Raw genomic sequence first — 106,889 nt, 5'->3', positions numbered from 1 at the left:
ATCTGCGCCAAAGGCAGAGGCTTTAACCCACAGAGCCACCCAGGCGCCCCTTAAGATTTTATTTTATTTTTTTAAATATTTTATTTATTTGACAGAGAAAAATCACAACTAGGCAGAGAGGCAGGCAGAGAGAGAAGAGGAAGCAAGCTCCCTGCGGAGCAGAGAGCCCAATGCGGGACTCGATCCCAGGACCCTAGAATCATGACCTGAGCCGAAAGCAGAGGCTTTAACCCACTGAGCCACCCAGGTGCCCCAAGATTTTATTTTTAAACAACCTCTACACCCAACAGGGAGCTGGAACTCAGAACCCTGAGATCAACAGACAGATGCTCTACTGAGCCAGCCAGGGGCTCCCAGACTGATTTTTAAAATTCAACTCACTTGCCATTTACAGGTGACCTGCCTAAAACCAAAACGGCAAGGGAGGATTTGCCTAAACCAGTATTCTAGAAGTATGGTTTTTGGATCTCCTGTCCAAGTGGACCAGGGGAATTGTTTAAAAAGCAGACTTAGGGGGCACCTGAATGGCTCAATGGGTTAAAGCCTCTGCCTTTGGCTCAGGTCATGATCCCAGGGTCCTGGGATCAAGCACCACATCAGGGTCTTCTGCTCAGTGGGGAGCCTGCTTCCCACCCCCCCTGCCCTCTGCGTGTCTGCCTACTTGTGATCTCTACCTGTCCAATAAATAAATAAAAATCTTTAAAAAAAATTTTTCTAAAAAAAAACCCAAAAATGCAGACTTAGGAATTCTACCCCAGACTTGCAGAATCTGAGTCTCAAGATTGGGGACCCCAGGAAATACATTTTTAACAGGCACCTCCAGATGATACACACTGAAAGCCACACACTAGTTAGGTTCTCTGTAATTTATATACCTCATCCATCTGGAAAAAGTGCAGGGCATTCTGGCAGCCAAAGGGAGGAAATGTAGTCATTCTAATCTTAAGGATCAAGTACAGACTTTGTACCTCTTTCTCTGCATTCCTTTAGACAGAGCATTCTCTACAGTAATGGGATGGAAAGATTTATAGACTTAAAGATTAGATAATAGTTAAGAGTCTTGAACAAATGAAAAGTGCTGTGTAGATATAAGGCTGCCATGAATATTATAGTTAATATAATGTATTAATGTATACTACTACTATAACCTATTCCTCAATCTCCATTCATTTATTCCATGAAACAAATCAAAACTAGAGAGAATCAGGGGCACCTGGGTGGCTCAGTCGCTCGAGCGACCAACTCTTGATCTCTGCTCATGTCTTGATCTTGGTTGGGGTCAGCCCCAAGTTGTACTCTAGGCTGGGCATGGAATCTAGTTAAAAACAAAGAAGCAAGCAAACAAACAACAACAAAAAAAAATACTAGAGAGCATCAGCACCTTGTTCCCATAGACTTCCTAGTCCCAATCTCCACGCTGCTATTGCCATTCACCACCATTTTGCTCCTCCAAATATCACTCTGATAAAGAAAAAGTGAGAGATTTACTCTTCTTAAAAGTCTATATTTTCTGTTACTTTGGGAAATTTAGGGTGGGGAAGAAGAACGATGTTCAATCTTGATCCAATCTCTGGTGATAATCTAATATTCTTTTTTTTTTAATAGCTGGATGCTTTGTTTTTTTAAGATTTTATTTGAGAGAGAGCACAGAGGGAGAGTGAGAGGGAGAAGCAGACTCCCCACTGAGAGGGAACCCTATGCAGAGCTCAATCCCAAGACCCTGGGATCATGACCTGATCCAAAGCCAGACACTTAAATAACTGAGCCATCCGGGTACCCTGATAATCTAATTTTCATCCCAGAAAACATTAATTTTCTTGAGGATAACTACAACATTATTTTCATCCCTAAATTCTGCCCAGCCTGACATTCATGCAATACCTAAGGCATTCTCCTCTTAATTGAGCCCAGCCTGACTTTCAAATATCTGCTACCTTATATGACACCATATGGCTGTCCCCTGGGTGAAAAGGACTGATGAAGGGTACCAAGTGATTCAAGTTGAGAAGATGAGACCATCATTGTCTGAAGGCCATGTGTGTTCCCTGTGAGCTTGGTGAGCTCTCCTGGCCTTCTTCCCTGGAGATGCCTTCTCCAGTCCCCAGGAAGGCATCTCTCACTGATACTGCCTGAGAATGGGGAAGTTTAGTCAGGACCCTTAAAAAGTTCCTCAAACAGTCTCATGGGCAAGGGTGGGACTGTTTAACTGATAAACAATCTGTTTAACTGTTAAGAACCATGTAGTGTGGGGCACCTGGGTGGCTCAGTGGATTAAGCCGCTGCCTTTGGCTCAGGTCATGATCTCAGGGTCCTGGGATCGAGCCCTGCATCAGGCTCTCTGCTCCGCGGGGAGCCTGCTTCCTCCTCTCGCTCTGCCTGCCTCTCTGCCTGCTTGTGATCTCTGTCAAATAAATAAATAAAATCTTTAAAAAAAAAAAAAAAGAACCATGTAGTGTGAGGCTGAGTGAATCAAATGCCAGTTTCCTAGGCCTACAAATCCTCTAGTATGGGGGTTTCAACCTGGGGTCCACAGAGCCTACAGCCATCCATGAATACAAGTCAGTATCGTGAACTTGGATGGGGAAAATCCAAAAATCACATCTTCATTCTTACTCACCTCCAACTGAAATTTAGTATTTCCTTTCATTACGAAGGTAGAATGAAATTGTGCTACCTGTAGTGCCCTTGACTTTGTCACGAACAGAAATTACATTTCATTCCACATTTCACTTAGGCCCTTCATGGCCTAACCTTCCCGGCACGTCTGGCTCTCAGAAGCTCCATTTGTTCACAGACAAGCCACCAGAGAAGGCGGTAGATGTGACCAGTTAACAACTAACACCCGAAGCAGGTGAGGAACTGGATGCACCAGCTGGCGGAGGGTCTGAACAAGGCAGCTCTTGCCCTGTGGAGGTGAGAATGAACATGGTTCTCTGGGGCACGATTAGGGAGCAGGCATGTTTGAGGAGTTGATGTACAGTGAGGAGTGGTGAGTAAGATTGGTGCAAGTCTCAGAACTGAGAGAGTGGAAAGGAGTTTATGAGCAATACCAAGGACTCTGTTGGGATGGTGATGTGAATTTATCATGTGTGTGATTTCATGGAGAAAGCTAACTCTTGGGTTCATCCAAAAATACTATTTTGTCGGGCTCCCTGCTCAGTGGGAAGCCTGCTTCTGCCTCTCTCTCTGCTGCTCCCCCCCAACTCATGCTCTCTCTCTCTCTCACTCTGCTGTCTCTCTCAAATAAATAAATAAAATCTTAAAAAAAGAAAAGAAGGGGCACCTGGGTGGCTCAGTTGTTGGGCGTCTGCCTTCGGCTCGGGTCATGGTCCCGGGGTACTGGGATCGAGCTCTGCATCGGGCTCCCTGCTCGGCGGGAAACCGGCTTCTCCCTCTCCCACTCCCCCTGCTTCTGTTCCCTATTTCGCTGTGTCTTTCTCTGTCAAATAAATAAATAAAAATCTTAAAGAAAAGAAAATAACATCTGTGTTTGGACTCAACTGTCAGAGCTTTAATGTAACAATCTGGGATGGGGCCCAGATACTGATGTTCTTCAAAAGCTCCCTGGATTATTCTAAAAGTGGACCAGAGTTGAGAACCAGTGGCTTACATTCCTCATGACCCTGCACTTGGGGCTGGGCAGGTGTCTCAGTTAGGATTAGATTCAGGTGCAGGGAACAATGCACAACATAACCATGGCCCAAATAAGGGAGGGGTTACTTCTGGCTGATATAAAAATTCAGTGCTAGTGGTTCAGAGCAAGGTCTGCCCCCTGTGGTGTCAGAGGCTCAGATGCCTTATGTTGTTACCCTTCCTGGCAAGGCCTCCATTCCCAAGTTCATTCAAGAGCTAAGACTGTTATTCCAGCTCCAGCCATCATGTCTGTATTCAGGCCAGCAAGAAAGACCCGGCAGAAGAGCAGAGGCCCCCAGCCCATTAATGACACTGAAATGTCCCACAGCATCTCTGTATCCTCCGTGATAAAGAAACATGTCAGTCTTTGTCTTCGAAGCTCTGGCTTTTGTTTCGGAAGGCCTCCTCTAAAGATGATAAAAATATTCTCCGATTTCTTTTTTATCTGAGAGAACGTTTATTTGTCTGATTTACTGAGACTTAAAATATGCCATCAAGAAAATCCAGGTAGCTGAAATATCTCAGGGCACCTATGGCTGGCTCAGTCAGTAGAGCAAGTGACTCTTGATGTCAGGGCTGTGAGTTGGAGCCCCACATTGGGTGTAGAGATGACTCACAAATAAAATTTAAAGAAAGAAAGAAATTGGAGTGCCTCAGTCAGTTGAGCTTCTCCCTTCGGCTCAGGTCATATCCCCGGGGCCTGGGATCGAGCCTGGCATTGGGCTCCCTGTTTGGTGGGGAGTCTGCTTCTCCCTTTCCCTCTCCCTGTTCATGCATGCTCTCTCTCTCTCTCTCTCTCTCTTTCTCACTCTCACAAATAAAATCTTTTAAAAAATAATTATAAATAAATAAAAATCTTAAAAAAGAAATATTTAACACTGCCCATTCCTTCAAGAGGTCTGAAATAAGTTTTAAAAGGCCACAGAATGTATACGCACACACTATACCACTTATATCACTTAAACTTATATCACTTAAATCACTTCTGCCATCTACACTTGAAGACTCCAAGTGTAGACATAAACCCTGCAGTGCTCAGGTAGTACTGTAGCCTCCCCACAACATGACTGGGTAGGTATTTAGGGTTAAGTGTGAATGTTACTGGGAGGTTCCAAGTCACATGATGGGTCAATCCCATTTCAGTTTAAGACCAAAAGCAGCACATGATACATGCCCCTGAAGGGGCTGTGTTCAGTGTATGTGTGTAAGGGACAGGTATGTGCCAGGGGGAGGTTGCCTGAAACACATTAATAATGAAAGTCAGAACTCTGCTGTTGTCAGGAATATAGAAACATACATCTTCAGGTTCAAAGTTCTTCATGGGGATTTCTTCATAATTTCATCTGTGAGTCTCATTCAGAAACAGTTTTAGCCTCCTGCTCAGAAGGCCAAATGCCTTGGCGGCTTCATACAGAAGACCTTGGGGGTGCAAGTCAAGCCTACCCAAGTGGGGTTTTCAGTAGGAGAGTACCCACTGTTCCTATGAAACGCTCTCCCATGTCTGTTCAGGAGCTGCAGTTCGAGCACTGGCAGAGATCAGTGCCTGGCCCTCCACAGCACGGGCAGACCCTGCTGCCATCCTAAGGCTTTTTCCGGTGAGACTCCGTAAGTCAGTTTGGTTTCATATTTCTCTTTCACCATGGAGGACAGCCAGCTCTGTATGTTTTCCACCAAAGTATTAGTAACAACACTTCAGCTTTAAAAGATGTAACATACTATTGCTTTTTGGATTTTTCCAGAAGCAATCCTCCCACCTTGCTTGCTGCCATTTGTACCAATGTTATGATGGATGTACGAACAAGCAGGGCCAGGCAGGGATGATCTTCTGGTGAGTGTAATGTTCAGGTCAGACCTCTTTAACTGCGTTTGTTTGTTTAGACATTTTATTTATTTACATGAGAGAGAGAAAGAACAAGCAGGGGGAGGAACAGAGGGAGAGGGACAAGCAGACTCCATGCTTAGCGTGGAGTCTGATGTAGGGCTTGATCCAAGGACCCTGAGATCATGACCTGAGCCAAAATTAAGAGTAGGATGCCCAACGAACTGAGCCACCCAGGTGCCCCTAATTTTTTTTTCTTGAATAAGGACTTTATCTGATGTTGGAACCGGATACGATTTCAAGGGAGCCTTTATGGTGGCAAGTATGAACTCCATGTGGCTTTCAGTAACATTCAGAAACTTCCCTGCAGACTTTGCTTCATAATAAACTCTTATTTCAATAGTTTATACAACCAGACTGCACTTTCTGTGAAGTTTCTGGTTGTGAGCTACTCCTTCATCCATGTAAGAGAACCAAAGCCTGAGCATCCGAGGGTCATCCCTCCTGTTGTCTGGTCAAAGGTGTACATGAGACGAGCATCCTCTTTGTGCAGTTCATGCCTTCTGCAACAATGGTCCCTCTCCTGGAAGCCCTCCAGCAACTCATCCCTTGGCTGCTTGATGGACACATCACAGCCTTCAAGTTTCCCTTCAGAGGCTTCCCCCAGGACCATGGGTTCAGGATCTGCCCTTAGGGGAATGTCACACATGTATTTTGTCTGTAGATAGTATAAGTATAACCTTTTACACATTCAATTCCTCAGCGATAGACTTCTCCAAAGACTTGGTCTCAGTAAGAGCTTCTGGACCCTGAGGGGATAACCACAATTTCTTTCAAAGAATACTTTATCAGAATGGTTTTGTAGTCTCAAATCTCTCACCCACATTCAATCAGACTACATCCAAGACACTGTACTCTCCATTTTCTTGTCAATCAGCTCCTCTCAAACATGGGGCAGCATGACGTAGTGGACGCTGAGTGTGTCTGTCCTGGACAGAAATAGGGTCAGTCAGCATCTTTGGATTCCAGGACATCAGTTCAGTAGGAAAAGGTGTATAAGGGGCCATAAGTCTGCACAGGGAAGACAGGACACTGAACAAGGTCTCCACGGCCATAACATAGTCCTCTACCCTGTTTTCACCCTTTTGTCTTCTCCAGTTCCTCCTAACATACCAGTTGGTCAGAACATCCATGAACTTGATCAGGCAAAGCACAACAGTATCGAGCCTGTAAGCTGTCATTTCGGTCTCAAAAACCCCAATAAGTGACTGTGTGAAAGGCAGGACCCTCTGGTCTGTGATGCTGGCACTTTCTTAAGCCATGTTCTTGTTGTAGAAGAATTCCATTTCTTCCTTATTCTGCAACTTCAGGACGTTCTGGATGAAGAAGCGGTAGGCACTGTACCAAGGGAGCAGCACGTCCTACAAGATATCACACACACCCTCCTCTTTAGGGTTGAGGCTTCCTGCTCTCACCACAGGGGAGTTAATAAGATATAATCTGAAGGCATCGGTACCGTATTTATGGATGATTGAAAGTGGATCCAGATAATTCTTATTTTGTTTGCTCATTTTTTGGCCAGCACTCGCCAGGATGAGCCTGTTCACAATCACATTCCTAAATGATACTGTCCTAAGAGAGCAATGGCAGCACCACCAGAGTGTAAACCCATCCTCTGGTCTGGTCAGTGTCTCAGCATCCTCAAACTCCCTCTTGTTTTCAGATGATAATGAAGTTGAGCACAGGGCATGCTGCCACTCTTGAACCAGCAGTCAAACTCTGTAGAGATGTGGTGCAACAATTTTCACAGCAGGCAGGGATGGTCAGATGGTCAATGTTCTCTCTGTGCAGATTCAGAGATCTTTGTTCCCAACAGTTCTTCAAGTTCTGCCATTGACCCAATGCGTACTGCCTCCTCAAAGTCATCACTGACCCACAATGGGATAGGGGTGCCCCACTACCTGTTTCTGGAAATTGCCCAGTCACATGCATTCTTCAGCAAATTTCCTAAACACTTTTCTCATACAAACCCTGGAACTCAGAAACACAGGTCATTAATTCCTCAGGAAGCAGTCTAACCAACTTCTCCACCAGCTAGGCCCTGCTTTGTAAATGAGGGGAGTGACCGACCTCCAGCAAGAAGGGTAGCTGTGAGTGAAGGTATTGGCAACAAGAAGTCGGCCTCCTTTTTTCAGGGTCCTGATGATGTTTTAATGTTTCTCTCAGCATCCCTCACATGCTGTCCTGTGAAATCGGTCACTTCTGATGTCTAACAACCTCAAGCATCCGTAGAGCGAACAGGGGAAGTCTCTCCAGACGATGCTGAAGTCCACAAAGACCCAATAATCATCAGCACCAAAGTAAAGAGCTTGGTGGGCCACTCCAGGGCCTTTCGCCTCCTGCACATGGCCATCAGCAAGCCCAGTAAAAGCACCACTCTCCTTACCCGCACAAAATAGTCAAACAGGGGCCTATATTTCTTGCTCTTTGAGATAGGTGCCAGGAAGTCTTTCAAGGATCTCATAGTCACTCTCCATTTTATGGAGGGCTCATAATCTGGCTTCTATGAAAATCAGTAATTTTCCTCTGAAAAACATCTTTAATCTTCATATACTGCGTATCTGGATTAACACACAGGACAAGGTTACTAAAATGTCTAGGGAGTGGTTATCGAAGCAACCAAAGATACAGTTTCATCTTCCTCCAAAAGGAAAGTTACAAATATTGAGGGATCTTGAACATCCTTGTATTTCTGGTGAGATTCAAAGTTGGAAAGTGGAATGTTCCATGTGGTAGAGAAGGACATACCTCTATCCACAAAGCCTTTGTTGTAGAGTTGTTTGAAAACCCACTAGACCAATTCCATGAATTGTGGATACAGTGTGTTGTAGTCATTGTCAAGTTCAATACACTGGCCAACCCTTCTAACAGTGGACTTCCACGATATCACTTCATAGATTGCTTGGCACTGATTGTCATGCTCTACAGTCTCCATTTTGGCTACGGCCTCTGATCCTCTGGTTCCCAGTATCTTAATAATATCATGTTCCCCACATAAGCCACGAAAATCCCATCCAAATCTTCTGTCAAAATGAGACCCACTCTGGTGAGCATATCTGGTAACTATATCTTTCATTGTCCCTGCAAGTGTATGTTCATAGTGAAGCAGTCCAGTTGCAAAAGGAGGCCCATAATAAAATGTAGATCTGGGCCTATGTTTTGACTGCTTTAACCATTCCTGAAAACAGGGGCACCTGGGTGGCTCAGTCAGGTAGGCCTCCGACTTTTGATTTCAGCTTGGGTCATGATCTCAGACTGGTGGGATGGAGCCCCAAGTCGGGCTCCATGCTTGGAGGGGAGTCTGCTTGAGGTTCTCTCTGTCTCTCTCCCTATGCCCTTCCCCCCCGCTCTCTTTCTCAAATAAAGAAATCATTTTTAAAAAGTAAAAAGAGACAGACATGGCCTGGAAATGGAACACAGGGTAGGAGCTATTAGGAGAGCTTGGAGTGTCCCTGCACATTCTTTATGGGTATCCAAGATCATGAGGTCCCTAACTGTTCTTTGTGCCATTTCTCAGGCTTGTGCTTACAGAGCAGCTTTGAGGAATGTGGTAATACCTTCCTCTAGGACAAAGAGCAAGCTTGATTATTTTCTGCTATAAAAGACGTGGGTTCCCCAGGCTCAGTGTTCTCAGATGCAACACAAACCTACTGCATACACAGCATTCACTGAGGCCCTCCACGTTGCCCCTGTGGGACTTGGGGGGAAAGGGAGGCGATGTAAACTCTGCTTATGCTGCTTCCTGTGCCCCGAGCAATAAAGTCCTTAGTCTCATCTTGGCCAGCATCCAGGAAACTGTAAGAGGCCAATTAATCACTGATCCACAGGAGAAATTCAAATGCCAGACCATGATGGTTTTGGCAGTGAAGATGTGTTGCTAAAGGAGACATGACCTTTCTGGAAGAGGAAGGACCCTGTGGACCAGGCCAAGGGTTACGAAGAGACTCCCTGGCTTATGTTAATGAATCCTCTTCCCGCAGTGGTGGGTGGCAAGGTGAGGGGGGCTCCAGCGAGGGCCTTCCAGTTGCCTACTTGTTAATGAGATGAAGCAGGGAGAGATAGGATTGAAACAAGCCCCCGGAACGGCGCTTTGGTTCCGGCTTACTCTCATCTGCGCAAGAGGTGGGAGGGATGTCATGACAGTGGGGTGACAGTATGGCTCTGGCTGCTGAGTCAAAGGACTCAAAAGCTGAAATAAATGGTATCTGTCGGTATGTTTGACACAGAACCTAATATGAACCAAAAGCATTACACATGTATTTGGGTGAGCCATTCAAACCCAAGTGACCAAAAAATTTTGCTTTCTGGCAAGGACCTGCTCTGTCCCCCGTGCACCCCGATCCCTTTCCCCCCTCAGCTGCTTTGATGAAAAAGTGGAGTATGCTAGAAACTTCATGGAGGGATGGGCTCAGATGTTTGTAGCTCTATGGGACCTGTCACCTTACCAAGCCTGTCATCACCTTACCATGTCCTGTGGATAGATACAGCTGGGATGGCTGAAGGGACCAAGGAATGCATGTGGGACTGGGGCAAAATGACCCCAGGCTCAGGGGCTCTCTGGGCTGACACTAGAGGTACATGGCCAGTGGTATGTCAACTCTACAGCCAGAAGCCAAGAGAAAATAAAAGCCTACCAGCTGTTCCCACTGCTGTCCCATGGGCTAGCCTCCCCCACTCCCCAGCACCCTCTGTTCTCCTCCATCCCTCCTCCACACCCCCGCATCCCCCAAAAAGCCCCCCAACCCCCCCAACCCTCTGCCTTGGAATAGCATGATTTCCCAATGCCTGGGTGGTTCAATCAGTTAAGTGTCTGCCTTTGGCTCAGGTCCTGATCCCAGAGTCCTTGCTGGGTGGGGAGTCCGCTTCTCCCTTTACCTGCTGCTCTCCCTGCTTGTGTATTCTCTCTCTCTGACTTTTTTTAAAAGGGAGGTGGATAGTATGATCTCCTATCTCCTGTCACTGTTGTTACAGCTCCTGATTGGCACACACTAAACTCCTTGGTCTGTTTTTCCATAAGGTAAAAAAAAAACAAAAACAAAACAAACAAAAAAAAAACACTCAACTTCAACGGCTGGGCTCTGAGCAACGTTTGCAGTAGGAAGGGAAATTAAAGCCGCCCTGTAGCTGGGATCTTTGGGCCAATGCTCTGCGTTGGGGATGCCACTGCTGAAAATATAATTGGTATTGGTGCTTGCTCAGGCTTGTGCTGTGAGTGTCCCTAAGTGTCAGCGCATTTGCCCATTCGGGGGCTGCTGCTTGTCCACAAGTGATTCCTGAGCACTCGAAATGGAACAAACTACAAGCTTCCAAGAGGAGAAAGGTGAACGGGAAAATAGCCTCTATGGCTGCAATTACGTAAAGGCCATTTCCAGGCACAACAGCGCCACCATCCGGACACTGTCGTGAAGTACATCGCTTTAAAAACAACAACAACGACGGAAAAAACCCTACTACTACCTTGTTACTGATCCATACTGGTCCCGTCACTTTACACCTGACGTCCCCCATTCTGGCATAGGTCAGCTTGGATTTGGTGGCTATCAAGAGAAGAGCACAAAAGGCCTTAACGGTCCAATGGAAATGCTTTATTCAAGAGCACAGCTGGCCTGTCCCTAACATAATCCGAATTGTACATGGAAGGGTGGTGGCAATCCCTTTGGGGAGAACTCCCTTCCTCACTTCATCACCTGAAGCATCACTTGCTAGCTCAGTAGGGCCCTCTATTCACAGAGGGTCCCCCAAGTGCCTGCCTGGTTCGCTGGTGGTTTGGCTACGCTCACCCCTGATGATGTCCACACTCAACCCCAGCACCAGCATAGCAGAATCAAAGGAGCCATGTTCATTCTGCGCTCAATGTGCAGAACTCAAGGCAGTGCTGATAGCTGTTGCCGATACTTCCCCTGATGAAACGTGGCCCACTTTTACTGCATTGTGTCTTGTCGTCAATGACCTAGCAGTCCCGTGGGGGAGACCAGCTGATCAAAGACATTTCTCACAGGAGCTGTGAACTGGAAACAGATCTATCTGCCAATCACACACCCCAGGTTGTTCATGGAGATGCCCATGGTAAGGACCCTTCTCTAGTATGACCTGCGGGATTCAGGCTGCCAACCCAGCCTGCGTTGGCCATACACCAGCCACCATTGCCTAGACCCATCATTGCACCAGACATGGTAACACAGCCACAATCGTGGACAGGGCACAAAATAGAGGACTGTCTGTTTCCGTGGCAGAGACCACTATAAAACTTGTGATGCCTCCCAGAAGTTAGACTGCTTGTCTCACTGTAAAGAAGCCATATCACATGGGGCATTGCTCCTGTCTGCTCCTAGATAACTGACTACCTCTGAATGGGGGTCCATTTTCAGGTGATCATGTTCCTACCTTAATCTGACCAGGAGACTGGCCACATTTCTGTGGCCCTCGTCACTGAGCCATGTGAAGTTTTGGCTTTTCACACTGTCTACAGCCTGACAGTGATGCACCCTTTGTTGCAAAAGCCACCCAACAAGGGGCCCATAGTCAAGGTATCTGATGGCCATGCCATGCGCCTTGCCATCTGCAGGCATTCCATATTATTGGGCATTGGAATGGCTGCCTCAGAAATTACTCACAAGCCTGTGACTACCTCCCTCCTCTCCTTCTGGTCCACACACTTCATTGAGACCGTGTGGCCACTGAGCATAGTTGTCCCCAGACAAGAATCATCCCTCAGCCATTTCTCCAGTAATGATCAGGACAAAAGGGAGGGGTTGGTTATATAGCCCTTTTCTGAAGATTTGGGATTCAGATTAGTCCTGGGAATAGTGCTTCCTTTTGTCCCCCAACAACAACCCCAGCCTAGCTGGTACAGTCTCTGGTTGTCAGCCTGGCAGAGGGGACCTGGGGGATTCAAACTTCACTCTGGTTTAGCCCCCTGGACTCTCCAATGGCTTTACACAAGCCTAGATCATAAAGGTAATGATGACGTAGTTGAGTACACTGCTTGCCAGGTCCCCCTGCGTGGGTGCACAGAGGCCAAGGTCGGAGATATAAGGGGTCTCTGCGCATTTGGTTCCACTCACACCTGGCCCCGCCAGATAACAGGTCAGGGTGCAATAGGGAAAGCCCGCAGAAAAGGTGAAGTACTAGCTACTGGAATGGACACTGGTCCCACAGGTACAGAGACCTGGGGGCACCCCAGATGCCAGGAGGTGCAGGGAGGGAAGGGTGACTGACCTTCTCTGTGTCCCCCCAGTCCAGCCCTGCAACCTGGCAAAACCACCACCTGGTTTATACGAGTTACATCAGCTCTGATGGCAGCTCCAGAATGCCAAACCTCCCCTCCCCTGACCTTGGACCAACGCGCTATCCAGCACAACCTTGTTGCAGTCTGACAGGTACAGATGCACACGCTTTTCCTGTCGCCCGAGTGTTCTTGGGTCATATATGGCAACCGAGGCTGCACCGATTTGGTGACACCGCCCACAGGGCTTGACCAATCTGCACAATGGAGATACCAATCAGAATTCACCGCAAATCTTTTTTTTTTTTTTTAAAGATTTTATTTATTTATTTATTTGACAGAGAGAGATCACAAGTAGGCAGAGAGGCAAGCAGAGAGAGTGAGAGGGAAGCAGGCTCCCCGCCGAGCAGAGAGCCCGATGCGGGACTCGATCCCAGGACCCTGAGATCATGACCTGAGCCGAAGGCAGTGGCCTAAACCACTGAGCCACCCAGGCGCCCTTCATCGCAAATCTTGAACTGGAGTGACGTGTGTGGAGGCAAATTTGTATGTGGGCTGTGGAATGGCTCTCCGTTAGGGATGAGGATTATTTTTTGGCCCATCTACTGCCTCCCATCATTATTGGCAGTGACATCAAAAGTCGGCAGATTAATCTAAAACTCACTTGTGAGAATTGTAATGGATTGTAACCTGGGTTTAGACTATATCCCAACCATCTGAAATTAGACCTACTGATCCCCTTGGGTCCCCCTTGGGACTTGTTCACCGGTGACTGAGTCTAGGACACCAGGTGGCCAGGTTGAAGCCAATACTCAAGGTTGGCCTCATCTTGATGCTTCAAGTTCTATAGATAGTAGACTTAATTAAATTCTGTATGAGACAGATTGAGCAGCTTTGGTCCCAGGCTCTGTGATCAGATTAATCAGCGTGGCGGATGGCGTGGCATACTCATGTGAATATTCAAGTCAGCCAAGTGCAGGGCCGATTGTTGGGAAAGGCAAACCACATCAGCCCTGTGCACTGCTGTACATTTGTGCTGGGCATGCCAGGAATATAAGGCCCTGACCGTTGTGCCTGGCGTAGGTCTCGGGGTCATGTGTGCAGCAAGCAACCTTGAAGTTGCTTCAAGGACAAAGAGCTTGCTTATTGATTTCTACAAAAGGGGCGGCTTCCCCATTCTCATGCCCGCCACATGCACAGCGCCCAGAGGGCTCCCCTGTGTGGCCCCTGGAGGACTCGGAGGCCAAGGCAACTGATGCTGACATGATGCTTTCACTACCTGCTGTGCTGTAAGTAATAAAGCTCATTGTCTCTGATCCAAGAATCGTATGTCTTCAGCCGGCATCCATTAACAGGTCAACTTTCACATCCAGTAACAGGTCAACTTCTTAGCTTGAAAGTAGGGCAAAGTCAAATTCCAAACACTTACATGGTCAGTGCTAAAAAAAGGGCCTCAGGAAAAGGGCTGTCCTTGGGTGTTGGTGCTGTCTGCTTGGCATGCCAGGACAAAATACCACGGACGAGGGGTTTGAGTCACAGACAGTTATGGTCTTATCTGCTGGAGGTTGGGAAGTCCAAGCTCAAGGTGCTAGCCAATCCATTTCCTGGTGAGGATGCTCTGCCTGGCTTGCAGCTGGCCACATTCTCACGGTGTCCTCCCATGGTTGGGGAGAGTTCTCCCTTCCACTCCTCACAAGGGCACCAACCCTATGCGATTAGTGCCCCATCCTTGTGATGTCATTTAACCTTAACCACACCTCCCAGGGCCTAGCTCCAAATACAGTCACATTGGGGGCTAGGGCTCAGCACAGGAATTTCAGGGGGACATAAATATTCAGTCCATAACCAGTGTCATTCAGGTGTCAGTTAAGACTAGAGAGGAGAGAAGCATTGAAAGAAACGTTGAGAACAGGAGGAAGTGGACTAATTACGGAGAAGGGATTCCGAGGGGTATGGCTGATGTTTGGGGAGGTGAGGAAGTGCTGGAGGCTGAGTCAGGGCCAAGGAGAAGCAGAGCATCATGGGACTAAGTATGAGACCAGGAGGGCCAACCTGTGGAATCCACCATTTGATAGATGAGTGACAGAAACAGGCATGAGAAGCATGAAAACAAACAAAAATTTTTGTTGAGTTAAAGTTATTAAAAGTCAGCATTAGGAATACTACACAGAAGCGGGAAGACTCCTACACATGACAACACGGATAAACTTTCACAGATCTAACAATGAATAAAAGCCAGATACAAAAATCTCCACAGTGCATGATACCATTTAGACGAACTCCCGGAATGGAGAAAACGCATTTACGGGGCGCGCACTGACAAGAAGGATGAACCAGAAAGGCTGCTGGGATGTGGCAAAGGGCTTGTATCTTAATCCAGACAGGGGCTATATGGGTATATATGTGCAAAAACTTTATCGAGGCATACATGTGATATGACTGCATTATACCTTAATTTTTAAAAATCAGCATTTTTTGAAAATTTTTTTTAAAATTGGGCATTGGGCCAAATCAATTATCTACATACATTTCACCCAACCTGAAGCAATCTCACCAGTAAAAAGAAAGGCCCACATACAGCCTGACCCAGAATAGGGGGTCCCTTGGTCCACCACTCTTGTTCAGGTGGTGGGGGACTTCTATCACCGGGTCCACACTGGCACGTGCTAGTTTCAGTTCATATGGGCTCTGAAGAAACTACTGTGTGCATCTCTTCCCCACATGTCCAGTCACATCACATTACTCATTTGAAATGAGCCGTAGCAGAAACATAGCTCATGAAAATCAGCAAATGCAGGGGTGCCTGGGTGGCTCAATCATTAAGCATCTGCCTTCAGCTCTGGTCATGATCTCAGGGTCCTGAGATCGAGCCCCACAACAGGCTCCCTGCTCAGCAGAACACCTGCTTCTCCCTCTCCCACGCCCCTTGCTTCTGTTCCCTCTCTGGCTGTGTCCCTCTCTGTCAAATAATAAAGATATAAAAATCTTAAGGAAAAAAAGGAAAATCAGCCAGTGTTACAAATCAGTTTTATTTTTTTGAGAGGAGGTTGTTAAACACTTAACCGTCACACCAATGGACCCTCGCGATCCCAGGCTTACCCAGGAAGTAAACGAAGCTGAGGATAATTAGGCAAGAATATTAATTATATTAACTATACCTACTTGAGTCTCTAGACCCCAAGTCCTTTTCACTCTGTGGTGTTTTCCAAGGACCTGGCTCCAACGGGCCAAGTGGCCACTGAAGGTTAAAAAGCAGAGGCCTTGATGCTTTCTACCCCAGGAGTGGGTATGGATGACAGGGCAGAGCAGGGCTGGGAGACCGGGGAAGGCGTGCTAAGCTCATCTATTTGGGGCACCCTGTGTGACCCCCCTCATACCTAATGAGTCATGAGTTCCTGACCTCTGCCTCCCAGACAAATAGTCATCACTCAAGGACTTGTGCACCAGGCACTGTTCTGAACACTATGGACACCAGAGAAGAGACAGAAATCCCCAGCAGCAAGAGCTACAGGTCGGCGAGTGACAGTCCTATCTCATGAAAGCATCTCTTTCCTCTGTTCCTCTCATTCCCCCTTGACCTGCCTTTGTTAAAGCTTTTCATTATCGCTTACCTGAATGGTTCCTACCCAGCTCCAGGTCCTGTGGGAGGTTGGGGGTTCAGGAGAGCCTGAAGCTCATAAAACCAGAGAGGGTATGGCTCTTTCAGAAGAAAAAGACAAATTTTTGAATACATGATTATATATAACCATGGGAACACACTGCAAGGAGACTTCAAAGGGCCTTGGAAGGGTTCTGTGAGGATGAGGGTCCCTGAAGCTTAAGCCTCCCAGAGAACTGGCCTTTGCCATGCCCTCTCCCTACATCACCCAGAACAAGGTGAAAAATGGGCCCCTCCCACCCTCCTCTACTCCCCTCACCCCTTACCCTACTCTTACTTCCAACATGATAGCTTTCTTTCCTGCTGACCATCCCACAACCATAAGAAAAGGAATTTGCTCTTGTCCCATGTGTAAGTATAATATGTATATTATATTTACATGCGAAAATAGTTCCCTTCCTCTTCCTCAATGAGCATCAGACTGGTTGTCTTTGAGATGGTTTGTGATCAGTAGAGGTGTGGACAACCAGGAAAATGGAAGGGACATGCAGTCTTTTCTTTCTTCCAGCCTAGAAACTGGAGATGGGAGCTCTCTCTACTCTTTTGCCCAAGTGTTGACTCCCATTGTGTATTATTCAACATTGAGTAATTCAGCCTAGATTTGGGAGTGGGAGGGACCCCAAGGCAAAACTAACACATGCCGTGTGGGTCTTTCCCAAAACAACAGGGGAAGTCAACTGGGAGGAAGGCTGAGAGCTGGAGCATACCCACTCAGAAACCTTCTGAGATGGCCCCAGACGTTTTCGTTTTCCTCCTGGAACCTGTGGACAACCGTATTTAGTGGATGCTTTAATATTTTTATTGTCTTCACGTTAATGCCTATCAAGAAAACTTGACCTTGAAGTGGATCCAAGTAACTGACGCTCTGGGACCTCCAGGGGGCGCTATGGCCCAACACACAGCCTGGCCGGAAGCCTTCTGCCTGATACACCACCTTAGATCTGTTTTCTGTCGTGTTGCATCCGTGTTTGGAGAACGTGAGTGAGTTCTGCTGGTTTTCTAAAACACTGTTTGGGGTCGCCTGTGTGGCTCAGTCGGTTAAGCATCTGCCTTTGGCTCAGGTCATGATCCCAGGGGTCCTGGGATTGAGTCCCTCACTGAGCCCCTCATCAGGCCCCTTGCTTGGCGGGGAGTCTGTTTCTCCCTCTCCCTCTGCTGTTCCTCCTGCTTGTACGCGTGTGCTCTCTCTCCCTCTCAAATAAATAGATAAATAAAATCTTCAAAATACAGTTTGAAGGCCCAGGCTTCCAGGAAAAATGCCACGCTCCTCCACATCACCTATGATGTTGCAGGTGCTAAAGGCTTCCACCTTGAAGCAAGTACAGCAAATGCATTCAGCTCCCACTGACCTTTACATCCACTGTCTTGATCTCAGGCTCGGGCCCTTCTTCCGAGCTGCCCCTGTCCTTGCCCCTGCATCTCTAACGGCCCAGGTCACTCACTCTGGATAACACTGAGTGTTCACAAGTCTCTCACTGCCACACTGTGATACCCAGAAAACACAAAACATAAAAATGCACGCAGAGCTCCAAGAACCAGCCTTGCTGGGTTTAAAGTAGAGACACTTACCTCCAACTACAGGGACTGACTCAGAATTTGCTCTTTGGCGTTCTACCTGCTGGCCCAATTGATGTCCTCATCACTCAGAAGCCTTGCTCCTTGGTTCAGTGGCTCTAACCCAGAAAGCCTTTCTCTGGGGCTCCAGACCCTAGGAAGCCACCAACACCATCCTGGTTGATTTCTTTCTAGTCCGTGTGGTTAATAGAGAACAGAAAACTGTCAAAGTAAAGAGCCCTTCCAAGCTGACTTTAGCTCAGTGCCACTAACTCCTCTTTCTGCCCCAAGTCTACTTTGGGGAGAGTCTTCTAGAACCACGAAGATCTGCAACAGCAAAGCCCTTCCACCATTATGAAAAGGAATGGGGACTCTGCAGCCTTCCAGAGAAGAAAGGCAGGGCAATAGTGAGGACACTCCCTACCCCCACCCCCTCGGAGAGAACAGCCAGGTGTAACGGCTGGTGTTTCCAAACCTGTGTTTGGGAAAGAGTAAGATCTTCAGCGTCGGGTAAGAAAGGGAATGGAGGGAAGACTGGCAAGAGACAGGTGGATCAGGCATCAAAGGGCTTAGACCATCCCTAAACTGGTCCCTAAATTTCTACTTGGGGAGCCACTAGAGACATTTGTAAGTTTCTAAGCAAGTGACGGCAGGAGGATAGAGGGTGATTGGGGTGGGCAGCTGGAGACAGGGGACCAGTATCAGAGATGAGCTCCTGCCCCTAAGCCTGATGGATATCAGGAGAAGGTGCCATGGACAGACACAGGGAGGAGGATGGCAGGAAGAGCTGGGTTGCCAGACCAAGCAGACTCATTTCTGGCCCCGGTGGATAGAGAGCTATTGTGTTAGGGACCCTCCGTGGAGGCAGGCGCTTCCTCGAGTCGAGGCCAGCTCTGTGCTCACCAGGACTGGCAGAACCAGGACGGAGGCCCACACTAGGAGATCATGTCCCCAAGACGGCCTCTGAAGCTGCGGACCAGCATGAGCTCTCTGGGGGGAGAAGGGAGAAGGAAGCATGGCCCAGCAGCCTGGGGCACTCACAGGAGCAAGAGACAGAGAGCTCTGGTCCTTAGGATGGCTTTCCCTGGGGTATGTGTGGGAAGGAGGAGGGCTGGAGAGCCCAGGACTGCAGGGAGTCAGAGGGCCTGAGGCCTGAGTGCAGTGCACACAGCAGCAGAGCTGGAAGGGAGCCAGACCATTAGGGCTCAGGGAGTGGCTTGATGGGGGCTGGCAGGGCATCCTTGGTGGAGTGCTCCTGGGGACTCTCAGAAATAGGAGGGGCACAAGTCGAAGGAGGAGGCGGGGACAAGGGGAGGGTTCTTTTAAGAATGGGGAGGTCTGAGCTGAGGAAAGGAAGACCAAGACACAAACAGATCAGATGGGGCAACGTCAGGAGATGCAGAAGCTGAGACTTAGTAAAGAGGTCCCTGAGCCTGCATGTTTGGTGGGGTCCAAGGAAAGAACAGAATTGGCGATGAGACTGAGAATGGATGGAAACCACGAACGGCTGAGAGAGACAGCAGGATCTTGCCACCGTTCCCCGGACCCTCTCCATTAAGTAAGAGGTAGGCTGTCTGCTGGAAATTTTGAGACCCAGAGGTATGTTTGAGGGATGGAGAGAGGGGAGAAGCAAGTATGGAACGCTGGGGCAGGGGAAGGTCTCTAAAGCAACACTTCCCGAATGTAAGTGTACATGAATCCCCTGGGATCTTGTTAAAATTGGGTTCTGATTCAGCAGGCCTGGGTAGAACCTAGGACCCTGTATTTCTTTTTTTTTTTTTTTTAAGATTTTATTTATTTATTTGACAGACAGATCATAAGCAGGCAGAGAGGCAGGCAGAGAAAGCGGGGTGGGGGAGGGAAGCCGACTCCACGGTGAGCAGAGAGCCCGATACAGGGCTCGATCCCAGGACCCCCAGACCATGACCTGAGCTGAAGGCAGAGGCTTAACCCACTGAGCCATCCAGGCGCCCCGACCCTGCATTTCTAACTGCTGGTGGTCCAGGACCCCACTGGGAGGAGCAAAGATCTAGAGTCAAATAAGGAGGTGGAGAAAGAGCCTGGCAGAAGAATTCACCTTAAGGAGAGACCTACCTTTGATAATCTCACCCAGGGTAAAAGCTGACACTTGGAGAAGTTTGGGTGGGAGTCAAAGCCCCTGCAGGTAATGGGAAGGGGGACATGGAGAAGGAGGGATGGCAAAGAGGAAAGAAGTCAGGAGAGATGGTAGGGGAGCCTCTGGGATGATAGGAGGCCTGGCAGTGCCCCTGGGGCTCCTCATCTAGGTCAGTGTGGGGTGGACCACCAACTGCACACTTGGAGACCCTCCAACAAAGGATAGGAGTCATCTGGGGCAGGAAAGTGTTATTCCAGGGTTATCTGAGAGAGCAAGCGGCAGGCATGGCTGACCACCCCTGTGCTGTTCTGCAGGAAAGTACTGGACTCATTCTGGCTTTTTCAAAGCTTGGCCTGGACACATCAAGCCAGAATGTGAGGTGAGCAGCACACACGGCTCTGCCCTCGGAACAAGGGTGAGATGATTTCTGTGCCAGAAACTTAAAAAAAAAAAAAAAAAAAAAAGGAATGAAATCTGCAAATCTGCGAAGGAAGGTGCTGGGAGAAAGAGGAGGTGCGTTTGGCTCCCAGTCCTAACTCTGAGCCCTAAGTGTCCAACTTGCAATCAGAAATCAAGAGGTTTCGGAAAGGCACAGGCTGGAAACGAAAATGCTTTGGGTTTAGGCAACCGGGGGAAGGGGCCCGAGGAACGCCACTCAGCCGTCTGGGGCCCAGGCTACGAGAGAGGGAGCTTTGAGTCCTAGGCTGAGGTTAAAGCGAGATCAGGTTCGCCAGGGGAAACGCAAGGAGGACAGTAAGGGCAAGCAAAAAACATCAAGAGTAAAAGCTTGGAGGCGTCAACATGAGCAGCAAGTGCAGGCACAGGGTGTCAGCGTGGGGAATTCGGCGGGTACTTGGTAGAGGGAGGTGAGGCCAGAAGCCCAAGCTCTGTCCCACCGCGATCAGGAGGCGGTGGAGGTTTCTGAGCGCAGCGTAGCGCGCTCCTTCGGCTTTGGCGCGGCTCCCTCGCCGCACAGCCCTAGCTGCCCCCTGCCCGGGCCTCCCAGGGCCCGAGGGTCCCTCCAGCTCCTCCCCGCGGCCTCGGTCAGGCCGCAGCCCCCAGCCCCAGCGACAGACTCGCCAGGATCCGCCCAGCCGCGGCGGCCCGGGCCCCGCCGCTCCTCCCCCGATGATGTCACGTCCCCGGCCGCCCCTCGGCCGGCCGCGCCGCCCCGCCCCCGCCTCCCCCGGCCCCCAGTCCCCTGGGCCCGCCCGCTCCCGCCATCCCTCCTCCCGCCCGCGCTCCCTCCCTTCGACTCCCGCTCCCCCGGGAGCGGCGGCGGCGGCGGCGGCGGCGGGATGGCCCGGGCCCGCGGCCAGGCCCCGGGGAGCGGCGGCCGGCGGCGGCCGCGGCGGGGCGGCGCGGGAACCGGGCCCCGGGGGGAGTCGGCCGGGTTGCTGCTGCTGCTGCTCCAGGTGCTGCCGCCCGGGGCTGCGGCAGGGCCGGGGCGCAGGGGCACGCGGGGCTCCGGCGGCGGCGGCGTCTGCTGGCCCGGCGCTGCCCCTGCCTTTCCCCGGGACGCGCGGCTGCTGCTGCTCCTGCCGCCGCTGCCGCCGCTGTCGCCGCCGCCGCGGAGCTCCGCGCCCGCAGCCTCCGCCTCCCGGATGGTAATCAGCGCCCCGCGCCGGCGCCGCGGGCGGGCGGGAGGTTGGGGGGGGGGGCGAGGGGGAAAGGGCGGGCAGCCCCGCGCCCCCGCCTCGCCGGAGGCAGCTCCCGGGGCGCTCGGGCCCCCCCTCCGACGACCGCGGCCCTGGGCAGCCGCCAGAGCGCGCCTCTGGGGCGCCTCCGCGCGGACCGGGTGCCGGCTCCGCTCCCGCCCTCCCCGCCCGGCTCACAGTCCGCCGGCTGGCGCTCAGGCCACGGGGGAATCCCTCCATCTCCCCGCCCCGCGCCCCGGGAGGGGAGGGGACAGCGCCGGCGCTCGCGGACCCGCTTTCTCCGAGGGAGCGCCCGGGAGGCGAGCGCGCACTGAGACTCGGGGACCCGGCGCTGCGCTGCGCTCCTGGAGGCGCCCGCTGCCGTCGGGTCTGGCTGAGCCGAGCCGCCGGCAGCCTCGGCGGGACCGCATTCCCGGCGGCGGGGGCGCCCACCGACTGCGCACCCTTATGTTCCCCGCGCAGGACACTCTGCCCCGCGGCGGGCTGAACCTGAAGGAGGAGCCGCTGCTGCCCGCCGGCTTGGGCTCGGTGCGCTCCTGGATGCAGGGCGCGGGCATCCTGGACGCCAGCACCGCGGCGCAGAGGTAAGCGCTCGGACGCGACCTGGCGCGCTCGGGTTGGACGACTCCGCGCCGCCTTCGCTCAGCCTGCTGAGCTGCTGGGGCGAGGGGTGGGGGAACCCTAACTCTGGACAGTCGCGGCAAGCTCTCCCGCCCACCCTGCCCCGAGCGCCTCTGCTTCCTCCAGAGGCTCTGGGGCGGGCCGGGGCGGGGCTTCTGCCGCCTCTGCCGCTGTCCCAGCTCTGATTTCTGGTTTCTAACTGTCCGTCAGGGGGACCGTCGGTCCATGACTCTAGAGTAGAAGGTGTCCCCGCTGCCCGCAGTCCCTGAGCCATGACCCACAGCCACCGGCCGTCAAGTAACAGGCAACCCCTCCTTCGTGAGCAGTCCCAGTGCCTCTCCGGGTCCAATTCGAGGCTCTCCGCCAGGAAAGGCACAAAACCCAGCCCCCTTTCTGCTTTCCCACGCCCCTCAGAGTTGAAGGAGGGGTGCGTGTGGAGCCAGAGAAGAGGCTGGGGGCTGAAGAGTGGGGAACAGGCGAGCTGGACAGTCACCTTGGCTGCAATGATTGGGGCTGGGGCCCCGCGCTCAGGCCCCGCCTCTCCTCGAAGTGGTTTCCTGGCAGGCCCTATGGGAGGCAGAGGGTCCCTGGGAGCCCAGCATCTATGCCAACGCCTTTGCAGGAGTCTGGGCACGGGGCCTGGATAGGGAATGGACTCCTGGGTTGGAGAGGAAGTTTAAAGGGTTTGTTGGCCTGCTCCCACAGCACCTGACCATGGACTTTTTTGTGCCCCTACTTGTGAGTGGTCGTGGGGCGCGGGCATTGGAGGCGGGGGGGGGGGGGGGGGGGGTCAGATATCCTACTAGAGTTCTCGGTGGTTAGGACTAAGGCGCTGCAGACTCTGAAGACCCCTGGGGACCTGGGAACTGGGCTTCCCCGGGGTCTGAGCTGCTGCTGGAGCAGCAGCCTGAAGGGATTCTGCAGGAGGGTCACCTGGGTACATGGGCCCAACATTCCCATCCCTGGGCCTGTTCCTCAGTGGCGGCTTCTAGTCCAAGTGCAACCTCAGCCCTTAACAGACACACACCTTGTTTCCTGCGCCAGACAAACCTATGTTTCTGCACTCCTGTCCTTTGCTGACTGTCAGCAGGGAGTGCTGGGGGGCTCTCCCTGGAGCTCATCTCTTCAAGAGGAGAGGGGCTTGCTATGAATTAATTTACATAGTTTTACTCATGATATAAGTATATTCCAGAAAAATTGGTAAGCAAGAAACAAAATTCTACCTTTCTGATACAACTACTGTCAACACTTTAGTGTATTTCCTTCCCATCCTTTTCCTCATTCACGTGGTTTTTTTCCTGGGCTGTGCAAACAATTCCGTATCCTGCCAGTTGGTTCTGTTTTTGTATTTAGTTTGAGATGGTCTGTTCCTTAATGGGGGCTCCGTCATTTTGTCCACCACCAGCTGTAGTGAGAACTCCTTGAAAGAGTGGGTGAAAAGTTCCAGGGGGACCCCTGAGGCTTAGGGTTCCTGCTTCTCTCTGCCCCGACCCTCTGTCCCTGTGTCAAGCCAGCAGGTTTGATGAGGGGGGAGCAGATACGAAGGTGGTGCTCTTGTAGCCTTTGTGGGTTCAGAAGTGTGGGGATGGGGCCCTTTCCCAGAGGATCTGACCATCAGCTGTGTTGTCTGCACGTGGGGGAGGGGGTTCTTGAGTGGCATTGAGATGTCCCATCTGAGTCCTGGGGACCACATCGCTGGGACTCAGAAGGTTTCCCCAGTTGGAAGAGGGGCATTTCTTCAGGCCTGGGCTTCTTATTTGCAAGTCAAGAGACTTCTCTGCCTCAGAACAGATTGGGAGCACACTCCCCGCCCCCTTTGGTTGACTCTGGACCACCTCCTTCCACTGAAGAGCAGGCTAATCTTTTCTCCTCATTCTTCCCAAAGTGGCCCATTGTCTCTCCCATTTATTTGTGTCTTGATCCTTGGTCAGTCCAGCCGGTCCTCCTCCGCTCAGGTCTTTCCATCTGAAACAGCAGCAACAAACATTCCTTTCCCCATCCCTACCTCTCTCTTCAACCTCTACCTGATTTCTGTCCCTGTCACCTTTGGGAAATTTGCCCAGGAGCACTCTTCCCCAATCCTGCTTGGGATCTGACAGTCATCTTTGATGCCTTGCCCCACAGCCCCCTGATGTTCAAGGCTCCTAGATGTATCTTCATGTCTGAGGTCAACTTTTAACAATGGCTCACCCCTGTCCTTCACCTCCCTGGCTTGAAGGTTAATCTATCCCCATTTACCACTGCAGGCTGCTATCCCACTGCCCCAGCCCCAGGCTCTCACCTCTCCCCCAAAACCCCAAAACCCAAACCCAAAACCCCAAAACCCCAAAACCATCTGCCATGTCCCAGGGGGACCAGAGCAATATTTTTGAAGAAGTCTTCTCTGATCATGTCCTTCTCTGATTGAAAACTTCAGTCACCCCTGCTTCCTCCCAGTATTCGGCACTCAGGGCTTACCACTGTCTAATCCCAAACTCCCATCCAGCTGTTGGCACAATACTTGGCATCTAACAATGCCTCTTGTTGGCCCAGCACCCACCTACCCACTGAATAGTCTTACAGCCTTGGGGACCCACTGCACCCCAGCACCTTCTGTATGTGTGCCCTCCCACCTGGACCTCAGGAACAGTTCTCAGCGCTGCCTAAGGATCCTGGCCACAGCCCAGAATCAGCAGTGCCCCACCAGCCCGTGCCTTCCTTTAGGACAAAGATGGGGGTTTATTTGTCCTTGTGTCCCCAGCACCAGGACAGGCTGGAGCAGTCAGCAGAGAGGGGGGCAACGAGTATCTGCTAAAGGAAATAGGAGTGCGTGTTAAAAAGTTCCCAGATCCCTTTTTGTTGGGCTCCCCTCCCTATGTTGGTGGTCTCCAGCATCTACCTGACTCCAGGAACCAGATACTGGGTGGCGACGGCTTTCCAGCTTTATGACGCCAAGTTTTACAGAAGGTGGAGATGGAGGAGAAGGCCCAGAACCTGCCAAGATCAGTGAGGGAGGCTCTGCCAACAGGAAGGGAAGTTCTGAGCAAAAGAAGGGTAGGGGAAGAGAGGGGCTCCATGCTCTTGCCCTGGAGGCTAGAGGGGAGGGAAGGGAAGTCTGGCGCCTCCAGGGCTGGCAGGATCAGAATCTTCCCAGTGGGGAGCTCTATACAAGGACCCCATGCCAGCCCCAGCCCGTGTTCCTCTTGCTGGGGTGCTCAGCCCAGAAGCAACTCTCCTCTCCTGATGGGATTCCCGGCCCAGGGAGCCCCTGCAGGACCCAAGCCCGCCCTCCCCCTCCAGCAGGTCCCAGCACACGGGCAGGCCCTGAGAAAGCCAGCTGGGCTGCCTTTCCTGTAAGCAGCTGCAGGCTAGCCTCCCTGCTAGGAAATGCTTTTGTTTGCTTTAATAATTAATAGCCGCTCCTCAGCCTGGGACCTGGCAGGCAGGCGTGTGGGTGGGTGGCGAGGGGGTGGGCAGAGAGAAGCAGAGTGGGCAAGCTTTAGGTGGAATGGAGGGCAAGAAGAAGCATGGGAGAGCTGGCTAGTGAGATCCTTTCCCTTCCCCCACCCCACTGCGGGGGGCCTGGGTGGCTGAGATAACTTCCTGTGGCAGGTGAGCCTACCCACCACCCAGCAGCGGAAGTAGGGAATATGAAGCAGCCCAAGGCCTCGCCTCCCACAGACCCCTCCAGACACAGATTCAGAGCCTCCAGGTCCTCCCTCTGCCCACACGGTCAAGGTGGGTGTGCCCCAGTGGGCTGCTGCTTTTATCTTCCTGGTCTGTAGCACAACTAGGGTCTGGGCCTGTCGGGCTGGGCAGGGTCAGGCCAATGGATCTTGGCTGGGGCCAGGAAGGCCAGGCCCAGTTTGATGGCTCCCAGCAGTCCCAGGGACCCGGGGGAGGCCTGCAGGGAGGAGGGCCAGTGGGACACTTGGAGGAATAGCGGACACAGAGATAAAAGAGACCTATGTAGGGGACTGGGATAGGGTTGCAATTATTAGCAGAGATTTTAGGGAAAGGTGAGACAAGGGATGAGATGCAGGAGACATATGCTTTTTGTTCCTTCTACCTCTTGGGGGAGCCTCCCCCCACTGCAGACAACCTTAGGGTTTGTCCCCATTTCCCCAGCATCCCAGATTCCCAGGCAGACCAGGGCCAAGCCAAGGCGCTGCTCAGAAACTTGGGCTATCAAGGCAGGCAAGAGTTAGGTTGGTGGGGGGCTAATGGGAAGGGAGAAGGTCCAGGGATGCCTTTGGGGGGAGGCAAAACTCCAGCCTGGGCCACAGGTCCTCTGAGGGACGTGGGATGCTTGTTTTAAATTATTTGTATTTTTTATAAGCATATAGTGAAGCATGTAAGGAGCCCCAAGTGACCTCGTGAGGACAGAGTTGAGTGGCGCAGTGCCCTCCATACAAGAACCCCGTGGCAGGGTCCAGCAGCTGCTCTGGTGGGTCCTACCCCGCCCTGGGAAGGAGCATCTCCAGGGACCACTGGGACCCTGCAAATAGCAGCCAGACAACCCTGCAGCCCCCAGCTTGTCCCCACCCACATCCCCCAGACACAAGCCACCTGATGGCCCCCGCCAGGAAGGTCAGGTTTGTCCTTGTTGTCAACTTTAACCTGGATTCCCAGCACCATACTCCAGAAGCCCATGCACACCCATGCTTGCTACAAAGCACGTGTCCTCAAACCATAAAGTAGCTGCACACCAACTCTCGCCTGCCACTGTCGCCTTTAAACTCACGGGCCATTCCAGAATAGAAGATGGGAACACAGGTGAGTGGGCCACGGTAGAAATATGAAAACGATCGCTTTCCCCTCCTGTGTCTGGGTTCTTTAGTACAAGAGCAAATGCCCCGCCCTTGGCACACTCCAGAGTGGATAGGAAACTGTTTGGAGCATTTTGTTGAAAACGATCTTTTTAAGAAAGCCAAGGGATGTGTAATTCTTTTTGGAGCCTCACAAAAGTGATGAATGTGGCGGTTCTCGCCATTCAGCCGGCTTTATCTGAGAAAGGCGTCTGTGTGGCGTGCTTCGTGCACTGAGGGAACGAGATAACTCTGAATTATAGGCCCCAGCAACTCACGTACCTGGTGAAGCCGTTCTTATACCTGTCTGCCAATTTGCAGTCAGTCCCTTGGGCTGTAGTCTTACTGGCTTCTAACACACCGCAGGTCTCTGGATGGCTGGTGGTTGGTACCCCGCCACCTTGGTGAAAGGTCTGCTTCTGCTGCCAGCACCTGGTTCTTGAGTCTTCCTTAGGCTGCTGGAGCCTGCTCTGTCCACTTTCACACAGGGCCAGGTGTACCTGAGAAATGACTGCCCAGGACCTCCCCCCGCCACCCCCGCCTTCCACCAGTGACTAACTGAAGTTGGTGGATAACTACCCCAGCTCCCTCCTCCAAAGCACCTGCCCTGTTCTAGACTGTTTCCAGAGCTCCCAGCAGGACTGAGAAACTGCCGTGGCCCACAGCTGTGACTTGCCGGCGGAGCACCCTTTTACCGAGTGCCTCTCCTTCTCTTTCTCATTCCCCAGCCCAGTGTTTGCTGGAATCACTTCCCACTTAAACTGTTTGCATTTAAATCCTTGCCTCTCCAGACTTCAGGACTCTACTCCTGCTTCCCTTTTTCCTTTTAGATAAGGGTTTCTTATCCATAGACATCCTTGCACTTGCCCCCTACAGCCCAGTGGGAGACCGCAGAATCAGAGACACCAGGCTTCATCCACATCTCTCTGTCTCTAAGCTAGCGTGAGAGCAGACAGCAGCCACACCTCCCGCCTCCCACAAGTCTGCACCCAGCAGGGGCTCTCTGACCTCTGGGTGTCCCCTGTGTCCATTTTCTGAGCTGTCTGAGTGTATCTCTCGCTCTCTCTTTCTTTCTGTTCTTTAATCCTGGTTTTTTTTCTCATTACAAAAGCATCAGCTCTTCCCAAGGGGGAGAGGAGCTGAAGTCTCTCCCCTCCCCAACCTTCTCCCTTTGGGCCTTGTCCTTGTATTTAGGCGTGCAGATTGGTCCTCTACTGCACCGTGGGGGTGGAGGCTCACGGGAGAACCAGGACAAGGAAAGGATAGTCCAGAGCTACCCCCATGTTCTTGCTGAGGTCCTGATCCTTCTGTCATTGTCCGTCTCTTGTTCACAGGAAATACAAGAATGACTTTCCAAAGCAAAACTTTTTTCTGTTTCACCTTGAGCCTCTCTCACTGGTCCAGCAGGAGTATAAACAGGGAGACTGGAGACAGTCACAGACGAGGAGCAGCCCTGGGTGTGCCCTGGGTCTTGCCCACTCTGCAGTCCTCTCCTGGACTTGTGGTTTGGTGGGGGGAAGCTGGAGCGTAATACTCATATTGTTCTGTCCTTGATCTTGATGGTAACCCTGTCTGGAAGCTGGAAGCTAGCCACCTGTCCTGTTTTGCCTGGATGGGTGTGAGCCCCAGAGGATGAGGGTGCCTCAGACCCACTCAGCAAGGTGGGGAAGACAGGATGATGCCAATGCCGGGCTGCCTTAGAAGAAGCGGAATGAGCCTCCCCCCACCCCGACTCCGGCCAGGCACGCGAGGCAATGCAGTCTGCAGTTCCCTCCCCACCCCCCAGCCAGTAGCACTGGACACTGGTCCACAGGCCCCAGGCAGCAGGCAGCGGTACCTGCCCTCTCCTCTCTCTGGGTTTCCTGACCTCTCCCCCCAGGAATCCCCTCTTGTATGGAGGGCAGCCCTGTGGAGGGAGTTCAGCTTGGGACCTGGGCCAGACTCCCCAGGTCTGGTCCTTAGAAGCCTGGCAGGAGCTGGCAGGCAGCCAGGACCCAGGACGACTGATATTTGCCAAGAGGGATGGATGAGAGAGGGAATTCCTGCCAGCTTCACTAATTTACTCTTGGCCTGGAAGTCCAGGGGTGTCTGTGAAGGAAGGGTGTATAGAGCCGTGTAGGGGATTGGGTTGTTGCTCCGCATCGACCCCTCCCCTGTGAAGGCCCCTTTCTCTGTATCCTCCAGCCCTGCCATCTGAGAGCCTTCCAGGCACCTCTCCTGGTCTAGCTGACGGAATAAAGGGCAGAGTGAGAGATCTGGGAGGGCTCCATGAACCCACCCCCTTCCGCCTTTTCTCCCCTCAGGTGGTCCTGGAACCTGACCGATGGAGCTTCTCTTCCCCCTCCCCCCAAACTGGTCCTGGGGCCAGAAGGAGGAGTCAGGATTGCTTCCTCATTAGCATATTCATCAGCAGTAATCAGGGACCTGCTGTGATCAAAGCTCTTCAGGCTTCCCTGCCTCTTGGCAAATGGGAAGCTGGAGGGTCAAGGCTTGGACTTCTTGGCCTAAGGGGGAGGGGAGGAGAGGGTTGAGGAGGTGGGAAGCTGGAGGGAGAAAGGGGCACCTGTAGAAAGAACCTTTGGTGGGGAAGAGAGAAGGTGACCGTTGTCCCCTCCAACTCCTCTTGATCAGAGACCAGCAAGACCCATCATCCAGTCCTGAAATCAGCATTTCACCAGGACCAGCAAGGCTCCCAAGCAGGCTTAAGGAGGTGGAACAATTGTTCTTTGAATGTTTACGTATTTACTGTAAGATATACGAGTAAAAACACAAGCCTCTCAAGCCAGGATAGCCCAGTCATTATGGTTTTTGCATGAAGCAGAGTAAGAGTAAGTAGATTTAAAATTATAAGAACAGCATTAAGGAGTGATGCATATAGCAGATGTTTCCACAATGGCGTGACCCTGATGGGACTCTGGTCTGAATGGTTCAAGGCGGCCCTGCCATCCTCATGCTCTCCTCTGCATCCCTGCAGGGGCTCCTCGCTTTCCCACCCCACTGCACCCTCCCCATGGGTAGCATCTTCTAAGCCCTGCCGGGCCTCAGAAACTTCTGGTGGCCTTTCATTGTATTGCGCAAGATTTATCCCTCAGCAAAAATGGTGCAAAAAAAAAAGAAAAAAAAAGCTCAAAACTCAGCAGTGTCAAACAACAAATGCCCATTGCCTCACATAGTTTCTCAGAGTCAGAAGTGAGGCAGCAGCTCGGGCTTCTCCTGAGGCTGCAGTCATCTGAAGTCATCGCTGGGGCTGCTCTTCTTCCAAGGTGGCTCATTCATACAGCTGGCAAGCTAAGTGTTGGCTGTGGGCAGGAGAGCTTGGTTCTTCTCCACATAGACCCTCCACAGGGCTGCTCGAGTGTCCTCACAACATGGCAGCCAGCTTTGCCCCCAGGCACTGATCCAATAGAACAAGGCAGAAGCCCCATGTCTTTTATGACCTAACCTTGGAATCATCTGCCATCACATTCTACTGGCTGCACAAACCAACCCTGATACAGTCTGGGCAGGGACTACACAACAGAAATACCAGGAAGTGGGGCTCATGGGGGCCATCTTGGCTACCACACATGAGGAACACCAACCTGAGCCAAGTCATGGAGGGTCTACTATTGGAGGGTGTCCCAGGGCCCCCGACACACATTTGCACATGCTGTGAAGCCTCATTTCCCAGCAACGGTGGCCATAGTTGCCTTTTGTAGAGGGAGGGTCCAAAGCCACGAGAAACCTGAGGAACCGTCTTTTCAAGACCTTGGCCCAGAGGAGACAGTCTAAACTCAGGGCCTGGTTTTTGTGTCTCTCCAGACTTGGTACTTCCAATGCAACTTTTTCTTCTCTTCACTTAACTTTCAAGAATCCGTGGTCCAGCCACACCAACCTTCACATGTACAGCCATTCCTCATGCTCTTTGTTCTGCCCCTTTCCCTGTTGCAACTGTTGAGCTCCCATTCATTCCTCAAGAACCAGGGGGAGGGGCGCCTGGGTGGCTCAGTGGGTTAAAGCCTCTGCCTTCAGCTCAGGTCATGATCCCAGGGTTCTGGGATCAAGCCCCATATCGAGCCCCACATCGAGCCCCACATCGGGCTCTCTGCTCAGCAGGGAGCCTGCTTCCTCCTCTCTCTCTCTGCCTGCCTCTCTGCCTACTTGTAATCTCTGTCAAATAAATAAATAAATAAATCTTTTAAAAAAAGAAAAAAAGAACCAGGGGGAAAGCTACCATCTCCACAAAGGCTTCTGAACCTCATTTCTCACAGAAAGAATTCACTTTTTTCTTCCTTTGCTTCTAGAGTTGTTTGGTTTGGTGTTTGTTTGTTTGTCTTGTGTCATAGCCTTCTGTATCTGTCTTCCCTCCCTTCCAGGCATTTAATTCTAGCCCCACTCAGTGCCATGGGTCCGGGACTTGGTATATCGCTGGGGCTGAGGAGATATTTGGGGAATGGGGCCTTTGTTTTTCTCCTCTTGCTCTTGCCTGGCCCTGGCTTGTAGGAATCATTTATTTGTCTTTCTTTTTTTTTTCCCAAAGATTTTATTTTTAGGTAATCTATACACCCAACATGGGGCTCAAACCCACAACCCTGAGATCAAGAGTCCCATGCTCCACTGTCTGAGTCAGCAGGGCACCCCTTCTAGGAGTCATTTCTGATGAGCCAGGAGACAGCTCTTGACGAGGCTAGACCAAAGGGTCCTCCTGCCCAAGGAAGCCAGCGTGTATCTTTCCCACCCTGTGAAGGCTGGTCCCTGTACTCCTGAGGGGTGCACCCTCTGCCTTCAAACATAGCCCAGGGTCCGGGCTGGGCAGAGCAATGGCCCTGAGCCAGTTTAATGTCTCTGAGAGTCTGAGGACATCACCATCATCTCTCAAATGATGCCACAGGCTCATGAACACAGTTGTGGGCTGGGGTACCATGTGGGACATTTGGTCCAGAACCTCCTAGCTGCCCCCTGATGCTCTAAAGCGCAGTCACAGGAGCCTCTGATCAGTTAGATGGGCGGTCCATACCTTTGGTTTTAGAGATAGATCAGCCTTTCAAAATGTGGGGCCCAGGGAAAAGCCTGGGAGGGGGCCTGGCAGGGGTGCCTCCACTGCTGCCCGCTCTACCCCTTGTTCCCAAGGGAGCAGGCAAGGGTGACATCAGTCCGGGGAGCCATGTCTGGAACTGATATCCCGGGCAGGGATGGAAGGGCCCCAGCCCACCTGATTTCTGGTCTAGACTCTTGCCGCAGCAGGACAGCACCCTGATCAGCCTCCCCCAAAACCTGGTGGAGGTGCTGGGGTCTTTCTCCCCATCCCCCAACCCCCCGAGTGTGTCCGGTGGTTTGGCAGCCCTTTCCTCCTCACAGCGGCGTGGGCCTGGCGCGCGCACATTTTGAGAAGCAGCCACCCTCCAACCTCAGGAAATCCAACTTCTTCCACTTCGTGCTGGCCATGTATGACCGGCAGGGGCAGCCTGTGGAGGTGGAGCGCACGGCCTTCATCGATTTCGTGGAAAAGGACCGAGTGAGAGGCTCGTGGGCTCACGGCACCAGAGCAGGGGGGAGGAAGGGGGGTGGGTTCAGGGAACCCCCTCCCATAGGGTAGGCGGATGGACCGTGGTGGAGGGGTGAAGGGGGGGGTGGGATGGATGGAAGGGAGGGAGGAAGGGTGGGATTAGGCAGGGGGTGCTGAGGGGAGACGGGAGGAGCCAAGGGAACGCTGAGCATCCCCATCTTGGCTCTGCAGGAACCTGGGGCTGAGAAGACCAACAATGGGATCCACTATCGCCTCCGGCTGGTGTATAACAATGGTGAGTAAGGCTTACTCCTTCCTGTGGCTCCTGGTGGGGAGGGTGTTGAGTGTGGTTCAATCACTAGAGGCCACAGCAAGCCCTCTCCACCTCCCCACCCTTAGGACTTCGGACGGAGCAGGATCTCTATGTGCGCCTCATTGACTCCATGTCCAAGCAGGTGAGCCCGTCCAGGGGATGTTCAGGCCCATCTTGCCCCCGTCTTGGACCCCATCTGAGTGAGCACCCTCACCCCTGGCCCCGCCTCCCCCTTGCTCCTCATCCCCACTGGTCCAGCTTCTGTGGCAGGAGGATGTGTGGCCTCGCCCTCCAATCTAGAAAAAGACAATGTTTGTACAAAGGCCTGTCTTAGGTGATCTCCCCTAGAAGGCCAAACTAGAAGGGCAAGCAGGTGTGTGTGCTTTATTGAGAAGCAGGGGTGAACCTTTCAGGAGAAGGCAAGGGAGGGAAGCAGGACAGAAAAGGCTGAGCGGGGCTCAGCAAGGATATGGTTCCAGCTGGAGTCTAGTCTCAGCCTGATCCCCAGGGAGCTCTAGAGAAGGAATGGCAACAGAGTCACGCCCCCTTGAGGCAAGGAGGCCAGGGTTCTGTACCCTGTATCAGTCAGTGGTTGTCTGGGAGCCACTCCCATGGGGAGAGTAACCTTCCAGACGTTTCCAAGCTAGGCAACTCCTATCTGCTGAGAGCAATTCTCAAGAGAAAGCCCTCACCAGCCTTCACTAACCACAGCTGGGGGATGGGCCCTGGTCCACTAAAGGGGGACTGGGTGGGGCCCCAGAATTTCTACTGCAGACCTTTAGTGCTTGCTGGTCGAGAGAGGCCAGCATAAGGAGCTTGGGGAAATTGAAACCTGAGTAAATCCTGATGGATCCTGCCCAAAACAGGGCCCCAAGTGTCAGGGCTTTTCAGAGAAGTTGTGTGTGCTGGTAAGGAGCAGGGCTGGGTCACAAATGGGCCCATTAGTGGCCCGGAATGCAAGGTGGAGACGGGCTTTCCAACAGTCATCTGGCAGCCTCCACCCAATCTCAGGGCAGGGGAAGAAATGGTTTCTTTCTAGAAAGCCTGTAGCCACTGTGGTCTGGGAGGCAGACGAGGCAGCGGCCAGTGGGACTGTGTGGGGATAAGTGTGGAACGGGTGGGAAGAGGTCTGGAGAGAGAGAGGGACTCCACCAATGGGGATGGCCTGGAGGCACAGGGGGACATAAAATGGGCAGCTGGAGCTACAGTTTAGGGAGCTCCCTCCTTGTTGCAGGGCAGAGTAGAGGCGGGGAGGGGGTGGCTGGTGGGGAGGCTGATCCAATAGCACAAGGGAGACACACTGGCCAGGGATGGGGAGCAAGACGGGTGGGGAGAGCCCAGAGGAACAGTGCTTGCGAGCAGGAGGCAGAGATCACCTAGGGCCATGGGAACAGTGGAGATAGGAGTGTGTCTACCCCACCAACAGCCCGACCTTGTGGTCTGGGGACCTCCCCAGCCCCAAACAGAGCTGGCTCTGGAAAAACTGCCTGTGGACACACAGAATCTATAGACCCACCTCATGCCACCCTTGCCCACTGCAGCCCCCATTAGGGTTCCTGATTTGGGGAGTCCAATCCCAGCTCCTGCTCTGCCTTCTTGGGCGCCCCAGAGCAAGTTGGAGGGCAGGATCTTCCCTGGGAGCAGGGTCCAACTCTCCCCTGCACTTGGACTTGAGAACAACCTTCCTCTTGAGTCTGTACATTCTTCCTCTCCCCCAGGCAATCATCTATGAGGGGCAGGACAAGAACCCTGAAATGTGCCGTGTGCTGCTCACCCATGAGATCATGTGCAGGTGAGAAGGTTTAGGACACTTGCACCTTTGTCTCTGGGTCCCCACTGGGCCCTGCCCCGACCACTGCCGACACAGCCCGGCTCCTTGAAGCTCCCCAGGGAAGCCAGGTGGGGGGAGGCGATGCGGGAGGAGGGAGGCCCTTGAGCACAGTGCTGGCTGAAGACAGGATCCTTGAGGCCCCATTAGCCTGGCCTGTTTATGTGGCTTCTCCAAGTGTTTTTGTAAGACAGGCCTCCTGCCACCACTGGAAAGCTTAACTAATAAAGCTCAGGGGAGCCTTGCTGAGGAGGGGGGGCAGGGCTGGGCCTCCCGGATTAGCTTAGAAGCTAGAGAGAGGAAACTTTGCTGCCTCCTGGGTGAGCCTCAGGGTGCTCCCTAGGGGAGGTGGGGGTGGGGCGGACACAGCTCTTGGCTCCCCTTCCCCATTACCCCCAGAGCTTGGCATTTCTAGGTAAGGTCTCCCCAGGAGATGCCCCTCACACAGGGTCCTGAAAAGCAGTTCCTCCTGAATGGAAAAGAGAACAGTGTTCAAAAATCTGGTTGGGACCCTGGCTGCCCTTGGGAAGAGTAGTGACAAGGAAGGGGCGTGGGGAGGCTTCTGTGGCACTGATTGTGCGGTCTTTCTTGGACTGGATGCTAGTTATATGGGTGGTTCAATTTCTGGTAATTCCTGAGCTGCATGCTTACAATCCGAGCCTTTGCTATGTGAGAGAGACCCTGGAGGTGGCCTGCAGCCTGCCTTTACTGAATCCGCCAGGAGTAGCATGCCTTTGGGACAAGGGTCTCCTGGCCAACCTGGCTCTCCAGGTCCTGGCGAAGGACCCTTCTCCCCAGGCTCCTGGAAATGAGGCCCCGGGACAGGGATTCTATACTCAGAGACAGGACGCAGCACCTCCAACCAGAAGCACGTGTGCACGCTTGCGCACACGCATGCGCACATAGACACACCTTCTCACTTCTCTTCCTCCAGCCGGTGCTGTGACCGGAAGAGCTGTGGCAACCGGAATGAGACGCCTTCTGACCCGGTCATTATTGACAGGTAGGTGCTGGGAAGGAGGCCCCCGGGAGACCAGGGCCGGCTGGTTTCAGCCGCAGAGCACGGGGGCACACGCACCGCCCCCCATTGGTGGCTGTAAGCAGAGAGAAACTTCCAGACACCAGGAAGCTGCCACCCTGGCCTCTACAGGAAGCCGCTGGTGGTAGACTTCCTGGGGCTGGGCTTAGGAGTTCTGCTCCCTGGGGAAGAAAGCCCGAGGGCCAGGGCCTGGGGTGGGGGCGGGGAGGGAAAGAGATGAACCAGACCCCAGAGAGCGGCTGGGAGGACCGCTGGGAGGACAGACAGGCTGGCATGGGAAAGGCAGGGGAAGCCGGGCTCTAGTCCTGGGTCCACCTCCACCTCTCGGTGCTTGACTTGACTTCTCTGCACTTCCGTTTCCTTCCATTGAAAAGTGGGGACATACTTGGCACATTTCAGTCACAGGACTGTCAAGGTGATGGGTGTAAAATGCATTCTCCCACCATGACTTCTTTAGAATTATTTTTTCTTTTTGAAGAGCAAATGCATAGGTAAGGTACAAAATTCAAAAGGTACAAAAGAGGACCCCACCCTTATGTACCAGGGACTTTTGTACTGTTATGTTTTTAAAAATTTGTAACAATATATCTTAGAGATCACGCCATATCGGAACATAAACCCTGCCTTATTCTCCTTCTAATAGACAGCACATTCACAGGAGCAAAAATTCGTTTAAAAGAGTTTAAAGCAAAAAGGCTGCCACCTCGGCATCTCATCCATCCATTGCCCTCCAGATAAGCAGCCTTTGTTAGCAGTTTCTTGGCCATCTTTCTTGACATTGTCTGCCCATAGACAAGAAAATACAGATACATATTCTTTTCATACCTTTCCTTTTATGTTTCTAAAAATGCTGGCATCCAAAATGTACCTTTCAGCACCTTTCCTTTTCTCTAAGAAACATGCCTATCTGGGTGGTTATATCAGGACACAGGAAGTCTCTTTCCTCTTTTTTGCTACTGCAAAATATTCCACGGTATGGGTGAACTATAATTTCTTTCAATCGTCTGCCATTGCTGGATGCTTTGCCTGTTTTTGTTCCTTTTTGGAGACCAAATATACTGCAGTGACTTAAGTCCCTGTGTCACTTTGCACATAGGTGCGTTCATAAGAAGGATATTATAGCAGCAGAATTGCTGGGTCAGAGGAGATGTGCGTTTGTAATTTTAATAGTTACTGTCAGTTTGCCCTCTGCCGAGATTACACCAGTTGGTATTGGTACCAGCAGTTTTGAGAATGCCTGTTGTTCACACTCTGGGCAATTAGATATGTTGTTACTCTTTCAACAATTTTTTTTTTTAATATTCACCCCATGCCAGGGTTTCTTCTATATTCTGTAGATTAAACAGTGACCAAAACCAAGACAAAAGGCTTGTGTTTATGGGCTTAACAATCTAGTAGGGGAGATGGACATGAACGGAATGAATGAAACATAGATTCTGTTAGATGGTGGTAACAGCTAAGGAGAAAAGGCAAGCATCAGGAAGGATCTGAAGTGCACAGGAAGGGGGAGGGTGCAATTTTAGAATGTTTACGGAGAACCTCCCTAAAAGATGACATTTGAGCCAAGACCTGAAGGAAGGAAGGGAGTGAGCCATGTTTGAACCCAGGGGAAGAATATTCTTGGCTGGAGTGGACCTGATGTGTTTAAGGAACAGTAAGAAAGCTCAGGTGACTGGTGTGAGGGGGATTGTAGGAGGAGATGGTGTCAGGAAACCAATAGAAGGGTCAGAAGAAGGCAAGACATGCAGACAAGGCCGTGTAAGTTGCATATAGACCATTATAGGGAGTTTGGCTTTTATTCTGAGTGGCATGGAAGCCAGGGGTGGCAGGGGGGTGTTTGAGAAGAATGAGATGACCTGATTTATATTTTAGTAAGATCACTCTAGCTTGTGTGTTGCTGATGACGTGTAGGAGGCAAGGATGGAAACACAGAGGTGAGTTAGGAAGCCAGCACAGTTATTCAAGTGAGAGAAAGTAGAGGCTGTTAAAGAGGGGGTGTTAGGAGGTCATGGCAGGAGGTGATTGGATATATTTTGTGGACAGAACTAACAAGATTTGTTATAGAAAGAGAGACAAAGTGACAGAGAAGGAGGGGAATCAGAGATATCCCAGATGTCCAACCTGATCAACCTAGAAGGACAAAGTTCCTATTTACTGAGGAGAAAGAGATTTCAGAACAAGCAGGTTTGGGAGCAAGGAAGATCAGGAGTTTGGTGTTGAGATGCTTAGCAAACATCCAGGGTGCTTGGGATTAAAAGCAGGTGTAAACATAAGTACAGATCTCCAGGGAAAGGTTCAGGCTGCAGATCTAAATCTGAATGAATGAAATCATAAGGGAATGAATGCTGAATGAAAACAGATGAGGTCCAAGAACTGAATCCTGGGCTGTTCAGTGTTTAGAGGCCTGTGGAGATGTGGAGCCAGTGAAGGAGAACGAGAAGGAGTGGCCAGGGAGGCAAAAGGGGAATCAGAGGATTGGAGTGTTCTAGAAGTCCAGGTAAGAAACTATTCCAACAAGGAGGAAACAGTCAACTTCAACAAATGGTTCTCATGAAGATGATAAAAAGACTAATTTGACCATTACATTTAGCAATGAGGGGGACAATGGTGACCTCAACAATAGCTATTTTGGTAGAGTGGAGGGGCAGAAGTCTGGTAGGAGGCTGTCTGAGAACAGAAGAGAGACTGGAGGCAATGAACAGAGGAGCTCTGGGAGTTTTGCTCTAAAGGGACCAGAGAAATAAGATGGGGACAAGAGCACAGTATAAGGCCCAGAAAAGAAAAAAAAAAATACAGCTTCTTCATATGCTGATGAGAAAAACCAGTGGGAAAGAGGGGAATGATGATGCAGGAGAGGAAAACTGCTGGAGCCATGTCCCGCAGCCAGCAAAGGGCATGGGATCCAGTGCACCGGTGGAGGACTGGTTTAGCTGGGAGTGTAGACAGCTACCCACAGACAGAGCAAGGAATTCAGGGAGCCTGGGCCCAGAAGGGGGCAAATTAGGACACCCAATGTGGGAGCTCGCAGATGCCATTTCCTGATTGCTTTGTTTTCTCAGTGAAATGGGAAGCCAGGTCAACAGTTGAGCATGGAGAGGGGAAGGAGACACTAGGGCCAAAAACAGGTGTCCAGGAGATTGAGTGGACCATGGAAATGTTGTGTGATTGTGAAACAGCACTAAGGGCCTGCCTGAGGTTTGGGGTCATGAATTTGAGAAATTTCTCCAGCCATGCTGAGCAGTGGGAGAGTACAGGTGAGTGGCTGTGTGTATGCAGAGTTCAGGGTTTGCCAGGTGAGTACAAGGAGACATGAGAGGACAGGAGAGTAAAAAGCATGTGCAAATGGTGTTTGCGAAAACGGAACAAGAAATTTAGGGGATAGGGAGAATGATATGGGATATTGAAGAAAAGGCCGGATGAATGGAATGTAGGTTCTGATGGGGCCAAACAGTTATGAAGTTGAGGTACCAGAAGAGGGTTGAGCTGGAGGTTAGAAGATGGATAGTTAGACCATGGGTTGTCTGTAGGTAGACTTATTTGGGGAGATTGCATCAGTAAGATGTAGCCAAGGAAGGCAGACACGAAGTCATTAGAGGAAAGATGCTTGTGGAATGCGAGGACAATGTTTTGGAAGAATTCTCTATGTTCGTACTGAATCACCACGAATTATGACAGGATCATTGTTCAAGAGTATATATAGTGATCCAGCAGGAAAATCTTCAGAGTGAAGGCAAGTGACCTTGGGGTTGAGAAATGACTGCAACAAGCAGTGGTCGCCATACTTCTTTGTCTTTTTCCATCATCGAAGTGAACTGTGGTATCCTGGTGAATTTCATTTCTCTTACTGTGAGGTGGAGCATGCTTTTAGGTACCTAAATTCTATTTGTTTTTCCTTTTCTTGGAACTCTTTTGTCATGTCCTTTGCTTCTTTTTCTATGAAGGACTGGCTTTTGTTACTGATTTGTAGAAGTATGTATTAAGGAAATTAGCCCTTTACGTGAGTTGCAAAGATTTTTTTTCTAGTTGATTGTTATCGTGTAACTTTCTTAGAGTGAAACTTGCCCAACCTCTCAATCTTTTAAGTACTCTCGATTTTTGTCATATTTAGAAAGGCCTCTCTCACACCAAAATTATTTTTAGAAATTTATCCTGTAGTTTCTTCTGGTCCTTTTATGGTTTCATTGTTTACACTTAAATATTTAGTCCATTTGAAAAAAATATGTAAGTTGTTTTGTCTCATATCACACATACAAAAGAAAAATACAACAAAATGGAAATTGAGTAGCATTAATAATTATTGTACACCTGTGAACTGACCAACAAACTTAAAATTAGAACATTAAAAATATTACTGAAGCCCCCTCTATATTCCTTCACCATCTCATACCACTGCCTACCCCTCTCCTAAAGGTAATAAGTAAATTGAGCTCTGTATTCACACACAACTCTAAAAAATAATTTATGACATATTATAAACACTATGTCCAGTCATGCTTGTTTTTTTTTTTTTAAGATTTTTTTTTTTTTGACAGACAGAGATTTCAAGTAGGCAGAGAGGCAGGCAGAGAGAGAGGAGGAAGCAGGCTCCCTGCTGAGCAGAGAGCCCGATGTGGGGCTCCATCCCAGGACCCTGGGATCATGACCTGAGCTCAAGGCAGAGGCTTTAACCCACTGAGCCACCCAGGCGGCCCTCATGCTTGTTTTTAACTTTATAAAAAGGATATTATGTTGTAATAGTCTTCTAAAATGTTCTTTTTCAATTCAGCATTATATTTTTAAGATTTTTCTGTGTTGCTGTATTTATAGTTGGTTGTACTTTGGTTTTGCTATTATAAGCAAAACTGCCCTGAACATTCTTGTCTGTCTCTTGTGATTTAAACAGGTACAAGTGTGTTTTTAGGATGTAAACCTAACACTGGAACTGCCAGGTTATGATAGGGTGTGCCCATGATTAACGTTAGGAGTCAGTGTCAAACCGTTTCCAAGATGGTTGTCCTGAGCAATGCTCCCATCTAGAGTGACTGAGTTCCTATGGCTCCACCTCCTCACTAACCCTTCCTAATGTCGAACTTCTCAATGTTTGACAGTCTAGTGGCCACACAGGGAATTTTTTGGGCACCTTAATTTGCATTTTCTTGATTATTAATGAAGGTTGAGCATCTTTTTTTGTTTGTTTATTAGTATTTGCCTTACTTCTCCTAAGTATATGCTAGTCTTTTTTTTTTAAGATTTTATTTATTTATTTGACAGAGATCACAGGTAGGCAGAGAGGCAGGCAGAGAGAGAAAGGAGGAAGCAGGCTCCCTGCTGAGCAGAGAGCCCAATGTGGGACTTGATCTCAGGACCCTGGGATCATGACCTGAGCCGAAGACAGAGGCTTTAACCCACTGAGCCACCCAGGTGTCCCTAAGTACATGCTAGTCTTTTGCCCATTTTTCTTTTTGAATTGTTTGGAGGATTTATACTGATTTAAATGGTTCTTCATAAATCCTAGGTACTGATCCTTTGTCAGGAAAGTATATTTCAAGTATCACAGTGTAGTTGAACTTACCAATATTTTCCTCATGGTTTTTGCTCTGTGCTTTATTTAAGAAATCTTAACGCTATTCCAAGTCATTAACATATTCTTTCATATTTTCTTCTAAAGGTTTTACAGTTTTTCATTTTACATTTAGGTTTATAATCCATGTGGAACGAATTTTGGGGCATGGTACAAATTAAGGAATCAATGTAATTATTTTTACTCATGAATCACTAATTATTGTAGTATCATTTATCAAGTAGCTCACCCATTCCTACTGAACTGCAGTACTATCTTTATTCTAAATCAGGTTTCCTTCTACTTGTGGGTCTGGTTCTAGACTATTTCTTATGTTCCTTTGATTTATTTGATAATCCCTGTGCCATATCACCTTGTTATAATCACTATAGCTTTTTTTTCCCAAAGATTTCATCTATTTATTTGACAGACAGAGATCACAAGTAGGCAGAGAGGTAGGTAGAGAGAAAGGAGGAAGCAGGCCCCCAGCTGAGCAGAAAGTCCAACGTGGGGCTCATTCCCAGGACCCTGGGATCATGACCCGAGCCAAAGGGGGAGGCTTTAACCCACTGAGCCACCCAGGAGCCCAATAGCTTTATAATAATGATATAAACAAGTATATGGGGCAAGTCTCCTATCCTCTCTTGTTCTTGAGGAGAGTATTGCATTTTTTGACCTTTTATGTTTCCATATAAGTTTTAGAGTGCACTTATAAAATTACACACACACACACACGCACACACACATCTTTTTTGGGGCTTTGATTAACATTACAGTTAACTTATACATTACTTTGGAAGAGAATTCCCATCTTTATACTACTGAGTCTTCCTATCCATGAATATGGTTTACTTCTCTACTTATGTATATTTTCTCTAATGCTTTCAGTAAAGTTTATAATTTTCTCAATAAAGGACACATACACTTAACTTTTTTTCATTTAATTCACTCATTAAATAAATATTTATTGAGCATCTACTATGTACAAGACTCTAAGAATTCTAGAGAAAATAAAGCAGACAAAATATCTATTCTCCTGGAGGGAGAAGACACAGGGGAGATGGGCAACAACAATAATTCTAAGTATGTCAGAATGTGATATGTGGAAAAACTAGAGAAAAATAAAACTGGTCAGGAATTTGGGGATTAGGCAAATGTGAATTTTAAGTAAAATGATCACAAGAGGCCAAATTGAAGGTGGAATTTGAGGAATGATCTGAAGAGAGAATGAGCCTTTCAGATGTATGGGCAGTTTATTTATATTTATATTTATATTTAGTTGCGATTGCAAATTATATCTTTTGTTATATTTTCTAACTTTATAGTGTAGAGAAATACAATTGATACTTGCATGTGAATCTTTGTCTTTATATTTGTTTTGCTTTTTCTGTATAGATGGCCATCTTATGCAAACCATAACTTTTTTTCCTACCAATCCTTTTTTTTCAATATTTTATCTATTTGAGAGAGAGAGAGTGAGAAGCAGACTTCCCACTGAGCAGGGAGCCCAACATGGGGCTTGATCCTGGGACCCTGAGATCATGACTTGAACTAAAGGTAGACCCTTAATGGACTGAGTCGTGCAGACACCACCCGCTTTTTTTTTTTTCTTATTTTATTGCTCTGACTAGAACTTCAAGTACAGCATTGAATATAAGCAGTGGCAATGGCATTCTTGTCTTGTGTTTGATGTTAAAGAAAATGTTTCCCATGTTTCACCATTTAAAACTTGGTTAACTGTAGCCATTTGGTAGCTATACTCTATCAGGTTAAAAAAGTTTGGTAAGTGATTTTTGCTTTGGGGGTTTTTAAATCATAAATGGATACTGAATTTTACATGTTGCGTTTCTCTGTATGTATTAAGTTGATGAGATAGCCTTTCTCCTTCAAACTATTAGACCAGTGAATTTCATTAATGGTTTTCCTAATCCTGAATTACTCCTGGTATAAACCTAACTTGATAATGGTTTACTATCTTCTCTATATGCTTCAGGATTTGCACTGTTAATAATATTTTTAGAGTTTTTGCATTTATGTTCAATAGTGATTGTCTTGTGATTGCCTTATAATGTCCAGGTATGAGTTTGACAGTTAGTGATATACCAGCCTCAAATAATTAAAAGGGACATGTTCTTTCTTTTACTATTTCCTGATGAATTTGTATGAGTTTGGATATATCTTTTCCTTGTATGATCTGTTCCTTGAAAATTTGTTATAATTTGCCGTGAGTTTTGGGGGATGAAAAGGAGAGAATTTTTAAACAATTGACTCATTTTTTTTTGATGGTCATGGACAATTCAGGCCTTCTGTTTCTTTTTTACTCTCTTTTGGTGAGTTATAGTTTTTAAGGAATTTATACATTGTACCAAAGTTTTCAAATTTATTTCCATAAAGTTGTTTGTAATGTTCTCTTATTTTTTGATCTCTGTTGTATTTTTAGTTATGAACTTTTTCCATTCCTGATATTGTTTGCAGCATATCTTTCTTCTTGGTAAGTTTTGCCAGCAATTTGTCACTTTTATTCGTCTTCTAAAAACAGTTTTCAGGGCACCTGAGTGGCATAGTTGGTTAAGTTGGTTAAGTATCTGCCTCTTGGGTCAGGTCATGATCTCAGGGTCATGAGTTGGAGCCCCACATTAGGCTCCACACTCAACGTGGGATCTGCTTGAGGCTCTCTCCCCTTCTCCCTCTGCCCTTCCTACTCATGCTCTCTCTTTATCTCTCAAATGAATAAATAAATCTTTAAAATATATATATATAAACAGAGTTATAGTTTTATCAATCTTTTTCTAATGTGTGTTTGCTTTGCATTACATTAATTCTGCATTTATCTTTATTTTCTCCCTTCTTCATTCATCGGATTTGTTTTGTTCTTTCCTAATTTCTTGAGTTAGATACTTAGCTCATTACCTGCTTACCTTCTTCCTTACTAATACAATCATATTTCCTTAAAATACTGCTTTTCCTATATCTCATCTTTTCATATCTCACATTTTTATTACCACTCAGTTTCAAGGAATGTTTAATTTCTGTTATGACTTCTTTTTCAGTGCACAGGATATTTAGAAGTGTGTTTCCTTATTCTTCATTTTTCAATTAACTTTATGAGGTATAATCAGTATGCAGTAAAATGCACATAAAGGGGATGCCTGGGTGGCTCAGTGGGTTAAGCCTCTCCCTTGGGCTTAGGTCATGATCTCAGGGTCCTGGGATCGAGCCCTGCATCCAGCTCTCTGCTCAGCGGGGAGCCTGCTTCCCCCTCTCTCTCTCTCTGCTTGCCTCTCTGCCCACTTGTGATCTCTTATCAAATAAATAAATAAAACCTTTTTTAAAAATGTACATAAAGTATACAATTAGAAAAGTTTTGACATATGTATATACTGAAGAAACTATCACCACAGTTAAAATAGTAAACATATCCTTCATCTCCAGAAGTTTCCTCATGCCCCCTTGGAATCTCTCCCTCTCTCCCCTTAGCTCTATCCTCAGGCAACCATTTCTCTGCTTTCTGTCAATATAGGTTGGTTTTCATTTTGTAAAATTTTATATAAATGAAATTATACAGTGTGTGCTTTTTTTTGGTCTAGGTGTTTTCACTCAGCGTAATCTTTTTTTGTGTGTTTCATCCACGTTTTTGCATGTATCAATAGCTCATTTATTTTTATTCCTGAGTGGTTTTCCATTGTATGAATATAACATTTTTTGTGTGTGTGCAATCATCTCTTGATAGACATTTGGGTTGTTTCCAGTTTATAACTATTACTAATAAAAGCTTTATGAACACTTATGTACAAGTCCTTTTATGGACAAACACTTTCATTTTTCTTAAGTAAAATCCTTGGAGTGGAATGGTTGGATCATATGGTAAAAGTATGTTTAATTTTATCAGTAATTACCTAACTGATTTCCAAAGTGGTTGTGCCATTTTACATTCCCACCAGCAGTGTATGAGAGTTGTAGTTCCTCTGCATTCTCACCAGCATGGGAATAGTCTATCTTTTTAAATTTTAGCCATTCTAGTAGGTATGTGGTGGTATCTCATTGTGATTTTAATTTATACATCCCTAATGACTAACAATGTTGAACATCTTTTCATGTGCTTATTTGCCATCCATATATTTTCTTTGAAGAAATATCTGCTCAAATATTCCACCATCATCCCCCTTTATATTGGGTTATTTTCTTATTACTGAGTTGTAGGAGTTCTTTATATATTGTGGATACAAGTCTGATATCTATTTTACAAAAATTTTTTCCCAGTGACTTGTCTTTTCATTCCTAACAGTGTTATTTGAAGAATACAAGTTTTTTAATTTTCATGAAGTCCAGGTTATAAATGTTTTATTTTATGTATTATGCTTTTTATGTCATAGCTAAAAAATCTTAAATCAGTGACCCAGCTTTCATTCTAGGAAACCTGATAAAGGAGATGAAATTAAATCAAAAGCAGAAGAAAGGAACTAATAAATATCAAAATAGGAAACAGATAAACAATAGAGAAAATCAATGAAACCAAAAGCTGCTCCTTTAAGATCAATAAAATGGGGGCGCCTGGGTGGCTCAGTGGTTTAAGCCACTGCCTTCGGCTCAGGTCATGATCTCAGGGTCCTGGGATCGAGTCCCGCATCGGGCTCTCTGCTGGGCAGGGAGCCTGCTTCCCTCTCACTCTCTCTGCCTGCCTCTCTGCCTACTTGTGATCTCTCTCTGTCAAATAAATAAATAAAATCTTTAAAAAAAAAAAAAAGATCAATAAAATGGATAAACCTATAGCCAGATTGATCAGAAAAAAAAAGAAAAGACATAGTTTGCCAATATCAGAACTGAGAATGGTGACATCACTACAGATTCTAGATTTTTCAGTTGTTTTTTTATTATTTCATTTATTTCCTTTGTTGGCTTATTAGCCAAGCTATTTTGTTACTTTAGTGGTTGCTTTAGGGCTTAAAGTGTAGGTTATTGTAGTCTACTTTTAATTATATTACTTCGTGTGTAGTATGCTATTCTTGTCATGAATTCTATTTTTTTTTTAAGATTTTATTTATTTATTTGACAGAGACACAGCGAGAGAGTGAACACAAGCAGGGCCAGAGGGAGAGGGAAAAGCAGGCCTCCCGCTGACCAGCAAGCCCGATGCGGGGCTCAATCCCAGGACCCTGGGATCATGATCTGAGCCAAAGGCAGATGCTCAGTGACTGAGCCATCCACGCATCCCAAGAATTCTATTTTTATATGATATAAAAATCCATAGTACATGGATATTTTTGTTTAAACAGTCAATTATTTTTAGAAATTTTAAAAATATGAAAAATATCTTAGACATTTACCTATGTAGTTACCGTTTCTACTGCTCCTCATTCTTTTCTGTAGACCCAGATTTCCATTTTTCTTATGTCTGAAGGGCATCCTTTAATATTTGTTTGTATTTTAACTGGGTATGGAATTTGAGGTTGACTTTTGTTGTTAAGGTGTTTTTCCACTGTCTTCTCTTTTCCATTACTCATGAAAAATCTGGTACCATCATTGTCTTTGTTTCTCCGTGCATAAACATGTCTTTTATCTCTAGCTGCTTTTAATATTTTTCTCTTTATTAGTCATTTTTTAAAGATTGTGTTTATTTGGGGCACCTGAGTGGCTTCGTGGGTTAAAGCCTCTGCCTTTGGCTCTCTGCTCAGCGGGGAGCCTGCTCCCCCCGCCCCCCCGCCTGCTTGTGATCTGTCTCTCTCTGTCAAATAAATAAATAAAATCTTTAAAAAAAAAGTTTTTAAAAAAAGATTGTATTTATTTACTTTAGAGATAGAGTGAGTGGGGGAGCAGAGGGAGAGGGACAAGCAGACTCTGTGCTGAGCACAGAGACCAAAACAGGGCCCAATCCCAAAACCCTGAGATCATGACCAGAGGCAAAATCAAGAGTTGGATGCCTAACCTACCGAGCTACCCAGGGGCCCCTCTTTATTATTCATTTTTAACAACTTGATTATGATATGCCTTGGTATAGTTTTTCTTCATATTTCATGTGTTTGGAGCTATTGATCTTTTTGGATCTATGAGGCTACAGTTTTCATTATACTTGGAAAGGTTTTTTTAAAAGATTTTTATTTATTTATTTGAGAGACAGTATGAGCAGGGGACAGGGCAAAGGAGAGGGAGCAGCAGGCTTCCCGCTGAGCAGGAAGCCCAATGTGGGGCTTGATTCCAGGACCCTAGGATCATGACCTGAGTCAAAGGCAAATGGGTTAACCAACTGAAACACCCAGGTGCCCCGTTTTGGACAGTTTTTTGCCATTATTTTCTCAAGTATTTTTCTGTACACCATCCCCCTCTCCACTCTTTTGGGAACACCGATTACTCCAATTACAAATGCTAAACTGCTTGAGGTTGTCCTGCAGCTCACTTTACATTTCATTTTAGAGGATTTTGTTTCGTTTTGTTTTTCATTTTGGATAGTTTCTACTGCCATGCCTTAAGTTCACTAATCCTTTCTTCGGTCCTGTTTCATCCATTGTTAATCCCTTCCAATATATTTTTTATCTTAAATGTTGTAGTTTTTATCTCTACAAGTTTGATTTGTATCTTTTTCATATCTTCCACATATCTGCTTAAATTTTTGAATTTACCAAATACTGTTGTAATTACTCTTTTAATGACTTTTTCTGCTAATTCTAATATCTGTGTCTATTCTATTTTAATTGATTGATTATTCTCATTATGGGCCTTATTTTTTTGCATCTTGGCATGCCTGGTATTCTGTAATTAGATGCCAGACATTATGAATTTTTCCTTCTTGGGCTTTGGATATTTTTGTATTCCCATAAATCTTCTTGAGTTTTGTTCTGGGATGCAGTTAAGTTACTTGTGAACAGTTTGATCTTTTTGAGTCTTGATCTCATGGTTTATTAGATGGTTCCACAGCAACACTCAATCTAGGACTAATTATTCCCCACTACTTGAGTAAGACCTTCTTGAGTACTCTACCTAATACCCCATGAACTATGAGTTTTTCAAGTCTAGCTAGTAGAAACAGGCACTATTCCCATCTCTATGCGAGCACCAGAACTGTTCTCTGTATACCTTTCGGGTAGTTCTTTCCTTGGTGCTGGGTAGTTTCTTCATATGCACACACTGATCAGTACTCTACTAAATACTCAAGGGGGACCCTTCACAAGTTTCTGGTTTTTCTTTCTATGTACCTCTCTCCTCTATGAGTCTCTGTCCTATGAAGTCTAGCTACCTTGGGACTCTCAGTGCATCTCCTCAATTCTGGGGTCTCCTAGCTCTGCCTTAGTTCCCCCTCCTGTGCTGTGGTCTGGAAACTCTCAAAGCAATAGTGAGACATTTGTTATGTTCACCTCATTTATTTCCCATCTTTTGGAGATCATTGTCTTTTGTTATCTGATGTCTATTACCTTGAAAAATGTTTTGTACATTTTATCTTGTTTGTTTTATTTTTAGGCCATAGGTAAATGTGGTCTCTATTACTCCATCCTGGTTAGAAGCAGAAGCAGAAGTATGGTTTTTAATTCCCAAACGCGGTATTTTAAAATTTATTTTTGTTACTTCTAACATAATGTGTGTCTAATAAGTCTAACATTTTATATATGTCCATTTAATCAGTATTTTTTAAAGATCTTATTTATTTGTTTGAGAGAGAGAGTGAGAGAGAGTACACGTGGAGGGAGGGAGAGGGAGACACAGACTCCCCACTGGGCAGGGATCCCAACCCAGGGCTCCATCCCAGGACCCTGGGATCATGACCTGAGCTGAAGACAGATGCTTAACTGCCTGAGCCACAGGTCCACCTAAATCAAGATTGAGTGGTGGATGGCTCAGTTGACTAGGTGTCTGCCTTTGGCTCAGGTCATGGTCCTGGGGTCCTGGGATCAAGCCCCACGTTGGGCTCCTTGTTTGGCAGAGAGTCTGTGTCTCCCTTTCTCTCTGTGGCTCCCCCTGCTGTGCTCCCTCTCTCTCTTTGTGTGTGTCAAATAAAAAAATAAAATCTTTTAAAAAAAAAGATTGTTAACTGTATTGTCCATATCTGTCTTTATTTATCTTTTTCTGCTTGACCTATTAAATATTGAGAGATTAGGGGCACCTGGGTGGCTCAGTGGGTTAAAGCCTCTGCCTTCGGCTCAGGTCATGATCTCAGCATCCTGGGATCGAGCCCCACATCAGGCTCTCTGCTCAGCAGGGATCCTGCTTCCCCTCCTTTCTTTCTGCCTGCCTCTCTGCCTACTTGTAATCTCTCTCTGTCAAATAAATAAATAAAACCTTTAAAAAAAAATTGAGAGATGAGGTTATAATCTTCACTTGAATTTTCAGCTTATCTTTATCTTTCAATTTTATATATATGTGTGTGTATATATATATTTATATGTATTAATATCAAAAATTGATGGAACCCACAAAGATAGGCCAAAAGTTCATGTGGAAGATCAATATATACAATATGTAATTAATAATATATGTATTGGTGACTATTTTATTGAGTGTGGAGAAGTTTTAGAATCTTATAACTTTTTTCTGGGTTGAACTTTTTATTGGCATTTATTGGTCCTTTATTTCTAATATATATTTTGCTTTAAAGTTCATTTTATCTAATACTATTTACAGACTCTCTTACTTTTGGTTCTATTTGGATCATATACATTTATTCATCCTTTATTTTCAACCATTTTGTGTCCTTATGGTTCAACTATTTCTCTTTTAACAGCGTATTGCTGGATTTTTTTAAAAAATTTTATTTATTTATTTGAAAGAGAGCCGAGTGAGAGAGAATGTGAGAGGGGAGAAGGTCAGAAGGAGAAGCAGACTCCCCATGGAGCAGGGAGCCGGATTCGGGACTCGATCCCTGGACTCCAGGATCATGACCTGAGCCAAAGGCAATCATCTAACCAACTGAGCCACCCAGGTGCCCCGGATTGATTGATTGATTGATTGATTGATTGATTTTAAAGATTTTATTTATTTATTTGATAGAGATCACAAGTAGGCAGAGAGGGAGGAAGCAGGCTCCTGCTGAGCAGAGAGCCCGATGCGGGGCTTGATCCCAGGACCCTGAGATCATGACCTAAGCTGAAGGCAGAGGCTTTAACCCGCTGAGCCACCCAGGCGCCCCACCCCCCGGATTTATTTTTTAAATCCAGTCTATTTTTTTTTTTTTTAAAGATTTTTTATTTACTTATTTGACAGAGAGAGATCACAAGTAGGCAGAGAGGCAGGCAGAGAGAGAGGGAAGCAGGCTTGCTGCTGAGCAGAGAGCCTGATGCGGGACTCGATCCCAGGACCCTGAGATCATGACCTGAGCCGAAGGCAGCGGCTTTAACCACTGAGCCACCCAGGCGCCCCTAAATCCAGTCTATTTTTTAACTGACAAATTTAGTCCATTTTCTTTATTGAGATTATTGATTTATTTCAACTATCTTACTTTGTGCTTTTTATTTGTTCTACCTCTTCTATGTTTCTTTGTTTTCCTTTCTTACTATATACAAAAATTGAGAATTTTGTTTGATGTAGGGTATGTGTTTCTTATGCATTTTTCCCTCTATTGATTTAGAAGTTTATTCACTTAATTTCTATTCTTTTAGTTATTACCCTTGAAATTTAGTATGTATTCTTTTTTTTTTAAGATTTTATTTATTTATTTGACAGACAGAGATCACAAGTAGGCAGAGAGAGAGAGAGGAGGAAGCAGGCTCCCTGCTGAGCAGAGAGCCCGATGTGGGGCTCGATCCCAGGAGCCTGGGATCACGACCCCAGCCGAAGGCAGAGGCTTTAACCCACTGAGCCACCCAGGTGCCCCTAGTATGTATTCTTAACAAAGTCTTAATTTCTTTCCTAATATTGGAATCTTGGATGGTGGTGTGCTGGAGCTGGCTCATATCAGTTCACAAGAGCTAATTATTAGTATCTCTTCTCAACTCCATATTCAATGACATCACACTGGTAGCTTGAAATCAGTCATGGAGGGAACATATATAGTCATGGAAATCAACAAACGTTATAAATCATGGGTTCCCCCACCCGGAAATTATTGTTAAATATTTACCAACTCACCACTGATCTTAGACAGTTCCATTGCCCCTGCCCTATTTATAAGACATGTGGTCCAGAATTTTAATTCTTTTAAAATTCCACACATTGTTATTTTTAATTATGCATGAATTTTTTTTCTTTAGATTTATCAGGGTTTTGTTTTTTGTGGGTTTTTTTTGTTTTGTTTTTGCTTATCTTTTTTTTTTCCTTGTATCTTATAACTATCTCTGGGGTCCCTTTCTCTCCTTCTGAAGTTCATCTTTTAGAGTTCCTAATTTAATGAAGGTCTGTGGTGGTAAACACCATGCTCACTTTTGTTTTACTATCAGTGTCTTTATATCACTGTCTTTCTTGAAAGGTGGCTTTTCTGGGAACCTAATTCTATATTGATAGTTTTTTACTTAGCACTTTGAAAATGTTTCCACTGTTGCTGTTGAAGAGTGCAGCATAACTGTCATTCTTCGGGCACCTGACTGGCTCAGTGGGTTAAAGCCTCTGCCTTCGGCTCAGGTCATGATCCCAGGGTCCTGGGATCAAGCCCCGCATCAGGCTCTCTGTTCTGCGGGGAGTCTGCTTCCTCCTCTCTCTCTGCCTGCCTGTCTGACTACTTGTGATCTCTGTCAAATAAATAAATAAAATCTTTAAAAAAAAAAACTGTCATTCTTTTGCCAGCAAATCTTTTCTCTCTATCTATATAGAAGAGCTTCTCCTTGTTTTTTTTTTTAAGATTTATGTGTTTATTTTTTTTAAGATTTTTATTTATTTATTTGACAGACAGAGATCAGAAATAGGCAGACAGGCAGGCAGAGAGAAGGAGAGGAAAAAGCAGGCTCCCCACCGAGCAGAGAGCCTGATGTGGGACTTGATCCCAAGACCCTGGGATCATGACCTGAGCCAAAGGCAGAGGCTTTAACCCACTGAGCCAGCCCAGGCGCTCCTTCTCTTTGTCTTTGGAGTTCTTCAGTTTACTTTAATGTGCCTGGTTGTGATTTTTTTTTTTATCCTGCTTAGAGTTTGTTGATCTTCTTGTATCTATGGATTTATATCTTTCATCACTTCTAGAAATTGCTCAGCCTTTGCCTAATGTTACATCTTGGTTGTATTCTCTCTTTTCTCCTTATGGCACTTTTTTAAAAATATCTAACTGTACTTTCATTTTTTTATTAACATATAATGAATTATTTGTTTCAGGGGTACAGGTCTGTGATTCATCAGTCTTTTTTTTTTTTTTTTAAAGATTTTATTTATTTATCTGACAGAGAGAGATCACAAGTAGGCAGAGAGGCAGGCAGAGAGAGAGAGAGGGAAGCAGGCTCCCTGCTGAGCAGAGAGCCCGATGCGGGACTCGATCCCAGGATGCTGAGATCATGACCTGAGCCGAAGGCAGCGGCTTAACCCACTGAGCCACCCAGGCGCCCTGTGATTCATCAGTCTTAACACAATTCATAGCACTCACCATAGCACATACCCTCCCCAGTGTCTATCACCCTGCCACCCCATCCCTCTCACCCCCTCCACTCCAGCAACCCTCAGTTTGTTTCCTGCAATTGAGAGTCTAATATGGTCCATCTCCCTCTTTGGTTTCGTCCTGTTTTCTCCTTATGGCACTTTATTTTTTTTTTTAAAGATTTTATTTATTTATTTGACAGAGAGAGAGATCACAAGTAGGCAGAGAGGCAGGCAGAGAGAGAGGAGGAAGCAGGCTCCCTGCGGAGCAGAGAGCCTGATGCGGGGCTCGATCTCAGGACCCCGAGATCATGACCTGAGCCGAAGGCAGCGGCTTAATCCACTGAGCCACCCAGGCGCCCCTCTCCTTACGGCACTTTAAATGAGACTCCAATTTAGACCTTTACTCCTGTCCTCCACATATCCTAAACAATTATGTATGTCTGACCTATTTTTCTCTTTGTACTGCATCCTGGATAATTATTTTTTATTCATCTCCTCACTCAGTAATTCCCTTTAGCTGTATCTAAACTATTGTTTAATTTATCCAATGAGCTACTAATTTCAGTGATTTTATTTTCCATTTCTAAAAGTTTTATTTAGTTCTTTTTCAAATAAGTCTAGTAACTTGGGGGTGTGTCTCTTGGTGCTTACTAATTTTTTAAATTAACTTTTTGTTTCTTTAAAATGTTTGTGGTTATTTTACATTCAGTACTTGATAATTCCAGTATCAGAAGTCCTTGGGTTCTATAGCTATTGTTCATTACTTCTGCTGACTCTTACTTGTGATGGCTTGTTTCTTTCTTTGATGTTTTTGTTGTTATTATTGTGGTAGTGATGATTTTATCTTATTTTAGCTCACATTTGGTTGAATCACATCAGGACCAGAACAGGCTATGCTTTCCTCTGGAAGCATTTGTTTGATTCTACCAGGAGGAGGCAGTGCTACCAAACTGAGAACTTTCTAGGATCTTCAGAGGATTCAGGGCCCTCATCTGAAGTGGTCCCTATTCTCCATTCCAATGTATTCGTATTGCCATTTGACACCAGTACAACCCTAATATTTGTGCTAGCTCATAGTTCATAGCTCCCAACTTAGATTTCAACTTCTTGTTTTTGGGTTTTTTGTTTGTTTGTTTGTTTAATCCTTGGATTTTCCCTACTTTTGGCTAAAACTTCAGGATGTGGTCATATTGGGAAGGTACTTTAATTATTCATTTACTTATTTATTTAAGTAGACTCCATGCCCATTGTGGAGCCCAGTACAGCACTTGAACTTATAACCTTGAGATCAAGATATAAGCTGAGATCAAGAGTTGGACACTTAACTGACTGAACCAGCCAGGTGCCCCAGGAAGGCACTTTAAAGATATGTAGTCTACCATAATACTGGAAGAGGAAATCATCCATTTGGAATTTACTCTGGTTAAAGTTGGGAAGTATGGGTTCACCTAAGACACCTGAGTGGCTCAGTCAGTTAAGCATCTGCCTTTGTCTCAGTTCCTGGGATCAAGCCCCACATGGGGCTCCCTGCTCAGTGGGAAGCCTGCTTCTCCCTCTCCCTCTGCCTTTCCTGCCAGCTTGTGCTCTCTCTCTTGCTCACTCTCTCTCTCTTTCTCAAATAAATAAATAAAATCTTAAAAAAAAAAAGAAATATGCGTCCACCTATATTTGTTTCTGATAGCTCCTGTTGTCCCAACAACAATTATTGAATAATCCATCTTTCCCCTACCAGTTGTAAATATCACCCATGTTGTATTCTAAATGCAATTATTTGTATTTCTGGACTTTCCATCATATATCATTATTCCATGTATTTATTTATGTGGGAATACAATGCTGTCTTAATTTTTGAATATTTATAACACTTTTTAGTAACAGATCTAGTGCTTCTCTGCATTACTCTTATGTTTTAGAATTTTCTCAACTATTCTTTTATTCTTTCTTTTTTTTTCTTTTTGAGAGAGAGAGAGAGCACAAGTTGCGGGGGAGGAGTGGGGACAGAGGTCAAAAATCAAGCCGACTCTGTGCTGAGCATGAACTTGACATGGGGCTTGATCTAACAACCCTGAGATCATGACCTGAGCTAAAATCAAAAGTTGGATACTTAACCGACTGAGCTGCCCAGGTGTCCCCCAAACTGTCCTTAATTATTTTATATTAACTTTATAGTTAGATTGTCTAGGTCATAAAAAATTACTTACTGATATCATTTTTTAAGTTGTGGTAAAAAAAAAAAAAAAACACCTAACAAAATTTACTATCTTTATCATTTTAAAACATACAGTTCAGTAGTGTTAAATATATTCTCATTGTTGGGCAACAAGTTTCCAGAACTTTTTCTTTCTGCAAAACTGAAACTCTGTATCCATCAAGCAGCAACTCCCATTTTCTCCTCTCCCCAGTCCTGGTTTACATACCCTATATAAGTGGAATCATACAGTATGTCTTTTTGCAACTGGCCTGCTTCACTTAACATACTCTTCTCAAACTTCATCCATGTTGTAGCATATAACAGGATTTCCTTCCTTTATAAGGCTGGATAGTGTTCTGTTTTACATACATACCACATTCATCTATCAGTGAACATTTGGGTGCTTCTATCTTTTGGCTATCATAAATAATACTGCTATAAATATGAGTGTGAAAACATTTCTTTGAGACCTTACTCTTTGGATATATAACCATAAATGCTATTGCTGGATCATATGTCAGTTCTTTTTAAAATTTTTTAAGGATCCTCCATACTGTTTTCCATAACAGGTGCACCATTCTACCATTTCATCAAGAGCGGACAAGTGTTCTAATTTCTCCACTTCCTCACGAACACTCTTGTTTTATAGTAGCCATCCTAATGGGTATGAGATGATATCTCATTGTCTTTTTTTAAAAATATTTTTTATTTTATATTTATATTTATAAATATAAATATATATAAATATAAATATATTTATATTAAAAATATTTTTTATTTTAAATAATCTCTACAATGAATGTGGGGTTCAAACTCACAACTCCAAGATCAAGAGTCACATGCTCTACTAACTGAGCTAGCCAGGTGCCCCAGTATCTCATTGTTTTGATTTGCATTTCTCTAATGATAAGTGATGTTAAGCATTTTTTCAGTTGCTTATTGGCCATTTCTACATCATCTTTGAAGAAATCTCTCTAAAGTCATTTATGCGTTTTTGTCACTGGGTTATTTGGTTTTTGTTGTTATTGAGTTTTACGAGTTCTTTATATATTCTGGATATTAACTATTTTTCAGACATGTGATTTGCAGATATTTTCTCCCATTCTGTAAGTTGCCTTCCACTCTGTTGATTGTGTGTCATATTTACTGAGGTTGTGTTTAATTCAGATTAACCTAGGTGGAAATGAAATCTTTACGATGCTAAGTCTTGAAAGTATCATGTGAAATGTAGCTCATTTATTGTATAAGTGGGAATAAGGAGGGTTATTCAAGTCTCCTATTCCCCTGTTGATCTTCTGCCTAGTAGTTCTGTTATTGAAAGTAGGACATAAGGGTCTTCAATTATTGTTGTTGAATTATCTATGTCTTCCTCCAATTCTGTCATTTTTTATTTCTTGTATTTTGGAGCTGTATTATCAGGTGCATATATGTTTATAATTATTTCTTTCTGACAGATTGACGTTTTAAAAAATGTCTTTATCTCTTATAATAATTTTGTCTTAAAGTCTATTTAGTATGGTATTAATAAAGTTGCTCCTGCTGTCTTCTGGTTAGTTTTCTTGATATCTTTTGCAACCCTTTTATTTTCTTCCTATTTCTATCTTTGAATCTAAACCGTGCCTTGCATAGACATCATATAGTTAGATTATGGGTTTGTTTATTTATTTATTTATTAAGATTTTATTTATTTATTTCACAGAGAGAGGTATGGCAAGAGATGGAACACAAGCAGGGGAGTGGGAGAGGGAGAAGCAGGCTTCCCACCAAGCAGGCAGCCCAAAGCAGGGCTTGATCCCAGAATCCCAGGATCATGACCTGAGCCAAAGGCAGATGCCTACATGACTGAGCCACCTAGGTGCCCCTAGGTTATGTTTTTTAATCCATTCTGCCAATCTCTGCCTTTTAATTTGAGTACTTGATCCATCTGCATCTAATGTACTTACTGATAAAGTAGGATTTATGTATGCCATTTTGCAGTGTGTTTCCTGTCATATTTCCCTATTCCTCTATTATTGCCTTTTTGTGTGTGTTGAATTGATATTTTTCAGTGTACTGTTTTAATTGTTATTGTTGTTACTGTATTTTTAAGTAATATTCTTAGTGGTTGTTCTGGGAATTACTATTAATATCTTGATTTAAAACAATCTAATTTAGGGGTGCCTGGGTGGCTCAGTAGGTTAAGCATCTCATTTCAGCTCAGGTCATGATCTCCGGGTCATGGGATCAAGCCTAGCATCAGGCTCCACTCTCAGCAGGGAGTCTCTTTCTCCCTCTCTCTCTGCCCCTCTCCCAACTTGTGTGCACCGGACTTTCTCTCTCTCTCAAATAAATAAATAGAATCTTTTTTTTTTTTAAGATTTTATTTATTTATTTGACAGACAGAGATCACAAGTAGGCAGAGAGGCAGGCAGAGAGAGGGAGAGGAGGCAGGCTCTCTGCTGAGCAGAGAGCCCAATGCGGGGCTTGATCCCAGGACCCTGAGATCATGAACCGAGCCAAAGGCAGAGGCTCAACCCACTGAGCCACCCAGGCGCCCCTAAATAGAATCTTTTAAAAACCAATCTAATTTAGGGGTGCCTGGGTGGCTCAGTCGTTAAGCATCTGCCTTCGGCTCAGGTCATGATCCCAGGGTCCTAGGATCAAGCCCCGCATCAGGCACGTTGCTCAGTGGGAAGCCTGCTTTTCCCTCTCCCTCTGCTACTCCTGCTTGTACTCTCTTGCTTTCTCTGTCAAATAAAATCTTTAAGAAAAAAAAATCTAATTTAGACAATATCAACTTAGTTTCAATATGTGTAAAACAATGCTCTAATACAGCTCCATTGCCTCAATTCTCCTTTGTTAGAGCCTTGTCAGTCAATCACATTATATTTTTACACATTATAAACACATCAGCACAGTTTTATAAATACTGTGTCTATTAATATTTCTCTTTTTTTAAGATTTTATTTATTCATGTGAGAGAGAGAGAGCGCCAGGGAGAAAGCAGGACCCTGAGATCATGACCTGAGCCAAAGGCAGAGGCTTAACCCACTGAGCCACCCAGTCGCCCCTATTTCAACAGTTTTTGCCCGTGTTCCTCTTGGTGTTATCAAGGAATAGATTTTCACAGGTCCTTTCCCTGCAGTTCTCAAAGTTCTATCTCTGCAACTGACATTTTTTGTCTAAGTACAGGATTTTACTTTCCTATTAAATGTGAGCAGAGCAGAGGGGAGGGGCAGAGGAAGAACCAGACTCCCATCTAAGCATGGAGCCTGATGTGAGCCTTGATCCTAGGACCCTGGGATCGTGAACTGAGCCAAAGGCAGACGCTTAACCATCTGAGCCACCCAGGTACCCCATCCCCATTAATATTTCTTGCAAGAAAGATCTAACTTCAAGAAAGATCACTAACAAGTCAGGAATTCTCTCAATTTTTGTTTATCTGAAAATGTCATAATTCATCTTTCATATTTATTTAATTTTTCAAAAATTTATGCTTCATGTTTGAAGGATAGTTTTCCTGGATATAGAATTTTTTGTTGACAATCATTTTCTTTCACTACTTTGAGTGTCATCCCTCTATTATCTGACCTCCATAGCTTCTGATGAGAAGTCAGCTCTTAATCTCATGAGGATCTCTTGTAGGTAATTGTTGCTTCCCAGATTCTGTCTTCAGCTTTTGACAGTTTAAGTATGATGTGTCTACATTGTGGATCTCTTTGAGTTCATATTACTTGGAGTCCATTAAGCTTCTTGGATGTGCAGAATAATGTTTTTCACCAAATTAAGGAAGTTTTTGTCAGTTATTTCTTCAAACATTCTTTCTGCCCATTTCCCTTTCTTCTTTCCTGTTGGGGCTTCCATTGTGAATATGTTAGTATGCTTGATGGTTTTCCACAACATCTTAGATTCTGTTTACTCTTCTTTGTTCTTTTTCCTTTCAGCTCCAGAATAGATAACTGACCTATCATCAAATTCATTGTTTTTTTGTTTCTGTCAATTCAGATATGCTGTTAAGTTTATCTAGAAATTTATCACTTCAGTTGTCCTTTTCAGCTCCTGAGTTTATTTTTTTAAGATTTTATTTATTTATTTATTTGAGAGAGAGACAGAGGGAGCACAAGCAGGGGGAGGGGCAGAGGGAGAGGGACACGGAGAGTCCACACTGAGTGGGGAGCCCAGTGCTAGGCTCAGTTCCACAACCCTGAGATCATGACCTGAGCCAGAGTCAGACACTTAACTGACTGAGCTACCAGGTGTCCCATAGTTCCTGAATTTAAATGTGGGGGTTTTTTTTGTTTTTGTTTTTTTTTTTAAGATTTTATTTATTTATTTGACAGAGAGAGAGGTCACAAGTAGGCAGAGAGGCAGGCAGAGAGAGAGGAGGAAGCAGGCTCCCTGCGGAGCAGAGAGCCCGATGTGGGGCTCGATCCCAGGACCCTGAGATCATGACCTGAGCCGAAGGCAGCGGCTCAATCCACTGAGCCACCCAGGCGCCCCAAATGTGGGGGGTTTTAAAAAATAATTTATATCTCTTTACAGGTGTTCTCTATATGGTAAGGTATTCTCATACTTTTCTTCAATTCTTTTAAACATGGTTTTCTTTAATTCTTTAAACATATTTAGAATGGCTGATTAAAGTCTTTGTCTAGTAAATCTAATATATGGACTTCTTCAGGGACCATTCATATTAATGCTTTATTTCTTGTGTATGGGCCATACTTTCCTGTTACTTTGAGTGTCTCAAAATTATTCATCAAAAACGGGGCATTTTAATAATATAATGTAATAAATGGAAATCAGCTCCTCCTTCCCAGTGTTTGTTGCTGTTAATCTTTGTTTACTTAGTGACTTTAGTGGACTAATTCTATAAAGTCTTGTTGTGTGTGGCCCCTAAAGTTTTTGTTCAATTAGCTTAGTGGTCAGCTTATGATTGGACAAGCATTCTAAATGCCTTAAACCAATTTGTCTTTAATCATTTGCCAGATTATTTGCTGCATATGTTTTGCATAATTTCCTGCATATGCATGTTGTCAGTGTTCTAGCAATTTACAACCCTGACTTAACCTCTACTTCCTGTTTGTGCAGGTTTTAGGATCAGCCAGAGATGAGAGACTAGGGCATTCTAAGATCTTTCCTGAACATGTGCTCTTCCTTGCACATGCACATGACCTCCTAGATCTCCAGGAATATATGAAAGTTTCTCAGAGTCCCCCTATGAACATGTCATTCCCACTTTTTTCCTTTACAGGTTTTGGCCAGACTCTTGTTTGCCCCAACTACTGTCACTGCCTCCAGCAACAGCAATGTTAAACAATTGCCAATGGTTGTTTTCAACAAACACCCTCAGGATAGGTAGGGATTTTCCCACTAAGCAAGCTCTGGTGCAGCTCAAATGAGTATTCCTATGAATGGGGTTGTCAGGGAGCTGCCAGACAGATCAAATAGTGACAGTTGTCTGAGAATACATATTGAGAAGCTCTAGTCTTTTTCTTTCAGTAGCTACTAGGCACTAGTTTTCCCAGCTACCATGGTTGCAGTGCTGCTGGTTTTAAAATCTACTACAGAGCTAGAAAGAAGGGGGTGGTAATAGGGCAAATGAAAATACTGCAAAGCTCTCTGTTATTAAGATTCATTAATTTCTCTTGACTAAATACTCCTTGGTTTGTGCAAAACTTTTGTTAATTTCAAGTTCTGAAAAAGTTTATTTCAACAGTTTTCTTTTAATAGTTTTTTTTAAAGGTTTTATTTATTTGACAGAGATCACAAGTAGGCAGAGAGGCAGGCAGAGAGAGAAAGAGAGAGAAGCAGGCTCCCCGCTGAGCAGAGAGCCCGATGAGGGCTTGATCCTAGGACCCTGAGATCATGACCTGAGCCAAAGGCAGAGGCTTAACCCACTGAGCCACCCAGTCACCCCTATTTCAACAGTTTTTGCCTGTGTTCCTCTTGGTGTTATCAAGGAATAGATTTTCACAGGTCCTTTCCCTGCAGTTCTCAAAGTTCTATCTCTGCAACTGACATTTTTTGTCTAAGTACAGGATTTTACTTTCCTATTAAATGTGATTTGGGGGCTTTGGTCTGGTATTCATCCAGTCATAGTTAATTGACTGTTGAATTCCATCATGAATCAGTGAGCACCAGGTGTAAGGCAGGTACTGTGATGGATGACTGGGGAAAAACAGGAATGTTTAAACAATGATTCCTGCCCTCTGAGAGCTTACAGAGCAGTTGAAGAGATGAAACATAATTGTTTAAGCCTTTACATATGATACAAGGAAATGGAGATCAACGTAAAGCTTAAAGACAACACTGTCAATAGAACTCTGTGCAAAGATAGAAATATTCTGCACTGACCAGTGTGGTAGCCAACAGCTACATGTACCTTGGGCACTGGGCACCTGAAATATAACTACAATGACTGAGGAACTGGATTTTTTATTTTATTTAATTTTAATTAATTCAAGCTCAACCACACGCAGCTACCATGTTGGACATCACAGCTCTAAGACTAATGATTTTCTTGATCAGCCTAGTGTGAGAGTAGGTGGGAAGCCTACAGCTCTTCTCCTCTGGCTCCGACGGGTGGACTGGAGCTGTGGGCTACGATGCATTCTGGCATGTAACTGTGCCTGGTGCACAGTGGATTTTGTAGAGATACTGTTGAAACAGGTTGTGCCTGAGCCACCTGGAGGAGGTAAGCTTTAGTTTCCTCTGTTGTGGGCAAACTTAAACCCCAGTCTCTAGGTCAGGCACAACCTGACAAAGGCAATGATAACAAGGGGTTATGGAAGCTGCAAAAGAATTAACCTTCCTTCTTAACCCAATGGTCAATGCAGGATTCACTGTTTTTCTCCACAGCCACAAAACAAGCTCACAGTAGTGTCCATCTCCTTCCACTCTTTCCAGTAGGGTCTCTTTGCACCCACGGTGGTGCTGCAAGCACAGGCTTCTGTCTGGGGCCCATTCTGGCAATTGTCCTTGGGGTCCTGGAACCTCACTGCTGGGTCAATGCTGAGGTGGGACTGAGGTTCTCCTCTTGCCTGCAGAGTGAACTGCACTTCCTTCCCCACCCAACTCCTTTCAGAGCTGGGAGCATTTGAGAGAGAGAGAAGCAGGATGGTTCATGTGAGATTCCCCCATGGCCCCTAGGACTCCCCAAACCACCCCCGGGGGGCCACCCCAGGGCAAGGGTCTCCAAGCCACCCCCTAATTCAGAAGGAGATTTCCGGAAAAACCTCCCCCAGGCTAAGGCAGGAGTGGCGCTATGGACAGTGCCCCCAGAGGAGGAGAGAAGAAGTGCAGGCATGAGGAAGTCTGGGGGACCACAATAGGTGGAGTGGGAGGTGGCTAGCAAATCACCTGTCTGCAATTTGAATGATAAACTCTCTCTGTAAAGTTAAGGGTTATTCAGAGTTGGGAGATTCAAGACAATGTGGAATGTCTGGCCAGACGACTTGGAGCAATTCCCCCGGGCTTCAGTTTCCTCATTTCTAACAGGGAACTGACTCTTAACCCACCCCATAGAGATGCTGCAAAGTTAAGTCCAATGTACTTATGCAGGGCCTGCCATAATATCATATCTTACCCCAGCCCACCTTCACCCTGATGGCCCATCTCAGAGAACTAGCCTCAACAGCACCAAGAAAGTCACTTACAGCTAACTGACTGACCACAGTCACAGATGGGCAGGAAAGGAGTCTGAGCCTCTGCCAGGGGTCCTAGGAGGCCTGAGGCTGGAATGGAATTGCCTCTGGATGGGAAGGGAGCAACACTCAGCCTTCTGTCCTCTCTGCCCTGAGTCGCTTGGCACATTAAGGAAAGTGTCAAGCCTTGCTGACCTCCAACTTCTGCCTCTCTCATGATTCATAAATAGAAGGTACCAAGGCTTCTGGCTTGGGAGCCTGGCTCACCCACCCAAAAAGCCAGAAGAACTCACAACTTTTTCTCTTCAGTCTATGGGACCCCTCTGTTCCCCTTCATATTCCCAAATTACTTACAAGCACATCTCCCTCCTTTATGGATTCCATCTGTCTGTCCATCCCTCCTGTTCCCCATCCCTCCCACATTTTCTCCATCCCTGCTCCTCTTCTGTTCTTCCCTTGGAGTCTAGCATCCTGCATTCACAGAGGACTCCCAAGCTGGAGGGGTGGGGGGATGCAGGACGTGTGTGTGTGTATGTCTCTGTCCACATGGGCACAAAATGGGCTTCATGCTCAGGTGACCCACGGTAACTGTGCTCCTGCCTGGACCTGGTGCTTCATGTGTGGCGCCCAGAGGCCTCCCTTTAGCAGACCCTCTATCCCGCCATCCCTCCCTCAGGGAAGTGGGATCACCACTGCACTTCATGGGCAGCTGGGGGCCCCATATCAGTCTCTTTACCACCTCTCCCCCTCTCCTCAGGCCCCATGCCCAGCCCTGAGGTTTGGAGAGCCTAGTAAGTGCCCTATCAACATGTTAATCAAATTACTTAGGAGCTAAAATTGACGCTGTTCATTAATTATACAAGATTATGCTAATTGCGCATGCAAATGCATGCAGGGGAACAGAAGGTGTTCAGGCGCATGGTGGGCCATTAGCATAGAGGATGGGGTGCGGGTGCATTGGCATGCTAATGTATGCGCCCCAGCTATTTATAGTCCCCCAGCCCATCTGCACTGCAGCCACCTCTGCCCCAAGTAGGGATCATGGTGGGGAGGCCAGGTCCAGGCCTGGCAGGTGGCTATGGCCCTGGGGACACTCAGCATTGGCTGCTGCCCCAGGCCAAGATCAGGAAGTAGCATACACCACCCCCATCTGGGCCACCCCAACCTGGGCCTGGATCATCACACCAACCCCCTCGTTTACCATCCCTAGGTGCCCACTTCCCTGGAGGCAAAACACTTCCCAATGACACAGTCAATAAGGCACCCTCTGCTGACTCCCCATCACTCACAGTTTCCATAATCCCGCAGGATTCGATGCCAAACCCCCAGACCATGGTCCACACCCATCCTGCTCCACCTTGTCAGGTACCACGGGGAAAAGTGTGCCATGCATGCCCCCAGTCCTTGGGCGGGGCTGTTTATTCCCTTTGCAGGAAGGGCCCTTGCCTCTTCCTCCTCTTTCAGGGAAAATTCCCCCGGTCTTTCAAGACCCCAGATGCCCAAGATGAAATGCGACCTATAGGAGCCCGCCCAGCTCTACCAGGCACAGTGGCCGGGGCACTTACACTGGGCAAGTTGTGTCCACCACTCTGTGGTATTGACTGGGCTTCAGGTTTCTCTCTTTCCTGCTGGACTGTAGTTTCCTTAAGACCTTGTTCACCTCTAGATTGCACTGCCTGACTCATGTAAGGTGGTTAATACATCTTTTTCAGTGGGCGTGTTGAATGAATGGTCCAGCCTTCTAGAAATTCCTCTGCACTTGAGCTGGGGTCAGGGAGCAGCAGACAGGGAGGGACAACAGGGCACAGACCCTGCCTCGGGAAGATGTTCTGTTTCTTCGGAGTGTGCTCGCTTCGGCAGCACATATACTAAAATTGTTTCTTCGGAGGTCCATGGGCTCAAAGGCAAGCCCTTTGGAGTCAAAATGAGCGGAGGATTCCCCTGGCCCCCATTCCCCATCCCAGACTCTAATGCCAGTTGTGGACTTAGAAATAAACACCCAGGTTTATTCTCCGCTTTGCTCCCACTCTGCTTTCTCTCCCAAGGTATTCGCAGGACACTTGTTTGGAAGATGCTGCCCCAACCTGTGTATCTGTTCACATCACTTCCTCTTTCTTGATCCATACTGTCCCATGTAGTCAGTAACCATGAGGCATATGTGACTCTCTCAGTTTAAATTAAAATGAAACAATGGGGCACCTGGCTAGCTCTCAGTGGAGCATGGGACTCTTGATCTCAGGGTTGTGAGTTCAAGTCCCACATCCGGTGTAGAGATAACACAAAAATAAAATCTTACAAAAAAATTTTAAAAAGTAAATAAATTAAAATGAAACCAAACTGGAAACAGTTTCTCAGTCACACTGGTCACATGTCAGGTGCTCAGTAGCTACATGCGGCCAGTGGATATCATTTTGGGAAAAGCTCTGTCGGACCATACTGTGATCCACACATTCCTTCCCCCACTCTGGACAGTCCTGTGGTTGTGAGCATTCTTGGGCTCCATCCTGCTCTTTCATTTACTACCAGCTTTGTCTCTGGAAGTGGGAACGTGATTCCTCCTCTAAGGGAGTCTCCCGTGGGACGTCAGGAGGGCAAACATGATGCAAAACTGTGTGACCTGGTATCTTAGGATAATATTCCGAGAAGCAGAGCTGGAGATGGGGGCGCTCTTGAAAGGGGTTTATTGGAGGAGAGCTCTGGGAAGAAAAAGAGGGAAACAGCAGCCACAGGAGCAGCTTAGCAAGAAGACAGTCTCCGCTGGAGTCTGGCAGCAGCCTGAGCCCTTGGGGAGTTCTGGAATATGAAAAGCACAGGGAGTTGATCCCTCATGTGATGTCAGTCTGTCTTTGGCTGGGGGCTGCTGGCAAGGAGCTTACACTTCTGGCTGAGGATAACTTGAGGGGAGTTGGGGGAGCTGTGAGCCCTTTAACAGCCAAGGCTCACAGCATTCGGGGAGTGGGGGAATCCAACAGGCATCCCCACCATGGTGCCTGGACACGGCTTTCCACCCCCTGAGAACCCAGAGTTTGCCAGTGGACTCCCATCACTCACCTACACGTGTTCCTTCCTGGAGTGTCTTCTGAGGAAAGCACAGTGCTGGGGAGCTGTCCTTATGAGGGGAGGGGTGACACCCCTGAGAAGTTACAATATACATCAGATGTTTGCACCAGAGTCACATTCAACCCAGCATTTGCTTCCTTGGTAGGGATTATTCCATTGACAGGGAAGGTTCATTTCCATTTCATCTCGCGTTGTTTGTACAGGGAGGAATAAGAAGCATCTATAGGAACGACGAGGAAGGCGAAGCTACGTTCAGGACGCGGTAAGGGCAGGTGTGCGAGCGAACTGCTCTTACCTTTCGCTGAAATCATAGGCGCCCGAGGCATGATGCTTAACTACCACCCTTGAATTGCCTTATAAGCTGGATGACCCCAACTCTTCCTCTGGTCTTGTATTAAACTTTTAATAATGGGAATGTTGAACATCTAGGCCAGAAGAGAACAATGAGCCACCAGTACCCTTCACTGAATTTCAACTCTTGGCTTGTCTTGTGCAACTGGTCTTTAATCCTGGACACCTGCTCAGACTGAGAGCAGTGGTCGCAACAGCCAGAGGCCTCCAATTAGGAGCAAGGGGTCCTGAATCTCTTTTGCAACCTTGCTGCATTTGTGACCTTGAAGAAATGGCCACGAAATGGCTAAACATGTCCTGGTACAGCCGGCCTCTCGGGGCTCCTTTTGAATGAGGCTTGCTTGCCAGCCCCAGGGCTGGGGCAGGGTTGGACTTCAAGAGCCCCAATTAGAGGGAATTTTCCATAACTCCTGTCAGTATCCGGGGTTCACAGAGTCCCGAGCCGGTATCCAGACTTTGGCCTTTACGTGACTTTGTAGTTTATTCTTGCTTACCCTTGGTTTCCTTATCTGTAGAGTGGGGATGATCACCAATCTCCACCACCTCAGGGTTATGAGAGGAATAGACAAGGTAATGCTAACTGTGAGCTCAGCAGAGTTCCAGGCTCTTGCTAAGTGCTTGAGAGATTAGGCCTGGATCACTTTTTACTTCTGCGTGTGTGTAATTTTGTATTTTCTTTGTAACTCATGTTCGTATTTTTAGTATTTTTCTCACAGTAATTCTAATGACCTAATGGCAGGTCCCGGGACTTCACCTCTCTCTTGCTCCTCTTCCTGTGAGGCCCAGATGAGGAGTCATGCCCTCTTAGAGCCTAATGGTCACCGTGGGTCTGGGTCTGGGCACCAGTTCTTCACTGACCCAGAGAGCATCCTAAAATGCTCATTCTCCTTGGGGATACTTAGTTCAGCCAGGGCTGTGAACTTGACCAGGGTCCTGGGATCGACCCCCACATCAGGCTCCCTGCTCACAGGGAACGTGCTTCTCCCGCTCCCCCTGCCTGTGCTCTCACTATCTCTGTCTCTCTCCCAAATAGATAAACAAAACCTTAAAAGAAAAAGTTGCTAAGGTAGCTACAAAGCTAGTTAATGTCTGTAGAATGATACAATTACAAACTTCAGGGCAAATTTCTCTACCAAATAGAAATTATTTACTTCTCCCAATAAAAATCATTTGCATAATGTCATTTTCCTACAAATTAGCACCACCTTTACAGAATCTAGACCCAATCAATAGCAAATACAAGTCAAAATTACGTTCCCCTAGAGAATTAGACAAGACTTAGGTGGCTTTGGGAACGTAATACTCTCAAGCAGCACTGTCCAATATAAATACGCAAGCCACAAGTGTAATTTTAAATTTTCACTAGTAGTCACATTTTAAAAACAAGAAAAGGAATTGGTACCATTAATTGTGACAATATATTTTATTTAATTCAATATATCTAAAGTATTATTTCAACATGTAACCAATACAACAATGTTCCTAGTCAGCTATTTTACATTCTGTGGGTTTTTTTTTTTTTTTTCTAAGTAAGTCATTGGAATTCGGTGTGTATTTTATACTCACATCTCAATTCAAACCGCACTGCAAGGGCTCAATGCCACATGGGCTAGTGGCTGACGTATTGGATAGTGTAGCTCTAGGAGGCATCAGAATCTCAAATTTAGGAGGCATCAGAATTACCTGGAAGCCTCATGAAAACACAGATGGCTGGGACCCACTGGAAGCGCTTCAGCTGGGTCAGGGGTAGGGCCTGAAATTCTGCATTTCTAGCAAGTTCCCAGGTGCTCCCATGGCTGCTGAGCCAGGAGGCACACTTTGAAAACCACTGATCCAGGATGACTCGGAAAGGACTCCTGCTCATCATTGTGCCTTATTTTCCTCCTGTGGGTAAATTTTCTTAACACCCCTGAGGCTGGTGCAGAGTCAGGAGGTGCACCGTGGTAGCAGCGGGGGCCCTGGGGACTGTTGGCATTGGCTCATCCCCGTCTGGCTGGGAGCAGCCTCATGGCCCATCAGTGGGCAGTGGCTAAGACCAGCCGCTCTACCATCGCTGGTGTTGACTGAGTGCAGCTCTGAGCTAGAAGTTCAGGGCGAAAGACTGACCTTCAACACCGCCAGGGAGGGCCCAGGCCTCATGTGGCTAATTCTTCCTCAATACCACTGTGCACCAGGCAGAGATGTCCTGGGGCAGGTCTGCAGAGCTGGAGGCACAGGCCGGGCCCCGTGGCACTTAGGAAGGGGCACTTCCTGAAGTCTAGAATGGCCAGAAAAGGCCGGTCAGACAGGGAGTGGGAACTGGTGCAGACCCAGAATAAACACCACCCGTGACTTATTTCTGGAAGTGAGTGATACTGGAAAGAGAAAGGATGGGAAGACGTGCTGAGGAAAGGTTGAGGGGGCTCCCGGGAGGCAGGTGGAGGGACACGTTGCTGCAGGAAACAGCAGTGAGGCCCTGGGAGGTCAGAAATAGAGGATGTGCCAGGGGCTGTCTCCGGAAGTCACCTCAGGAGATCAGCTGCTACTCTCCTGGCTCTCCTGGTGGTTCGGGATGTCACAAAGTGAGTCAGCACACAGGCCAAAGCCCACAACTCGGGCCCGATCTCAGGAACCCTTCCTCTGGACCCTGGAGGTTTGGGAGTGGGGTTGGGTGCGGTGGGCATGTGTATGGATGTAAGGGAAGTATGTGTCACCTTTGGGACACTCCCACGCTTGCATCATCAGTGATATCCAAGGGCTGGCATGAATGCCCCTGAGGACAGGGACTGTTCCTCTCCTGATGTCCGCCCTCCTCCTTCTAGCACCTTGTAAAGGACTGAGCCCGTGAACGTGGAATTTAAGCGAAGTGGTCTGCACCACGTGCGATGGGGGGTGTCTACATTTTATGTCCTGTAAATGCGGGGCACACATAAAACGGTTACTGCAGACACAGGTGACACCATGAGGTGTCTCGCATGGATATTGGAAACCAGTACTGTGGCAGATTATGAGAGATAAATGGACTGTCTGTACTGAACAGGTGTGCTGTTGGGGAGCGCTCGAGGTGACTGCACTTTGGGGTGACCTTACGGGTATGCAGGGCATCTACACTGGGCTGGCTACTGTTTGGGGCATGTAAGCTGTCCGCACTGCATTGTATCCAGTAGGGGTGAGTGTGGAGGGTCAACATGGTGGGTGTGCCCTGTTTGGGGTCATATGAGTTAACCGCATCTCACAGTCCTCCTCTGTAGGGGTGTATAGAAGGTCTACACTACGTAAGAGTATTTTGGGGGGTGGGTGTTCGCTGTGGATGGAAATGTGTGTGGATGTAGCATCCCTATAAAAAGGAAAACAAAGTGGGTTCCCAGAAGCGTATTCACTCCGTGGGGGGATATGACGGGCGGTCAGGTGTCAGCATTGTGGACAAGAGGCCGGGCCTGGGCGGAGGCGCATCTCAAGGAAAATGACTGGTTCTGACTCCCATGAGGGACTGTCCTTTTGAACACCCCAGCCAGCCCTTGAGGACCTCCTCTTTGGGAACTTTTAAAACCAGTGACAAATCTTCCTCTGAATGTGAAGTTCATGCTTGTGGGCTTTGGAGGCCACTTTAGGGATTTAAGTTGGATATTCAGATTTGGGGTTCAAAACTAGGGGGTGGTGGTAAAATGAGGACATGCACTGCAGAGCTCATGGAATGGCCCAGGAGGCAGGCCACGTGCCGGGACCTTAGCCCCTGAAGACGTTTGCCCTGAATGCCGCAGTTTGTAAAGGGCATCTCCCCAGATGCTTGCAGGGTCCCGTGTGTGCAGGGGCAGAGAGTGATAGTATTTTGAGCTCACTAAGAGCACAGATCCGGAGTATTACGCTTGGTTACCTCCCTGGTGGCTGGCAAGGCTGAGCCCCGCCCCCCTCCCCCCAGCCAATTGCAAGGACCAGAGGACCCAAGTTCTCATGTGCTTGTCTAAAAACCAGTCTCATCACTGCACATACTGTGTTTTTTTCCAAAAACCACATGTGAAAAGAAGGTATTCCTTGTGCATCTGTCCAGTGTATCTGACGGGTACAGCGCGTGTGTGTGATGGGCATAGGCTCTGTCTGATGAGGTTATTGCTGTGTGTGTAATGGGGTGTACAGTAAGTGCATGGGAGATCTGTTTGGGCAGGATGTGCCATGGCAGGGAGCCTGCAATGTGTGAGTGAGATCTGTGCGCAGGAGGGCTGTGTTGGGGCGTGGGGCGGGGGGCGGGTGGAATCTGCTGAGAAGGAGGAAGGGCGATCTACTTGCTATTTGTGATGACTGGACGGCATTTGCCGTGACTGTATTTTGGGTAATCGTATACAACATGAAGGGGTATATTAATAGATATACTCTTTCTGTGCATATACTATATGAGATGGGCATACGCTGCACATATGGGTATAGACTTGTGTGGGGGTAGTATACCATATGGGTACGATGACTCTAGCCTCTATGTGGACTGTGTATCGTGTATGCTCTGTGAAGGGTATACACAGTGCGCGATGGCTGTATTTTGTGAGTGATCATATATAAGGCATTTACGGTATATAGGATGGATGTATTATTACGAGTATACACTGTGTGGGAGATAGTATACTCGGGAGGAGGGGTATGCTGTGTGATGTGGGTGCACAGCACGTGTGATGCACACATAGTGTGCCACATGGTGTGGGATAGTTGTTGGGAAGGGCCTCCCTGGTGTGTATCAGGCATCCTATGTAGAGACAGCCAGTGGTGGGAATAGGGGGTGTGCGCCTGGTGTGAGCAGGCAGAGTGGAGCCGCCCTGCTGGGAAGGGGCATGGAGGCAAGCCATTAGATCATCATCCGTTTCCAGACCCCGTACCCCAGCCCTTGAACTCTCCTACCACACCGTTTCAGATTCTTCCTCAAGTTCTTCCTCAAGTGCAACCAGAACTGCCTAAAGAATGCAGGGAATCCCCGAGACATGCGCCGCTTCCAGGTGGGTCTGGGAGGGGGTCCCCTGTGTAAACCTAGCCCTTCCTGATGGGGTGGTTGGGGAAGGCTGTGGTCCTGCCACCCCAGGAAGGCCCCAGGGCAGCTCTCTGCCCAGCCCTGTGCTTTAGGGCCCAGTGCCTGCTGGGGGTGGGGCAGTTCCATCTCAGCTTATGCTGGCTGCCAAGGGAGGCTTCATTAGAGTCCCACTTAAGGAGATGCTAATTGTGACATTTTTACATGATTAACGACCCAGCTAATTTGCATAGCGTGAAGCAGAGAGCAGCTGCCCTTAGTACATCCCCAACCTGCACACCCCTCTCAGGGAAGGGTGGGAGGGAGAGAAGGAGGCAGCCCCAGTTTCCTCCCAAGGGGGGGGGGGGCTCCTGCTGATGGTTTCTCAGGCTGAGGCCGCCTCCCCCCACTCTCACTCCCACTTGCCTAAGACACATTCCTGCCTTGGAGCCTTGGAGATACAGCGCAGGATGCTTGTATGCCCCCAAAACAGTAGCCATTCTGCCCAAGGAGCCAGTGATTTTTTCAGGACTCTGGATTTTTCTAGTTCCTGGGGATCACTTCCCCTGGGCAGCCCTAGATAGTGCATCTGGGCTGTCACTTGACCTAGCTGCCTGTCTCCCCCCACTCCCACCCCCCACCCCCGCCTTCTATCAGTTCAGCCCCTGGGGAATCTCTTTCCCACGCCCATGATTCTGAGCTCCAACGGCCAGCCACCCTGGCCAAGTTCTTCAGAATTGCCCACAATAGTTCCCTGCAGGGGTCCCCTGAGGACCTAAGCCAGGCAGGCTTCGGCTCTCCTTGCAGGTGGTGGTGTCCACGACAGTGAGTGTGGACGGACACGTGCTGGCCGTGTCCGACAACATGTTTGTGCACAACAACTCCAAACATGGTCGCAGGGCGCGCCGGCTGGACCCCTCTGAAGGTCAGGACCCCCAGCTCTTCGGCCCAGCCAGCCCCCAGTCCCAACCTTGGTGCAGGCCCCTGACCTGTCTCTTCTGCCTGCCAGCTGCCACCCCCTGTATCAAGGCCATCAGCCCCGGGGAGGGCTGGACCACAGGAGGCGCCACCGTCATTGTCATCGGCGACAATTTCTTCGACGGATTGCAGGTCGTGTTCGGGAACGTGCTCGTGTGGAGCGAGGTGGGCCACCCCCGCCAGTCTCCCTTGGGGCCTCGCGGCTGGGCCCTCCCTCGCCCCGGGCTGGAACCCGCAGGCCTCCCCTCTCCCCTCGCAGCTCATCACGCCCCACGCCATACGGGTTCAGACGCCCCCGCGGCACATTCCCGGGGTGGTGGAGGTGACCCTGTCCTACAAGTCCAAGCAATTTTGCAAGGGAGCCCCCGGCCGTTTTGTCTACACAGGTAAGGAGTCAGGCGGGGGACAGGGGTTGGGGGCAGAGAGGCCTAAGGTTGCTGGAAGGAGCCCCACCCGGTGTCTCAGAGCCTGGGTCTCAGAGTTAGCCAGTATCTCAAGTTTGCCGCTGGATCCCTTGACCTCTCCTCCTTCGCTGAGCTTCTCTGTTTCTCTCTTCCGCCTGACTCTTCAATCCCCTCCCAGGCTCGGAGTCTCAGCCCTGCCAGGACTTTCTCCTTGCCTATGGTCCTCCTCGCCAGGGCACTCTTCACTCTTCACCCTCACAACCCCCCCCCCCCCCCACCGCACACACACACTCCCCAGGGTCTAGAATATCTCCTGGCGGCACATCTGTTTCAAAGATTCTCCAAAATGGGCTTCATGCTCCCTAATCTACCCTCGGTCTCTTAGTTCCCCAAGCCATCCCAGTCTTCCCTCTGTGTGGGCATAAACAGGGGAGCGGGCATGCGCACGCGTGTACACACACATACACATACACACAGCCCTTGCAGAAAGCCAGGGCAAGAAGTTAACAGAAACCGGAGTATAGAATACCCCATCCCCTCTCTGTCTGACCACTGGCCAGGACCCTCTCCACCTTCCTTCTCCTGCCCTGCCCCAGCCACCCACTTGTCCCCATCCTGCTCTCCACAGATAATCTCCCAGCCCTTCCCTGCACCGCACCAGATACTCGGTAGCGATCCTAACTTACTGGTAGGGAGTTGCAGTCCAAGGGGGTGGGGGTGGGGTGGCTGGAGCTGGGAACAAAGTGTGAAGTAGGTGAAGTTACAGGTGGAGGGGAGGGAAGGACCTCTAGGAGGCAGTGTGGGCTTAACTGGGCGAAGCTGAGACTGCAGTGATGAATACGGGGTTAGAGCTGAGAAAGGAAAGGCAGCCCTGGAGAAGGACTGGCAAATGCAAAGACCTGGGAATGAGCGCTTTCCCTGTCCGGGGAAACAGAAAGAAATTCACTAAATCTGGAGTTGGTCGTGAAGAAAATGGGTAGGGCTTTGAGGCTTGGTGAGTTGGTCCAGACCCAGTTGGAGGACAAGGTCATGGGGGTGCCTAGTCAGGAGTCTGCCCCCTGGCCTGCAGAGCCCTGGATGTGGGCCAAAGCCCCTTCCCTGGGGCCCACGCACACTTCTAACTACCAGATGCTGCTGGGAGCCCACCTGATTGGTGATAAATGGAGACCGTTGAAGTTAACTTTTTTTTTTTTTTAAAAGATTTATTTATTTGACAGATAGAGATCACAAGTAGGCAGAGAGGCAGGCAGAGAGAGAGAGAGGGGAGGAAGCAGGCTCCCAGCTAAGCAGAGAGCCCGATGCGGGGCTCGATCCCAGGACCCTGGGATCATGACCTGAGCTGAAGGCAGAGGCTTTAACCCGCTGAGCCACCCAGGCGCCCCCGTTGAAGTTAACTTTTATAATTAATATGTTACTCCTGATCATGCAGACAGAAAGCTCTCCCTCCAGTCCTGCCCCTAGGAGTATAGAAACTAATACGTCTATATGGTTGCCCTTTTTCCGAACCACAGATGGGATGGTATAGTGCTTGTGTGTTAATGCCAAACATCTGGCACAGGGCCCGGCTCAGTAAATATTTGTTGAATCAATGAGCAAAGGAAGGAACAGAGGACACTCAGTGAACCGAACCTCACTGACCCGAGTGTGCGGAGAGTTTTGGGCTGGACTGGTTGAAGGGGATCTGTAGCGAGGCTTCCAGATTGGTTGCTGGCGGGTTTGGCCCTGCAGCGGGCACTGGGAGGGAGTCCTCCAAACGCCGCCCTTCTCCCCAGCCCTGAATGAGCCCACCATTGACTATGGATTCCAGAGGCTACAGAAAGCCATCCCCCGACACCCCGGAGATCCCGAGAGGCTGCCCAAGGTACCCAGAGGGGTATGGGGACAGGGATGAGGGTGACCGGTGACCTGTGGCCTCCGGGGGGGGGGTGGGGGTGAGGGGGCAGAGGGGACCCCGGGCCCCTCGGCCGCCCCCGGGGGCTGGCCCTCCCTCCCGCTGTCTCCTCCCCCGCCCCCAGGAAGTGCTGTTGAAGCGGGCGGCCGACTTGGCGGAGGCCCTGTACGGAGTGCCCAGCAGCAACCAGGTATGGCGCCTCCGCCTGCTTCCTCGCGCCACCAGGCCGGGGACCGTCCTCCTCCCGGCGCCTGCGGCTTCCCCGGCCGTGCCCCGCTCTTGTCTTCGCAGGAACTTCTCCTGAAGCGCGCGGCCGACGTGGCCGAGGCTCTGTACAGCGCCCCACGCGCGCCTGCGCCGCTCGGACCCCTGGCCCCCAGCCACCCGCACCCCGCCGTCGTGGGCATCAACGCCTTCAGCAGCCCGCTGGCCATCGCCGTCGGGGACGCCACGCCAGGCCCCGAGCCGGGTGCGTCCCGCTGCCCCCGCGCGCGGCTCCCCACCCGGCGCCCGCCCGTGCTGCGCGCCTGACCACCCTCTCCCGCAGGCTACGCGCGCAGCTGCGGCAGCGCGTCCCCGCGCGGGTTCGCGCCCAGTCCCGGCTCGCAGCAGAGCAGCTACGGCAGCGGCCTCGGCGCGGGCCTCGGCGGCTACGGGACACCGGGCGTGGCCGGCCTAGGCGTGCCCGGGTCCCCTAGCTTCCTCAATGGCTCCACGGCCACCTCGCCCTTTGCCAGTGAGTGTCCCCGGCCCGGAGAGCTGCATGGGGCTCGGCCCTGCCCCCTCCCAGCCCAGGGCGGGTGGGGGGCTTCCGGCGACTCTCTCACCACGGTCGTATGACCCGTCTCTGCTGTTGGAGGCCTGTCCCTCAACCCCACCCCTCGGCAGGATCCCGGACCCTGGGGCCGGGGCACTTCTTGCACCTTTAGTCTCTTTGCCGATTTCAGCTGCACACCTAGTTTCTAGCCCTCCTCTCCTCCTGAAAGGGGCTTTAACGGGGCGCGGGGGGTATCCGGATGAAACCTGGCGGACCGCCACCTTTCGGTATTACGCCAGGACTTTGGGGGGGAGGCTGGCGCCCCCTGCCGGAGGCCCTAGAGAACTAATGGCTCAGACCAAATGGGCTTCTACCTGTCTTGGGAAAAAGCGGGTAGGGTGGGAAGGAAGACGTGGCTCCCTGCAGTCAGCTCGGCAAGAGCAAAGGAAGTCCGTGAGGTCGGACAGCTGGATTCAGGGTTTGAAAGCCCAAGTCAGGAGCTGTCATTCAGCAAGTTACTTTATTTCTTTCAGCTTCAGTTTCCTGTCTATAAAATGAGATCAGTGCCCCCCTGCCTAGGGTTGTTCTCAGATCTGAATGTGCCACTGTGCGTGAAATGCCCAGACTTAGAAAGGGTGCATGATTTCACATCCTAGGTACTGCTCTTTCTGTGGGTTTGAGCCTGACTCTCTCCTGGTGGCCTGGGCTCAGCTTCTGGGACCCAAAACCCCATATGCCCGTGTTTACACAGGCCATGAACCTCTGCTGTCTCTACCTAAACCCCTGTGTCTCCTGGCCCTCTACTCAGGCCAGACTCCTCTTCTTCCACTTCCTTCAGATTGGAACAGCATTCTTAAAAACTCTGGGTGCCCCTTGAATTCTAAACTGGTGGGGTCTGGACTACCAACCCCTCTCTTCCATCACACACACAGTGCAGTCAGAAGTGGGGAACATACTACCCCAGGGGACAGAAGCCACCCCATCTGGGATCTCCCTGTTCAGCCAGAGGATTAAGAATTCTAGAGCAGCTTGAGCCCTGCTTCCAGCATCAGTTGGGAACACCCTGCACTTGCCTAAGTGTCAGTCCCATCTCATAACCAGGTCTTACCCAAGTCCCCATCCATTTCCTGTGTCCTTCTCATTGAGTTGGCCAGGAGATGCCTGAAATGACATCTGTCTGCTTGGGCCTCCCCTTGGTTTTCTGCTTTGGCCACCAGCAACTCCCAGTTGGACCCACAAATCCCAGTACTACCGAAGCTACAATATGTGGCTGTGAGCTCCCAGCCTTGAGAGATACAGTACATTTTCTGACATTCGTCTCCAGCCCTCCTCGGAGCTCCATGGACCTCATCCATTAGCCATGAGCACTGTCTTTAGGAGTGGGTGCTCCATGAGGCTGAGAACATTTATTTGGAACAGGGGTAGCTGTTGAAGGCATCACTTTATCCAAGGGGAATTGGGGGTGGTGTGCTCTGATGCCAAAGGCATCATTGATTTCTTCCATTGGTTTCTTCCAGAAATCCCCCACCTCATGCCAGCTGCTTGGACAGCACTCAAATCACAGCCTTATTTGTATTCAGAAGAGAGAGACAGGGAAAGGGTTTCGATGAGAATGTAGAAAGGAGGATCCAGAGGGGCCCAAAGCCCTAGGAGAGGAGGCCGCAGGAAGGAGGGGCAGCCAGAACCTGGTTGCAGGAGGCTCCCTGGCTATTCTCAGAGGAGCGGTGAAGAGCCCTAGGTGCCCAGGAGGTCTCAAATAGGAAGATGCAAGGGTGTGGATCTCTGTGTTTTTGTTTAAACTTGACTGGCTGGAGGAGGGAGATACAGGAGGCCTCCAGGCCCTGGCTAGGGGTGACAAGGACCTGTGTTAAGCAGGCAGAGAACAAAGTGCCCAGTGCAGGTGTGTGGGGAAGGTTGGTAAGGGAAACATATGTGTGGAGGAAGTTAGGGTACTTGTGTGAGTTAAGATCCTGGGCAACAACGCCATATAACAGGAACCTGTGCGTACCCCCCAAACATCCCTGATCCCTTGCCCCAGCTCTGCTATGAACTATGATCTTTCATGAATATGAAAAATCAGGATCTTTGACTCTAACATTGGTACCCCAAGGCCTACGAATGTTCCTTAGCATCTCAGAATCCCAGCTGCTTTCAGCAGGAACCCTGACCTGTTCCATTCCATCTATTCCATGTCGTTCACCTTTCAGGGCACTTCCCAATATCTGGTTTTGTTGCGTGTTCTGCTTTTGCTTTGATTTTGACCTAGCCTGGCCCTGGCGTTTGCAGCCCCAAGAAAGGGTCTTTAGAACCCCCCAGAAGGCAATTACCGGCCCAGGACCCCAGGGCCTCCTAGTCTGCCTCTATACTATACCCTGCCCAATACTGGTCTCCCTAGGGCCCTCACTGCAGCCCCCTAGTGAGGTCTGAGCCTGGTCCCTGGGTCAGCAGTCCCCCTGGGGCCCACTGCCCAAGCCAGGGCTCCAACCGAGCTGCTCACTCTGGTGCTGTCTCCCTGTTGTGTCTCCCACCGCCTTCCCTGCTGCGCCTGCCCCTCCCTGCCCCGCCCCGGAGTCATGCCCTCTAGCCCCCCGCTGGCCGCTGCCTCCTCCATGTCCCTCCCGGCCGCTGCCCCCACCACCAGCGTCTTCTCCTTCTCGCCTGTCAACATGATCTCCGCTGTCAAACAGAGGAGCGCCTTCGCCCCCGTGCTGCGCCCACCCAGCTCCCCACCCCAGGCCTGCCCGAGAGCCCACGGAGAGGGACTTCCAGGTGGGTGACCTGTGCGCCCTGCTATGGCCCGGTGGAGCAGCTAGGTTTTGGGGGCTCATTCCATCCATGTGTCACCAGAGCCTCAGGCTGGTTGGCCAGGTGTCTCTGGAGGGTGTAGAACAGGGAGCTCTGTGGGAGTCCCAGGAGGTCCATCGGGTCCCACCTCCCTGGGCCCCATCGCTTGGAGTGGTCACCACTCCGGAGACTGTCCGTTGGCCCCTTGACCAAGGAGAAGACTGGAATCCTGTTGGAGAAGGCCTGGAAACCACTCCAAGGCCCCATCCCCACCTGGTTGAGCCCAGAGCAAAGATCCTCCACTCAGAGCTGGAGAAACCCCACACAGGCTGCAGGCCTTTGACCTGGGCCTCCCAGCATGTGTGGGAGGGTAGCATGCACCCTTGTGGTGGTCTGGGTCACTTAGCGTGGGTGGAAGGGGACTGACTTTAGATGCAGTTTAGCCCAGCTCCCACTTCCCCACTTACGGGTGTAGAACTGAGACAATGTTACCCCAACCACATGCCATTAGTGAAATGGTGGCCATTTGTCAGTTATGGATCTTCTTTAAGTCCACATCCAATTTAGCAAAGCCTGGGCCCTAACCAGGGGTATAGAGTGAGTCAGGAGTCACCAGCCCTCGGATAAGATGACTCTTAGGGTGGGTTCATTAGGTGATTTCAAAGGATGCACAGTCTTTTGGTTTTTGCCCTTGTTTGGGTTTTGGGTTTTTTTGTTTTTGTTTTTGGGTTTTTTGGGGGTTTTTTTTTGCCTTGTTTCCAAGTTTTGGATAATTTTTCTTAACCTGAGTGTGTCTGGAGCTTCAAATATGAGTTTTGGGGAGCAGGGGGCCACTGATGTCTCCCACCAGCAGAGAGAACCGGTGGGGGGCAGGGGTTCCAGCGGGGGAGGGGAGGATGGATGTGATGAATTCTGTGGATGTCTGGGAGGGAGACACGCCCCTGCTGCATGAGGGGGGTCAATTCTCCAAGATGCTGACCTCTTTTCTGACCTGGTACTCTGTTTCCTCTCCCTGACACAGGCCCTGCGGAGGAAGCAGGGCTGAAAAGAGGAGCTCAGTCACCTCTTTCCAGTGAGGGAGTTAGGCAGGCAAGGGCCTGGGGCTGCACCTAAGAGGTTCTAGGGGCTCACTTCACCTAACTGTCTGCCAGGACCAGGAACAGCCCAGCACCTGCCAGGCTCTCTGTAACTCTGCATGCTGTCTCCAGCCCAGAGGCACACAGGCAGAGAAGGTCCCCAGGCCGCACAGAGTTTATGGTTCCTGTCTTTGCTTACCACAGACCAGCCTTTTGAGGATTCCGACAAGTTCCACTCTTCAGCCCGGGGGCTTCAGGGCCTGGCATACTCCTAATCACGGTAGGTTCCCAGCTGGTCCTTGCTTCCTCCCCTGGCCCTGCGGAAACTCTGCAAAAGACTTTACCCAGGGTGGGGCCCTGGGGTCCAATTCTCTCTCTCCCGGGCCTGTCTAGACAGCTGTCAGGGCCACACAGCCAGCTCCTCCTCCCCACCCCAGCGGCCCAAGCTGAACAGGCAGAGAGAAGGGGTTTCCTATCCCCTTGCAGCCAGCCTTTTTCCAGAACCACCTTCTCTCCCTCTCCCCACCAGGTCTGCCAGTGTTGCCCCCACTGAACCCGGACTGGAGGTCCCTCTGGGATACACACTCATGTCCTGGATGGCAGCACAGACAGACGCTGAGCCAGGGCTTCGGGCGGACATCCACCCAAAGGCCTGAACAGTCCACCCTGTGCTTGAGGCCTCCAGTCCCACAGGCTTCTCTCACCTCCCTTCCTCGGGGCTGGTCGGAAGCCTTAGCACTGTGCTGATGCTCTCGGCAGGAGAGCTTCCCAGGGGGGTCCCGGGATGCTGGGCTTTCCTCACTGGGTCAGTTCCTCTGGAAGAGATGGACCTTGTGCAGACCGGACCATCAGGCGACAGGAGCAGGGGATGGGGACCGTGGGGAAGAGGACAGCTCAGGGAGAAGTGGCCTGGGGAGGTCCTGTTTGTGTCTGACCCATCTCAGCTGGCCCAGCATCCCGACCTTGCTCCAGGGCAAGGGGTGGTGTCCAGTAGCCTCCCGAGGCCTGCCCAGGCTCCCATGGAGCTTCCAATGGCTGCTCGATCCCTGTGGCTGCCCCCTCCGAGGCCCGCACACTCATGCTTGCCACATATGAATCCCACCGGGGGCTTTGGGCATGGAGTGTGCAGAAGAGGGAGTGCCAATCCCCCTGAATGGTGGGCCTTCCTCCCAACAGCTATCTCATGGACTCTGGCCCCACTCACACATGACTCTTGCTGGCCCCATAGTACCATGGAATGGGTCTAGCTGCCACTGGCCTCACATTCTGCTCTGCTGAGGTTGGAGAAAACAGAACAATAAACACAGCTGCAGGTGGCCACCTGGCCTCTCTGGCCTGCTTCCTTGGCGTGGGTCATCTTTTCTCCGTGGTTCTGCTGCTCTCCTGGGGCCCCTCCCAGCCGTGCCCCTGGGCAGCCTTCTCATACATTGGGCTTTTTCAAGTTCAGCTGAGCAAGGATTACTTGCCCCACATCTTCTCGCAAGGACCATTGGGGGGGGGAGGTGGGCAGGCTAGCAGGCCTGGGGGCCCAGGACGTGGGCTCCACCCCAGGAGCTTAGACTGGGAGCATAGTCTGGCCACAGAGGACTCCATCCCCCAGCTGCTGTCTGGCCAGGGCCAGACAGGGGTTGTCAGGCAGGGGCCAAGGCAGGGGTTGTCAGAGGACTGCCCAGGAATGAGAACAGCACAAACAAAGTGCCAGTTGGTTACACAGAGGCTCAGAAAAGAGATCCATTCTGAACGAAGGCAGGTCAGGGTAGGACGGCTTTTGGCCCTAAGGTTGCCTGTTTGAGCAGATCTCCACCACCTCCACCCCCAGGCCTAGGCACCTTTGTCTCTCCTGTCTCAGTGTTTGGGAAGAAAGGTAGTAAAGAGGCTGGATTCTTAGGCTCATTTACCCTGTCCCCTTCTGGAATGAATTCCTGCCATCCCCTGAGATGTATCTCCCAGATCTCAAAGGTCTGGCTGGCTGACTCTGGAAGCCACTCTTTTGACCTACTGTCCAGGGAGCCTAGCATCCAGCTCCAGGCCTCAGGTTTTACTCTCTTCCTGATGATCCTCTTTGGCTCTGGTCTCCAGAAGCTCTACAGCCCATGACCATATGCCCTGGGGTCCTCTGGACAAAATACACTTGCCAGGGCAGATGGGCTGCTCATGCCCTTCAGAGGCCTCCACTGCCTTCTCTTGTGTTCTTGGTCAATACCTGGGGATTCAGCTCACTGGGGGCCCATGACCGGGAGAGGCTTCTGTTCATCTCCGTGCTCCCCTAGCCTCCCCCTCTGTTCTTGCTTCTGATCCATGTTGCAGAGTCTCAGAGCCCACCAGCCCACGCCCTGCTTCACACAGGCTCCAAGCAATTTCCATGGCCCAGGTCCCACCCAGGCTAAACACCCGAAGAACTATAATGTGCCCTGGATACAGGCGGTAGCTGGGTCGTGGTCACACTCTGGTCCCTGGGGTGGGTCAGGTGCACAGTTGATAGAAATGGGATGTGAGATCTGCCCTCAAAGATCTCAAACTGTCTTCAGGCCACCATCCAATTGACCTTACCCCTCCCTCCATGTGGTGTTTTTGGACCTAGGACCTTTAAGGAGACAATTAAGATTAAATAAGGTTTAGTTTAGTCTGACAGAACTAGTGTCCTTGTATGAAGAGGAAGAGATTCCAGAACCCTCTCTCCACTATGAAGATACAGTGAGGGGTCCATCTATGGGCCAGAGAGAGTGTCCCCACCTGGAACTGAATCCACTGACCCCTTGATCTGGGACTTCTAACTTCCAGAACGATGAGAAAATATGTTTCTATTGTTCAAGCCATTCAGTCTCTGGTATTTTGTCATGGCAGCCCAGGCTGACAAATACAGTGTTCTTTCCCACGTGTCTCAGTTGGGATTCCCCTAGAAGCAGAACCTGAGACAAGTTCCCTGCTGGAGAACTCTGGGAGACAGTACAGAGCACACTTCAGAGCTTCCCCACCGAGTGGCAGAGAATCTGGGGTATTGATCCTCCAGCCCTCTGCAGTTGCCTGACGACTACTCCCAGGAGATGACCTCTCTGGCACTTCTGGCCTGCCCTCCCACCTGCAAAGAAAAAGCCACCAATTAGGGTTTTGTTCTAGAAGTTGTGAGCAAGTACCAGAACCAAACTGTAAGTCCAAAGGAATATGGGCAAGGTGCCAAGAGCCTCTACTTCAAGCCCTTTAGAGAGAGCATCTCTCCAGAAAGTCCTCTGCCTTCCTCCCTCATATATGTTCCAGCAGAAGCAGGCTGCTGTGCTCTGCATCCTCCCCTGGGGACCTGGCAGCCATTGGGGCTGCATTTAACTCAGACGGGACCCACTGTGGACAGGCTCCATTGACTCAAGCAAAGGTAGACAGCAGCTTGGATAAGCTCCCCAGCTGAGTATTCTGCAGAATGCCCTTCTTCCCCACCCCCAACCCATATGAGAGAAGAAGAACCCTCTTCTTCCCCCCAAAAAAACTCTCAGAAAAATGGGAAGGGCCATGCATCAGGGGAAAGATGGTCTTTTCAATAAATGATATTGAGTCCATTGCATAATATGAAAAATTAAACTGGACCTCTACCTCGCACCATACACAAAAATTAATTCTAATGGGTTGTGGATCTCAATGTGAAAGCTAAAACAATAAATTTCATGCCTTTCAAGATAGACTAGAAGCTTTTTTGCCAGAGTAACCTCCAAGCTTTGTTTTCCCACTGCATGATCAGTTTTATTTTTTTAAAAGATTTTATTTATTTATTTCACAGACAGAGATCACAAGTAGGCAGAGAGGCAGGCAGAGGGTTGGTGGGGGGAAGCAGGCTCCCCGCTGAGCAGAGAGCCCAATGGGGGACTTGATCCCAGGACCCTGGGATCATGACCTGAGCCGAAGGCAGAGGCTTTAACCAACTGAGCCACCCAGGCACCCCTGCATGATCAATTTTAGAATGAGGCAAGTATTGAACATGTTTGAGGTGATTTGAATGGACTGTCGGCATATCTTTTCTCTTTCCTAGGATGACTTCTCTAAATGGGAAAAAGTTCATACATCATAGGGTCTTTCCCCCCTAGAAGAGACAGGCTCTTCACAATGATTCACTGAAGCTCCTAGCTCCTGAGCCTAGGGTGGCCGCCTCCTGCCTTCCTACCCACACCTATACCCTTGAACTTCCTTCCTCTGCCACCGCTCAGTGGCAGAAACAAGACCCATTGGAGGATGGAAGGAAATGAGCCACCTCCTTGAGGCTTGAAGTCTGATGTTCACGAGAAGACCCCCAACATGAGGGTCCTAAGGGGTGTGCAGCAATGACCATCCCTGTGGACTCATCTTCCTGTTATTTCCTGAACCACCTTCTCTTCACACTCATTGTGAGATTTAAAGAAAATTGTTTTTATTTAACTAATCTTTACACCCAATGTGGGGCTTGAACTCATGACCCCAAGATCAAGAGTCGCATGCCCTTCTGGCTGAGTCAGCCAGGTGCCCTTCATTAGGAGATTTTTACCAGAACTTCTTAACTGAATGTAGTCTAAGTTGTCAATCTTTTCTTTATGGTTAGTGCTTCCTGTATCCTTTTAAGAAATCTTTACCTACCTAAGAAGATATTTTTGAGTATGGTATGAGCTAGGAGTCAAGTTTAATTATTTTTGTCTGGATAGTCACTTGGCTCAAGTCCATTTATCAAAATGACCAACTTTTACCCCCTGAACTGCAATTGGCACCTTTATCATGAATCAAGCACCCATATGTATATGGGTCTGTTCTGGAGTCTCTGTTCTCATCCATTGGTCTTTTTTGTTTATCTTTACACCAATACCACACTATCTTAAGTACTTAAGTACTTGAGCTTTGTAGTAAGTTTTGAAATCTAGTACGGCAAGTTGTCCTATTTAGTTCTTCATGATTATCTTGGCTACACTTGGTCCTTTGCATTTCCATATAAATGTGATAATCAGTTTACTAACTTCTATTTTTCAAAAAATTTTCCTTGGCTTCGCATCTGTAAATTTATAGGTCAGTTAATGGAGAATTGACACCTTTAATATACTATTTCAATCTATGGATATGGTATATTCATTTATCTCTATCTTTTAAAACTTCTCTAGTACTTCATAGACCTCTGTCTTATACATCTTTCATTTATTCTTCGGTATTTGATTACTTTATGCTATTATAAATAACATTTTCTTAATTTCGCTATTTGTCATGTGTATACAATTGATTTTTGAACAATAACCTTATATCCAGCAAACTTTCTTAACTCATTTATAGTAATACTTTATCCGTAGATTATCTTGGATTTTCTTAACTACAAAGGACAATTTTATCTCTTCATTTCCAGTCCTTGTTTCTTTTTCTTGCCTAAATGCACTGGCTAGACCCTTAATTCATTGTTGAATAAAAGGAGTAATAGCGGACATCTTTGTTTTGTTCCTGATCCCAAAGGCAAACTTTGCTTTTCACCATTAAGTATCACATTTGGTTTTATAGATATCCTTTTATTTCTAATTTTCTTTAAAATTTGTAAAATTTGGGGGCACCTGGGTGGCTCAGTGGGTTAAAGCCTCTGCCTTCGGCTCAGGTCATGATCCCAGGGTTCTGGGATCGAGCCCCGCATCGGGCGCTCTGCTCATCGGGGAGCCTGCTTCCTCCTCTCTCTCTCTGCCTGCCTCTCTGCCTGCTTATGATCTCTGTCTGTCAAATAAATAAATAAAATATTTTTTAAAAATAAAATTTTAAAAATTTTGAATAGATGTTCAAATTTTATAAAATGGTTTTCTGCAAATATTTGAGATAATAACATGACTTTCTCCATTATTTTGTTAACATGCTGAATTACATTCGTTGTATGTCTAATGACAAACCATTGCATTAACTGTGTAATTACTTGTTTAATGGTAAACTCCCATCCTTTACCCAGGAGATACTATTTGTCATCAGGGAGTCCATTCCCTCTCTCCCTCCATCTCTCCCTCTCCCCTCAATCCCTCTCTCTCTCCTACTCTCCCAGAAGGCACTCGTTGGCCCTCACCTTCCCCACTTCTCAGGAAGTTAGGCTTCTGGGAAACAAAATGCAGAGACCAGCAGACCGCCCTGGTATTTCAGCCCACCGTGCTACCTTCTGGGAGCGGGGCTGCAAACTCAACAAGAACAAATGTAAATTCAAGTCTCACTAAGTCATTCTACCTCCACTCTAACATGCCTCTCCCCAGCTGGACTCTTGGCTCTGGATCCCCTGTATTGGAGTTCTAGAATCTTGGGCCATCCTTTCCAAAGACCTGCCTCCACCTACCTCCCCTAGGGAAAGGTGGCCAAACCTTGCAGGGGAGCCAAACGGCAGCTCTGGGGGGATGGGGTCACTCTGGGTTCAGAGCTGCCAGGACTGCCAAGGGGAATGGTGGGAGGGTTCTGAGTGCACAACCCCCGATTGGAGACAGAATGAAAGAGATTTCCTGACTCTAAAGATGTAGAAGAGGCTTCTCAGCAGGACAATAACAGAAGCAAGATCTTTTTTTTTTGCACATTCTTTAGGTAATTTTATTCCTTGAGAGAGGAGGGGTCAAGTGTTTAAAAGGGGAAGGAAAAATGCCTTAGCAGGTCTGTTGTTCCTTGGGGCCTGGCATCCCCGCATCTTGTCTCTTCAAAGCCTTTCCTTCCCCATCCCCTGCCAGCCTGGGAGCGAAGGCAGCTCCCGAGGCCTCCCTGGCTGTGCAGTGGGCCCCTCAGGCTGGCCTGCCAGGGCTCCGGGGAGAGGGGGAGTGTGGATGCGTCCCCATGGCGAGGTTGTAAAGGGCTGTCTGGCACTGTGACCGAGGGACACTCCACAGTTGGGCAGCCATCCCAGGAGTCCAGGAAAGCCCTCTGGCCTGGGCCCCTGTCCCTGTTGCCTCTCTTGGGGTTCCGCTCACCTGGGAGCCTGGCTCCCCTCCACACATCCACCCACTCACCCAGCATCCGAGTTGACCTTCAGATGGTGGAGGAGGGTCTGGCCACTTTGGGGCTGGCAGGGACTTGAGCTCAGCCAGCTTTGGCTTCTGTGGTAAAAGCTGGTTTGTCTGGGGCTGCTTCCTAGGCCGTTCTTGGAGCCAGGCCCAACAGGCCCCCTTGCCAAGATAAACTGCGGCTGGTGGGTGTAATCTGGTGGAGTGGCTGCTGAGCGGGCCCAGACTTGGCAGGCCTCTTGGTGGTGCCCTGGCCTGGTCCACAGCACAAAGTCCCACAAGGTCCCGGGGCCAGGCCAGGCCAGGCCAGGAGCAGGGACCGAGAGCCTGCTTGCTGGGCATCTCTCTGCCCTCTTTGTTGACGGCGGCAGGGGCATCCGCTCTCTTGGTCTCAGCCGGAAACCAAAACCTCAGAATGAAGCCTCAAGGTTGACCGAATTCCTTCAAACCTACTTCCTTGTGGGAGCAGCGCTGTAGCAGAAGATGGCGGAGAGGGGGTCGCAGGGAACTCTAGGTGCCTGTGTGCATGCCTGGGGGTGTGTGTGTGCAAGTGCCAGCTGCCAGAGCAGGGAAAGAACCCCCACGAGGCCTCTGCTGCTGCGGTACGAGGGGGCTATGCCGCCATTATGCCTCACGTTCACTCAGCACTTGCCACCGGCCCGTTCTCTTAGGTGGGATTCCCTGGAACGGAGCTAAAATGGGGATCTGGGAGCGTGTGAAAGTCTTCCCTGGAAGAAAAGTCGTGAGGGAGGTAGGACAGGGCAGGGCAAAGAGCTGAGAACAATCCCAGCAGGGAGCTCTGGAGCTTGAAGTTCACTCCAGTTGGACCCGCGGCAAGGAGAAAGCTAGAATACCTCCGGGCCAGTCAGTCCTTGGTCACAGGCTGCCAAAGCAGGACAGAGCATGGAACCCCTGTGTCAAGCAGCTCCCAGTCGGCCAAGAGCGGTACTTGCGGGAGGCCGCCAGCTATTAGCAGACAACTCTCCCCTCAGTCCGGGGATGGGGGCACTGGCTGCTGAGAAGGTTCTCGATGGGACAGGAAGGGCCTCCACCCTAGCCATCTCTTGTACCTCCAGAACAGGGGCCAGGCCTTTGTGGGACCACTATTTCCTGGGTGGCAAGCACGCCCCTTGTGTTTCAGGCTGGGCTGTTTGGGAGTGTCCTGGGCTGTTGACAAACAAAGGGCGGGGATCTGTGCAGGGAGATGGATGAGGCCAACAGTGCTCAGCAGCAGAGGCGGACACGTGACCAGTGGAACCTTAAGAGCAGTCACTCGCTGTGGGGGTGATGGGTGGTTGTCTCTACTGGCTCTGCTGACCCAGGGCCCCAGGCTGTTGTCCCAACCCTCTTGTGCCTGTCCTTGCCCTCCCCAACCAAGCTGGGCCGTTTCCTTTCTCACCTCCCCAATCAGGTGGCCCCTCAGCGGATCCCAGTCCCCGGACTGGGGAAGGGGAGGGCTGGCGGTCTTGCTGTCCCTCTAGTCTCCTTCCAAGACATCATCTTGGCATCAACACCTGCTTTCCTTGGGCCTTCCCTTTTCATACCCAAGAGCCAATTTCCAAAACACAACTAAAAACACTGAGCCTGCTCTGTTCTCCCTCCGAACTGCTAAATCTGAAATGTACACAGAAAGGTAACTTTCTTTGCCCTGAAGTCAACTCTACCTGCTATTAAGGTAGCCACTCCTGCAGCACCTGGCTGGCTCCCTGCCTGGAGTGTGCGGCTCTGATCTCAGGGTTGTGGGTTCGAGCCCTGTGTTGGGTGCAGAGATTACTTAAAAATAAAATCTTTAGGGGAAAAAAAAAAAAAAGCCTCTCCTACTTTCTTAATATAACCTTTTCCAGCCTTTTACTTTCAAGGTGCCTGTATTTTTACACTGGAGGTGAGTTTGTTACCGTCTATACCAGAGTCCCATCTTGTAATCCACTTGGCCAATCAGCTGGGCACTTAAGTGTACTTTTCATTATGTATATTAAACTCTGATGAATAAAAACAATCTTTTTGTTTGGAAAAAGGTGACACTGTACAAGGGGAGCTGGAGGTGGGACCAGGGAGATGGGAGAAGGGGCGCGGAATTCCTCCCAGTGATCTGAGAATGAAAGTATGAGAGGGAGACACAGAGACAGCTCAAGAAACAGAGACAACAGAACAGCCCAGCACTAGGCAGGCTTACCTAACAGGAGGCTACCGGGATGTCTTTCTGCTGAATTTGCATGTTAGTAACTGCCCCATCCCTGACCTTACAAACTCTCCTCTGAATCACAGTGGGCTGGGTGCCTGATAAATGCATTTTGGAGGTTTCTTTGCAAGCTAGGGTATAGTTACAGTTTGTTTGTTTGTTTGTTAATTTTAATTTCTTTAAGAACTCGCTATACCCAACATGGGGCTTGAACTCATGACCAGGAGATCAAGAGTTGCACATTCCACCAAGCCAGCTAGGCATCCCAGTTACAGTTAGATTTTGCCAGTGGGTTGGAGATTACAAAGTGGCAGGAAGGGAGAAATTATTCTGCTTCAGGCTCTGGCCATGGCAAGTGGTTGCAAGTGATCACAGGTGACCACAGGAGGTCTGGAGCCCAGTTTCTAGGTAAAACTCCCTTCTCTCTTTTCATCATCCAGTTCTTCCAAAACCTTTATATCCAATGTCCAGCATTACATTTTTCTCTGCTTGAAATCCCTGAGTGAGCGATTTCCCTGGCAAGACACAGGCTGACACACAATTGGCCCCTCAGTCTAAAAGAAAGGAATCAAATCTTATCATTTACCAACCCTCTCCAAAAATGGCTATCGAAGGGAATTCAAACATGCCCAGCTGTCCTGTCTGCCTTGGCTGGTCTCTCCTGCTTGGAGCTCTCTGTCCATACCCCACACTTGGTTCACCTCCCATCAAACCTCCGAGAACCTTCTTATCTGTTGCATCCTTGACGTCCAAGTCCCTGCTGAATGGCAGTATTTCACACCCAAGTATGTAAGCCCATCTGTGCTCCCACAGCAACCGGCCTCCGCCTCAGCATGCCTCACACCGCACTGAACTGTCCCCTCTCTTGACTGGGAGCCCCAGGAGGTTGGGAGGGCCCGGCTTATCCTTGACTCCTTGCATGCTTGGCCCTGAGCACGGTGCCTGTGGTTGCTGGATGAGTTGCTCTGGTAAGCCCTAGGTTCAGGAAGAACCCGGGCGGGATCTTCTTTCCACACCATTTCTCCAGATGTCAATCGATGAAAGCAAGCAAATATGCGAGGAATAGGATCGGGGAGAAGGGGAAACTGAGGCCTGGCCCAGCGGCAGGACCTGGGACACAGAGACCACAGGAAGACTGGCTGAGGTGCCAAGTAGCTTTAATGAGCCTGAGCACCTCTTCCCCTGTTCTGTCCCTCCTTCAGTTCTGGGCAGGTCCAGCCTGCCCAAGGCTCTAGGGCTCTTCCCCTGGGCACATGTTAATTTTTCTGTCCCCTCAGCCGCTCCAGTCGCCTCCGAAGGTCTGGGGGCACCTTGGCCCCGGCTGCCAGCAGCTCTCGCAGTCTTTGCTTGGGAGTCTTGGTGAGGTGGAAATTGCAGGGTACTGGGCCCTCTTCAAAGGGAACCCAGCAGTTCCTCGTGGCTGTGTGGTAGCCCTCAGCACTGGCGGTCACCACATAGTCCCCTGGGGTCAGCAGGCGCCAGTAATCCCCGCCCCATGCTGACAGGAGTGAAGGGCAAGATCAGGATAGGGGGACTCTCGGCTTCTGACCCAGCCGAAAGCCACCCCCTCCCACAGGTCCATGCTCCCCTCTCCCACACACCTGTCGTGACATCATGGTTAATCCCTTCCACAGCAATGACAGCATCGGCAATCCCCAGCTCTGTGTCTTTGTCCCGCACGACTCCTGTAATGCCCATTCTCACCTGTGTGGGGGTGGGGGGAAAGGCTATCAAACCCCTTCCCCTTCTGCTTGCGAATGTGACCTTCACTTCATTTTCTGGCTCTGTTCAGGGCAAAGTCGGGGATGGCAGGTCTATGCTCCTAGGTGGCCACACTCTGGTAAAAATAACTCCCGAATGATCAACTGCCTGAGGACGGGGAGCTATGAACACCCGGCTGGGAAGCCTGTCTTTGGGTTTCCGCAAGTTCAGCGACCTTCAATATCAGGCTTGTCATTTTGCAACCTTTGGAAATCACACTTATGGAGCCGTTACAAGGGTTACAGGTCCCGTGGAACAGGAAACATCCATGCCAGGGTCCCCCCACCCCCCGCCCTTGCATAAGGGGTCTCTTCTGGGAACAGTTCTCCTGGGACAGCTTTGAGACAGCTCTACGGCCTGGGGCTAGACGGCTGTGGGGTCCACTCCTCCTGGCTCATGATGTCCGAGGCCGTCCTGCTGGCGGACTGTGCTTCCCATGGGGACCGTGGGAGGCCCCCCAATGGGAGCTGCAACCCCGGGGGAACAGTGGACAAGACCGCAGCTGTGACACGGGCAGGCCGGGGCAGAGCAGTTCGGATCCCACCTGTTCCAGGTAGGTAAGGAGGGCTTCTTTGTTGTTCTCCCACTCCTGGGGCAGCTCGTTCTCGTGAGGAAATTTGTCACAGGACAGCTCCACGGTGATCTCGAAGCAGTTGGTGTGCAGGTAGCTGAAGTCATTCATACCTAGGGTTACCACAGAGGCTGGAGCCTGGGGGGCAGGGGGATGGGAGCCCGGCCCTCCTGGGGCCCTCCTCAGGGACAGACTTTCGCGAGGGCATCGACACTTCTGCCCTAGGTGGACCGAGCAGACCGCCTGACGGGGACAGGGCTACAGGCCCAGGGCTAACTCTATCCTGAGGCACGTACTCCCAGGAACTGTGTGCCAGTCAGCGCCGTTGATGATGTTGCCGAGCGAGGAGAAGTCCTGGCTGTGGCAGGGTCGGCGGTCTGGGTTCTGCATAGCCCAGTTAGTGCCTGCATAGACCGTGCTGAGCCAGCGGAACACAGCATCATCTGGGGTGGGCGTGAGTTCACGGGCGGCCCACGGGGTCCGGGTCATGTCGAATGGGTAGGACACCACGAGCTCACCCCCGTGGAGGTTGGCACTGAGCACGAAGGGAATCCGCTGCATCCACTCAATTACGGCTCGCGTTTCGGGAGCCACCTAGACAGGTGCGGATCAGGCAGGGGTGGGAGACAGAGACAAGGGCCCCCGGGGAGCCCTCCACCACAGGCCCAGAATACTCACAGTGGCGTTGGGCAGGGTGTAGTAGGTGGGTAGGGGCAGGTGATGATTGGGGACGGTGTCAGGCACCAACCCATCATCCTCTGCTTCCCACAGGGGCGTGTTGAGGTCGGCAAAATTATGGTTAAGGTCAATGCCCTGCTGGTTCCAGCGGCCCTCGGCCCAGCCTACCAGCTCCGAGCCCTGCGAGGGTAGGGGCTTGTTCAAGCCAAGCGGGCACCAGTGCAGAAGAGGCAGGGCGGCCCTCAGCCTAGCCAGCCTACCCGGCGGAAGGCAGTCTCATAACCGTCAGGGTTCATGGAGGGCAGGAGGTGAATACGGGTCTCGGTGAGCAGCCGGGTCACTCGCGGGTCCCCTCGCAGGTACTCGTGGCACAGGAACTGCATCAGGAACAGGAGCAGCTCCCTGCCCAGCGCCTCATTGCCATGCATGCCAGCCACGTAACGCACCTCAGGCTCCCCTGGGAACACGGCGGGGGGAGGGGGGGCGGGGTTCGGAGCTGGCGCATGCGCACAACCCCACCCCGCACCCACCTCTCTCCCAGCTCAGAACCCGCCAGTACCCAGCTCGTGTTCGCCAGGCTGGTCCGACATCTCCATCACATACAGCTTCAGGCCCTGGTGGCTCTTTCCGATGCTGTAGACGCGGGTGATGTTGGGGCATTTCTCGTTCACCTGCTTCATCAGCTAGGAGGGCAGAGCAGCGCAGGGCGTGTGAAGATCAGACCCCAGGGTCTGATCCCACGTGGCTGGGGAAGGACTCACAGAAACCAGTGGTGGTCCACACACATGGGGACATATAGAAGAGGAGCAGTAGCAGACCAGAAGGAAGGGTTAGATCAAGAAAACAGGGAGGCAACATAACCAGGGCAATTGGGGTAGAGTTTAGGGGTCAAGGGGAGAAAAGGGTGAGACAGTGGAGGAAGTAGGGACATGAGGACAGTCCTAGCAGGTTAAGCCCTGGTGGGAAGGGGACCTAAGACAGGCCACTCGTCTCCACCCCGGCTCATAGGGGTTATGTCTGACCTTCCTCATGGCCTTGTAATTGTGATGCCGGAAGTCCAAAGGGTCAGAGGATCCCAGTGCAGGGGCCTTAGGGAATAGGTCATTCGGATCTGGTGGAGAATGAATTCATGGTAAAGAGGATCCATGCTGGAGTTTTTTGTTTTTTGTTTCTTTTTTACGATTTTATTTATTTGAGAGAGAGAGAGAATGAGAGAAAGCACGAGAGAGGGAAGGGTCAGAGGGAGAAGCAGACTCCCTGCCAAGTGGGGAGCCTGATGCAGGACTCAATCCTGGGACTCCAGGATCATGACCTGAGCCAAAGGCAGTCACTTAACCAACTGAGCCACCCAAGTGCCCTCCCCCACCGCTGGAGATTTTACCCTGGTCATCCAGCTCTTGTCTGACTGCCCACCTGAGACCGGGCAGGCCAGGATCTCTGCCCGGAGGCATGACGCGCCTCCCTGAAGCCAGGTCTGGGGCAGCAGGCGAATGAAGCGGGCCACCTGGGGCTCGGGCAGAAGGTTCAGCACTGGTGTCTCTGGGTCTGAGTTGGCAGGAAATACCTGGGGACATCAATTGCTTTAGGGGGACTGCTCAACACCCAGCAAGCCTGGCCCAGGGCCAGAGAAAGAACTCAGGCCTCTAAGCTCACCACCAAACCTACCCTGGTGGGCTCAGCTGGAGACTGGCACTCTAGGACAAACATAGACCCCCTGCTAACCGGTAGCCCTCGGCAGCCAGACTTTCTGGCTTGCTCATAGCTTATGAAATAGACCAGTAGGGGCCCATCACTCAGCAGCAGCCGGCCCCACACTATAGTCTGGTATAAAAAGGGGTCTGTGAACTGGGACAGCCAGAGCCATGGGGAGGTGAGAAGTGGGTTGGAGGCCCGTCACCAGAGAGGGTATTCCAGTAGGATGCTGTGGCATGAAGTGGGGCCCACCCCGTGGAGAAAGTACCTGGGGAAGATGTGAGCATGTTCCCAAGCAGCTTAGCCCCCAAGGCTGTCTGGTGGGTGCTACCCATTCTGACAACCCCCTTTCTCCTAGGATGCCAAGTGCACATCCATACCTTGACCTCAGAGAAGCCTTAGCCCCGCCCAGTACCCTATGGGTGGGGGGACAACAGACCGACGCAACCACCACAGGACCACTCACCGCCTCCATCCCACTGCTGCGGTTCCTACTCCCCCACCACGTCTGACTGTCATTGCTGAACTGGACCTTGTATGATGTGACCCAGTCGTACCTGGGGCAGGAAGTGTGGGGAGAGATCATCGGTGGCCCCAGGACACCACCCCACCCCCCTCCCGAGTCTGCCTGAGACTTCCTGGACTGGGCTAGTCTGCCTCACCTCCAGATGGAGTTCCTGCCCTGTGTGATGATGCCTGAGAAGCGGGTGGGGTGCCTAGCATCCACCTGAAACCACGGCTCAGTGTCCTGCTGCTCAGCACACCAGGCCCCATCATAGAGGTCACCATCCTCCAGGCCTGACTGTGCACAGGATAAGGTAATCAGACCCAGCTGAACAGCAGAGAGTGGGCCTGGGATGGGGGACAGGGAAGGGTAGGGAAGAAGTTCCTAGGAGGCGCCCTGCTCAGAGTCAGGGCTGCTGACCTGAATGTTGAGCCGTCCCCGGTGTGGTCCAAGACCGAAGGACTGGCTACTGGATGCCTCAAGCTGGCTGTCTGAAACTCGCAGGGACTCCAGGCCCAAAGGGGGACAGCCTGGGGCAGGAACAGAGGAGTGAGATGGGACCAGAGAAAGCATCCAGGGAAGGTAGGAAGCCGAGCCCACGCTTGCCCGTGTGCTGGGCAAGCTGGGGGGCATGCCTATGCCTCTGAGGCCAGAAGTGACATGAGTATGCACCCTAGGGGCTGCAAGTCTGGGCAGGAGCAGCAGTACCTGGGTCCTGCTCCTCTGGGAGGTCAAGGGCTCCTGTAGTGGTGGTGGTCACCGGAGGCCTGGCAGTCACCGTGGGTCTGGGGCGAATTAGTTTCTTTCGTTTTTTCATAATGACCTTCTTCTTCTTGACGATGCGAACCCGGACATGTCGTTCTGAGGTCCCTGGGGACCACAGAGGCACAGAGTGGTCTTGGTCAGAGCCCAAGAGAGCAAGCAAGCCCCGGGCAGCAAACCCCCAACCCTAGTATCTAAAGCCTTCGCATGGACTTAAAGTCTGACCCCCACCTGCCTCTCCCACCACTTCTGTGGCTCCTTCTCCTTCTTGACATGACTGCATGTTTGGCTGGCCTCATCTCCAACCCTTTCCAGTGGAGAGTTACACCCAGCCCCTAAGAACTGATGGGTTGCTCCAAGGAACTGAGTTTGGCCTTGGTTGACCCTCTCCATCATACCATCCACCACCCCTGACCTTATTGCTTAATTTCCAGTCTTTGAGTTTCAGCCCAGGAGACTTCCTTAGCCCTAGACCCAATCTCATGCTCCAAAGCCCAAGTTGGCCTCTATCGCTGCATCTGCCCCCTGGGCTGAGATGTCCTGTTCTCAGACGGTCTGCCCCAGTGTTCGGGCTTTCCATGGCTGGACCTGTGTCCTTCCTGCCCTGTAGTACAGCACCTTGAACAGGTTGGATGTTTCTAGTTCCCCTCGCACCCAGCTCCACAGGTACTTCCAGAACGGACTGTACATTTTTTTATCTGGTGACCCAGGCCTTTCCACATACAGTTTCCTTTTCCTCCTCTCTCTTTAGCTCTTTCTGACTCAGAGAGATCCACCTTTCAGGACCAGTTCCACTTGCCTCCTCTGAGAAGCCCTCCTTGATTGCCCTCCTTTTGCCATCCTCTTCCAGGCACTCACAGCTGAAGGCAGGAAGTCAAGCAGCCTGTCTCTCCCCGACCCCTGCCAGTGCCCCATTCCTCCAGGCAGCTGGCAGAGGGCTCTCCTGCCTTGCTCTCCCTCTTTCCTTCCCGCCCCAGCCCTCAAGCTCTGTCCTAAGTAGCTCTGCACCTTTTAGTCTCAGGGCTTTTGTCTGTCCCTCTTTCTCCCCTTCTCCTGGCTGTGGTCTCAGTTTCCTCATCAGTGAAAAGGTTTGGGGCTGGAGGAGGCAGCATCCTACTGGCTCCATCCCAGGACTGCTGACTTGGTCTGGCTGGGAACTGGGGCTGCTGAGTCAGCAGCCATAGCAAGGGGGAGGGAAGGAGTGGATATGTGTGTGTCCGGAAGGGTCGGCACACAAGCTCCAGGCAGGGGGAGTGTGTGAGCTAACCGTTGTGTGCGTGTGTGTCGGTCGGGGAAGGGTGGACACACAGCGGACGGGGGAGAAGGGTAACCGGCCAGCCCGAGAAGCGGGGGGCCCTCGGTCGGGGCGCTCACCATTATCCTTCCCCGCGGGCGGCTGGACTGGGCTGCTCTGCGGGGCCGGGGTCGAGCCACGAGCCGGGCCCCAGGCCTCGGTGGTAGCGGGCGGCGCAAGTCCCAGCACGGAGGTGCCGGGCGTCCGCAGACCCAGACCGACGGCAGGCGCGAAGGTGGCCAAGGCGAGCAGGAGACCCCACATGGTAGGATCCAAAGGTGCGGACGCGCGGGGTTCCCGCTGGTGGGTGGGTTCGTCTCTTCCTGCCGGGTGCTCTGGAGCCCCCCGCCCCTTCCTGCAGCCGCCACACGCCCCCTGCGGCTCCGCCCGCCCACAGCCCTCTGGCTGGCCTCGGACCCTGGAGGGGAGGGGAGAGGAGGGGAGGGGAGGGTCCAGGCTGAGCGCGCGGGGCGGACCCCGGGAGCGGCCGCCCCGGGTCTCCGCACCCACCGACCCCGCCCCGCCCCCTCCGGCGTCCCGAGCTCACCCGCCCCACTCGGGCGCTGCGGTCTGCAGTTCGCACAGCCCCTCGGCACCCCTCCTTGATTTCACTAAACCCTGTGAAGCGCCCGGCCCACAGTGGGCACCTACTTTGCACCGCGTACCACGCCGGGTGCTTTGCACATGGCCTCTCAATCAAACCTCATTTTACAAACAGGTAAACTGAGCCTCAGAGCGCCCTACTGACTTGGCCAAGGTAGCAAAGCTGAGAACTTTGGGGAGGAAACTACTATCCGAGAGGGAAATCCATCCAGAGCTAGAGGCCCCCTCCCAGGGCGGATGGGTCAGAAAGAAGAGGGGAAACCGAGGCACGGGGTGGGGCGGCGAGCAAGGGGAGGATTAGCCCGCCCTCCAGGAATCCTTCTGAAAGGCAACGCTAGGGGCCCAGCCAGAGACCGCGCTTCCCACCGCCAACCCCCTCCTCCGGCCCCGCCTCTCTTCTCTTCTCCTTCCCCTTCCCTTCCCTCCCCTCCCCTCCTCCTTTGCTCGCCGGCTGCCACGTTCCGGGGTTACATAACTCGAGGAGAGAAGCCGGAGCAGATACCCAGAGGGCTGGGGACTGAGGTGGAGGGACGGAGGCCTGATGCCCGCCAGTTCCGCCCTCTCCGCCGCCTCCCATACCCCCGCCTTATTTTCCTCTGGGGGCCGGCAGCCGGGGTCTCTGCGGGCGGGGGCTGCCCCAGACCCGGGGATTCCAGAGCACAGAGCCTTTCCCATCCCGGTTTGCTAGCCCTCTTTAATTCCCCCACGCCAGATCGCCTCCCAGAAGGATGGCAATGGGTCCGTTCTGCGCCTCTGGCTGGTGCTTTGTCCTTGCGAGGGGCCCGCTGGGGAGATACTGCCATCCCCACCAAGGAAGCCATGGCCAGATGTGGCCAGGAAGCCTCTGGAGCGTGTGCCGCCCTGAGCGATGTTGTTGTTGTTGTTTTTCCCAGGGCCTCTATGTAAAGAATTTGAATTACTCCAAATCACCATTCCGACGGCCCAGTCTCACGTGATCTCTCGAAAGAAATCCCACGCCAAACCCCTGGAACTAGGTCCCCAGAGGCGACCTCACAGACACCAGCTCTGGAGGCCTCAAGGTATCTGGCCCAACCCACGCACTCTGGATAGAGAGCCCCTGAAAGGAGTAACCGGGAGAAGACCCACGGGGTACCTCTTCTGCCATGGAGCACCCTACCTGGATGGCTAGGTCCCAGGCACCAGAGGGGGAATTAGAAAAAAGCACCAAAGGAGCGCCAAAGCCAAGGGTTCGGGAAGCTCTGGGCTGGTCGGGTCAGGAGTAGAAAGACGATATTGTACACTGAGGTTTCCTCCCAGGGGTGTGAGGTCAGGACAGGCTCCCATAGAGCTAGAAGTGATCGAAAGCCCAGTCTGGCCACTACTCTGACTTTGGCCCCAACCTCACCCAAGTTTGCCAGGCAGGTGTGAGGGGGTAGAGGGGGGACCCAGCTGGGACATCTCAGCCCCCTGAGGCTCCCACCCACAGCAGCTAAATCAGGTCAGGTTCTTCCTGGCTTCAGTCCCTGGGGGCTCACCTGTGAGGCCCTTCATGACAGAGTTCTTTCCCACCTCATCACCCTGGGCTCTTCCCCTGTCTCCTATGCCTCCAGCGCACTGGCATCTTAGCAGTCCCTCCAATGCACCAGCCCCACCCAGCCTTAGGGCTTTTGCACAGGTTCACCAAGTTTGCATCCTGGTCCTACAGATTGCTTTTCAGTGTCACCTGCTTCCAAAAGCCTTCGCTGACCTTTCTGATGAAAGTAAGCCCTCTACACACGTTCTATCCTCTCACTCTGTTTTATTATCTTATTTGTCTTCAAGGCTTTCAACACTGTTTAAGATTATCTTGTTTTGTTTTGTGTTATACGTTCGCTGTCTGGGTCCCCGCCCCCTGCAAGGTTAAACAACACCCCAGAAGAGCTTTTTATGCCCAGATGTTCACAGCTCAGGGCATAGAACAGCACTTGGTCCCTAGTCAATGCTCAAAAATGATCTGCATAAGGGCATTTGGGTGGCTCAGTCATGTAAGCATCCGATTCTTGATTTCGACTCAGGTCATGATCTCATGGGTCATGAGATCAAGTCCCGGTCAGGCTCTGTGCTCAATGGGCTTGAGATTCTTTCCCTCTGCCCCTCCCACCACTTGCGCTTGCTGGCACTCTCTCAAATCAATCAATCTTTGGCAGGGGGTGGGGGGAGTATCTATGTAATATATTCAAGGTTAGAGAGAACTGAGCAGGGATGAGGTAGACTGACTATCCCCAACAGCACGAGTTTCTGTGGGAGAGGAGATGCCAGGGCAATAAACTGGGAGACCTGCCCCTCCACATGGGACCAGTGGGATGGCCACTCCCGGCTTGGACCTGTGGGATGCTGGTGCCCTCTCGGGCCCCCGGGAACAAGAGAAGCACCCTTCTTCTCTCTTACTCCTTGCCTCACTGCCCTATTACAACCTTCACAGCCCTTTCATAGCCCTCTATGCTCCCTGAACTGCTCAGAACCTCCTTATGCCCTTCTATTACTTGCTCATTTCCTCAGGCGGGTTCCCGACTTGGCTGCCCTCTTTGGCCCCTGCCACTTGGTTACCTGGGCTACAAAGGTGCCAAGCCAGGAAGCGGGCTGTGGAGATGACAGCTTAGATCTCTAGCCCTAGAAGCCAGGTAGAGAGTTTGTCATGGCCTCTCGAGGGCAAGGACTGGTACAAAGCGCAAGTGAGCAGGACTGAGCTGGACTGAGTGGAGACAGCTGCCGGAAAGGGATTGGGGTTTAAGGGATGATCGGGGATTCTCCTGCCAGCTCTCCTGGGGTGGTCGGGTGGCTTGAGGTGGAGAGGAGAGCTGACTTTGGCACCACGTCGGCTCAATTTCACACCTGCTTCTGCTGTTTGTTGTGTATGGCTATCCTTGAACAGTGATTCGCTCTCTGAGCCTGTTTCCTAATCTGTAAGATGGGCACAATAATAGCTTAGCCCCAGGATTTTGGTGGTGATGAAGTGAGATAATACATGTTTTCCTAGGTGGTCCTGAAGGTAACCAGATGAATTAAAAGTGGGAAAACAGCTCCAGACAGTCCTCTTAGTCCCACATAAATGAATGGAATAAAACAATATCAAGAAAAGAAAGGAGGGGCGCCTGGGTGGCTCAGTTGTTAAGCATCTGCCTCCAGCTCGGGTCATGATCCCAGAGTCCTGGGATCGAGCCCCGCATCGGGCTCTCTGCTCAGTGGAGGCCTGCTTCTCCTTTCCGACTCCCTCTGTTTGTGCTCCCTCTCTCGCTGTCTCTCTGTCAAATAAATAAATAAAATCTTTAAAAAAAAAAAAGAAAAGAAAAGAAAGGAGGCTTTGTGTTTGGCTGCACGAAGAGAGAAGTAGTGGAATCTACTGACTTTCTGGGCTTCCTAATCTTCTGTCCCTTGTGCTGGGGCAGAACACACTCTGCCCTACGTGTTCTCCCTGTGATGCAGGTGGGTGTTAATAGGGACTCCCTCCTATGGCACCTTGGCTACATGCCCCATCCTCTGCTTACCACCTCCCACAGCTATCTCTCTTTTGTACATCAAGGTCTTCAAGAGCCCTGCCCCTCAAAGTGTGACTAAGGACCAAGAGCACCAGCACCCCCTGGGCACTTGTTAGAAATGCAGAAATCCCACCCCAGAACTACTGATTCAGAATCTGCATTTTAACAAAATCTCCAGAGGATTCAACCCCAGGAGATTCAAGGGCATATGAAAGGCTGCGCAGCACAACGAGACTTAGAGCACATCCATCTAAAATGCATGAGATCCATAACTTTCAAGTTTGATGGTGTTTGATGCTGTCACTGGAGATTGGATCTCAAGCTACAAGAGCACATGCATATAACATTTGGAAATTGGTATTTCATTCATCCTGGGAGGGTATATTCCTGATCTCTATTATATGATCCTATATTAATTTTCTTTTCTTTAAATCATTTAACCAAAATACTACAGAATACAGTTTTAAAAGTAAATCCCATTTAAGCTTGCAATAGAAGACTCTTTTGTATGCTTCTCCATTCCCAGATCAACTACTTTTAATTATTTCTCCTTGTATTTAAGTCTATACCTCTGCTGCCATTTCTTCATTTTTCTATGTCTAAATGTTATCTTTACGTTTCCTGCTATGGAATTAAGGATTTTGCTTTCCTACCACCCTCCCCAACACGTATCTCCAAGCACACAAACAAACTCCTTCCATCCTTCCAAAGAGCTAAGTCACTGGAGTCAATATTCAGTGCTTATATTATGACCATGGAAATATTATTGTCCAACTTTTTGTGTTTCTTGAAGTTAGCAAGTGCTTTATCATTTATTTGGTTTTCTAGGCATCAATTACGAATTTAATCCCAAAGCGACCAACAGAACTGAACATTTTGAACATCTCTAAGAACCAGAGATAATCTCATTTTCTTCTGGAGACATGCCTCCTGGAGCACCTGGCTTTTTTTTTTTTTTTTTAAGATTTTATTTATTTATTTGACAGAGAGAGATCACAAGTAGACAGAGAGGCAGGCAGAGAGAGAGAGGGAAGCAGGCTCACCGCTGAGCAGAGAGCCCGATGCGGGACTCGATTCCAGGACCCTGAGACCACGACCCGAGCCAAAGGCAGCGGCTTAACCCACTGAGCCACCCAGGCGCCCAGCATCTGCTTTTGATTCCAGCCCGGGTTGCTTACTTTCTTCACTCAGAAGCACAGCTGACACCCTGAGCGTTTTTCACATTGCTTTCCTGTGTTTAACCTCATTTCTTGACTCCCATATTGTCCCCTTAGTTTAATGCCTTGTTATGCTGAAACACATCCTCTAGTAGCTTTCGAGAAAAGAGTGTATGCAAGGTCAGATTTTTGAGAATATGCATGGCTTAAAATGTCTTTATTCTACTCTCATACTTGAGAATCATTTGGCCATATCTATGTTTTTAGGTTGGAAATTATTTTCCCTCAGAATTCTACGGGCATTGCATTATTACTCTGGGAGGAGCCAGAGCAAAACCAATCAATGAATGGTCCCAAGAGCCAGGGGCATTGGCTCTGTGTCAATGTCAAGTTCACCAGGCTTGAGTCTTTGGACAGGGGCAACTAGAGGCAGATATGCTGCCTGATTTCTGCATCTCCTCTCTGAGGGGCTGTATGGCCACTATCCCCCCCCCCAGCCCCAACATTTTTCCCTCGAAGTATGATATGTGGACAAGGATTCTGTTCTTAGTTACGATCCCCTTCACTCTAACCTCGTAAGTCACTAATCTGAGATGGGCTGGAACCTCTGTAGCCATCAGCCACTTACCAATCATCATGGGGATAGGCTTCCTTTTCAGATGATCAATCCCTTCCTTATATGTTCATTTGCCTTACTTTCATTCGCAGAGGGTAACTCTAACCTTTAGTTTGGGGGTTACTATGTTGCAGCCATCTTATATTATCGGTGCCGTTTCTGGAATCCCAGTACCTGGAACACTTCCCACAGACCACAGAGCTTAGAAACAGCCCCCTCCTGCCCCACCCTGTAGCAGTCCCATGGGAGCCCAGCGCCAGAAAGTCTCAGGGTGCTTCCTGGCAGAGCCTGTCTCTGCATTTCAGGGCTGCAGTCCTGAAAATTCCCCCACAGGGGCCCACAGGCAGCCCCCAGCTCTCAGGGGAGAGAGAGCTGCCGACAGGAAGACTGAATGATTGCCCCTGGACACAGAGCTCTGGGAACCCACAGGAGAAAGAAAGTGGCCCTTTCCCTCTTGCTCAACTGCCCACTTAGAATGCCTTCCTGGTAACTCAGATCCTCGCCAGGGCGTCCTGGAGTAGAGAATTTGCCAAGGCAGGAGGATGAGTCTTAGTTCTCAGAAATCACTGACTCCCTTCTGCCTAAGTCCTGCCTAAGCCACCAACTGCTTAGGAGGCCAAAACCAACAGCAGCCCCCTCTGTACCCCAGGGCCCCACATAGCAGTAGGTCACAATGCCCCAGCTGCCCAGTCCCAGAACAGCTAACTGAAGGGGGAGGTGAGGAGGGTGTGGTAGGGTGTGTGTGTGGAGGGGGAGATTCCCACGGAGCTGTCTGGAGTGTCTGCCAGGGCCTCACCCCTCCCGCCCACCCCCACTCTCTCCCAACAGTAGTCCTTCCTGCCACCTCCACCTCCCTCCATGACCCAGCTGTGCTTACCCAGACCCAAAGCCCTTGCTTATCCTATCCCAGTCCCTCCCAGAGGCCTGCATACTGGGGAGGGGTCCCGTAGTCCAGTGGGTCCATGTATGTCCCCCTGGGGTCTAGCGCGGCCCAGCTCTGGGACAGTGTCCTAGGGTGGGGGGCACTGGGGCTGACGATTCGTGCAGTCTCTTCCCCAGCTGGCCCAGCCTTGCTGCTGCTGCTGCTCCTGGTCAGCTTCCTGGCCTTTGACCTGCTCCACTGGTGAGTGTGCAAGCAGCCTGGCAGGCAGGCCGGAGTAGGCAAGCCAGCAAGCGGTCCACTTCCCGAAGCCCAGCCACCACCCTCTCTCTCCGCAGGCCCACAGGCCGCCCCCAGCCACAGCCCACACTTCTCCCGGGAGGCCAGAGTCAGGGGGCCGGCGAGGGTCCAGGACAGCAGGCGGCTGTCCTCCCACCTCCGGGGGCAGTCACGGGACGACTCAGCCCCCAAGAGGCTCTGCTCCTGCTGCTCCCGGGCCTGGGGCTGCTCCTGGGAGTCCGCGGCATGCCCTGGGCCCTGCTTGGCCTGGCTTTCTGCCTCCATCCTTGGGCCTGAGCGCCTTCCAGAAATACACTGGCCGTGCTGCTTCCCCAGATCACCTTTCCCTTTGTCCTGGGTTGAGCAGGCAGTAGGTACCCCTTTATCTCTGGCCTGAACTTCAGGGGACCTTTGGTATCTTGGTCCGAGTCTGAGACAGAAATAGAAGGCGAGCTAAGGGACAGGGAGCCCGGGGCAGGCGGTGGCAGCCACCTCTGAGCTTGTGAGTTGGGGGTGGCCATTCTGGCCTCCTCTGTGGTTCCAGAGAGTGAGTGCCTGGAAAGACTTACAAGAGAACAGAGTGGGACTGGATATCAGTTAGCAGGGTGGGAACAGGGATCCAAAGAGGGCTTCCCACAAGAAAGCACAAGCATCTGCCTCTGCGGGCTCACCAGACCCCCCTGCCAGCTGGAGGGTCCATGGAGGGAGATTCAGGTGAGCCTCCCATCCTGCAGTGGCTCCTCTCTTGGCTGAACCCCACCCCCACCCGGGTCACAATGGGGATCCTCAGCGGGGGGCAGGCCGGGAAGGGGGGTGAGGGACACTGGGGGCTCTGCTTGGGCTCCTAGGCCATCCTGGGTGCTGCAGGAAGCAACATGACATAGGGGGCTCTGCCTAGAGGTAAGACCCAGGCCCCAGCTCAAAGCCCCAGCCCATGCATGCTGGTACCCTCCCGACCCCTGCACTCCCATATGCCTGGAGGTCCCAGGCGCCTCCAGGGCTGCTGCTGCAGCTGGCCTGGCCCTCTTCCCAGGTGCACCAGCCATGACGCAGCAGCCACAAGTGGAGACAGATGCCATCGGGGCCGGTGAGGGGCCACCTCGGGCCACGCCCTGGTCGGCCTGGGTCACGCGGCAGGACTGGGTGCGCTGGTGCCTGTGCTACGTGCCGCGGAGCTGGGTCCAGTGGTGGGCCACGTCGGGCTGGCGGCAGCCACTCCAGCGTGTGCTGTGGGGGCTGGAGGGCTTCCTCTACCTGCTGCTGGCCCTGATGCTCTGCCATGCGCTCTTCACCACCGGCTCCTACCTGCTGAGCTCCCTGTGGCCCGTCATGGCCGCAGTGTGGCGCCACCTGCTGCCCGCCGTCCTGCTGCTGATGCTCAGCGCCCTCCCCACCCTGCTCTTCTCCGCCTCCTTCCTGCTGCTTTTCTCCACGCTGCTGAGCCTCGTGGGCCTCCTCACCTCCATGTCTCACCCAGACTACACTCAGGACTTGGACCAATAGAAGGGCAACCCCATGCCGCTGCCTGTGTCTCTTGAGCCCTGGCCTAGGGCCTGAGGCCCCAGGGAGGGGGAGGGCAGTGGCTTCAGCAGCCCCCCCACCAACCCTTCCCCATCCCTCCAGTCCCTAGCCCTGCTTGGGCCAGGCGTGATGTGGCTAGAGCTAGCCAGGGAGTCTGGCCTCACCTCTAGCCACCTCCCTCCAGCCGATGTTACAGGTACTTGGTGTGGGGCATCAGGGGCTTTGAGAAGAGGGGCAGGGCGGAAGGGTGAGTGGGGCCAGAGCTTGGCTGAGCTGCAGAGAGTTCCCACAAGGGTATGGTGACACCATCAGGGCTCCCTTAGCAACTGGCAGCCGTTTTTTCTTGAAGCTCTCAGATGTCTCAGGTGCAGATCATTGGGAACTTCTAGCTAGGTAGCCCTGGGCTGGCCATTCTTTCCACTAACCCTCCCTCTTTCCCCAAGCTCTAGAAAGGGCCCACTGACAGAAACCTAGCTGAGAGAGGGCTGACCAGGAACCCCATGAGACCTCAACTAACTCACCTCCCACTCCTTTCTGCCCAGACATCCCCCACTCCTGACTGCCTACCTTCTGCCTCAGTGAGCATCCCCAAGTCTGGGAAGTGGGCCAACTAGGGTAGTGAGCATCCCAGAGGAGACCTACTTTAAGATTCCTAAGGTCTGTGATGGAAAAATGAACAAGAAGTCCCATTTCCCCACACAATATGTGGCCATGCCCAATTAATTCTTTTGGATTTAGTGGGTTCCAGCCCTGTCATGGGGTTGTGGTGAGTCAAAGGCAATACCATCTTTGTGTGAGGGACTTTGTAAAGACCAGAAAACTGTAAGATCTTATATTGAAGTCTGAGAATAATCTGTAGGCTCAAAGGGTCTTTTGACCCTGAAGGGGGTTGAAAGGGGAAGAGGAAGCTTCCCTAGGCCTTCAGAGAAAGGCTTCAGAGAAATGCATACAGTTTTGGCCCTCCGATGGTAAACAGGGGTGGATGGGTGTGGATGAGATGTAAAAGGTCATGTGACATGAAATCTCGAAACGCGCACATGTTGAGCTCTCCTGATTGTGAAATGTTTGGGGCTGGGGCCTGGCGCCAGGAGATTCCTGAACAGCTGTGTGAATGGAGAAAGCAGAGCCCAGGGTTTCTGTAGCTGTCCCGACTGCTGCTCACTGCTCCAGAAAGGTCTGGAAGGGGGCATCCCTTCGTGCCCAGCATCCTGGCCCTTCACACAGCAGCTAACCCTCCAAACAAAACCGTGATCTGTTATTCCCAAGCAAGGCACATGGGAGATAGTTTTATCCATGGCTCAGACCCACCCGCCGGACCCCTACCCAGTTCCTGACCCTCCCTGTCTTCCAGTCGTGACCCCACTAGATGTCTAACCCTAAAATTTCTGCTCCTGAAACCCTAGAACCAAAGTTCCCCTCTCCTGCTGCCTGAACATTCAGGCCATGGGAACCAGCTCCTAGAGCCTAAGTTTATTTTTGCTAAAAGCCCTTTGCTGTGGGGTTTCATAACCACGCAGGCCACCAGTCAGAGGCCTTCAGCGTTGGTACCCCAAACCCTAGACACAGCCCTTCCTTACTGTTTCCTTGTGGTTCTGCCTCAAATGTGGCCTGGTAGGAAGGGCAAGGGGGGACATGGAGGTGCTGAAGCCTCCTGGTTCGCATGAGCCCTGGGGTATTAGCTGAGGGTGGGTTTGAATCCCAGCACTGTTACTTTCTAGCTCCATGGCCCTGGTGGAAATTGTTAAACCTTCTTAAATTTCCTTCTCCTCAAGGGTAAAACCAAGGCAAGAACACCTGTTTAAGGGCCCCTGTGGGGCTTGTGGCATGTGGGCAAAATTCCTGGACTGACTCCTCATGCCACACACTATAGCTATGCCATCCCATTTTAGAGATGAGGAGTCAGACTTGGGATTGCCGTTTGCCAGCACAAAGCCAGCTGGTTTGAATCCTGGTTCACCCCAGTGGGCAACTCCAGCAAACGCAATGGAGGAAATACAACCAAATGGAAGACACTGGGGCTTCTCGATGCCTGTTCCTAAAAGCTCCTGTCAGGGATGAAGCCAGGATGCCAGTCCTGGGTCTCTCATGGACTTGGCTGGTCATTGCTGGCCAGCGACATCACTCCAGAGTCTCGGGGCCATTCTGATTAAGGGAGAGAAGAGGTTTTGGACTGGACTGGGCATATTGTGGGGATGAGGGCAGGAAGGGCTTGGGAAGAAGCAAGGAGACCTTCTGCCCTTCCCCACATAAATATATACCTTCCACCCTCCTGTGTCTGCTGGTAGAGGATAAGGTGGTAGAGCTGGACTGCAGAGCAGATGGGCAATATTTATCGAATTAGATCAACCCATACCCTGTGACCCAGCAATCCAAAATGAAGTTCCGGAGAGGCCCATCAGGGCCTGGCTCATCAGAGTGGTCCCACCAGGACCAGAAGTCTAAGTGTCACCTGGGAGCTGGCTAGAAATGCAGACTCTCAGGCCCCACCCCAGGCCTGTGGAATAAGAACCTGCATTTTAACAAGATCCCAGGTGCTACACATGCACACCGATGTCTGAGACGCACAGCATCAGGGGCTATGTTTGAGAGGGATGGCTGTACCATTGGTGGTGGCAGGACTGGGAAAGGTAAAATAAGGTGGACGAGCACAGTGCTGGGAGAGGAAGCTATACCTATTGATCTGGAAATCCTAGCACCGAGAGAAAAGAAACTCACTGAATGAGAAATAATACAATTCCTTTTACACAAATTTAGAATGTATGCCAGCAAACCACCCCCCTCCCCGAACACGTGAAAACAAAAGATAGAATGGAATGACCAATTCTAAAGGCAGGCAAGGGGAGTGGAGTATACAGATAAAAGGGAAGTGGAGGGACCTTGGTATCACGAACATAATTCCTGAAATTCCTTTAAATGTAGATAAAGTGACTTGCTTAGAGGTAAAAGGCTTAAAAATGCAAGCCTGGGGCAAATGGACAGGCTGGAATGAAGTTCTAAGCCTTTTCCTATTTGGGCCAAGAAAGGAGATCTGCTCCGTTGGCCTGAGTAACCTGGACAGCGGGGTCGGTGTCTTTGTCCGGC

General features: G+C 49.9%; 4 protein-coding genes and 1 pseudogene across 6 annotated transcripts; 3 read left to right on the top strand and 2 right to left on the bottom strand.

Annotated features, from left to right (window-relative positions):
- Positions 1 to 4,893: 4,893 nt before the first annotated feature.
- LOC123926611 lies at positions 4,894 to 11,577 on the bottom strand (annotated as a pseudogene).
- Positions 11,578 to 21,363: 9,786 nt separating this feature from the next.
- On the top strand, positions 21,364 to 80,203 carry EBF4 (EBF family member 4). Of its 2 annotated transcripts, none has more exons than XM_045981871.1 (17): positions 21,364 to 21,672; positions 22,186 to 22,307; positions 32,469 to 32,625; positions 32,848 to 32,911; positions 33,016 to 33,071; positions 34,648 to 34,721; positions 35,692 to 35,760; positions 70,914 to 70,995; positions 71,811 to 72,146; positions 72,241 to 72,367; positions 74,158 to 74,246; positions 74,401 to 74,466; positions 74,568 to 74,745; positions 74,824 to 75,012; positions 77,605 to 77,802; positions 79,098 to 79,173; positions 79,423 to 80,203. In XM_045981871.1, exons 1-16 carry the CDS (start codon positions 21,364 to 21,366, stop codon positions 79,166 to 79,168), a joined length of 2,187 nt encoding a protein of 728 aa, XP_045837827.1. In that variant the 3' UTR covers positions 79,169 to 79,173; positions 79,423 to 80,203. The 2 variants fall into 2 exon arrangements, with proteins under 2 accessions (XP_045837827.1, XP_045837828.1); XM_045981872.1 differs by lacking the exon at positions 21,364 to 21,672 and having other exon boundaries at positions 22,171 to 22,307; positions 71,811 to 71,928; positions 72,013 to 72,146.
- An 8,997-nt stretch (positions 80,204 to 89,200) lies between these two features.
- CPXM1 (carboxypeptidase X, M14 family member 1) lies at positions 89,201 to 95,643 on the bottom strand. Of its 2 annotated transcripts, XM_045981187.1 has the most exons (14): positions 95,357 to 95,643; positions 93,929 to 94,090; positions 93,641 to 93,750; positions 93,378 to 93,517; positions 93,182 to 93,272; positions 92,437 to 92,587; positions 92,046 to 92,134; positions 91,583 to 91,706; positions 91,284 to 91,480; positions 91,024 to 91,203; positions 90,642 to 90,939; positions 90,319 to 90,458; positions 89,615 to 89,717; positions 89,201 to 89,511 (listed from the first exon to the last, which is right to left on the bottom strand). In XM_045981187.1, exons 1-14 carry the CDS (start codon positions 95,538 to 95,540, stop codon positions 89,270 to 89,272), a joined length of 2,211 nt encoding a protein of 736 aa, XP_045837143.1. In that variant the 5' UTR covers positions 95,541 to 95,643; the 3' UTR covers positions 89,201 to 89,269. The 2 variants fall into 2 exon arrangements, with proteins under 2 accessions (XP_045837143.1, XP_045837144.1); XM_045981188.1 differs by lacking the exons at positions 93,182 to 93,272; positions 93,378 to 93,517.
- A 6,343-nt stretch (positions 95,644 to 101,986) lies between these two features.
- C16H20orf141 (chromosome 16 C20orf141 homolog) lies at positions 101,987 to 102,584 on the top strand. The gene is given in 3 exon segments (XM_045980438.1): positions 101,987 to 102,107; positions 102,110 to 102,251; positions 102,347 to 102,584. Coding segments are annotated over 3 exon segments (501 nt in total).
- Positions 102,585 to 103,310: 726 nt separating this feature from the next.
- TMEM239 (transmembrane protein 239) lies at positions 103,311 to 103,790 on the top strand. Its single transcript, XM_045980372.1, has one exon. The coding sequence runs from the start codon at positions 103,332 to 103,334 to the stop codon at positions 103,788 to 103,790; it is 459 nt and encodes a 152-aa protein (XP_045836328.1). The 5' UTR covers positions 103,311 to 103,331.
- Positions 103,791 to 106,889: the final 3,099 nt, after the last annotated feature.

This window comes from Meles meles, chromosome 16, assembly GCF_922984935.1.
Source record: "Meles meles chromosome 16, mMelMel3.1 paternal haplotype, whole genome shotgun sequence".
Taxonomy (NCBI): domain Eukaryota; kingdom Metazoa; phylum Chordata; class Mammalia; order Carnivora; family Mustelidae; genus Meles; species Meles meles.
This window is presented reverse-complemented; position numbering and strand designations above follow the sequence as displayed.

Excerpts from the sequence above, each read along its gene's own strand:
- EBF4 (XM_045981871.1), top strand. The coding sequence starts at position 21,364 with ATGGCCCGGGCCCGCGGCCAGGCCCCGGGGAGCGGCGGCCGGCGGCGG. Across the intron at positions 32,912-33,015 it reads CCGGCTGGTGTATAACAATG|GACTTCGGACGGAGCAGGAT; the intron begins GTGAGTAAGGCT and ends CCCCACCCTTAG. Across the intron at positions 74,746-74,823 it reads CACGCCAGGCCCCGAGCCGG|GCTACGCGCGCAGCTGCGGC; the intron begins GTGCGTCCCGCT and ends CCTCTCCCGCAG.
- CPXM1 (XM_045981187.1), bottom strand. The coding sequence starts at position 95,540 with ATGTGGGGTCTCCTGCTCGCCTTGGCCACCTTCGCGCCTGCCGTCGGT. Across the intron at positions 91,481-91,582 it reads GCCTGGCGAACACGAGCTGG|GGGAGCCTGAGGTGCGTTAC; the intron begins GTACTGGCGGGT and ends CCGTGTTCCCAG. Across the intron at positions 89,512-89,614 it reads TAACCATGATGTCACGACAG|CATGGGGCGGGGATTACTGG; the intron begins GTGTGTGGGAGA and ends CACTCCTGTCAG.
- TMEM239 (XM_045980372.1), top strand. The coding sequence starts at position 103,332 with ATGACGCAGCAGCCACAAGTGGAGACAGATGCCATCGGGGCCGGTGAG.